Here is a 144,179-nt window from a genome sequence, read left to right as displayed (position 1 = left end):
GCAGAGCGTAACTGGTGCTTGAGATCAGGAGCAATATCAGAGTTTGAAACACTTGTGCGTGCAGTTAGTCCTTCTGTTTGCTTTGCAAGCTTTCTTCTTTGGCAAACTCGTTATTTGAATGACATATCCTCCATGCTATCTTCTGGATCGTTACATCATCCTTTTGTGTATTCTTCTGCTCAGAATACCTGATGTGAATAGCTTTGCCCACTGCAAAGAATTTCAGCACTTAGCAAAATTTCCCAGCTGCTTCTACCTAGATAAACACGTTCCTGGAAGCCAAACAGGACGAATCCAGTTTGCGAACCAAGCCAGCAAATGAGTAGGGTATTTTCTTTATGTAGCCTTTGATTTTAATCAGATTGCAAACAACCAAGTTTGTCTCTTTATCCAGTCTCCATAGTGCACTTGTGTCCCATGTTCTCAAGACTTGTGTCATTATGAAGACTCATGTCATTATGAACTATTTTAGAAGGTTGGGCAAAGAGCCTCTGTCATCACTCCCGAGAGTATAAACTGGAGGGCACAGTGGAAGTATGGTGGTGGAGATACGTAGAAAGTTGACTTTGTTTATTTGTTTCTGTTTGAAAACTATTTGTCTATAAAAAGGAAAGCAGCATTCAAGAGCAAGATTAACACAATATTGATATATAAGCATCTGAAGGAGATCTTTTAGTGAATATCAAAAGATCCTTCAGGTCTCAACTTTGGTATTAGAGTAGGACAAACTATGACGAAGAGAGTTGCGTTCACCGAATGGAAGTTGAAGAACTCTGTACCCTGATTTATCGTTATGGTGCTGCTCTGTCTCCCCTATCTGTTGCTCAGACTTCAGCAGATAAAACTGTGTATAATTCTGGCTGCCTAGCTTGACTAATATCTTGGCTGAACCGTAGAAGATTGGCTCTCTGATCAAAACAGGACTAAATCACCCTTTCAGCTGACTGATGTTTTGGAGAACACAAAGCAGGCAGTAGGTGCTACACATGCCGCGGGAAGAACAGGGTCGCGGGAAAAGAAAACCAAACACTGGAGAAAAGAAGCACTATCTGGTGGTAGCCAAATGTGATCTGACCAAATTGCATCTTGGAGGAGGCAGGCTGTATTCTTCAGTTTGCTTATTATCACAGTAGAATTGTGCCACTGGGTAGATTTTGTTTTCAGTTGGTTTTCTTATTGGGGGGGGAAGTGGGTATTTGAACAATCTAGGAAAAGTGAGCCACTCTCTTAGGATATGTTTACCCAATCTTTTAAAATGTTCACTTCCTCTGACATTTTTATTTATCTTGGCACATAAATACTAAGTCAAGCCATTTCCTCCTTCCTGAGCTCAGTGTTTTTAAAGGAAGCTCATGTTCAGTCTTTAGCTAAAGAATTTCAGACAACTTGATAGAAGGACTGTGGATAAGAACACATCTTGCCATCTTGCAAGAATGTCCTCCCAGATTTTCTGGTTCTCATAACAAACTAAAAAAAATCTCAGCTCAAAAAGATCATGTGATACCAGTGCTGCAAGTCTTATTCAATTCTGGATAATATGATTACAGAAATAGTTTAAAGGTTAGCCTATGTGCTGTGAATATATGATCTTTTTATATGAATTTTCTTATCCTAAACCCATCTAGAATGGATGAAACATCATTTCTAAGCGCTTCACAAGGCTTGTCATTTCAGTGGAGGTTTCTTACCAGCCTTGAAAGCATTTGAATTACTGTATAATGATATTCTGTCATCTCTTAGCAAGGCTTACACTCTAAACACTTTTATATACAATAGAAATTAAAGTGGAATTGAGTAAATTCTGTCTCTCAAATTCATGGACTGTCTAGTGATTGTCTGGGTGCTCTGTATTAAATATAGACTCGTATCGAATAGAGCTAGGTTACCTGGAGCTACAAATTGTCAAATGTAAAATAGTAGGTCAGATGTGGTAAATCAAATATTAACTCTTTCTGTAGACTTTTTTTTAAGTGTATGCATCTAACATTATAGGCACAGTTTTGGCTTTATTCTTTTTCCCTGCTTTAAGATACTGAAAAAGTAAGATTTTTTTTACTGCAAATACCTACTTTATTGGGTGAAAAGATATTTGGCATGCAACAATTTTTTTCTAAAAACGTAGGAATATAGTAGATATGATTTTGGGGTCATCTGCACATGTGCCATTTTCGTGGTCTCTGAAGATCCTTTGCTGGTCTCTGCTCTCTAGCAGTACATTGGATTTCTAGGGAACTGTGTGGTTTGTTGTCTCCATCATTGCACCTGACTAAAATTCATTGTGCTTGTACCAGCAAAAGCAAGCAAAAACTATCATGTGCACTTACCCTTTTTTAGGGGGCAACGATGAGGTTACTGAGGGACATCAGAGAAAAAAATATATTCTGATATGTGGCTCATATGTAGGACCAGTTTTCTATGTACTTGCCTGCTTGGAGACCCCAGTGAGATGGTCTCAGGCTTATGTCTGTCAGTTCCTGGGATGAAAGATGTTTTCTTCTCCCCAGCTTCAAGCCTCAAGCTTTCTCTCATGTTAGACTTTTAGAATCAAGTTCAGTGTGACAGATTCCTCCCTTGAAGATGTTGCCTGTCTTTTTTTTGGTATCAAGGATAGGCTCAAGCAACCACAGATGCCAGTGCAAAGGGGAAGCAAAAAGTTGAGAAAAGTGTAAGTAGTTCCTCACTAGCACTGGTTTGAACTTCATCCCTCCTGCTACGTTAAAGTGGTTGCAGAGAAGTAGCTGAGTGTGTATCCTTCCATATCTGAGTGGGAGCATCGCTGGTGCCTGGGTACGTCCCGAGGGAGCTACAGCACCCACGGGCGTGGGTAAAAGTTTCCGCTGACCTCTCTGTTTAGATTAGAACAACAGCCGAGTGTACATTTGTTTCTCACACAACCTGTATTGAATTTGAGGTGTGGGAGATGAAAAAATGAGGCTGCTGCATGAACTTTACAGCTCAAAGCAGTACAGAAAACAAGGAAATGGAGAAATGCTCATACTTTTAAAGCATATGAAGATATAGCAGGATTTTCTTTTATAATCTTTGCTAGCCATCCAGCCTGCAACCTTGATTCATCACTTCGTACCAGCAGCTGATCAGCAGAGTACAATCTTCAGGCTAGCAGTGGTGGTGGTTACTGCAACTTGCTGCAGAAAGTACTGCATACCACGGAAGGTGCCAGCCAGCGTGTGAGAGAACCTTGGTGTCTGAAAAAAGCTTCTGTCCACCTACTGTGTGCAGAGAATCTGTACTTCTGAGGCACACTTAGGGTACCGTATTGGCAAAAGTGTGCTGTTAGAAAGAGGAGGAGAAACTGTGGGTGTGTTTGATCTGGTGCAGTGGGTAACATTAAAAAGAGAAATCTACAGAGGTCAGTTGGTAAAATAGTAAACTAATCTGTTGTCCTAAAGCCATCAGATACAATCTGGCAGGAAATGCAAAAGTTACCATGCCGGCAGGAAGGGGAATTTAGACTTGCTGTGTGATACTTTGTGGTTTGTACCTCTGAATATATTTTGCGAGCAGTCTAAATATTACCAACAATAGGAAGTTCTGAGGTAAGGTGGACATTTCCTCCTGCGCTTACCTAGCTCTCTTCAATGTGCCTACGTGACCTCTCACAGCTAAAATTTGGTGTGTTTTAATTCCTTCAGTTCCTAGAAGAACAAATGCCTGTTCTTGCATCTGGAACACTTAATGTAGAGGCCTTCCCTTCCCTGATTGTACTTGTCAAAGCAGTATTTCACTAACGATAGAGAAACTAATTTGTGACTCTGCCCTGACAGCACAGAGCAGGGACTGCCTCTTATTGGTAATGTAAAAGAAATAAAGGCTTTTTGAGCATGAAGCAAAATGACAATATTTGAGAGACTTAACACCAAACTATTCAGCACTTCCTGAGTATCGTGCTTGGTTTGGTTCTGACAGGTACTCTATCTGGAGGTGTTCTAGAGAATCATAACTAATGGAAATTAATGTTTTAATTGATCTATTCAGTTGTGCAGAAATAACTAGCAGGTCTCTGTTCCCTAAATAAGAACAGAAAAATCTGTGACCAAAGCTGGTCACACAGCAGTCCTGTTCAAAGTGATTGGATCGCTGCAAAGAGCCTTCTTTCTTTAAATAGCCATCCTATTAGCTGAAGGATGGTAGAACAGCTCTGGAAGGCATTTCTGTGATGTTAAATTATGTCTGTGCAATGTCGAACTCCCTTTTCTGAATTTGGCCTTCATCTGCCAAATTTTGACAATCCCAGTTTGGGAAACCCTTGCCTAACCCTGAGTGAGATCAAGTCTGGCCAGCTGAGATGCCTTTGTGTAAATGACTTCTGGGACCAGGCCTTTCTGATCTAGAAACAGCAGCTTTCCCCTCCCCAAATAGCTGGTGGGTCTGTGCATAACTCTGTCGTGAAGCAGTAGAGCTACAGCACTGTAGCTTTTAAATAAGGGTACATTTTTATGGCTGTGTGGCCAGAGAGTTGTGTGAAGTCCTTACGGGCCAAAAAGCACAAAGACTGTTTTCTGTTGAATGGGCATTTTAATTGTACAAACATGTTTGTCTTTCGAATTGAAATGCCTTCGAGCTATTCTTGCGAAGCACGGTGGCTATCGTGGTAAACCATACGAGCTCTGAGACAATCTTGGAGAGAGCATGGTCACCGAGCATGCACAGACCTTGCCAAGGGAGATGTAACTGCTGGTTGTCAGCAGAGACTTCATATGATGTTCTACACTAGGGCAAATCAACTGACTTCATTTGCAGAGCTGACTCCTACACTAAACAATTAATTTTAAACCACATTCTACCTTCCACCCCCAAATGACATAGTTGCATTGTCAGCATGGAGGAGCCACCAGTCAGTTTCTCTTAAGTGTAATATAAATTTTAGCTCCTGATGTATGCTTCGCTGTGGATGCTTGCCAAGATTCTTTCTATAGCAATTAAGAAAGGTTTCTTTGAGTGAAAATATCCATGTTGTTTGGCTGCCAGAGCACTGCACGTTTCTGGACCTTTAAATTAAGAGGAAGGAATGTTTGGTTAGAATAACATACATGTATGTCTTAATACGGAGTTCTTCTGAAGCAGGACTTTACAAAAGCAAGTTTGATCCCTCTCTACGAGGTTCCAGAAACTGCCCCCAAACCCTGTAACATCCTTAGAAGGCCTGGAATGCATTTTTCCAATAACTGAATTTCTTTTTCTTTTTTATCAGAAAAAAGAGACAAATATTTAACCAGAGTATGAGGAAATATGTTTTCAATATTCATAAAATGCTCCAAACAACTGCTTGCTTTTATTTGCCAAAACAGGGTGGAGTAGTGAGTTTTGTGGTTGAGATCACCACCACCACCAAGAGGTATGACCTGTTGGCTGTATGTTTACTGGTGATGTAATCCTAATTCAGTGTTCATCATTTTGTTAATTCTATAAATTTAGAACAGAATTCTCAGAGTAGTGCTTTCTTGCAGTCTGAGCACACAGATTCCTTATTAGCTTGTGCAATACGTCCACATTCAAATCCCTTCACGAGTATGAACAATTTTGTCCTGGCCTGGCTGCATCTCTAAGCTTCTGAACCTCTCCTAGCCATTCTGATGATGAATACAAATTATTTCGTGGTTGCATTTTTCATCATATTAAAGGGAAGAAACCAGAGAGGGAGTTTAATCTGGAATACAATTGGTTCTTCTGTGGGTCTACAATAATTAAATGTGCATATATGGACAGGCAGTCAAGACAACACTGTTCCTACTCACTGAAAGCTTAACCGTTGCTTTACTTCACAGAAAACTACTGCTAAAATCTGTGGCAGAGACCTTTTTGTCACTAGCACTAGAATTCCCCTCTATACAGTTTGCTTCAGCTGTGGCCAGCTGCTGACCCTGAACTGTCATTTGCAATATGACTAAAATGCCACCTTACGTGTTTTTCATAGAGCGAACTGGCGTTTCATGACAACTGAATGTGAGGTTGCCTGATGCAATTACTATGAAGCGTAATAGAGAATAGACATTTTGAGTGTCTACGGAAATGCTGTATTCTGAAAGCTTACATATTTGGATGACTTCTGGCAGCAGATTCTTCGTGTCAGCAAATCTGAGGAATGCCTTTACCACACTCTGTTGCTTGGCAAGGATTAAGCACAAAGTGTCCAGCTGAACAAGTCTAATCCTCAGGACTGTGCTGAATGAAGTATTTGTGGGCCTGTTGCATAACAAGTTGAGGAAGGCCGCCTGGCTTGGAGGAGTCCTTTCAAAAATTACCTTTGAAAAGCTGCTCTCACAGCCCGGCCATCATAGGCAGCCGCTTTAGTCAGGTTAAATAAAGCGATTCATAAGCACTCACATGTTAGACTTGGAGTGTGCCACAGTGGAGTTAGTATGTGTTTGGGTTTGCTTTGGATGCTCGGGCACCAGAGCTCTGTCTTCCAATTCCTATGAATTGGATCGTTTTGGTCGTGACTTCAAGGCAGAAGGGGTTGGAATTTTTGTTCCCGATTCCTAAAATGACTGCAGGCTCTGTTGGGTGGAGATAAAGTTCCGCAGCTGCTTTCCCCGTGGAGGAGCCTGAATTCTTGCAGCTCCACAAACATGGAGCAGCTGTCCCGAGTGCCGAGGCACTATCGCTGCTGTCGAGAGGGAAGTGTCTGAGAGATTGGAGGAAATGCAGATACAGCATCAGTGTGGGAATGAAACGGGCACTGTCTTTCACAAGCTGATACCTTAGCTCATGACAGGTGGCTGAATTCTCCCTCTTCCCCCATTCTTGGCATAGTAAAATACAGAGCAGGTAGGGAGAAGAGGGGAAGCCTAAGAAAGGCTTTGGAAGCAGAGATGTAACCTTTCTTCCCCTACATCATGAGTTGGCTCCCACAGAGTTTATTTCCTGGAGGAGGGATGGAGGGTAAGGGCAAAGAATAGAACACATTTCAGTTTTACTCAAACCGGCTCTTTTCTGAATGGGTTGACATGTGGCAATGCCCATATCCAAAACCATCTGGTCCCTGCTATGCCGAACTGTTAAAACCAGAGTGCATCCTGGACAGGACATATCCAAGAAAATGAAGTAGCATCATGCAGGGGACTGGGCAGTTTTATTGTTCCTTCCAGAAAACAAGTGAGAAGAGAACTTTCCCAGTTTTTATTCCAGTCTGTATATACACAGTGTGTCAATCAGTTGGAGTGAGGGCTTTAAAATGCATTTTTACAACTTGTTTTGGAGGTGATGGAAGCAGACTACCAATGTAAAACTGCTATGGAAAGTAGAATGTACTTGTTACCGGAGGAAACTTGACCTGAAAATAAACATGACCTGGAGTAATGACAGCCTTATGACAGCCTTCTCCCCCTTACATGTGGGAGAAGAACAATTGATACAGGTGAAGAGCTGCTGAGAGCTGGAAGATAGATATGTATAGACATGTGGGGTAAAATAGAATATGTTAGCATAAGTACATTTTTAAAAATAGCCAAACAGTCCCCTGAAGTGTGTGGCCTTAAACAGGAAGATATACAACACAAATTGTGGAGTTTGGTTATCTTGTGAATTATTTCTATCTCTGTATTATCACTCATAGGACATAACTGTTTACAGTGTGCACACCAGCAGTTTGGGTACCTGCTTATATGAGACTTCAGAATTAAATGTTTTTCCTTTGAAATTCATGGAAGAAGACCTTTCAGCTGTTGTAAGGGCACTATTTTGCATGCTGCTCTCCAGTCAATTGTAGCATAATTGAAAAATACTGTTGCATCCCACTATGCACTACTGTCTCATTTGCCTCACCCTTGGGGCTTGAGAGCAAGAGGAAAAAAGAAGGAAAAAAAAAAAAACCCCAACGTATTATGCACGTCTGCCAAATTATATGTACACACACAAAATCGAGGGACTAAAGTACCATTTTTAAAAGGAATTTAATCAATAAAGGGTTATTTACTCTTTAAAGATTTAAGCATAAGCCCATGGGCAATTCAGGACCAAGAAGACTCTGTGTAGCTCCAGCAGTTTCTAGACCCCAGAGTAAACACTACAGCATTTTGTGTTGAGATGAAATGACTAGAGCAAAATAGCCAACTGGATTCTGGGGCATGAATAATGCATCGTCTCATAAACACAGTCTTAATATTCTACAATGAATGTATTTGTTAAAACACCATTCCCACCCGTTTCAATTCTTCTGTTTATAAAATAAGTAGTCTAAGCTGCCTTTTGGAGTTGAAAAAGGGCTGCAAGGCCTCTCTGATGTTGTTTTATAATTATGATGGCACACCAACGTTTAATGAGAAGCAGAAGACATAAGGCTTTCACTCCCTGTAACTCTTGGCCTGTAGCAAAGATAAATACATAACCGGAACGCTTCTGCTGAGCTGCCATTGTTGAATGTAATGCTCGAGAGCCTCGTTAGCCTCTGATCCCAGTCTGAGTAAGCCATTAAAGCTTGGGGAAGCTAGCATGGAGCTGGTTGGGGGGGATTTTTTTTTTTTTGTGAAAAGCAATTAACTGTAAATTTTACTTAAAGAGTTTAATAGCACGATATGCAGTTCATCTTCCATTTGCCTGCACGTTTATACCTGAGAATTAAGTTGTTATGTTGTTTATTTACTGGTTTGGAAAATATCTGAAGAGAATTTGTTGATGAAGGTGATATGACGGTATGATTATCTGTCAAATCAGCAGGTATTTACTGCTGATGATGCAGGAGTTGGCCTAGGCAGAGAATGGCAGTTTGACTTTTGCGGGAGAATTTTCTTTAGTCCCATTTCATCTTAAACGTTTTGCTTTTTATGGTGCTTGCTTTGTGTCACCGCGTGTATCAACTCTTTCTTTTGTGCTGCGTTCTTCTGTCCATGCTGTTATTTCTTAACTTATATGTTAAGTGACAGATGCGAGGGGAAAAAAAGAAACCAATACCTCATGCTAGTTAGAATGAAGAAATAAATATTTCTTGTAAGGTGATTACGAATTACTTCAGTTATCCCTGCAATGCTGGAACTATTCTTCTTATAGGGGTTACATTTTTAGTACCTTATGGGATACCTTTACATCTAGGCATTTAAAATGTTGATTTTGAGTGATGCCTAACCTGACCGTCTGCCTCATCTGTACCTGTTCCTCACCCAAGAGACGTTTCTGCCAATCCATCATTGCTTCACTGATGCTGCTCTGCATCGGCCTGTGGCCGGACAGTGCAGAATTATGTTTTGTATGATGTACAGACAGGGAAGCTTTGTTCATAACTGACAGATTCTTTATGACTCTTCAGTTAATATCTTTGGCTGCACCTTAGAAGTGAAAATGAGACTAATAATACATTACTGAGAGTTAGTTTTCTTGGTTTGTTCTGTATAGGACAGCCCTTCTATGGTTAGTGCTCTTCGAGCTGCAGTGAGCACGAAGGCGAAACTGTTACGGCTCATTCTGAATGCTTATGGGCCTATTTCAATGTGGTTTGGGGGCTTCGGTGCTGTATATGTAAACAAAACAACCAAACAGAATAACATGTACACGTTTCTCAAGTTGGAGTGCATAATTACAGTAACTGTGTGCAGGAGGAAGAGTGCTCCAGGTGAGTGTGTGAGCTGTTCAGAAATCTGATTCTTGGGGAGTTTTCTAATTTTCTATTCGTCTTTTTCCCAAATGGTTTGGTGATGCTAGAATTGAGAAATGAAACTAGCCAGGTTACTTCCAGATCACCACCTCAGGCGGTCTTCGCCTTCATTGGCCCTGAAGGAACAGGAGAGCTCAGGTTTCTAGTTCATGGAAATGGGATGGAAAAATGCAAGTGCCACTCTAATGCTTCAGCTTCACCTGCTTCGCCAGCCAGGGATCTCCAGGGTGGAAAGGTTGTAAATACGATAATGTTGTTTTGTCAGTGGGAGAAGTTCAACTGTTGCAACTATTTGCCAAAAAAAAAGTCATCTAGATTTAGGCACCACGGCTGAGATTTTCAAAAGCAAAGCTGTGTATTGTCAGCATTATAGGCACATATACGCAGGCGCACAAATAGAAGTTGGGCTTTCAGCACCCTTTGGTAGCGCATGAGAAGTAGGCACTTGCTAGTATGCCTTTGAAATCCCCACCCTCAGTCCTGGAACTAGATTTCAGTCTTTTTTCCAGAACCTCTGAACCCTGACTTGGTGTCTAAGGTGACTGCTCAATTTGCGGGGGGGAAGGCAGCAGCCTAATTTCTGGATTTAAACTACTTTCTGAAGATGTTGGTCTATTGCTCATGTACAAAACGACGAGTCCCGTGACCGTTCATCCGGACTGGTTATTGAAGGAGGACCTGGATAAACTTTGTCTTTCATTGTCTGTTCATGAAAGATGTTTTATAAAGCCTTAGCATTAGCAGTAATATTGACGAACTCTGCCAGGGAAGGGTATATTGAATTGATAAAACTAATACTATCATCTGGGCTTCTGCTTCACAGATTCCTACAAATACCAAACAGCTATTTTGGACCTAAATGTCATGTATTGAACAGAGTCTAGAAAGGATAGCAAAAAAGACTTTGGATCACCTCAGTTCAATACTGGTTTGTCCTGTTATTTTAACACATTGCACATAAGTATTCTTTTAATATAGCTTATGACTTGCATGAATATGAAAATGTTATTCCTGTTCCCTCAGAATTAAACATTTATAGCTGCAAATGATGTCTTTTGCATTTGTAAATTTTATCTTGTTAATATTTATAAATTCTTCTACGAAATGCACTTGCATTTAAGGCATGAATGTAGATTTTATATTTTCTTACAGGGTACCATAATACAATGAAAATAAAATCTGAGGTAGAATGTGCAGTAAAAATACATGTATTAGCTTTTACTACACAAAGAAGACACAAAATAATTAAAATGTGATGTGTTTGTTAACCTTCTTAAGTTTTCTCTTCCTGTGGTTTAGAAAATATGAACATGATTCTTCTATATCTCATCAGTTGGGATACGCATCTGGTGTTTGATAACAGCCATTTCTGTTTCAATGGAGCTACAAAGTTTTATGCAAGCGTTGGACATCGCTGAATATGTTTACTGTATTTTTGTCTCATTCCCCAATGTTTTTCCCTTAATTTCATAAGCTTTTGCTTCAGAAGGGTGCACGGCTGTTTCGTTATTCATCTGTAAATCAAGAGCAAGTCTGAAACAATCCATATTGGAAAAACACAGATAAATAATACTGCTAACAGTAATCTTCATGGTATTTCATGCCCTAAAAAACTCTCTGTCTTGTTTATCCATATGTATATTTGTACATCCAGAATACTCTCTTCATCTTAGGATAAGGCAAAGTACCTAAAGATGATTTAAACATTTTGTTTGGGGAAGGCTTTACACAAAGCTGCTGTGCTGTTGCCCCACGCTGCAGCAGGTTGATAGCAGTGCAAATGTGTCTGTGCAAGAGAAGGCACCTTACTTTATCGTTCTGACAGTGATTGTACAGTGCACTCTCACCGTCCGGGAGCAAGTTCTAGCAAGATGTATCCAAGAGTTTCCAAGGAGGAAAAACATTTTCCAAAGTAAGTATGGATAGACTTTTACTTTTCTACAACAACACAACTTAAGCAAAATGCATAGTATGTCACCTGATCTTAAATTCTGACATACGGGAAAATGACAACTTCATCGGAGAGTAGCAAGAGAAACCGTTCAAAGGCAGACAGAGTGCCAAAAAGCTGACATCGGGAAAGCTCCACATCTTTATGCAGACTGACCTAAATGCTCTTTAGCAGTGTCAGGTAAAATAATACCTAGTCTACTTGGCTGAAGAATTTTAATGTAAAATGTCAGATTTACATGAGCAGAAAGAAGCAGAGGTAGACATGTTACACAAAGCAAAATTTGTTTCTGCTTTCATCTAGCAAAGGTAAAGTTTTATCTCTTCGAGTATTCTTACAGGAGCTGGGCATAAAAGCTGAGCTATTTCAGTAGAGGCTTTGTTCCAGCTTTTTTCAGCACCTGTCTCAAACCTCTAAGGTTATTCTGCTTACTGTCAGCTATGTGGTATTACTATCCTACTTGAGGAATTACGACATTGTGTTGCTTGGTTCAACCTGAAAGGCTGCTTGGATAATTTATGCACCAGCCTTTCCATACTACAAACAAAAACGTATATCCATATTGAGCCTTTTATCAGAGTTCGTAAGCTTTATCTGTTTTAATATAACTAATTGGAAAATCTGTTTGGCCCACTGAGGTCCAAAAAGAGAGAATGGTGTAGAGAAAGCTGTCAAAACATGGCTACATGCACCAACTAACAGTGTATACATAAAATGAAAACTGTATCTTAAATTCTCTTACTAGAGCAGCAAGGAAAACTTCATTTCAGCGTCGTGCTCATTTTTGTCTGGCCTCCCGATTAGAGTATGTCTGACCACACTTCATAGAAATGAGCCAAGATGAGATGCTTTTTTATGCTTTTCCCTTTCACCCAGAGGGGAACGTTCTAATGGCTTTGTTAAATTGATTAAATTATGTTTTGAATGATACAGACTTCGAACATTCAGTGTAATTCCGGATGCTTCCTGCAGCAGAAGCTAACTTGCTTCGGGCGTTTGTCCCCCATCTGGGATTTTGCCAAACTCTTCTCTGCTAGCAGAGCTATTGAAAGCGCTCGCTGTGGTTACCAGACTTCCAGAAGGCCTTGTTAGCTAGCGTTTAGAGCTGAATTCCACAGCTTTTGCTTTCATGAGAAGTCAGGTCTTCTCTACTTCCTCCACAAACACAGAAGGAATTGCCATCTGTAAAAGGGATGCTGTCCTGTTGACCGCAGCTGTACCCGTGAGTCAGTACATTCTGAAAAGCGTAAATGCAGACATATATTCTCCAAAACAAAACCATCTATGAATTTTTTTGAAAGCTTATTGCCTCCCTCTCTGTTGATATCACATACTTGTAGCTGCACTCATGTAAAGTTTTGCGTAGAATTCATGTGTGTGAGGGTATGGGCAGGAGCTCTAAAGACAGAGCTGAGTATTCTACGGAAAAGTGTATTCTGGACAGAGAAGATCTGACATGCAGTTGGAATTGGTCTGAGTAAAGAATGAATCCCTGAGATTTTTATATGATGATTGATTTGGTATAAGATCCGTAACAGACTAGAAGCTATTTTTATTTGAAAACTTTACAGAAGTGTCTGGACTTCTTTATTAACAGGTTTAAAATAATTAATCCCCCATTTTAGCAATTAATTAATTGAAGAATATATGTGCCATTATAATTCCCTGCAGGAGCACTGGTAGCATTATGTAAAGCCATGCACAGCATATGCAGAAATTTTCACTAGATGTCTGCTCAAGAGCGTATCTTTGACTTACAAGGAGATAGTAATTTGTGACAGACTGTTCGCCTTGTGTTTGGGTGGTGGAAGAAAAAGAGGAGGGAATGAACTTGAATGGCGTATTGCACTGCAACGTAAAATAACATTTGAAAATTTGGGAGAAACAACGAATGATGTTTTTCTTATTAGCATGTATGTTCTGTGGCTCTGTGAGCAGGGTTTGAAAGAGAAATCTTATTTCTGAGCATCCAGACAGAAGCAGCAATTGCACTAAATTCCAGCTTCTGCCTGGAATACTGTTGCTTGTGAGGCTAGAATTCAGAGCTGTTTATTTTAAAATATTTTGGGTTTTTTTGCTTTACATATATTTGTTTGCATTGTAAGGAGAGTAGGTCTAGGTCTGTGAAATGGGCAGGTTTTTGGCAGAGCTCTTACAGTTATGTTTTAGGCGAGCTGCAGCTGATTGAAGGCCAGCCTGAAGGGGTCACAGTAGCATTGAATAGTCTGTCCCAGTGTGGAAGGCTTCACCTTTCTTTAATGTTGCTTCTTCCTTTCAACTATACTAAGCTGCGCTTCCTTTCAACAATCCTGACGCTACAAAGTACAGGGAAGAACATACGCGAATACCAGCAGTATACGTCACCATTTGAATGCTTTCTTCAGACTTAGGAAAGAAAGAGAGAAACCCAACCTCTCAACCCTGTATCATTGAAAGATAATGGCAGGAGCTTGAAAAATGGATGCCCAAGAACCATTTATGTTTCCTTTGAGTTTTCATATCCATGTTGCCGGGGAGTCTTGTCTGCCTGTTGTTTCATGCCATGGCCCAACATAGCACTAAGCAGGTGTTTGCCGAAAGGAGCAATTGTCTCTTCTCAGGTTACTCCATCTGCCTTGGGAAAGGCTTGATAGGTGTCATTGGGCACTTACACAATATCCATTCTAGGGAAGAAAAAAGAGTTTTAGATGTCCATCATGCTCAGATGACCTTTCCACATCCTTCAAAATGTACTTTTTTCTCTTGTGGATTTCAAAAAGGATCCGTTTGAAATAACTCCAGCTTGGCTTGTTTGATTATTTGATTCCTTCTGGCTCATAGGAGAGGTTTCAGGACAGTAGAAAAAGGGATGCCTGGAGTATTTCACCATTAGTGAAAACTAAACTGATCAATAAAAAATCCAAAACACAACAAGCACCTTTCTGCTATCAATACTGAAAGCATGCTTGTAAGTAGACATTTAATATGAAATAAACGTAAGGAAACATCACTAACTAAATATCAGAATAGGCTCTGCCCACTTTATGAGCAAGGTCAAAGCAAAATGAATGACCTCATTTATATTTACTTGTGGTAAATACTTTATTGTCTACAATATGCAGGAGGAGAACCATGGAAATCTTTGCTGCCAGCTTTAAGTTAAAGATCTGTCACGCATCTGAAAATAGTTACCGTTGAAACTCGTTGTGATTGGTAAAAAAAGACTGAAGTGATGTAGGAGAAAAATTGCTGAAATGATTGTAAAACAAGCAACTGATACACTTTGGATACATAAAGCTATTTTTGTGATTTTTTTTTTTTTTTGAAGTTTTTTGTATTCATCTACCTTTAAAAACTAGGGGACTTTGTCAGTTGAGAGTATCTGAAAGTTCTTCTAAAAACAATACAGAGTAGTAGTAGGATTAAAAATTCTTAATTTCTCTTGTTTGGTTGGTTTTTTTAAGAAAGAAAAATAACATTACTTTAAATCAAGTAGGGCTGGATTTCTTGAAATTAAATTTTAAACTGATTGAGCAATACTTTACATTTCAATTACTTTGCAGTTCATAATTGAAACGAAAGATGGCATAATATCCAAGCTGATGATCCAATCAAGTAAATGTGAAAGGCTTGTAACGCTTCTTTTTGAGATAGTTATCTTCATTTTTCTTCTGTCTCCAGGAAGACAAGTCTCTTCCTAGACTTAAATACCCTTTTTTTTAGTTGATAACTGCACATGTAAGTGCTTCTGCTGTGCTTCTTTCCTCCTTCTTAGGTGGGTTGCGAACAGGAATAACCATTGCATTACACATGTACAGGGATAACATAGGGTTATCAGAATAACCATAGGTTTACGTTCACACTTGCGTTGTACTACACTTGTGTACTCCTCAGGTTATGTAGCGAGTATATCAGCAGCCAGACTGCTAGGTCAATAGGTTATTTTTGTGTTACAGACTACAGGCCCACAGCGATAGTCTGCTCATGATGAATCTAATGGGGTGTTTTGATAGCGTAAGGTATTATAAATGTCTCCTTGGGATTATAGTCTGGAGAAGAGGCGGCTGAGGGGAGACCTCATCGCTCTCTACAACTACCTGAAAGGGGGTTGTGGCGAGGTGGGTGTTGGTCTCATCTCCCAAGTAACCAGCAATAGGACGAGTGGAAATGGCCTCAAGTTGCGCCAGGGGAAGATTAGACCGCATATCAGGAAAAATTTCTTTACGGAGAGAGTGGTCAAGCATTGGAACAGGCTGCCCAGGGAAGTGGTGGAGTCACCATCCCTGGAGGCGTTCAAAGAATGTGTAGACGTGGCACTTCAGGACATGGTTTAGTGGGCATGGTGGTGTTGGATTGACAGTTGGACTGGATGATCTTAGAGGTCTATTCCAACCTTTATGATTCTATGATCTGAAAACAGATTTGCCAACAGTGTTAGATTGCGCCGCCTCTTTGGTTTCACCCCTCTTGGTTCTCCTGACAGTGTGCTGTGCTCTCCTGTGAATATGCATAGTGGGTTTTACACCTTAAGCTTAGGATAAAATTTGATTTAGGGTAGGAGTTCTAATCAGCAGTCCATAAAACATTGTTCTTACTGGAAACCTTCTGAGGACTCTAGATGTAGACTTCCAGTGCATGAAATAGCCTATTTCATCTTCATCTGTACTTTCAGTGCCTGTGAAGCTTGTTAGATGGGAAAGCCATGGTCAAGCTTCCACAGAATAACACTGGCTGGAACTGCGTTGCATCCCTCTTCTCTTGCCCCGCTATGTCTATTGTAGCTGATACCAGCTGCATGTAACTGGCCGTGCTCTGCCCTTGGTTACCACACTGCAATCCCAGCGACAAAATAAAATGTTTCTTGTAATTTAGTTTTCTGGATTCTCGGCAAACAAAGCTTGGAGCACACCAAGGTAAATTCTACCCTAAAGAAGGAAGAAATCGCTCCAGTCACTTAACATGAAAAGATGCAAATTGATTAAATTGCCAGGGCTCTTGCAGTCCTATGTGTGTTGAGCTGAGGAGGAGGAGAAACGGGAGTCTCTTTGAGTCCAGAGTGTGTTTTCTCCACATTAATGAAGATAAGTAACATTGATATAAACTAGTTCACTGAATAATCTTATGGTGGGTGCCAAAGATCACCCATTTACAACACCTTCTTCATCTCTTTTATTGCCTCAGGGTCATTTTTATTTGCTAAGTTACTGCAATGTGTAGCATGGGCACCTGGATTGGGGGGGGAAGGAGATTTTTATGGTGGTAAAGAAAATGAATTTGCATTTGAAACTACTTCCCATTTCTAACCTCCAGATTGGTAGCAGCTTTCCCTAAGACACCTGGGGGTGGTTCTTACTGTAAATTAGCTGTTTGCATTTGAAAGGGTACCTACCCTTAACTGTACCGTGTAATTAATTAGCATAATGGATTGTCATTTTCTTTTTGTCTAAGATTTAGATGAGAATTTATTAAATGTGTTAATGTGACAGGGCAAGAAGTCAATCAAAAGTGTAAAGTGCGTTCAGTAATGTAGTTTCTTGCAAAGTAACCTTTTTGTTATGGGTGACAAAAATGTGATTTCTTTTGCTATTTTTGCCTTTTGAAGGCAGTGATTTGAAATATGCTTCGGTTTATGCTATAGGTGCCTTATTACTCACCTTGTGGGGCAAGTGGTGGTTGGTGTCTTGTGGAAATTTCCTTCAGAGAGGTGGAGGGCTGCTAGAAGGAAGATGGGTTGTGGGCAGACTGCCCTGCACGCAGTGGTGTGTGCCATTCAGTGAAACGATTCCGTGCTTCCCCTTGCATAAAAAAAAAACCAGTAGCTGGTAAAGGGGGGGCATAATTTTTCTTTTTTATCTAGATTCAAAACAAGGACTGCAGTAAGTAATAATTTTAAAAGATGAAAACTTAGCACCCTGATTCCTTCCCGCTATCTCTCTAGTCAGTATGCAGTTGTGCCAAAATATAACCCTTGTGCAAGACACAAACTTCAGGTGTTAGTCATTTCCGAAAGGAAACCAAATATACCTTGTCCATTTATGAACAAAGACATAGTGTGCGTAGCCATATGCCAATTATTTTTTCTGTTGGTATTTTGCTGCTGGTGCTTTACAGAGGTTTAAGGCAAGTCTCATAGAAGCTTTCTAAATAGAGGCCTGTGTCACAGGGGCTGCTTTCCGGGTGTTCCCTGTGAATCTAACAGTGGGGACGCACGTTTCTTCTTTCACTTAACATATTAGCGAATGTAATTAGTTTTCTGCACTGAAGAGTTTCAAAGAGGAATTCTCCTGGTTCTTTTCTACCTTAGCATACCTGTATAGGTCAGCATCATACAGAAGGTAATTTGAAGGTATGCTTTCATCCATATGCTGGTAGCCATGTGCCTGTTCTATACTGGCATGCTCAGCATGACAGGGGAAGGGACAGTATTAGGGAGGAATCTGTGAATTAGCATAATGGAACAGGTATTTAAGTCTCCTTATGTTTGAATTTATCACTCCGTAGTAATAAATAACCTGCCTCTAAATCCCCGATGCATTGCATGTAAGATCCAGTTCTACCATTAGATTTGGTGTTTTCTGATCATTTCTTCCCTCTCGTCTAATAATGCCTAGAAAGGTAACGTAGCGTTATCTTCTCTTTCACATCTTGCCTCTTTGTCTTTGAGTTGAGCGAGAGGTGTCCAGTAGCCATATTTTCGGGCATATGAATTCGGAGCTGGCTGGGAGCTGTGCGGCAGCAGTCGGCAGGGCAGCGAGCACACACTGCTGTGCCTTCTCTCGGCTCTGCTTCGAGCACGGGCCGGGCTGGCACGTTTGCACTCGACGCAGGCAGAGGGGTCCCATCTCCCTGTGAAAGTAGCCAGTGCTGCCCAGCCTCTTTTCTGATGATTCATCATATTCCCTAGAGGGGGACACCAAAACCTGCTGTGCGGCCCTCCAGGCTCCAGTGCAGGAAACTGCGGAACAAAAATACCCCTTTTTTTAATGCTCTTCATTTTGTGTTAGTGTGGAGCGTTTCTCTGAGGTGTGTGCTTATTGGTTCCTCTCCTATTTTTGTTCACTCCACATCTGGGTCAAAACACAGTTCAAAGTTTCTCTTAGCAATAAAGGTTACCATGGGAAAAGTCAATATTTGTTTGTGTAATTTACGCTAGGATTGAGTTTTTATGGTTACTGAATCTAGTCCACGGACTTAAGTCAATTAGTGGAGGCTCAGACTTCGTTACCACGCACAGTGGTATTGCCAATGCCGCAGCTGTCTCCTACTTCATGTATATATATAGGGTGGCCTTAGTACAGTAACTCATTTTTCTATGCGATTGTTGCTAGGCAATGTGGTTTTGTTGTTTTGTTTTTCCTTAGCGAGCACCCTTTGCATTATACACAAAACCGTAAGCGCGCGGCCTTTGCTGAATTTTGTGGGAAGGGACTCTCCAGTGCCGGCACAGTCACTTGCGGTATCACCTAAGGATGCGCAACTGCCAAAAAGGAGTGCTGTGTCTGTAAATATCTCTGCATTTGAATCAAATTTTCTGAGTGATACAGTGCGTCTCCATGCTGATGCATTCGATAAAATGTGAATGCAGATAAATACCCTCCCTGAATTAAATATTGTCATATTGCACTGTCATGCACTAATACAGAAGCCATGAAAATATATTCTCAGAAAATACCTTTAAATCTAACTTTATTAGGTCAATAATAAGACCTTGCATGTAACCACCTTCTTACTCATTTGTTTAAACATGCAGCCAGTGAAAAAGTGATTTCTCTACCTTAGAATTGGATTTTGGTCAATTTTTTTTATTTATGTGTGGGACATTTCAGTGATGCTTGCCATTTCAGTAACAGTTTAAACTTAGTGGTTGCTATCAAAATAAACAACTGTAACATAATCTGAGCTTCAAGTAGAAAAATTTCTGGGTTTAGAATGGTGCTCGCAGAAAGACAAGTCATGGAAAATACGTACTTCCACATGGTACGCACTGTTCACACGATTTCTCAGTGTAGCACATTATACTGGGCCAGATGTCTTTCTGTCAGCTCTTGTGACATGTTCTGTACAGAACATGAATTAGCAACATTCAGCTATTTAATACTGACTAGTAATTACTTTCATAAGCTTTCAGTCACTATTTGTGGGGTTTGTAATTCTTTCACATTTTTGTTCAAAGAAACACAGAATTAGAAAGTACTAGTAAAACCATGTTAAAATCAATCATGTATTTTTCTGCTTGACTTTGGTGTGTGCACAAAACCCAGCGTGCACACACAAGCTCACTTGTCTTACTAAATTTGTGAATCGTTCAAACTGGGGGGAAAAGACATTAAATACCAAGCAAACAAAACTATGCTTTTCTTAGGGATGGAGAGCTTTTGAGATGATGGCGTGAAGCATAACTAAGCATTGTTAATCTTGGCTGTCTGTTAATCCCAAAGAAATGCTTTTTGCAGAAAGCGCATTATTACTGCCATAAAATGAAGGCAGAAAAAAAGAGGAGGCTGTGGGGAACCTTGTGGTATAGTGTAATATTTTTTTAAAGGATGTTTCGGTTGGTTTACACAGGGTGTTTCAGGAGCATTAATATACTGTGTATTGCCTGCCTGCGTCATATGTATCATCTCAATGTTCATGTTCTGCTCAACTTCATTTAAAGATGTTTTATTCAGTGACAAGTTTGCTCACTACTGCATAGGCTGTATGTGGAGCTTTGTATCTTTGAGTTTTTCTTACGGCTTTTTAACAGTGGTACTTTGTAATATTAAAAAGTTCCAAGCCATAATAATCCTTCCATTCTAGTCCAATGTGGAGACAATACCTGGAGGTAAAGAACAAAACTGAACACTTGCGTTGCTTTTCTCTTGGTCCTTAAGTATGAACACAGTGGGTCTTAACTGATACCAATTGCTACTCAGCGTGCAGTTTTGACAGATGTCTCTGCCCTATATAAGGTGAAACATCCCAAACTGACCTGCCAAAACCCACTTTGTTTTGTCTCTATTCATGCCCATCACATCAATATGAACATGTGCACCTGCAAGGGGGTGGAGAAGGTGCAAAGGTGAGGGGAAGGTAAAGCCGCTTCTTTCCGTGGCAGTACTAACTTAATCCAACCACAAATCTCTGCCGTTTCTCTAGTAAAGGGGAATTACTTTTTCAGTCCTTTGTCATGATTAAGTAACAGTCTGAAAGCAGGAGCTCATGGCTTCAGCTTCCTCTCTGAGAGGTCTGCTGGTTTAGAACGCCAGGATATATTGCTTACATCCTGAGTTTCTCAATCGTGAGCCACGTGGACTCGGTGCCCACCAACCTTGGCCAGCGAAATCCTGGAACCCAGTGACTTGGTGTTGCAAATGCTTAGGTGTGCCCTAAGCTGTGGGAGCTCTGGATTCATCAGAGAACGTGACACTCCGAGTGAGGAAAGTGAAGGAGCTACTGTTGTACACATTTCAGGATACAAAGGACCATTATATGTATAATGTTACCAGCAAACTTGTAATCACAGCCACCTTGTATCCGCAGTACAGAGTCCTGCCTTTATTGCTCTGAGAATGCAGATTAAAGGTTTCCCTTTCACTTTTACTCAATTTTGATCTACGATTTCTGGCAATAATAGAGTAGCCTTCTTGGCTTACAGGTGAACTTCTTTCTACAGGCTCCTTGTTAGCTTCTGTACTTTCTTTGGGGGGATTTCCAAACATCCACTATCCTTCTGTCCATGGATTTGCAAGAAGATAGGGTTTTCTCTTGAAGAACCACTGCTCAGTGCCGACTGATCTAGGTTGCAGCTTCTGCTTCTCAGGTATAGTTTCACTGCTGGGGTGAGTCATGGCAACATTGAGGACTGCTGAAAGCTCCCTGCTAAAGTTTTCTTGAAAGGGAGCTTGTACAGTATTTGCAGAAAAAAAATCGTTCCACCTGCCTATGGACCTGTCAAGAGAAATTTTAAATAGCTTGATAGTCTTATAATGAAATGTAATTATCTAGTAACTGAAAAAAAACAAAAACTGGAAAACAAAAACTGTGTCTTGCTGTGAGCGGCACTATGGGGAGCAGGGGCAAAACCAGAGAGGATGAAAACATGAGCTCAGAAGCAGCGTGACCAGTGTTCCAGCATTCTCTGAGAGGAATACCTAAATACTGTACTAAAAGCTCTGCCTAATGTTATTTTTTCCAGTGTTTTTCCTGTGGATGTAAATAGTCAGCGTGGTAGCGCACCTAATAATACAGCTTACAACAGCTCTCCGCACGAGTGAAGGTTTGTAGGGTCAACCATTGACTTTGGGGGTCAAATCCAGGTCAGAGTATTGGCCGCAGACAACTTTGAGTCGGGAATCCTGGCTTTGGTCTAATGGTTTGACTGCAATCTAATCCTTTTTATGCATTGTTTTTCTCATTGATTAGATTTTGAATGCGTGTGTTACAGCTTGCTATAGTTTACAAGGGTGTCTGGTTTGCATGCTTCCACACTGGATAAATCAGTGTATCTTAGCATTTTGAAACACTGTTATCATTGTGGAATTTCCTTTTTTGTTCCAAAATCAGGCCTCTTACCCAAATCTTCTAGCCAGGGCTCAGGAGGGAGTTTGCTGCAGGGTGCAGCCTTTCACTGGCAGGGTTTCTTTTGAGGGGCTAATGACAGACCCTTTTATTTTCTCCCTCTATAGAGCTAAGTATCTTGTTTTATGGGAGGGGGTAAAGAAGCAGAACATGTAGATCTATTTCCTTTTTAGTGCTCCCACTGACCTGCAGGGTGAGTGTGAAAAGCTAGTGTTCCTCTGCTATGGTTTATACTCTTTGTGCTTCGATATTCCCATTCTTCACATAGGGATAATGCTATTTTATATTTTGTAAAGGCAGGGGGTGTTTAGAATAGGTAGTTGAAAAGTACAGGGTTGAGTATACAAACCCTTGAAGTCAGTGAAGATTTCCTTTGCCTTAAATAGGCTTTGGATCTGTTCTTAGAAGAGCAGAATGACCACAAAGATTCATTGTTTTGCCTACTCCATAGCAACCGACGACATAAAACCCTTTCCCAGATGTGTTTATTTAAAGGCTTTCTAAGTTCAGTTTAAAAAATGAACTGAAGTTGTAGCTATTGTTCTAGTGTCGATTTTTGTATATCAGCATCAAAAAAATAAGTGAACTAGCAGCCACAGGAAATGAAGAAAGATGAGAGAAGGTAAGAAATCTATTTTGAGGGGACACAAAACTGGGATGAGTACAGTAACATGTTACCTTTTAAAGAATTACCTGGCATATTTGAGAATTCCTGTGTAATTCCAGGTCATGTGGGAAAATTATCACAATATACTATGTTTTATACAGTTAGAGAATCAATTACTGTTTATTGATAATTCTTACCATGCACCAAAAGAGAAAATTGTGAAAGAGCATTGTGCTGTATGTCCTTGAAACTGATGCATCCCAATATTTTTTTAAAGAACACTTAGTTTTCATTAGGTGTACAGCCTGGGTGGAAGAGAGAAGAATGGTGCATGAAAAGCAGAGAATTAATCATGGGAGGGCAGAGGTGTAGGATCCATATGGGTTAGCATATTTTTTCAAGGGACGAATTGGAGTAATATCCCCCCAAAGCCCACTGTGAGAGGAATAACATGTATTTTGACCCGTGTGTGCATTTTATTTTACAATGCTGCATGGCTGTATTTATACTCTGCAGGAAGAAAACTACTGCTAGTAGTTTCTTCCTTTTTTTTTTTTTTCTTTTTTCTGGGAAACCCTTTGCTTTTATTCAAGCAAAATGCAAGATAAATGCCCGTTTCAGCCTTTTAGATCTTGGAAATAATGGTGTATTAAATGTGATTAAGTTGGGAATTACCCTTAAGCAAGGTCATAATTACTGTAGGTTTAGATGGCATGTTATACAAATTGCTGTGCGCTCATAATTACAAACTGAGTTTGTTGCACTCGGGGGTTTTATAAACTTTATCTTAGCTATTAACACATTAAATAACAGTGGTTTATGTCAATTACGGGATAAACCAAAATTTCAGTGTTGTGCTTAATCTAAGGTTTAATTATGTTTCTGTATTAGAAATAAAATACGGCTAGCTTTAGCGAGGAAGATGGGGTAGTCTAAGTGTAACATTCACTACTGAGGCATTGTTACACGTGATAATGGTATCAAAATTGGAGCCGCCTTTGTAGGTTTGTCAGCAGTATTTGCTGGTCACATGGGCTGAAAACTACCCTGGTATGAAGTGAATGAAGTAGCAACTAAAGTGAATGAGCCGGGTGTCAACAGTAAGCTCTTCCTGTGGTCAGCCAGCTTGCTTGCTTCAGAATTATTTATCTCGAACTTCTGGGCTGATCTAGTGAGTTTATAATTTGAAATCTTTTACTTCCTCTTGCAGAGATTTCCTAGCTTCTTAATTTTTTTTTTCAGTCAAGTTGATTTTTTTTTTTTTTTTAAATGGAGCAAGGATAACTTTGTGTTGTGCTATTAGTTGTGCTCCAACAAATTGCCAGGATTAAGGATACTAAGATATGAAGAATTACTTTCCTATGTCCTTACCCTGCACTACGTATTTCTACAGTATCTTGGTGACAACTCTAATGCTAGCTAGATGTCAAAACAGCGGTGGGAGAATGGAGTATCCAGCCTCTATATGTATGTTTGGCACAGAGATGATGCTTTAGGCCTTAGAAGACAGGGGCAGGAGAGGCTCTTCTAACACCACAGAGCCAGTGTGGGCTTCTGCCAAGGCTTCCTATACAAAGAGTGGATAAATAAAGTGGTACAGAAGCATCATCTCTGTCTATTTGGCACAGAGCATAAACACTGCACCAATGTGGTCAGAATAGCAAAAATACCTAGCCATGCTCCACCAAAAAGTTCTAAAAAGTCAAGCCTATATGTCTATGAAAAATGACCACTGGTTACCTGAGTGAGACTGCATTATGCTGTACGGATTATGGTTACTGTTACCTGCGGGAGGTGGGATTATGCACTATGGATTATGGTTCAACAAAGATGTTTTTGGAATGTTGAAATATATAAAAAAAAATCCCTCCAAAAATAATTCCATCAGGCTGCCTTGACTTGGAAACCACAATGCCATCTGCCTAGTGCAGCAAGCATTTTACTGTGTTTAATTTTCTCCGGTGGAAAACATGAGAGATCTTAAATATGTAGATGATTTTGGCATTTAATCTCTACTTTAGGTTTTAAAGACCTTTAGTAAAACAAGGAGTGATTTAACAAAAACTTTGTAGCAGAATGGTTGAAACAAAATATGGAGAATTTGCAATTCTTGATGTCGAGGAGGTGGGAAAACTGTAACAATTACCCAGGTAGTAGCTGAAACGGGATGTGTTAATGCTTGGCTGTTTGCTTATCTAGTGTGGTTTTTTCTATCTGTCAAAGGAAGATTCTGTTTGAAGCAGGTTCAGAAAAGCACATTCTTCAGAAAATTCTGTGACTGCTTTTGAGGTCAGAGCTTCTCTGCTGCCCTTTCCAGTACATATCCTTCTTCACAGCCCTCACTAAAACTGTCTGCACTTGGTTTCTCCTTTGGAAACTAGTTTCCATTTAGGAGTTGACTTTTGTGGACAGCTTATGTCTGCTTTGGATTTGTCTCTGTTTACAAGTAGAGAAGAAGGTTGATGCAGGAGGGCATTGAGTCGGGACCAGAAAAATGTGAGCTGGTTGTCATGTCTGTCTATCCCAGAATGTCAAAGACTTCTGTAGGGAAGAGACTGTCTGGATAAGCATTAGATGTTGAAAGTAGGCATTGCAGTGTAAATAGTCTCTGGTTATAGACTTGCAGTGACATTACTATCAAAACAGTCAGTGTAGGTGTGTCCTTCCGTAACATATTTGAGTTTCACTGAAAGCTAGTGAAATTCATGCTTATTGGAATCCATGCCTAGTACTTCCTTAGGAAACTATGCAAAATGTACACGCAATACAAATGTTTACCTGGGTTTAAGTAAAGTTGGTTGATTCTGTTTTTTCCAGAAAGATGTGATCTGCTCTGGTGGTGTGTATTGTAAATAAGAGGTATGTTGTCTATACAGCACAAGGGCACAGCTGGGCCTTTTGTTGTGCTCTTTCCTGTACCTGATTTGAGCAACATTTTTAGTTTCTGACTAAACTTCTGAGTTTCCCCAAACTACAGAGATCAGCCAGTGCTGCTTTTTTGTGCTGGAATATTTCCATTCCTAAAGTATAGTGCAAATTGCTCTGTCCCGACACACTAAATATTGTGCAAATGAATGAAGCCTTTAGTGGCAAACTTACCAACCGTGCTCCCCCCAGCCCTCCCAAGAATGGCAGTTATTGTCTTAATGAGCTTCCCCTTCTCCAGTACCCTGGCATCTAAATGAAGACAAGGAGTGTCTGTGGTTAGACAGTTTGCCCAGCTTGCATAGACGCGATGCTTATTTTGATGAAGGGAAACTTAATTTGGAAAGAAGTTGTTTTGACGGTTCCATGAAACAGGAAACCCTGAAGTTAAAACTTGTCTTGCTTTCTTGGGTTATTACAGGATATTGCTCATGTTGGCCTTAGTATTTTTTGAAACACTGATTTCTTTGTACCTATAGGTAGCACTATTTATCTACTGCTTTTATGGTGCAGTTCCAGCTGGTCTTTTGACCTGTAAAGCTAAAATTGCTGTAGGAAGAGTCTACCAAAGAAACTATGACTTAGCAAGTACTCTTCAAAATTATTTGTGGTTTAGGTCAGCAGAGGAACTCGGGTTGCATTTTGAACAGGAGCAGGCAGTTGATAAGGTAATGTTCCCTGGGGACAAGTAGTTCTGGAACTGGCTGACTCCTTAGTTCTCCAGCACTCGGATTAACCTTCCAGATACACTGCGAAGCCTTCTCTTTTCTAGGCTTTGGGGGAGGAAGGCTAGGGAAGCAGCCTGAAGCATAAGCTTTTTTGTTAAAATATGTGTGTAAAATGTTATTGCGTGTGAGAAAATTGTATCATTTCAGTGTTCTTGTTTGCAGGTGTACGGTTTCTGCATAAGAGGTGTATATATGAATTAAAGCACCTTTTACGGTATTCCAGGGGATGGGGTGGTTTTCACTGATTAATTACTAAGTTACAATTAACTCTGTTTAGACTTGATTTCTTGCAGTACTTTAATCACTGCATGGTGAATCTGCTTGAAAAAAAAATTAGGAAGGATTGTTATTCATGTGTCAAACGCTACGATGATGAAACTCGGCTGGTGTTTTTCTTAAGATCCTAGTGAGGAATTCTTGCTTGCCAGAACTAGCTTTTCTATTGAGCTGCCGTGTGTTGGAGAAGGTGGAGGTTTCTTTACATTCTCATCTACAAATGCCATGAGAACACTGGGGCCACGATACAGCAAAATCCACCAGCTTTTTCGGTTGGGTTGTAGTGGAGCAACAAAGAGTAACAGTTAAAATCTTTTTTTAATTACTCATTTTTACCCAAAATTCTGATAGTTTGGGTTTTTCAGATAATAAATCAACTGCTCCTCCCAAAACTGTTTTTCTCCCGTCACCGGCCCTCCACAGCACCAGAAGTAGTATTATTTTTTGCGTGTGTTTTCTTCGTGTTTCACAGCGCCAGGAGTTCACGTTCGTGCCTCGCAGCCGCGACCCTCGAACCGTCTCACGCTCGTGTACCGGACGTAAACCCAAGGTTTTTAAGTCAATAAGGCTCCGGAAGGGCCTCGGGGCTGTAACTGGCCCCCGGCACGGTGCGGGCCGCGAGGCGGTTGCCCGTGAGAGGAGGGAAAGCGCTCGCGCCGCGGCCGTTGGCGCCTCGCGTTCCCCGGGAAACCGGCCTCGGCGCATGCGCCCTACGCGCGCTTCCCCCTTCCCTCCCACCCTCCCGCCACCGAGCGCTGTGTGGAGCCGCCGCTGAGGGGAGCGGGCGCGGAGGCGGGGCGGCCCTGAGGGGCGGCTATGGTGGCGGTGCGGAGCTCCCCGCCTGCGACTCCGGCCCAGCCATGTGGTGCTTGCACTGTAGCTCGGAGAGGACCCAGTCGTTGCTGGAGCTGGAGCTTGACAGCTGGTAAGCTTTGCCGGGGGGTGGGGGTGCTGGAGCGGGGGCGTCCCCGGCCCCGCTCGGCGGGAGCCCCGTCCTTGTCACACAAAGGGCTCCGCTCCGTCGCTGCCCGGCCTCGCCGATCGCCGCTGGGGGAAGCCGGGTGGAGCGGCAACCCAGAGCCGCTCCCAGCTGAGAGGGGGCCCGGCTTGCCGCTGGGGTCACCCCACTTTCTCTTTGTCTCTGGGGTGCTGCGAAGTTCGCAGGGATCGGGAACGGCGGCCGGCGGCGGCTTTTCTGGCGGTCGTGTTGCTCGGTAGCTTATGAGTCGGGGAGGAGGAAAGAATTAGTGTGCCGTCTGTCTGGTGGGGACGTAAGCTTGAAGTCGGAATCGTTTAAATGTTGTACCAAAAGTGGACCCGTACATCTGTTGTTGCTAGTCGGTGGCAGGCAAAGTATAAAGCCGCCAGAAGCATTTAGAGGAGGGTGCTGTTCGGTTGTGACCTGACTTCGCGTGTGCGTTTGCCACCGAGGTGTGTGCATGGGTGTACACAAGAACGGCAACTCTTCATTGAGTTTGCTGTAGTGCAAGAAATCACATGGCTGGTGTCCAACAAGCGGCGAGTTCTCCTTCAGAGCTCTGGTACACGGTGTTCCCGGGGGCCGAAACGGACCGGGGAGGGCGGCAGACCTGGCGGTGTCACTGTCGGCAGCGGAAGGTGCCTTAAATGCACCCAACTGCGTGGGGTCAGTTCTCACCTGCGACTCGTGCCCTCAGCCCGGAAAAAAAAGAAAGTTTGGATCAAAAGCTTTTAAAGTAAGGATACTGAGTAAGTAACGCAAGAAAACCAGAAAAATGGGATTTGTAATGTTAGTACGTACAGTCTCTGTTGTTACGGTGTTGTTAACAAAAATATCGTGCATCGAAATTACAAAACGCAGTACTCTGTTATACGAGCCACTTGAAAACCAGACGTAGAAACTAGTTTTTCTTGTGCAATACTGCGTGCAGATTATGATAGGCTAAAATAGTTATCATGGCAAGTGCACTTGCAAAATGAGTCTATCTCCGATGCATCGTGAAAGTTTATTCCACCGAATAATTTGATGAAATTCTGAGCTGACTGGCTCTTAAAGAAGTATTCCGTTTAAATAAAGATAGGCAACATCTTAAATTGGGTGTGTGCATGAGTGGAAAAATATAAAAGGAGGAAATGACTAGATTCAGTGTAATGACATATGAATGCAACAGTGTCTTTTCTGGAAAAGAAAGGAAAAATGTTTTTTGATAAAGAAAAATGTTTTATAGTACAGTTTAGTCACACATTTAATGATCCTTAAGCCCATTTTCCCTTAAGGAAGAGAATAAAGTTGAGCTTGTAAAGGTCCCTGCGTGGAGTTGGTAATGTTTGCATAAGTGACATTACATTTGCATGGCTTGCTATAAAACATAATTCGTAAATGTTACCGTAGTGACAGATTTGCCTGTGTTCACACAGTTACGTTTTGCTATTCAGTCATTGTTTCAGACTTTTTTCCTCCATTTGCACATTGCTATGCACTTCCTTTCAGTTAAACTTGATTATTCTGCCTGATGTGTTAAAAGAGGAATTGCTGAGTACTTAGTTTGGATGGTTGTATTTAACTGTGTCTATTCTTGTAGCAGACAGCGTTCATATAAACACAGAATTAATTACATCTATCCAGCTCTTTGGGAGAACTTAAACTGTGCTGAATAAAATGACCCATTTCCCATTTTACTTCTACTTTTGTACCAGTTTTGTTTTGTTGTTGTGTTGTCCTGTTCTGGTTCCTGAAATTGCACATATTGAGAGCACTGGTATATAGTAGTCAGCTGTTAATTTTTCTCTTAGTTAAATAGGTACTCAATGTTGGGGTTCCATTTGTGAAGTCAGCTGTCATCCTTTTTTTTTTCCTATTTCTGCTAGTCTGAAAGAAATAGTTATCATCAGCGATACTAACCGTAGTACGAGATCTTGAGATAACTGCTGAAAATTATAGCACTCAGCCTATCAACAGCGTTTAGTTGTTTCTTTGCCCTTTTAGAAGTTCTCTGGGAATCCTCGTGCAGTTAATAAAAAAAATTGCAGTCCAGTTTCATGGAATAATTTGCAATTTTCAGGTAAGGAAACCCAGAGGACTCAGTTTTTCCCCTGAAATGTACAAATACCAAGTTGGACAGTAACTGATTTGTTGTTCTTGTTACAAATCTGCATTGGAAGGTTGCTAGGAGTTCATGCAGTGAGTTACTGGTGGGCAGGCAGACTTCCTCTGCTGGAGAAGGTATCTTCAGTAGCAGTTGGGCAGGGTGTTCCTTCTGAGAACTGGGAAGTGATTTCTTAGGATAGACAGCCCCCTGGACTTACGTGTTTTTTCTCACCCTGCGAAATGAAAATTTGCTGAAGAGAATTCCAATTTCTATTCGTATGGCTATAGAAAGTATTCCTCCAAATATTTAGTCCTCAGGAGAATGTTCTTGCATCACTGGGAGGCTGGGGTTGTTTCATGCCTTTGAGGACCTAGAGGTTAGGTGTTAGGGCTTCGGCTGGAACTACTACTTTGAAACAAAAGCTTACCTTTATACCGATCGTGTTTTCTCTGAACGATAAAGATGGCAATTCAAGGAGCAAACTTTCTGAAGAGGAAGATCTCCTAATTGTGTAGCTGATTAGCACACTTACGTGATTACTCTAATTGTGCTTGCACACTGTATTTGCCCTGAACACCAATAAGACGTAGCTGTGAATTATAAAAGCTGGCCTAGAAGTAGCCAGTCTTCTTCTGGTAGATGCAAGGTGTCATCCTGAACCAAAACCAACACTTGTCTCCAGCTGTGGAGATGCTACCTCTAGATATTTAACATATCCTCACATATTTCAGCTGTGCTTCTTGATGTTTAACGCCACTGAGACTCAGACTTCGGGCATCTCTAGCAGTACACTGGGAAACAAGAGTGCTAGAAGTGAGATACCGCTTTCCTAGTAAAACATGTCTTTTTGCCTGCTGTGTGGTATTCCAACTGAAATTCAAGACACTGCATTGCCTTAACTTTATAGCCTCAGCTGTGTGACTCTCAATGAGTAAAATTGGATTTAGCCTGCTATCAGGGCAGCTTTATTTAGGAAATATTAATGCCATAAAGATGTCCTGGAAATTATCCACTAGGCCTTCATAGAATCTCAAGATCCAGGCTAATGCACCCTCTTTGTTGTAAACCCATGCAGCTCCCAGTTTCTGCATAATTTTGACAGGTGCAAATGAATGGTTCAAGTTACTGTATTTCTGAATATTGTATTTTTGAAAAAAAATTCTTCACAATTTCAGGAGAAAAAACCCACTTTGTCACTTTGAGCATTATGATGCATGGATGTAGATTAGCTGGGTGGTTGTGCCTCTTCATTGGAAGGTTCAACCATAATTTATGAAGGACATTAAGAGTGCAATTTTCTTGCTCTTTTAGCATTTACATAGTTCTTTTTCCATCAGCATCGATGGCAATTTTATAATTAATTTTGGAGCCAAGCATATTTTAATCACAGTAGTTGTCAATCGATTATTGCTTTTTATGTTTATTTAATAACAAATGCAGGAGACCTCAGAAACTGTAATCAAGATGGAGCTCTGATTGCTCTGTTTGTTACATAAAATATATGAGGATGTGCCCTTAACCTAGACACTGCCTTATCAACAGAACAACTGAAATTTTGAAGAGATAAAGCATGGGTTTGGGGAGAAAGTGTGTTGGTGCATTGTTTTTGTAAACCCTGCTTTGTTTAGATTTCACTTATGTTTAAACAGTGTGGGCCACAAGCCAAATTCATATTCCCAAGTTTGCATCTTTATTTCTGTTGTCCAACAAGACTGTGTAGTTATAAGAGCAGTATCAGGCCCTGGATTTGAAAGTTCATTTTTTAGCATCCTGTATATTGTCATTTTATGTCAAAACTTACGTAAATACAGATTTTGTTTAATTCATACATCCTTGTTATGCAGAAATAGTTACTGATCGTGGTCTCTTTTAGCAAGACTTACTAACCAAAAATATTTTAGTTGCAGAGCCCTTCTTGTGTCTTTCAGGATTTCATTTGAGTTTTATTTGGAGGAAGGACAATTCTAGTTAGGGGATATAGAGAGATGGCAAGTTTACTGTGCTGCTGTGATTTGACTTCAGGTTTCCAGAGAAGAACAGATGCTGCTTTAATCCACTGTAGCACAAAGCCCTAGTATTACGTTAAAGGGGACTGCAAATTCAGCAAAATAAATCTTCTTCTGCTTCCTTACAATAGATAAAAGACTAGAAACGTTTTCATGAAATTGATGTAAAGATGTCTTTAGTAAAGTAAAAAAACCCCAAGCTTTGATATGATAAAAAAATCAAACCCTTTTGTCCCTGTGAGAGGAACAGAAAATTAGAATTATAGCTTTGATAACCTTTAATACAGGAAATTGGTACAGTATATCTGTTAATCAGATCCTTTCAGTAGTTCAGTGTCGAGTTAAACTTGTGCTTAAAAACAAAGGACCCAATTCCCTGTTGCCTTATGTTGTGCAAGCACAAACGAAATGCAAGTTATGATTTGGCTTCCTTTTACTTAAGTGGCTACATACTGGGCAGGGCAGTAGAAGAATCCTAAGCTTATTTTGAGGGGTACTTGCATTGTTTAGTCCAAAAAAATTCAGTCGCCCCTAAAATTCACCAGATTAAGAAGGATGGATGTGTCACGAGGTTAAATGTTTTGGTAGGAACAGAGAAGAAGAAAACTAACTTCCTTCTGTTTGTTGACATATACGTAACCTTTCAGGTCATCTTTATGCAGTGTAAAGGAAGCAAGTATGCAAATTCGATGGATTTTCTGTTGCAGGGGATATGTTTACAGGCGGTCCTAAAACTGCACTACAGGAAAGTTTGAATTTGACTTTAATTTAATTTTCACTCACCACCTTTATAGCAGAGTGGACCAAGCTCAGTCTCATATCACATGGAGAGTTAAATGCAGCAGTGGATATAAGCATTGTAACTTGGCTGTACGTTGGACTGTGTTTAACTCGTTAATGTGACTTTAGTGTATTCTTTTTGGTGTAGCCTACAGCCGTAATGATTATAGTTGTGATCCTTTCAGTTTTCATGAGTCAAGTCAGGGTGGACCATGTCACTACTTGCACAGAACTCCAAGGAAAAAATCTTCGGGAAGGAATGGATGATTTAGTTGGAAGCATTCCGGCCTGTAAAGATAATACCAAAGACAGGGTTTCCCTCATGGTTTGGGGAGGTTGTGCTGAGGAAGTCATCTTTCAGATGAGATAGACAGCAGTGTTCCTGATCCAGCTGGAGTTCCTGGGGGTCTAACAGTACATGTAACAGCACAGGCCTGTATAAACCCCTGGCTTTCTGGCCATGTTTCAGCTTAATAATAGTTTTTCTCTCCATCTGACTTCCCTCTGCACTTTCAATTGGGAATAAAAGTTGTCCTTATTTTTCTTTCTTATGTGGTTTTGCTGTATTGTAATGTGCTGCCAAACAGCTGTTGAATTTCCATTCTAGAGGTGTCTGGGGTGATTCTCATGCTTTGAAGTAAATGACATTTCACAGGGTGTTGAATGTTAGATAATATTTTCATCCGTTCTTAGATTCTTGAAAGAAAGACAGTTCATTATTGCTTATATATTCCTCTCTCCTATTTTATTTTGTGAACCTTGTTTAGAAGATACCGGTGATGTGGAGCATTTAGTAGACAAGACGGAGTTGGTTCTAATGCTTCAAGTTTTGGGAGAATGTGATTTTACAGCTAATAGTTTCCTATTAATACTAGTAATTAATGCTTTGTGAAATTGAGATAGAATGGAAATTGTCCCAAATGGTGACAACCTGTTGCAAACTTGGATTCTTTTTTTGTTTTTAAAATGTGATTAAGATGTTTTTGATTAGGTTATCCTAAAAGAAAATAAGTATTTCAAGTTTTCCTGTGCTGCCACAGTGCAGCATGTTACAGAATAACATTTCTGACTGTCTTTAGTTGACATTTTCAAAATCTGTCTTTGCACATTATTTAACTTTCAGTTCACAAAATGGGGACTCTGATTTTCAGGAACTGGACTACCCTTGTCCTAAAAGACCATTTTCCATTGTGGAAAGATCTATGAATTAAGTCGTGGTAAAGAGCCTATAAATTCTAAGAATAGTCCAGGTTCTGTATTTTAGACCCGATGTTCTTTTGTGGTTGATCAGCCTCACGTGCAGCCCCCAGCTAAGGCAAGCTGTGTCAGCAGAAGTCTGTGCAGATTGTTGATGCTTCTGGGAGCAAGAGTTGCAGAGCTGTACTGGGCATCTGTGTGTTGCATCGAAATGAAGCTGCTACAAGCTGCAGTACAACCTGGCAATTCCTGTCGCTCTGTGTATCTGCAGTAAATCTTCTATATTTAAGTACTGATTGGAAGTAGCTAAAAAAACTAGTTACAGCATAGAACAGATCTTAAAATTTGATAATAGATAAGCTTTGTAAGGAGAAAGTTCTCGGCTTATAGTAAGCTTTGAAATAGTGTTTATAGGTTTCCAAGACAGGAACTGATACCTGTGTTACTTTTTTATTCTGATCAGTGAGGTGAGTCAAGTCATCCTACTAAAAGCCTAGATTTAATTCCTTGCTAACGGAGGAAAAAACTGAAATATATAGATTCAGCATAATGGAGAGGAAATGTAAAAGGAAGGAAGTTTGTGAATGAGAAAAAGCATCTGTCAGCTCTTTAACTGACTTAGAGGTTGTAAGCAATCTTCTGAGGTCTCATTTTCCTAAGAGTGAAGATTTACATGTAGTAAGACACAGAATATCTTTCTGAGTATGTCTGCAAATACCTTCTGTGTTTGAATGCATTGCCTTGAGTCGAAGTAACATCTAAAATATTCTTTTCCATCAAACTCCGTACTTCCAACAAAAGATCTCTTACTGTTTTGTTTCCATAATCAGTATGTTCTGTATACTGTGATGTAAACCTTGGGTGTGCTGCAGAGGGATAAAAATCTCACTTTTATGAGGATGCCTATGATTAAAGACTGGTTAGCAGCGATCCTGTTCCAGTAAGTTACAACACAGACCTCTCAGTGCGTGCAGAATGCTCAAGGCCAGTTCCCGTTCTCACTAACTCGGTAGCAACACCCTGAACATCACAGAAAGCCGGAACAAGGGTTCTGTGTTCTCATCCATTTTCTTTCCTACCTGGTGAGACTTTCCCATGCCTGTATGCATTTATGCATATCGAAATTACATTGATCTCCCTTAGAGAAAACTGGTAGGGTTTCTTGGTCTTTTGGTGTTTTTTTTAGACTTGGCATAATGTAGTTGGCAGTCAAAATGCAGGGTTTGTGCAGTGTGTAAGATTGAGTGATATTTTTATATTACATATACATCTAGATTCAGTTAGATCAGTAAAAGGTCTTTCTCTGATCAGACTTTCAGCAGTCCATCCTCCTTTTGGATTGGCTTTTTTAAGTACGTTGCTCTATAACCTTATGAGGTTTATCTGTAACTTCAGGGAGAAGTCAAACAACCACTGAAAGTTGAACAATCCCTTTCTTTTTGGTTTTAAAAGTGGGAGAACTTTAGCTGACTACTTCTTAAATCCACGTGAGAGAAGAAAGTATTTTGTGTTTGTCAGTGACATTGTTTTAAAGCACACCTCATTAGATAATAATATATTATTAACTGATTGAAATGGAATCCCGTGGTGGTTTTAAGTAGGTCTTTTTGTGTAATGTTCGTTTCCTACTTCAGTGAAAATATGGCCTAGATGAATAGAGCTGTGATGTGATCTGTGATTTCACCCAATATAGAGTCCAGTACAGAAAGATGGTTTTGTCATTTCTGCTGCGTGAACCCTCTGCATGCTGTTTGGTTTGTGATGATTCTTAATTTCCCTCTGCCCAGGCACACAGACACAGTTGAAGGGAAAGGCTGGCCTGCTCAAAAATTGTTTCCAGCTCTCTCTACTGCATCTTATCTGTAATCATCTCGAATAGTAGAGGGGCAAAGCCACAAAATGAGTCAAATGATAGGCTTTATCAAGTATATTTGATCTAAGATTAGAATACAGTTTTGTTCTAGGTGTGAAATTTCAATGCCTGAAACATTTTATTTACTCAGTAAACAGGATTTCATTAAGGATCTTTAGTTCATGTTTATGTGATATACAGTATATAAGAGAGGAAAGAAGAATGGCGTTATCTACCAAGGCCTGAACAGGGAGAGAAAACTAGTATTTAGTCTCTTATAGAACCAAATTGTGAGCAAGCCGATTTCTCAGCAGTGTCATTCTGCAGCACCCCTTCCTTTGGTGGGCTTGACACAACAGCTGAAGCCACAACGGAGGTGAAATACAAGGATGGCTGGTACAGAACACCAAAGATTTTTGCATTATATTAAATGCTGCTTCAGCTGTGCTTGCAAATCAGTTTTTTCTCAGCTGCAGAAACTAAATCTTCCTTTTTTAAAATTAGCATAGTATAAAGGTCATGTCATGATATAAAAGGTAGCATGTGTATTAATATCTTACTGTCTTAAATTTGTGTCATATGTAGTGTAGATATGCTAAATAAGAGGATTCCAGTTGCTGAATGATATATCTGAATAAATAGTTGAGGTCAAATTCTACCACAGTTGCACTAAGAAACTCCACAGATTGCTGAAACTTATCCTGTTGTGTTAGAGTTTACTTAGGAGGAACAGGACAAAGTCTGCAGTGGTAGGCAGACCACAGATTTTGTTAAATGGTCATATACCACTTTAAAAAAATCACTTAACATTTTTTAGCTTTAGTCCCTATAAGAAGTAATCTTTTGAAGCATACGTGGCATTTTCTGATGTTAGTATGTTTTATGACACATCAAGAGGAAGAGCTGACCATAAAAAAACCCACTAAAAATTCTAAGAATTGGGCTGATAAATTTGAGAACTCTTCCTCCAGCCACAAGCCTCAAATTATTACCATAGTCATGTTTTATATAATACTTTATCCATTTTTTAAAAGAGCTTAAAGTATGGAATATGGTCATTGCTGAATAAACATATGCTGGGTGATGATTAACGCAGATTAGCAGAGAATGACGTTGTCTGTCTTTACCTGAGATAGAAGCTGGCATTCGTAAGCTGTGCTCAAATTCTGTTGATGCTGTCGGTCTCCTTTGTTACTTTCCAGCTGCTAAGTAATGAAAATAAAATACAGCTTTGCCTTTAGCAGGTAGGCTTCATAAGGCATTGCAGGGGTACTGGGTGGGCGTGGTTGGTTTGACCCTTCTGTAGCAAATACTTATGTCTGCTAGCCAATATGCTGCCACTGTTTGACTTAGGCAAAGGTGATATCTGAGGCGTTTAACCTTCCTTCTCCTTCTTGGGAGCTGAAGATAATCTTAAGTAAGCTCTTTTCAAATGGATATTCTTAGTTCTTAAATGTATTATAAAGATTGTTCCCTAAAAATGGAGAAGTTGGGTAGATTTTCGTGTGGCGCGCTTCTCGTTTTGCTGGTGTGCATCTCCATTTCAGAAGAGACAGCACAGTGAAAGTAATCTCTCACCTTTCTTCCCCTGCTCTCCCCTGCTGCTAATGGCGTATAAGACTGTCGGTGAAAATGCCCTTCATTAAAAATACCATTTTTGTTAATGCCTTTTCTGGGGTTATTTAGTGAGAATTAAAACTTGGTAGTGTCCAAGTGAATAGATGTTGGGGCTTTTCTGTAATTTTGAATCCAGGACTGCAAGTGAAGATTTTCAGTGCACATAATGATACTTGTCTGTGGAACTCTGGTCGCTCTGTCGATGGTCGTCAGACTGTGTTTGAACTTAAGCTGGCTGTTACTGGCAGTCTGTTACGCAGAACATTACAGAGAGAAGCGGTTGCTTTCTTAGCCTTCGCTTCTGAGACACATGCAAATGCTGTCTGGATTTGTCTTGCCATGATATTTAACTTCAGTAAGATGAATTACCTGGGACATTACTTTGATGTGCATTCAAAGCTTTTGTTTGTTTTTAACAGAAACAGCTGAATTGAGAGTGCATTCTAAGTAAAACAAGTTGGTCAATATTTCTTTCCTGGATCAAAGCTTTTGTCGGTGCCTGTGAATACTGTTGTCCATCATAATGGCTTTGAACTTTTGACAGTGTATATTTGAAGTCAGATTGGTTTGTTAATGATATTGCATTTATTGAATTTGGGGATTTGTATAAGTTCTTAATATAATTGACTTTTGTTTACTAGACAGTACAAAACAGACATGGCAATAAGAACTAGATTCTAATCTGTTGCAAATTGTACTAATAATTGTACTATACTTCTGCTCAAATGTTCTCACTGGTGGGGAATATTGTCACGTGGGGGGAGAGAGAAAAATGGTAAAAAACCGAGCTTGTGTGAACTACATATGGTTAGTTTTACATTTTAAGAAGCTATGTTAAGAACTTTTTGTGGAGAGTAATTTGAAATAATACAATGCATAAATCAGAGCTTTAATTAAATATACCTCCTAGTCTATAGCAGAAAGCACCACAGATACTGAAATGTAAACCAACTTTGAAGCAGTGGGGTGTACCCTTGTGTCAAATGAATGCTTATGTTCAGATTAAGTTGTGTACGGGGAGTCATAGTTTTAGTTAGCAGTGTTATGTTTGTAATCGTTGATTAAAATTTCACGTTCAAATTAGGACTTTGTTGCATTTGGAAAGACAAAGTTATATGCAAGAAATTAACGTTTGTTGAGGTTTGTTCTGATGTGTAATGCCTAGATTTGACCTAAACATTTTTGCCATTTAAATGGGGGTTTTTTTTCAGGCTTCATGTTGGAAGTGCCTGACCGTACCAGCTGCTCTAGCAGCTGCCATCATGCTTCTCTGTTACTCAGAGTTAGTTCCACGGGCGACTTCTGGTCTGCATTCTTTGAGCTAGGTAGAGAATTTGGATCCATTTCAATTGGTTATCTATAATTAGGAGTTACGAACAGAGTTTGACTTTCTTAACCTCCAAATTTCAGGAAGAGATAGTTGGTATAGAACAGACTGGCATAGCACTTCTTTCTTCCTGGGCACTTGGGCCTATTATTTTTGAGTGGGGCAGAAGTCTTACTGGGAATCATGTTTATGAAATGAGGCTTTTATACAAAAAGCTTCACTCTTTGGTTTGCATTTAAATCCATCTTGTAAACCACATGGCAGAGTCCCTAGGCATCTAGATACTTCAACTCTTAAGTATCATCTTAATGTTTCTGGGTAGAAAAGTTTCTGAGACAAAGGAAGAAAATACGCTTGCTGAATTGAGGGAACCAGGTTTATGTGCATTTTTCCTGAAGAGGGAAATCTTTCCCTTTTCCCTTTCAGGGAAAAGTAGGCAAGTTAGAGAAGGGACAAATCTGATTGAGGAATTTCATGAAGAACTACTCATGCAAATGCTTCGCTGTTGCAACAAACAAATTAAACGTATAAATACTTCATTAAGTTCTATTTGTATTCAGGTTATGCAGACTACCTGGGGTTTTGACTACTATCTCTGGCAAGTGATACTCTACCATAGTCATGCTGTAAAAACTGCCTGCTTCCTAAAGAACAGAGCACTTGGAGTGTCATGGTGAAGCTGAGTGGTTTTATCATCTCGTGCTGACTGGAATTTAAGTTGGCTGTGTTTTGCTTACTGTGTTCATATTACTGGTGCATACTTTCCACAATTTAGAAGAAAAGGAATTTATTCTGTGTACCTTTGAACTTGTGTTCGTACTTTTAAGGATGTAAAACACTATGGAAAAATGTTTAAGATGTAGCGGCACAAACTTACTACACTGTCATACTTTTCTTTATGTTCAAACCAAATTTTTTACAGGATGAATATAATGCTGATTGGTTCTCATGCATATACATTCAGTTAGGGCCTGTTTTCAATTTCATGTCTTTATATTACACTGTTGAAAGTCCATTCTAAATGAATGATGAAAATAACTGATGACTTCAGAGAATGTTCATTGGTAAAATAATTTCTCAAGTATTTACTCTATTTTGCTGTGAGGGTCTTTTGGTTCTATTTTAAAATGTTGCATGCAGTTTGGTTTGGCGTTTACATTATTTAGAAGCATGTTGAATTTCTTTGTTGCTTTTAGTTCCAAACTAAATCTGTAACATACTGGTTTGAACATTTGGACGATTTCTATAAGAGTATGTTCTCATTATCTTTATATTTTAGTCCTACAAATGCACTGGGACATTTCACTACTTGTAAACTGTGAGGTTTCTGAAGTGAATGGTGGTACTGAATAATTCCTTGCATCTGATGCCGTTGTTCTGTACTTCCTCTTCGCATGCACATAGTTTTAAAGATAAGGTACTGGGCCTTCAGTAAGAAGGGAATTTCTGCTTTTCTGGTTGTCATCTCTCTCTCTCTTTCATAGTACCTTTCATAGCTCTGAGAGGTAAATGCTTGTGCCTATGGTCCCAAACCTGCAGCTTCTCTGATAATTTTGCCGTTACTGTCAGTGGACCGAGTAAGTCTATACTCATGGAAAAGCTTGTGGCTTGCTCTCTGATTAAATTTAGGTCTTGAGGACTTTTTGGCAGTTTCCATTTTAAGCTCAAATTTTTTCAAAATTTTGTCTTTATTGTGCTTATTTTTGGTTTTGCTGAGATAATAGTTTGGCAAGATTTGAAGGAAAAGGAAGGTGTGAATGTAAAAAAAAAAAAAAAAAATCAAAGAACGGTAGATATTCAAACATCCTGAATAGTATGTTGGTTTAAAATATGATAGTGGTTTTGGTGTACTGGTTGCTAATTACAGCCTTTGTGATCAGAAGTAGTAACTGTAGGTATAAAATGAGAGACGGGGAAGAAAAGACCTGCCAGGTTTCTGCTGCTAAAATGCCTGGAGAGGAAATGTTTTGTTTTGGTCATGGCTAACCACAAAACTACGTTTGGCGATTAGATGGGTAGGAGACGACAGAGCGTTTTCTTATTCGGTAATTCTTGAAATGAATCTATCACCTGAATACTGGGAAATAACTTTAAAAAACACGACGTTTTCTACTTCACACTTTGTCAGCTTGCATCTATTGTATGCCTCTTTAGCCCAAAGATACAGCCATGCACCGTGTTACTCAGCTTTGACATCTAGGCAAATTAGCTAGAAAAGCAGCTTTTGGCAGCCACTGCCTGTACATTGGTGTTAGTTTTTGATTCAGACAGAGCAGTGAGCTTTGAGTCTGTCGCTGTTAGAGCGCAATGAACATCATGGGTAAATACAGTGTTAGCTGCGCTGCGGGGATGACCCTTATCTCACTGCCCTGCTGATGAAGCCAACAGATCCTACTTGCATGCACATATGTCACTTCAGCTGATATATTTTAATTTAAAAGTGTTTGCAGAGTGTGTGGCTTAGCTCTTGCAGGAAATCTAGAGCCATACGTCCACAGAACAAAATCGATGTTTGGTGGCTAGTACTGGTTTGTAGTCATTAGCATTAGTAAAATTAATCTGATTTTCACCAATAGTTTTACATAGCCATTGAGATATGTTAAAAATACTGTACTTGGTCTGTTTGCATTTTTCTGTAAGCCTTTCTCTTTCCCTGTTGTTCCGTGGTACAGTGGTATTTGGGGTTTTTTTTAATAGCGTTACAAGTTGAGGGTTTTTTCAGGAAGACACTTCAGTGTTGATTTCTGATAAAATACTGATTCAGTCAGTGCAGGCCACTCTTTGAAAAAGTAATTTAGATATACAAGGAAATGAAGTTTTTCCATGTCTCCATTTTAAAGTTTTGTTCATGCAAAGTCATATTAATAGTAGTAATTATTATTAAATATTTTATTTTTCACTTTTTAGCTGCTCCATTCTCTGCTTCTTTGTAAAATACTGGCAAGCAACCTTTCTTTTTTTCTGGCTTGGCAGATAATGAATGTCTGTTTTCTGCTGAGGCAGGAGTGTGATAAAAGAATCAGAGTTCTAAAAACGAAAGGTTAATTTCAACCGTTTTGCTTTCTCCTAATGTTGCACAGTTGGAATACTCAACGTATTCCTGGTCTCCCTAGTAATATGCCATTGCACATTGCAAGGAGATGAATCAAATTCATCCACTAGATTTCTTTTAAGCACTGAAATTATGAGTAATTCTACTGGGCATGTATAGTAGGAGGCAGAGGCCTCAAAACAGAGACCTTTACTAATAAGTTCTTTCTAATTCCAGCTGGAGCTGGGTCAAGTGTTATATTGTCCATTTTTGCAGTGTACTTAATGCACATAATTTCTCACCCATCTGAGAAATACCGTGTCCGCGGGGTGGCTACTGGAAGTGAAGTAGTGCTAGAGAGGCGTCTAACTGCTCCCTTAGTCATAGGGGGACTTACTCTAATTCTTGCCACAAGCCTGGAGCAGAATCCCTGACATTTTCGTGTGTTGGCATTTTTAATAAGTGAACAGATAAAAATTGCCCTTGTAACTCTGCAGTGACTGTCTCGTGTCCCGAGTCTGTTTTGAAGCAAAGGTACCCTTTTTAGCGTACAGTCTTTCAAAATAGACTCGGGCAGGGTGATTCTCAGTTCCACAATCCTGTTCCATGATGCCCTCCGTAGCGGAGCAATACATCTTGTCATCCTTGAAGCTTCACACAAATCATATTTGTTGAAATATTTTTCTTTTCCAAACATATGCAAAGTAGTGAGAAGTGGAAAGCAAGCTGCTTTTCTTTCTCAGTGGAGTTTCATTTTCATGAAATAACCCATAGGAAGCTTCAGCTGCTCTTAACAGACAAGGAAGAGCTGAATGGGAGAAAGCCTTCAAATACGCAGTACTGACTGCGCACGCTTCTTTGCTTTACAGGGCTGTCGTCCTGTTGTGCAGGAGGCTGCCTGTTGTGAAAGATAATTATCTCCCTGCTTCAAAGGTCAGATGTGATGGTAGGGAATAGGCCTGTGAGCAAAATGAGATCAAGCATTACAATCAGTCAAGGATCATATTTATGTCTGTAAAAAGTATGAAAGACGAACTAAAAATAAAGAAGAAACCCCTAACTTTAATCAGAGCCTCAGGCAGATCCCTTTCCATTTTTTTTTCTTTCTGATTAGGGCAGTACCCTTTTTGTTGATGAAAAGGTTAAGTTATCCATTGAAGGTATCATTATTAAAATGTCAACGTGAGATTATAATCAATGTGAAGGATTATTAAATAGTTCACAATATAAGGGCGAGGAAGGGGGAAAAAAGTCACAGAACATAAGAAGGGGGAAATAGTGACAATTCCTGACTTCCTGTTAAAAACAAATTTACCATACTTGTATGAAAAGTACCTAGAAATAAGCTTGTAATTGGGAACCTGTGATGTACAAAATAGTATGGCCTCACAGCAGAACAAAGAAAGGTATTTTAGTATTTAAAGAGAGAATGTGGAGCAGTTCAGTGTCATACTAATTTCTTTAACGGATACTTTAGAGAGAATGATTTGTTTGTTTTTAATGGGTGGTTACACAGGTTCAATGTCACTAGCAAAACTCTGGATAATTTATCATTTTAAAGTTGAAAGCCATCTGTATCGCAGAAGGAAAGGGATTAGTTTCCTGTCAACTTCCTTTTTGGAAAAAGTGATGTGTGCACACTGAAAATATTTCCAGCTCGGGTAAAGTATGTTTGAAAATACCTTTCGGGTAGAGTCATATTTTGATGGGCAAAGAAAGAGGACTTGCTTTCAGTTTTACATGTTTATAGAAACATTTTGAGAAATCTAAGGGGCTTTTTTCTCCTTCACTTCAGAAAGTACACACTGTTCAAGCTAGGAGAGTTTTGCCAGTGTTAACCTTGATCTCTTCTGGCACTGCGGTCCGGTGGAGAACGTTCTTTCAGGAATCGCTCTGTACTTTGAACTGTTGAAGGGACTGCTGTGGTATGTGTGTGCAGCAAGGCTCACAGCATTGTGCTTCTGAGAGACAACAGGAGAGCTTTATTTTTTATGTTTGTGTACATGTGAATGAAAGCAAAATAAGAAAAACAGGGCGTGGTGGGAACATGGAATTTTACTCCTTTAGAGTTTGGATGTACCTGTTCCTAAAACACAAGGTAGGGGAAGTGCTGTAAATGCTTATATTCGTGCACGTGTGGAGTGTTTACTAAGTCTTTAATGTGATTAAGAAAAAGTAAAATTTTGTTTTTTCTATCAGTGCACCATGTGCATAGGGTATGGCAGATAGTAAATATTTATGTGAAACTTATGAAGAAGATGGAGGAGTGAAAGTGCATACCCTACTGCAATGTGAGAATACCCTACTGTAAAACATATAAAACAAATTACTGTTAGTCATCATACATATCAATATCATACATATCATACATATCAACATACATAAAACAAATTACTGTTAGTCATTGGCACTTCAAGATAAACTTTGACTAGGACTCAGTTTTAAAATGTTTCCTATTGTGTACAACTCTTTAAATGTAGCATTTTTTTCTTTCCTTTATTCCTTAGCAATAACAGCATTTCTGTGAAAAGAGTGGTTTATTTACCAGATTGTAGCACCTATGATGTTTTCTCTACTTGAAACTGTTTTGCTTTCATTAGCTAGAAACACCATCCCTTGGGATGCTTTACCACAAAGCATGCCAGAAGTATCCCATGGGAGCAGTCTTTCACTAACAGAGAAATCGATGAGATTTCTCCTGTAGGTACTTTTTCCCAACTTCAGTTTCTAGCAATATCATAGCTCACAAGATCCATTAAATTCCAAATCTCTACTGAGTAACATGAAAGTAAATCCTTTTATGTCAAACTGTAATACAGCGGTAAGAAAGTACTGCTTTTATTTGTCAAAGCAAGGAAAGACACAAATAAGCATCTGTCATTTTGAAGTAGAACAACTTGGAAATGAGCGGTCTTATAAGAAATAAAAAGTTTCTATTTGTTTTATGCAGTAATTGCTGAGTGACTTACTCAGGATGTTATTAGTAATTACTGCATGAAGTTAAATAATGCTTGAAATCTCCATTCTTCTGCCTGACTCATGCGCTAAAGATGACCTCTGCAACAGAAATAAAGAGTTGCTTAGATTACAGTGAAAACTATGGTGGTTGACATGAAAGCCACATTACCCTGTACTAACTGCATCTGAATTTGAACAAAATGTGCTGGATGTCTACATAAAATGATACTAAGCAAAACTATGCTATTTGTTGCTGAGAATTTTGATATGCAATACTGAGGATTTTCCTGTCTTTTCATTCTGTCTAGTGTTGAGGGCGAAGCTCCAAGCAGTGAAACTGGCACGTCTTTGGATAGCCCATCTACTTACCATCAAGGACCTATAACACACAGCTCAGCTATAAGTCCAGACCATTACGATCATTCTGCTTACGGGCTGTATTCTGTTTCCCCTGGACAACAAAGATCTCGGAGGCCAAAACTTCAGCACTCAACGTCCATACTGCGAAAACAAGCAGAGGAAGAAGCTATTAAAAGGTCAAGATCACTTTCTGAGAGCTATGAACTCTCTTCAGACCTACAAGATAAGCAGGTATTTGTTACCTAATTTATGATAATGGCAACATACCTGTAAGCTGGGAAAAATCTTTTCTAGCGTCACTTTGGTTGTGATGCTGAAAATACCTTTTTTCTTGCAACCAGCTTAAGCTCAAAATAGTCATGTGTCAGCATTTCTGAGGTTTTTGACCTTTTTTTTTTCCTGTGTTGTCATCCCTGTGTCCCATACACCTTCCCCCCTTCTTAAAGAAACTCATAGAAGATATGTTAATAGTGTTAAAAATGAAAACAGTTCAGCTAGGAATTGTGATTTCATGCTTAGGACAAGTACTAAATGTAGTAATGCAAAATATTTTTCTAAGAAAATGAGTTATTTTGAAACCTGGATATCTTTGTTGCTGGTGAACAAAAGGAAGAACTTGTTGCAACTGATATTTTCTCATATCTGTGGGGTGAATTCAAGGTTTTAGTTGGTTTTACTCAACTAGGCAAAACTTGCATGTGCTTTACAAAGAGCTGGATGGAGGCTATGTAGATGTTCAAAGCTTTTGTTCCTAAAAAGGCCCTTCTGTAAGACAGTCAGCCTCAGCCATTCCTTTTAAGCTTTATTCTGAAAGCAGTCCTATTTGAAAGTTGTTTATTGCCATATAAGTTCATATTTATCATTTGAAAATGATGCCGTAAAAGCCTACGGTAAGCACATATGCAGGATGCACTGTTTCACTGATGGGTGAACAGTAGCCCATACATCAATGTTTTTTGGTTGTTTTGTTGTTGTTAGAGATCTTTACTGTGACAGAATATTTTGTTTACCGTGAATCATTGTGGTATATTGCATAGTCTCTCCAACTTGTATGTTAACATGGCCAAAGTGGGAGCAGGCAAAATTCCGCAAACAAGAAGAAAACTACTCCTGATTTTGGACCGCACATGGATAGTCCATGAAATTTATAGGGGCTAAGTCTCATTTGCTGTCTGTTTGTTGTTCTGAAATTTCAGTTTGGAGAATCATATAAGGTTGTTCTGGGGAGGCCTTGAAGAACAGAGTTTGAGCTCTGACTTAAAGTTGAGGCCGATATTTGGGATAGCAAGTATGAGTTTGTTTAGTTAAGCCTTTATGCTCACCAAATTCTATACTGGAGTGGGAACATACCAAGTTCCTGGTTCTTGATCGAGTTTATGCCAGCTCCACTATTAAACTGGACCTCCTTGTGAGATCTAAACTGTTACTTCCTTTTCCACCTTTGGCAGTCATTTTGGCTAGATGTCTTATAAGGGATTGATACAGCTTGTTAGGCTTACTAAAGAGGTCTCTTGCACTGCTGATATTCCACAGAGCCTAATTCCATCTGTTTTTTATGCCGGTTTGGTAGAGAATGAGGACTGCAGATGTTAATTTGTATTTGTTCGGGGAGTCCTGCACAATAAAAAGTGTCAATGATACATAAAGGAAGCTAGATACTGAAGAGTTGCTTACTGCTTCTGAAAAGCTCTCACTGAAATCTCAGAAGACACTTAAAAACAATTTAGGAAAATGTCCAAGGTTTTACCTAAAGGCAGTATACATTAAATATGCATTTTGAAGGTGCATTAAAATTTATTAGAAATATTAGTCACAAGTCTAGTAAATCATCTAGGCAAATTCCAAAATACTCTCAATTAAAATTCCCACCAAACCCCCCTAATTTATGGTAGTCAATGATGATGTAAACCTAAAGGACAACAGCCTATTTGCAAGAATAAAGTCCAGGTAATTTATTTTATAGAATATTAGTTTCTGTTCTATGCTTTCATACCAGCTATGTATGAAAACTAAAGCCAGTTTTCTTTAGGTTTGACATTTAATTTTGAGAGGACAACTAAATTAACAATTCGTCATTTGTTTTGAGATTAGTCCAGCAAAATAATCTCTTACAATTTATTTAAACACGTGACCTAATGTATACTACAGATAGAAATAGTAGCAAATGTGTGGCAGCAGTGGCAGGGTTGTGATAGAAGTTCTTAACAATTTTTTTAATTGTCAGAATGCCTTACAAGTAACCTCATAGTCTCTTTGACATGTGCAAATGTGGGGATAATATAACCCTGATTTGGGGGTGAAAAGGGAAACATTTTTTTTAAAAGAAAAACTATAGAAAATTATGCGGAGTCTGACAGATTCCCAGCTCAGAGATCAGTCACAGTTTTTTGAGCTTAGTTAAAAGAAATTTCAAGATTCAGTCAAAAGAACAATTCCTTAGCAGTCATCCTGATCTAAGCCCATCTGAGAAGTTGGCCGCCTCAGTTACGCAAATAACTGTGCATAATATTTTTTGCATCTAGAATAAAAGAAAATTAGTAATTCACATTCAAGTACACCAAGCCAAAAAGGAGATCATCTTCAATGTGGAAGGGGAATGGGAGCTGCTGAACCTGGCAATAGCACTGAAATACATCAACTACTCCCAAATGGTAGACGTAATGGACTAGAAAGTATTTTTTAGTAACATTTGGTCCCTTCCGTGGAAGGGGGATGTGGCTCCTCTACACATCAGTATCTGAACTTAATAATTACTTGGAGAGATCTCCAAGTATGAGGGGCAGAGGTTGTGTGTGGATGTGCATGTGACCTAACTAATTAAAACATAGTATCTAATGAAAAAGGGTACCTGGATTTGCAAGCGAGGAGAAATGACTTTTGAGTCATTGGAGTGCTATGAAAATTGCATAGACTTAAACAAAAATGCTGCCAGAAAAATGCTGGTTTTAACTGTAGTACTAAACATACTGATTTGTGATGGATGTTTTGTGTTTGTGAATAATATGGATCCAGCAAAGACCAGTCAGAACAGAAATTAAATATCGGGGGGGGGGCAGGAATTGAAGTAAAACTAGTCATTCGCCTTGCTCAGTGTTTTTTAATTTTAAGTAAGCGATGCTTTTCATGTTTTGGAAGGAAAGGTTTGAAAATATCTAATGAGTATTCTAAAAGTATTGACATGTCATTTTCATGCGGTTAAATTGATAGCATTCGTAAGGTATTTATTTTGCATATATATTCTGTTAGTTGGAAACACTGGCAATGTTGAGTGTAATTACAGAAATCAAAATAGATTTGAATTTGTATTTAGAAAGTCTGAAATAGTTCTTGGTTTGAGGAAGACTGTGTATGTGGATATTCTATCTGAGAAATCTCTCTGGAAGCGTATGCTCTGGGAATTTTGCTTTGATTATCAGGCCTGGGTGAAAGGTTGCTACTTGGTTTTTATTCATCTAGAATGCAATGCATGCCTGGAAAGGTGATGGCAACTTTTAGAATTTATTCCCCAAATATGGCAATTTGCAGTGTACTTGGATTTCGCTTCTCTGCAGTTGTCCCCACTGAGAAAGAATGACTGCATTATGCTGCATTAGAGTGCTGTCTTGTCTGCTTTGACATGGGCACACCAATGCTAGTATGGGAAAGCCAAAATTTAAATGTACACACAAATTGTCAACGCCTTAATTTTGCATGACGGTATTCACATAGTTATCTTTTTGTCTGTCTTTTCATAGTGGAATTTGCAAATGACCATTCGGTTCACTATTTGTGCAGTTGTTAGTCTGGAGTTTTGAGTTTTTACTTTCAAAAACAGTATGCACTTTGAAAAATTCCTGGAAATTAAAGTTAAATTTTTTTTTTGTTATACTTTAACCTTGTTCTAACCTGCATCAAGTTACAAGTTGTGTTCACCCTTTCACAGGTGGAGATGCTAGAACGGAAATATGGAGGCCGTCTCATAACTAGACATGCTGCTCGTACTATACAAACAGCTTTTCGCCAGTATCAGATGAACAAAAATTTTGAGCGCCTTAGAAGTTCTATGTCTGAAAATCGTATGTCAAGACGCATTGTACTGTCCAATATGAGAATGCAGTTTTCTTTTGAAGGACCTGAGAAAGTCCACAGCTCTTACTTTGAAGGAAAACAAGTTTCTGTTACAAATGATGGGTCAAAACTGGGATCCCTGGTACAGCCTGAATGTGGTGAACTAGGAGAGTCCACTACAATGAAGTCTCCAGCAGCATCTACTGATTTTGCTGATGCTATAACAGAACTGGAGGATGCTTTTTCCAGGCAAGTGAAATCCCTTGCAGAATCCATTGACGATGCATTGAATTGCCGTAGTCTACATTCTGATGAAGTCCAGACTCCGGATCAAGTCAGAAGTCGTGAAGTGGAAAGAGATAGTTGTGCTCCAACTAAACCAGCAATTCATAACGTGGATCACAGGAAGCTTGATGAGATGACAGCGTCATACAGTGATGTTACATTATATATTGATGAGGAGGAGTTATCTCCACCCCTTCCCCTTTCCCAGTCAGTAGACAGACCGTCCAGCACAGAATCTGATTTGAGGCTCCGCTCCGTGAACTCTTCTCAAGAGTACTGGTCCATGACCCACAAAGATGATAAGCTAGACACTGACACGAGCTGCAGGAGTACCCCGTCGCTGGAATGTCAGGAACAGAGGATGAGAATGGATCATCTGCCGTTGCTAACTATAGAGCCACCCAGTGACAGTTCAGTGGACCTGAGTGATCGCTCAGAGAGAGGTTCATTAAAGAGACAAAATGCATATGACCGAGCGATCACTAGTCAACAAGGAAGCCCAAAACACATCCCTCACAATATTCCTGCCAAGGTTATATCCCGAGAGGAACAGGAGGCTAGACACAGGGCTAGGCCCATAGATAGTCATTTAGCTATCAATGGCACCGCAAACAGGCAAAGCAAGTCGGAGTCCGACTATTCTGATGGGGACAATGACAGCATCAACAGCACTTCCAACTCTAATGATACAATAAACTGCAGCTCGGAATCTTCTTCCAGAGACAGCCTAAGGGAGCAAACCTTGAGCAAGCAAACCTACCACAAAGAAACTCGCAACAGCTGGGATTCCCCTGCCTTCAGTAACGATGTTATCAGGAAACGCCATTACAGGATTGGACTGAATCTTTTTAACAAGTAAGTAGTGTTTCCTCCTTTTCTCTCTGTGTTTGGTAGAAACGTAGCCACTGAACCAAGAATATTTTTCCTGTATCAGATAAGTAAGGCTGGTGTCTGATACTGACTTTCCAGTGAAAAAATAAGCTGCTTGTGATTACTGTTCATGTTAGAGTACTTACAAGTTGACGTCTTCATAGTTAAACAGCTTCGGGGGAAAAAAAAATTATGTATAATTATGTGTATATATAGATGGTCGTAAACTATTGAAGAGAATGGATCAGAATCCTTGTGAAAAATATGGTGGCATCCATATTAATCCCGCTCCATTTTTGGTGTTGTAAGAAATTCATGTTTCTTCCTGCCCTAATCATGTAGGTACTGTAAAAAATTTGTCATATGGGAATTAGAAATAACAAGCAGTGTAGGATGAGTTTCCTTTTAACAGAGGCAGGGCCTGAAATTTGTTCAGTAGATTTCATCAAAACTTTGATACTGAAAAACAATGTGCTGAATATTTTTATGCTAAACTATTTATATTTTTTATTTATGTATGTATTTATAATGAAATTATCATAAAATTCTCATTTCTGCCTATGAGTCTTAATTTTCCTGTGTATGGAGTTGTTTAAAATTTCTATAAAATAACCTACTCAAGTTTCTTTGTTTTATTGAAATACTTTCTTCTTTGGACACTTCCATGTGGCTGCAGAATACCATGAATATTACGATAGAGGGTAACAAATAATACACTACTCTAAACTCTGTGTTCACATTACTGGAGTTACACAGATCTCATTAGAACTATCATAACGTGAAGGTAAGAACAGCTAGGTGGTTGGCGTTAGAAGTCCTAGTTCTTCACTGCTTAGTTGATGCCTAGTGTGCCAATTTCCCTGCCCTAGATAATTTACTTAAACCTTTTCTGGTACTAGTGCTTATAAAGCTCTTCAGAATACTTGGATGAAAGATGTTAAGTGCCAGAATTTTTTCCTATTTTTCTTTGAAATACTGTTGGCAGCTAAGAGTGTTTGTATAAGTGTTTGAAATTTTCTACAGAGTATTTCAGGATTTCTCTATGAAAATTTGCTAGTTTCTGAAGAGCTAGTAGATACTTCAGCTCAGTCTCCTACCGCTTGGCTGAGTTCAGCCCTCCTTTTCAGTTAGCAGTGCTGTGATTTGTTTTGTTTGGATTAAGAGGTCAGTGGTTCATCATATAATAATATATCGTAACATTGCAGATAATTAAAGCTTTTTGATCCCACCACGTGAGGCTGTGCATTACCATATTAAGGGCCAGGTTTGGCTGTAAAGACTTTCAGGTTTGTTTTTGTTATCTTTGTAGAAAGTTAATAGGCCTTTATAGAATCTTTTAACCAATTGGATGTCAGTCAGTCATAGGATCTCTGCAGCTTTCCGTGCTCATGAAGTAGGCTGAATAGGGACATACATCAGTTGGCCTTTTTTAGAAGATTTGAAAACATTAAACATTCTTGGGGGAGGGAGGAAGGTGCTGGTACTCTTTGGCTGACATTTAAAAGACTTAGTGTTTGCTCAGTTTTTTGCACAGTAATTAAGCCTTAAGCAGTCAATAATCAGTGGACTTCATGCTTGATAATAAAGTCTTTTGAGTCGATTGCAGAAGGGTGTAAGGAAAGAAGGTGATCGGAAAAAGTGCTCAAGCAATGAATGAGAGCATTGGAAATTGTCAGATGCTTCTAGTTACGTGCTGTATCAGTAAGAGGGCTGAAAGGGCTCAAAGGGGGGAAACACACATCAGGAATAGAGAAGAATAGAGACTTATTTGGAACACATCTAAGTGATCTTACTGTATGGACTTGAACAGAGACAAACCTTTTTGATATATTGGCTGGTTATAAGATGACTTGCAGTTTCTTAGCAGTGAGTCCTAAAAGATAGCACTGCACAGAACTCCAGGCAGCACCTCCATACGTGATCTTTTGCTGTATGTGATTATTTTACCCTCCCACCGCATTTTATCTCTGGTATTGATACAGAACTGCAGATTCTCATTACCTTCTGCCGAGTCACTCTGATTCTGTTGATAGCTCAGACAGTCCTCGAGTATCCCATGTATCTTGGTTTTGATTATGGCTCTTCAAGTATGCAGATTGTGACATTTCATTAATAGCCTTCTTTCCCCTCTGTGCAATGTCAGATATTGAACCATCACAGAATGTGATGGTGCATAAATCTGTAAACTTTTGAAAAGGGAGCTGGGAAACTTCCAAAGCTCTATTCTTTAAAAAGTTCAGAAGGAGACTCTTAAGAGTCTATCAGTGGGATTGCCAATTGCATTTTGTGAGGTAAGTGAAGGAATAGAGATTATGTTCAGGCACTTTCCAGGATTTACAGGTGATGATTTTTTTCAAGATGAAGAATTGTTTTTCCTTTTAGCTATGTGCCGTACATGTACAGGTGCATTAGTTTCAATTAACTTCTGTGCAATTATCCTTATTGTTCTCAGCACATGAAGTATGTCATAGCATCTTGTGTGTCCAAATGTTTTCTGAAAAGCAAGCCATGTCCTAGATACCAGCTTCCTTGGCGAAAGCTGCTCTTTCACATGCAGAACAGCATAAAGGAGGATTGCGCAGCTTGGTTAGGCATGGGCCAGGAAAGGGGTCTGCAGGTCAGATGGACTTCCTGTTAATCAGTCCAGTCTTCACTGTTTCTCTCTCATGACATGACAAAAATCATTCAGTACCACATTGCAAATTCTTGCGCTTCCTATCGCGTGACCAGACGCACACTGTGATGTGATGGGATACGTTTTTTAGCCTACTGTCCGGTGTTCAAGTCAATGCAGCAGAATCATTTAGCTGTCTTTTGACCACGTTGATCATTCCTGACACATTTATGATCATAAAATGAGGGAGTAGTACAAGTCTTGGCAGCGAGCTCCTGAGAGGATGTGTGCTCCACCCGTGCGGAAGGACTGTGTGCAGAACTGAAAAAAGGGGCTTTGAACTTACCTATTACAAGAAGTCACGTTTTTTCCAAATGTCTGCATCAACCAGAGGAAATTTTAGGGATGTCTTTTACAAGAAGTTCATGTTATTTTCATTGCATCTTTGAAATTTTCCTTGCAAATTAAGATTACAAACCTTAATTAAGAAATACTCATGTTATTTCTTTCTGGTACGTGAAGCTTGGCTGAAATGCAGAGAGTTTAGAATCTTAAAGAAGTGCATGAATTGTCATAAACACTTCTGCTTTGTTCACTAGAGGTGTTGAAAGAATGAAGTTTTAAAAAGCATGGAAAGTCACTATCCTCACAGTTGAAATTTCAACAGATGCTTTATAATTTTTCTGTCTTTCCTATTACAATAATAATTTTCAGAAGCCAAAGTGCAGTTTTCTTCCCAGAGGCCCTTTATTAGAATAGCCGGTTATGGGTGGAGTAAAAGTTGAGCACAACTTGTGGTCTAGTTCACTTAATCACCATTACATGCAAAACATTAGTTAGCACAAAGGTCCTTGGAGGATGGAGAACACAGGACAGTAGATAAAAAAGTGTAGGTAATTGAAAACCATTTTTCCAGAAGTTTTATCACTAGATCATAGAATTTGTTTCAAACTATAACTTGGCACTCAATTTGGAACCTTAGTGTTGATTAAAGTAGTGTACTTTTAAAAAAGATATTTTGTGGTATCCACTATACTAGAACATACAGTATCGCCTAAATAGAATGATTTCTGCCAAAGAAATTGCAGTTAAGTAACAGCTTCTCTACAGGCTCCTGGTTTTGAATGGCAGTAGTGATTTCACCCTGTCAATAGGCTGTCGGATTGTGTGTTACCATTCATTGCCTTCCTAAAGGAAGGACTGCAGGTGCATGCCTGGAGTGCAGGGACTCCCAGGGAAGCTTGGTGAGGCCAGCTGTGTTGAATTAGGCATTTTCTTCAGTGTTGTTTGAAAGGGATGTAGTCTGGGAGAAATTATACTAGAAACCATTCCTGCCTTATAGGCAGAAGGAAAACACTACCTAGAAAGGTTTATTTTGAAGGCTCCAAACCCTGCCAGTGCAAATCCAGCCTTTGAGACTGGTTTGCTTATAAACAAGGCTTCAAGAGGGCTTTTGACTGCTGCTTTAAAATAAAAAAGAAGGGGGGGGGGGGGGAATAGAAAGGGCTGTGATTTTATTCTCATGTTTGTTTTGACCGTAGGCTGGAAATACCAGGTTTACCAGTTATTGCAGCCCAATCTGGTAGGATTTTCAGGTTCCATTCTGCTACCGGTGCACTGATGGTTCGAACAGATTAAATAGGACTGGGTGGTTTTTAACCTGGGTAGTCTGAGGAAACATGTCCTGCCCTAGGGTCAACTTTGCAGTCGGTAGTAGCAGGCTCTAATTCTGTGCAGAGCTCTGTGTGTGTAGGAAGAACTACATTGCCATATTCTCTTGTGCCACCATGGTGGTGGCAAGTAACTCTGGCTCCTTGCTAATGATTTGTGGCTACCAGGTATGTTTGTTGATAACACTGCCCTGTGTTTGTTGATAACACTGCCCTCAATTACGGGCTCCTCAAACTGCAGTGACACACTCAACTGGGCCATGTTGAGTGGAGTAGGGTGTAGTGATTTTTCAGCATTCTCTGAAATTTCAGGGGCTACAAATGCTTTCTGTATTAATAAAGTATTTTCAACAAAACTTGGGCAACATTAGAGTGGTTTGTAAAATTTGATGCGACTGTGCCTAGTGTTATAAAATATGGGAAATAAAAGTTTGCATTTCCCAGATTCGTTTGTTAATCAGGCAGAGACTAGAGTCATATGTAGTATCTCTTTTGGGATATCAGATATTGGAAGACACTTTTTAACGTCCTCTTATCTGGCAGTGTTCCTGTGGCATTGTGATTTCTTGCCAGGGGAGCCAGTTGTGCTGGGGCTGATGCCAATTTCTGACAGTACTGGTGAAGACAGACTGCGAAGTATAGCTTGTGGGCCATTTGCACCATGTGGCTCTGCTTTTTATGCCGTGGCATAGTTTTGTTGAGGGCTTTTTTTGTGTAGTGTTTTGTTGAAGGTTTTGGGGCCTAATCTTGCATGTACATCTTGAAGGTAAATGAACGTGACACCACTTTACATTACTAGAACAGAGGCTAGGCTATAAATATTTTTACAATAAGTTTTCCCAGATGCCTTTCATCCCTCACCCCCTCTTTTGTCCTCTTGCTGTCTGGAAAGGGTAGTGACAGATGGAAAACTGTTCCCTGTGTGTCCTCAGTCCATTACAGCATACTGTTTTTGAAGAGTCTTCTGTAGCTTCCTTCAGAGCGGGCTATTATCAAGGTTACCACTCTTCCAAAGTTCTCTCAAAGGATTTATTGACAGAGCTAAAAAGGCATGAGTATCTGTTTGCATTATGCAGTGTTATGTCATCTTTTGACGTGTAAGCCTTGAAAGCCCTACTGGCTTCATTTATTGCATGATGGGGATGATTTTATTTGAAATTTTAAAATTGCTATCGATATGATTTGGATACTAATTCCAGGAACAGACTTTTTAAAATGTGTCTAGGTTCCTTGGAATATTAATTTAAGTATGTCTTTATTTTACTAAGCAGATATGAGAGGAATTTGCTGACTGCTGGTGGGATTGTACCAAATACAAAATTGCGAATTACAGTTTCTAGAGAAATTCTTGTTGGGAATCTGAAACACAATACTAATATTTGAGAAGGCGCATTTTTCATTTTCCATGAAAGCAGCTTTAACTATTCAACAGAGGTATATGGTTTCTATCATTTACATGTAGACAGAGATTGAAGGTAATTTGAATTCCTAAGTACTGTTACATTCAGAAAGTACTGCAAACCTTTTCTCTATTTGAAACGCTTAGAAGTTGCCAGATGCTAAGAATTTTTTTAAAGAAGTCTTGCGAGTAGCCATTAGTTTAAATACTGTAATAAGTGTACTAATCTGATGTTCCTCCATCTACACCAATCGCACGCCTAATTAATTTCACTGAAGATGCTGAACATACTTTCTGTATTGCTTTTAGTCAGGTCTCATGGCATCCATTCAGCATTCTAATGTCTGGTCAGAAATGTATTTTTAGACTGTCCCCCTTAGAATTTTAAGTTGAAAGCTCATTGGAAGCATTTCTAACGGTCTTAGACTTTGTAAGAGCAGATTTGGTAGGAGGGAGAAGGTGTAAAGCAAAATAAGTTGGTTCTCTTTACCTTTGAACTAGTTCTTTTATTTCTAGTATTTTTGCAAATGAAATATTGTCTGTGATTTTTTTTGAACGATTCAGTAGAAAAAGGAAAGGGGAGACAAGAGGCTTGTTAAGGATTTTGCAACTGAGCCATTTGCCATCCTTGTGTATATGCTGAAAGGGACTTTACTGTTGTTACAACATCTGGACTGCAGATTATTCAGCCACAGACGGTTCCAACAAAAATTAAAATCAAAGCACTCCATGTAGCTTGTCCTTTAACATGCTGAGGAGTTAGTAAGAAGAGAAGAATGTTCTTAGTATGATTCTCATTATTTCTAAAAACATTTAGCCCTAAGTGAGAACACCCAAAGGAAAAAAAAAAGCTCTGTGTTTTGCTTTGCTTTGTGTGTGTTTTATCTTTTCTCCCTGAGGACCCATTTCTCCTCCTTTTTTGCCAAAAATGGGTGCTTTGTTTAGCATACATTATGTCCTGCCCATAAAAAACAGCTCAAATGTATAACCGTGAGAATTCAACCAATAGTATATTTAAGCACCGGTTTCAAATATGGGCGCAAGGATTCCCTTTATTGCCATTAAAAGGGAGTATAAACTTTACCAAATGTTGAAAGCTAATCTAGCTTTTGAAAGGCTGCACTGTGACCAGCAGTAACTGTGTGCGAGTGTCCCTGGAACCGTGAAAGAGCCATTACCTCATCCTCTGCCGCCAGCTCCGCCTGCCCTTAAACATTCTGGGCACACATCTCCCTGCCGCTGCTACGTGCCAGGAATCGGTAACTGGTTTGCTCTAACAATGCCGGGGTGCGTGCTCAGGATACAGTCGGTTATTAGAAAATGACCCTGTGAATGGAGGAATTTGACTGAGTGAGCAGCTCCCAGACGATCATCTGATATGACTCTGGATGCCAGAATTTTAATTCCCGAATCTCAAGTGAGCAAATTTTGAGGGTGAAAAATGTGACCAGCTGCCTTTGCAGGCACACAGAGGACAGTTTGAATAGGGAGTTGGGAAGGCTGTATAGGAACCCCTGGAATAAGAGTTAAGGAAAAGAGAAGGGTGAAACAAGACTTTTTCCTCCTGTTTAACAATTCACATCTATCTACTGAATTGGGGTTTGGTGGACCTGTAAATGAAAAAGCTGGACATCTTTCCACAGTATTTTTGCATTGCCAGTTTAAAGGGTACCCCTTTTAAAGTAATTGTGATTGATAGTGTTTCCCATCTGCAGTCAGCAGAGTTGCAGAAATGGAAGCTGAAGTGCTTCTGTTATGTATAACTGGGATGAGGGTGTGAAAAGAGAATTTTAGGGCAGGGACACTAGAAAACATTGACAGGGACTGTTCCTCAATTTCAAGGACATAGTCATTTCAATGGCTCATTCCTGACTGCAGTTGCATAAACATGAAAGCAATACTCAGCCCTGGCAAATAGTTCTGAGAGTGCCGGCAGGTTTTTCATGTGTCTTGTCTCAAAGAGGAGTATATTTGGCTCTGCTGGCAGCCACAAACTCTCTTCCCTGCTCTTTGAAAGATGCAGAGATGCAAAGGGGTCAGAGATGAGAAAATCCTCATAGAGTGTTTTGCTCCATCTATTTAACTAAAATATTTCCATCTTTCTTGCGGGGAAGGAAGGAGCAGGGCAGAAAACGAGCAGGCTGTCCACTGCCAAGAGAGGGAATAACGAGGAGCTACAAAATCTGCTATAGCATGAAGACTCAGGATTGGTTTTACTAGCCAAGACATGTCCAGCTACTGCATTACAACTGCTTGGGGTGTGCCTTATGATTATCTTCACTGTGCTAACTGCTTTGTTCCTCAAGGCTGATGCTTCTCATACAGAAAAATCCCATTTCTGAAATAGCGTTAAACACTATTTTTCCTCCTTTATTAAAACAAACCAAACATTGCTGCTTGGACTGTTTAGCTACCTTTTATACACTTTTTACAGTTTTGTAATCAGCTCTGATTCAAGTGATAGTTTTCAGACAAGCCAAAACATTCAGTAGCAATAATAATGTTTCATGTATCATTTCCTAGCACTTTACGAGGAGATGGTGACGTAAAGAAACTGACTGATAGACAGAAAGTAATGGTAGAGCTCTTTAGGTCAGTTACCTGATTTTATGAAAACAGATGTCTACAGTTTCCTCTCTTTATTTTGCTCCCCCACCAAGTAGAACTGGGCACTGAGATCACTTCCTAGTAAATTCTTTTGTTAGTGACATGGGTATAAATTAACTTTCACTGTTCGGAAGTTACTCCAGGTAATTTGGTGTAATTGCAAGTAAGCTTTGACCTTCATATCTGTGGTGGTGGTTTTTTGGTTTGATCTTGAATGAACCTGAGAAGATTAACATACCATGCAGTGGGGAGAAGTCATCTCCACTGTGAGGGGAAACTGTAGGGCCCCTGCCCAAATAATGTGAATAACTATCTCCCCATTTCATTGAGATGCAGGGAAGCTGTGAGAAATGTGCTGTTTCTTGGCTTATTTTCCTGACCCAGAGACTCTTTCCTGTAATTACCAGAAGATGCAATTTACACCTAGTTCGTTCTTTTCATTAAGCAGTTGTGTAACGTGGGGAAGATGCAGCTTAGGCTTCCCAGACAGTTCTTTGAATTTTCTTCATTTCAGTCCCCTTCTTGCCTTGCTGCATGGTTGAGTGAACTCTGACAAGTTGCTTTGGCAGTAGTTTTGGTAGTATTTTAAGGATATTGGGTTTTTTGCTTCTTTCCCAGAAGGCTTAAAATAGGCATAGTGATTCTCTTAGCTTAGTTGTGGCAGCAGTAGGATATTCAGCAACAGTGGAGGAAGAAGTACCACCATAGAAACAAACTTTAGCAGTCTGCCAGACTAAGGAGAATGTTCAACTAGCTTGTTATTGCCAACTTGGCTATTTAAAAATATTTAACTTCTTAAATGATAGTAAGAAGGGTTGTAGATTCTTGCTATTAAAAAAGCCATCCCTGGATTTTAATGTTAAACAATTGCTTAGTTTTGTAACAACTGTAAATATTTTCAAAACGGGATCTCTAGTATCAAAGGCAAGGAAGATTTGCTTTATTAACAGAGGACTGGCATCATAGTTGCATTAAATTCTCCACCTCCAACATGAAAAGATTTCTTTGGCAGCAGCACGTTTGTGAACTGTTTGTGTTTGCAGTGTTGACAGCTTCTGAGAAATGTTGGCAGTTCTGGTTTGCTTGTTCTCTAGATTCTCTCAGTTTATGGGCCTTTCAGTGTAGCACACGTGTGCCTAAACGTAGACAAGAAACCAAAAAGCATAGATGTGCCTTCAGAACTACTGAAGTTCTTTCTAGGTGTTTTGACCAAGCTTCTCAATTTCTGTCAGGTTAGCTTTAATCCCTCTTCTCTCAGATGGCTGTAAGAACAGTATGTTTGTGGTTATTTACATTGCATGAGTAAGTGCCTAGTTTACCTCAAAAGATACTTTTGGCATTGTTGGGTATTAGGAATCTAGACTTGGGCAAGCTGCTTTCTGTGCTCATTTGTTTATTAATGCTTACAGCTCTATTATTGTCTGAGCATCTGAAAGGAAATAAAAAGATTTAATGTGGTTTTGGATGCTTGTAAGCTTTACATGTTTAGTAAGTCAGAAATAGGGAAGGCTTTAGACACCTTTGTACTGTGGCTTTGTTGAATGTTTCTTTTTGAGGTAGTGCTGCTCTTCTCTTCTGTTGGCCAGCATGGACTTTATCCACACTGTGGCTCGGTTAGTACAACTGATTGTGCAGCTATGGGGGGAGCTTGATTGGATTTAAGAAAGAAAAAAAAAGAAAAAGCCCACACAAAACACACAAACAAAACACCAAAACAGCAATAAAAAACAACAACCCAAAACCCTCCACAAGCAGAAAACAACAAACTCTCTTTTTCTCCCAGTTCAGTTTGTCAGGAAGTCGTAAACCAGCAAGGAGGAGGAGAGCAGAGACTGATGCCGGTGCTGGCACTGCCCCTGAAGTGCTCTCCTAACTACAGCACCTGGGTTTAATGTGTTTGTTTTGCAGTAAGACTGGCTGTACCAGTAAGTCTGGTAGATAACAGTAAATGCTAAGTTAGCTTTCTTACCATTTAGAATCTGACTAAAAGCTTTTCCTCTACCAAATTCACTTTTCACATTCACTGTAATGTTTTTGCAAAAACAGTATTTCCTATAATTTTAAAGATAACATTTTGAATATCCAGGTAATACGAAGCCACATTTCCCAAGTACCGCTAACCTTTGGAATCTGGTGTTACTTTATGTCCAACAACAGCGTAAGGCAGCATATTTCTAACCGTGATTCTTTTTGTGGCTTAAACAGCAATCTGTGTGTCTGCCCCTGCACTACCTGCAGGGTTGTGTGAGCACAGTCGTTGACAGCTTTGCTGTGAACAGACTTGGGAACTCAGTCAGCAGGTACGGTTATCCTTCCCTTCTTCAAAGGAGGAGCAGTTTCTGACCGTGGCTTTCCTGCTTTCTCAAACTCTGGCAAGGTCTTCAGCACCTCTGAAAAGAGAAAACAAGCAGAGGGAATGTCAAACCAGAGACTGGAATTATGTAATTTTGACAGTCCATATTTAGTCATTCATGGAGCTTTAGGGGCTTTTTTTTATCATTGGCAATCCAGATTTTCTGCAACAGTGAGTTGGTGACTATCTTTGCAGGTTGATATTCTCATGTGGTATAAATGATTGTAATAACATGTGTCCTAAAGTTGTCTTAGTGGTTCCTCCAACAAGGTGAAAGTTAATTGAGACAAATAATGACGCATTCAGAACTATAGATGTCTGGATCACTGCTCTTCTTATGAATTTGCTTATGACAATAAAATTATTAGGAATGCAGTGTTTTTCTAAAGATACTGTGCTGCTTAAATGCATGTAGGTTTTAGTCTAAATTGAAAAAAATACTCTTTTTGTTTTTCTTTCTCTGTATTACTAACTTGGGTAAGGGACAGTCCTCTAAGGAATGTACCAGCTTTGATGTTATTGCCCTATTTATTCTTTTCTCTTCTACTCCATACTCCAAAGGAGAGCTCATTCCTAGGAAAGCCTCATATATCAGTTACATTAGCAAAACTCCTAAACATACTGAATTTTTGTGATTTTTCCAGATTCAGACTGCATAGGTGTTAAAGAAAAAAAAAAAACAACTCAGCTTCGCAAGCTATAAACCACCAACAAACCACCACTCTAGTGAGATCTACACAGTCAGCAAGTTATATGAACTTCCACTGAATTCACGCTTTCAGTACTGCATGTAGAACTTGCTCAGTAAATAAGCCTTCTCACTGTAGTTAGTATTAGGCCTAGGAAGGAAAGGCGTAATACTGACTAGAGGAAAGAGCAGTGATGTGCAGGGATTTGCTATTGTCTTGGCTTTTGAGGGAATGGGCTTTTAGGGGCATTAGGGTTTGGGGGGTTTTTTGCTCTGTTTTTTTAACTGTTGTCTGTGTGTGATTTTGCACTCTTCATTCCTGAAGTGCAGGATCCTTCCTGTCTTCAGAAACACACAAAGAAAACATTTTCACTGGATATGACCCGTACTCTCTAAGAAGCGTGCTTATTAAAATATACTGGTTTGATCTGTTATTTTGAAGTTTGCATTACCATCGATGTTTTTCCCTTAGAAGTTGCTTTAAACCATCCTAATGGTCTTGTTATTAATCAGTTACTGGCAAATTTCTTAGCCCTGTATGCAACATCTGAGAATCTTATGTAAATATGGTTTTGCACACCTTTTTGTGTTACTTGGTTGGGGGTTTTTTTCTTCCTTTCGGTAGATTGCTTTTGATTTGGCTGGGTTGTTTTGTTTTGTTTTTGAGGTAGAAGACATTTTTTTAAGCTTTGCTTTGGAAGCAATCCTGTAAATACCAAAAGTTCTCTAAATATGTGTATCATCAGCTATAGAAGGTGCTAGCTTTAGAGGGCGTATTTTGATATTAGTTAATGTATTCAAATCTGAAAATAAATGCTCTGCTTATGCAGCTTCCGTGATTGCTATTTATAGACTTCTCATCTTCCCTGTTATTGGTAGGTGTAATTAACAAGCCACCACTGGGAATTTTCCTAATCACAAAAGACTCTTAGTTGTAAGTACAAAATGGTCTACGCTCAATTCTGAGTAGGCAGAAATGAGGATATTTTATGTCAGATGTCCTGTCTCATGTTAAACCCATGACCCTTTCATGTCCCACTCCCTTCTGCATCCAGTCATACACTTTAGGAAAATCAGGGTTTCGTGAAAAAAGAAAGTTTGTCCAATTTAAAACAGACGGTTTTGCCAGCGGTGGAATTCCTGTTTGCTTATGTTGTCTTTTAAAACCTGCCCTCCCAGAAACCCTATCAGCTGCCTGGTATTTTTTGCCTTTCACTGGGAAGGAGCAAATGAGTTTCCAGTAGTTTGATGATAGTCAACACCACAACCTGCATGTCCTCTTGGTGCATTTAAGAGGCAATTCCTTCACGCTTAGTAGTATTTGTAATTTTTGGTGTTGGGGATAACTTAAATTTCCATGAAACTGTTTAAGTTCTTCAATTTCCCTGAATTTTAAAAGAGAGAAAATAATTGCTTGTGTTTAAAGACAGAGAGGGAAGTCACCCTTGTCTAGATTTTTCTCTTAGCCTATTGTTAGCTTCACTTCTTAAGTAAAATTTAATTGGAAGTACAACACTTCAGAACACTCTTACAAAGTCACAGTTTTCTATTAAGTACTGTTCCTGTTGAATGAGGTAATGACACACCTGGTGTGGGGGTGAGAGGGAGCCTACAACAGTAATAAAACCCCCTGAACCTTCCCAGCTTGCAAGGTGATTAGATAAAAAAAAGGGGTGGGGGCGAGAATGTTCTTCCAGTAAGGTGTTTGATAAAACTTAGTTCATATTAAATTCAGTTTCTTGGTCAAGAGTAGTGAATGAACTCAAGGTTTCAGATCATCAAAAATAGAAATATGAAGAAATTTTGTTGGCAAGCTAGACTTCCAGAACAGAAACCAAAATTAGCATTTCTGAGCTGAATGGGAAGCTAGGGAGATAACCCATTGGATAAGAAAATTTTTCTTCCTCTGATACATAATACCTGCATTTAGCCACAGAAATCTATTTTATTTGTGCACATTCCCATATAACCCTTAACCTTCAGAGCTCTCCTGTGAGCCAAATAGTATTCCTTTTGGTGACAGGAAAACTGAAAACATGGAAGACTACCTTGCTCAATGAGTGATACCCTAACAACTGCAGAGTGGTACCAGCTGCCTCTGAGTTGTACCAGCTGCCTCTGGCTACTGGACCCTTATGCCATCCTTTGACTATCCTCTGTTGTAGGCTGTCATTACTTGGCCTGAGGTACCAAAAGACCACCTGAAGCTATAGATTCTGTCATTAAGAACAATTATTCTGCTAATTCTGGCTCTGAGAAATCCTTTATCCCGGTGGTAGTGATGACTGTTGGAACCTTCAAAGAAAGAGCAAAGTAACATTACAGAAAGTTACAGTTCTCATCTCAACACCTAGTAGAAATCCTTTAATTCTTGAGTTCCTTATTTTTAACAGTAGCTCTGTACCAAGTTAGTCTGGGTGTTTGGCTCTTGGCTGGGGTCAGCCCATAAGCAGCTCTTCAGTTGAGGTCAGTCATATTCTCTAGGTTTTATAGTTCTTTTTTTAGAACAGATCAGTGAACAGTTTTTAGAGGACAGATTTCAAAATAATATGATACAATTTTATTGATCTCTAATTGTCAAATTCAGTGGATAAGACTACGAATTAGAAAGGAACAGTTTCTTCACTGTGGAAATTACTCTTGCAGGTTTGTTACTCAGAAGTTTATGCCACTACTACTACAGTTTGATTAATCAAATAGGGAAAGAGTACTCTTCATTCTTAGAGTTCAGAGTTTCAGGTACTATTTTCATGTTATTACAGTTCCGAGTTTACACTGCTTCCGTGTTCCAACTTCTGTAACAAATTGGACTACTTTCAAATAGTCCTAGACTGCAAAACTTCCTGATGCTTCACTTCAGCATGAAGAAGGTATTGATGGGAAAAGACCTTTCGGCTTCCAGTGTATTCCTAACTGGATTTTTAAGTCTGTTTTGGAGACTTACCTAGCCTGGTATGAAGCATATTTGAATAAAGTGCTTTCATATTTCTGAACCAGAAATAGAGCTTCTTATGTGAAAAAGCAGACCCTGACTTACATAAAATGATATGACTGCATAGGAACTGGTGCAACATAAATCATGTGTCACTTTTGTGATTATTTTAAATGTTCAGGCTTATGGGGGTGGTAAGAATTCAAGTTGTGGTTTAGTACAATAAGTAACGATCCAGCATTTGCTGTATCTCAAGTGAAGGTGAGCTTTGGATCAAGTTGTTCTTTTGATAGTGTCCTTTGTATTCTGCTTGTGACAATTGCTGGAGACACAAACCTCTGGCTTTGTGTCGCTCTGGATTCTGTGGACGAATGTAGCTCACTAACAAGGGGGATGGAGGAAACCATTCCTTTTTTTTGTTGGATGCTGTGAATTTGAATTCAGAAAGATTAAGAATTCTGAAGTACAACTCAAAAGCATATGAATGTAGCAGTTATGTGCAAGAAAAAGAGTACTTTTTGAATGTGAAGGAGATGCATTTTACAAGATGACTATATGTGTAATCTTATTTCAGATTGTGGCCTCAAAGAGCCACAAGGCCTGATGCAAGAAATTTATATTTGAGAACTCCCTTTTGATCTAATTATATATATATTCTTCTGATCTATCTAACCTTTAATAGGGTATTAAGTGTATAAGAGTGTAACGTATAAAAAGAGTGTAAAGTAATGTATATAAAAGAATGTAAAGTATAGGTGAACCGAATAGTGATGTATTTAGTAATATTATTTGCAATTAAAAACCCTGAGGAAGGGTTATGCTTGTATGATCAACCTTGTATATAAAAGTAGTACAGTCACCTTGTCCTTTGAGATTATTTTGCTTGCCTTAAAGGAAATATCTTTCAGGTCATCCAGCATGCTGCAAATCATTCACTCTTAAAGGTAGACATACTACAATTCCTTACAAAATAAAGATGATGATGGAATTACTGGTTCTGTAAAGATGTCCCTTTAATAACAGGAATTATGGTTGTCTGTTGTGTCACACTACTGGAGGATGCAGTGCACAATATGTGCTATGAGGGGAATTTTACATCACTTTAAAATATAAGCAGCATTTGCCTTTATAAGATTTTATTGCGAGAAAACAATTCCACCCCCAACCCTCCTCCCCAGCGCATGCTTCTTAATATGTTAAAATTAGTAGCTTCGGCTTGCTTTGTTTTGAGATCTGAAACTGGTTATGGCTAAATCTGGAGGTGATGTATAAAGGAATGTAAAGTACTCCAGACTGTGGAGGTGCTTGTCTGAGCGAGGAAAATCTGGGGCAGTGGGTGTGTTAAAGGACAAGAAAAAAAAAAATCTAAATTAGATGGGAGCTCCACTATTTTTAATTGCTTCTTTTTGCATGACTGACTTGATTTCCACCCCCGCCCCCCCCCCTCTTATTTTTTGTATTCTTAGCTTGCAAGTTACACATCTTCAGATGTTTATGTTCAACAAGTTTAACTTTTGACAGCAGCAGGGTGGGAGGTCAGGGGTGTTCTGTGTTTCTTGTCTTCGGTAGCTTTTTAATTCAGTTTCTGTAAGGCACATCTCTTCCAGCAACAGGAGCATTTAGTAGCTGATGTTGGGCTTGTCTTTTTCATTGACAAGTGTTTTGACTTTCATACCTGAAGCTGCTTGCATATAAAGCTTCTCTTTGGAAAGGTTATGGAGCAGGGAAATGTGTAATAACATGCAAAGATGTGTTTCAAAGCTAGTAAGCTATAAACAGTGAACAATATGTTCTACAGGATGGTCTCATGTATCCTGAAAATATACTAGCTCATACTAATAGTGTGTTAGTCAAAAGTCACTGGCAAAACTGTTGTAAAATTTTCATCAGGTGCCTTCAGGTCCAATGGAAGAAAAGTAATAGTTTTGCATTCTCATTTCTCCTCAGAAAACCTGAAAAAGGAGTCCAGTACCTAATTGAGCGAGGTTTTGTGCCAGACACTCCAGTTGGTGTTGCCCACTTTCTCCTGCAAAGGAAAGGTCTCAGCAGACAGATGATTGGAGAATTTCTGGGAAATCGACAAAAACAGTTCAACCGGGATGTACTAGAGTGAGTACTGGGGGGGACGTGAGCGTATTTTAATGTTTAAGACAGATGTTTCATCAAGCTAGAGGTAGTAACGGTCTCCGAATGTTTTGTGCTTATCTCTGAATCTTGTTCTGAAGGAGGGGGAAACCAGACTAAGTGTTAAGAAAGAAAACATGCACATGAGCAAATATTTATTTCTTTGCTTTCCAGCTGAGTTACTATTTCTGTTATTGATCCAGCAAGATACATACAAGGATTTATATTCTCTGTAGTCATGTATGTTTACTCTAAATTTATGTTTTAATTTCATTGGCATTAGAGTATGTTATTTCAAAGTCTTTTTCCTTCCTCAGGATTTCTAATAATTTACTGAATGAAACAAAATAATATTATATGCAACATAAGGCTTCTTCAGTAACAGAAGGTCAAAATAATTATTACAACCAAATGGCTCACATGTTAAATAAACAGGGATTTCAGCATGTATAGGCATATGCTGGCAAGATCTATACAAACTTTTCTTTCCCCAAAAATTAGATAGACTTTTAGCAGCTTGTTCATAAATTTCTGATCCTTATATACAAAGTAGGCCACAAAAGAAGTTGCCTTATTTGACGCGGGTGCTCATTTAAAACACATATTCTTTGGGGGCTGCTTTTTTATCTGATATACTGACCTGTAAACATGAATACATCTTAGTCCAGTTTTGTTCAAGGAATCCTATAAAAAATTTAGTTAGATGTTTAACAAACCTGCTGAGCATTAAAGCAAAAATCCCCACATCTTTCCCATTAAAGAAGTACTAGGAAAAATTCTGAGTGCAGGTTTTAACAGGAGTATAACAAAAGCTGTGCTGAAATTTGCATTGGTCTATAGATGCAGCCTTTCTTGAGGACTGAATGTTGATATGTAACACTGATACATTGCAAAGAATTTAAGGTCATGGTATCATGAAACAAAGTGTCTGCCAACACCTTATATTTTCTTTGTGTATTTCTTAGACTGCTCTTAGTGGCTTCATGCTGCAAAGATGTTGGTCGTGTTCCCTTCAGCCATCCTGAACTTAGTATTATGCTGTCACAACTTACGTATCTCAAATTGCAAGCTTGAACACTGTACTAATACTGCTAATGGCATGTGTACCTATGCCATAGACCTATTTTTTAGAAGTCTTCTCTTTTCTGTGTCTTATTAAAGGCTGCCTTCTCATAGTACAATACCCAGCAGAAAGCAATGGAAGAGACTCGGCACCAAAGCATGCAGTCAGCCTTACAATAGAGAGTAATAGAATATGGCTTGATTTTGATATGATCCTTATTCAGCATGAGTCATTATTAGCTACTTGTAATGCTCATCCGGATTTTGCAACTATGAGTCAGACTAGGGTGAAGACTTTGCAAAGAGTGTGTATTTTCTAATTTTTTGAAAGAAAACAGTACAGGTCCAGGATGAGATGATTTCTAATCTTAGATGATTCATTTTGTGATCTTGAACAAGTCATTTGCTCTCACCATCTCAAATTGACTAGCAGAATATGGGTAAGTAGAATTGTGTCTTTGCTAAGCCAGATGTGGTATCTGTGATGAGATGAATTGTTAAGAGTAAGGTCATAACCACCTACCTACAACCCCAGAATAAGCCTTTTATTGAAATTAATCTATTATTAATTTCAATATAATTGATTATAATCAATTTATTAATATTAATTAATGATAATAAAATAAGCTGTTTCAGCTGAGCTTTGGGGCGAGGAACACACTGTGAGTGGTATAGTTCTCTTGAGTGTTCTAAACCTTGCCTGCAAATAGGAACAAGGTATTTTTTCTTGAAAAGAGACAATAAAATAGCATTTCGTCTTAAATATCACATTTACAGATTGGAGGTAGATTTTGTCAAACTGATGATAACTCCAGGTTGTTACATAGAAAAGATATTTTAATGGATGATCCTTTTTGTGTTACACAGTTTAATGTCAAGTGCCTTGCTTTGATTTGTGTTCAGGTTTCCCAGATCCTGTAAATTTAGGGGATTTTAATGGTTTGAAATCTTCTTTTCACTGGAGCTTAGAAAATACTTGAGAGTAGCCTAAATTCTTGATGAAAAGCTGCATTCTGGGCCTACTGTAGTTGCTACCTGATGGTAGCTCAACTATAAAGGCATCATTTGGTGGCGTGGGGCTGGCATAGCTGGCATGGATGTTGTTGCCCTGGCCAACATTTGGGGCACATCAGACACGCTTCCCGAAGCACTGCTCTTCTGCAGTGAGCCTCAGCTTTCTCTCGGCGTGACCAAGGAGTGCTTGATGTAATAGAGATGTAAGCTGAGGAGCTGACCTTTTGCTGTGTCTTGACTTTGCATTAGAAAACAAAAGTGCAGTCACTCAAAAAAAGAATAAAGTGAAACCATTGTAAAGAACATGGTTAAAAGTGAGAGGGGAAAGGACACTCCATCACTTCATTACGCTATGCAGTTATGTGCAAGAGTACAGGCAAACGGTAGAGAATCAAGGCAGTTGTAGCTGCAGTGACCTAGCAAATGGTATATTCCACTCTTCTTGCCTAAATTTTGTACAGAGGTGGCAAGCAGGGGATAGTTCCCAGGACAAAGTTTCTATTATCTGCCTACCTCGAAGTGGTGAAGCTGAGCTGCTTCTTGCTTTTACCTGTTTGGGTGATGCAACTGTAATAGTGAAGATGTGGTAATTCAGCACAAACTTATTCACCCAGAGTATGTATCTACTCAAGTTCTCCTGCAGTGTCTAACGTCCATGCTCTCTTTTTCATTATTATCATGGTATTATTATCAAGAGTTACAATTTTGTTAACCATTGTTTAAAAAAAAAGACAACTAAACAAGTATGTCTGATCTTACTTACTTTCATGATTCTGTTTGCTGTATACACCTAGCCAAAGTTAATTTGTTCACTTTTTTGTCATTACATAGCCACCAGAAGCAAATTGTTTACTATTTTGAAATATTTGCAGAAAAGTACCGATTCCAGTTAACAACATTGACCATGGTGGTATATCTGCTGTCTCCGTAGTTCATATGAAAGATTTACACCTCCCCATGATGTTGTTGGCCAGCATGTTTTCTGGAAGTCCTTAATTGCTCCAATTACTTCGTTCTAAGTCTGGCTTGTCTGCACATGTGCTTTACACAAAGGAGAAAAGAGCTTTTGAAAGTGTTACAGAACTCAAAATAGGTGGGAAGACTGTGAACATTATTGCAGAACTGATAATAGGTTTTTAGTTGTGGACTAGAAAGGACATGAGAAATACCAAGCCTGTTTCCTCGGGCTTCTGCATCAAGGGAAAAATATTCAAGGCAAAGTGAATAAATTGCTTTGGTTTTAATCTGTTAGCTGCAGTGTTACTAAAAGAAAAATGTGAGCTACTCTAATTTATCATTGTATAGCTATACGTTTAAGAAAAGGCTTTTAAAACTGGATTGTGCTTTCTTTCTGTGGTTTCTGCATTACAGTGTTGTTACTTGCAGTGATTCACGTCTGGTTATTTAAAAGCTAAATTTAAGGAAAGGAAATTCATAAGCTTCTGATTTTCAAGTAGTCTTTAAACAAAGTATTAGAATGATATAGTTCACGTTGTTGATTATACTAAGCAGGTTCCTTTTATATTTTTTTGTCAGCACTGTATTTTCAGAGCAAGAAAATAATTATTTCTCCATAAATGTTAACTGAAAGACATGGCAAATGATGGGGAGATGAGAATGACAGTAAGAGTATCCAAACACGATTATTTTTTTTTCCCCTCCATATGTAAGAACATTGCCAGACACAGAGCCATTTGGTACAGATTATTGTGCTTGCTGCAGACTGTTTGAGATTTGATATTTTGAGCAATATAAACTATATATTACTATAGGCATTGTAATAATTGATTGACCTGGAAGCACAAAGCCAATAATTATTCTTGGCAATGGTATGTCACTTACATTGGTCAGACATTTGCCATTCCAGCAGCTCTTCTGTTAAAGGGGAAAAAAAAAAAAAAAAAAAGATCTGCTTACATGTACACATTCTCATTGATCTATTATTTGCAATCTTTCCTTCACAGCTTACCTACAGTTATTGTAATTGCTGCTGAATGTTTCAGTAAACTCCATGAATCTCTATAAGAGATGGAAAATAGAAGGGTTCTTTTGGTTTCAAAATCTTGCCTTTGGTACTGTGTTGTTAGAAATTAAAAGACACAATGGCAGTATGTTTTTATCCTAGCTGTGTTGTGGATGAGATGGACTTCTCAACAATGGAACTGGATGAAGCACTCAGGAAATTTCAGGCTCATATCCGTGTTCAAGGAGAAGCCCAGAAAGTAGAACGGCTCATTGAAGCTTTCAGGTATGATGCCGAAAAAAATTACTCAGTCACCAGAAACCTGCTGTTGCCTAACAGTCAGACTGGAGAACTGGGGAAAATAACTAAGTTATTTCCCTGCTTATTTGCACTGTCCTTGTGAGCCTCAAACAGTTTCAAATAGAGCATGTCATTTGTGGTGGTTTTGCTAAGTACGAAATAGGAAGTTTTATTTGCTGGTGCTGTTCATGTATGTTATTTGTAGTAACGTAGTGAGGTTTATCAATTAAAGGTTCTTTCTAGCATCAATTGAAGAGAAATCCAAGGATTTTTTTTTAATGTCTCTAACAGTTTGCATATAATAGTTGATATGAGTGGAATTATGAGACCATTTACATTTTAGAGTATATATGCTCTCAACCTTTCATTTAGCATTTCAACAATAGTGGAATAAAGAGCATTAACTTACTAATACTAATACAAGCATACTTTGTCCAGGCCACAGGAGGAGATGTAAATCATCATGTGGCAGTAAGCTAAAATCAATGTTCTATTCTTACCTGGTGTCAAAAGGTATTACTCATTGAAAAAAAATTAAATACTGAAGTTATTGTAGCTCAGAATCTGTACTAAGAAGTGAAGTTACAGTGGTAGTAGAAAACAAAAGCCTTCCACATTCTAGCATTGGCTTATGAACATACGTGGACGGAAAACTAAATATGTATGGAACACGAATAATAGCTTGCTCAGCCTCTGGAATGTAGCAGTGGGTTTATTTGGTGGGATTAGAATAGTAATTCATAGCCTGACAGCTTCCCCTCTTTGCTTTTTTACAGCCAACGATACTGTATCTGCAATCCAGGCGTTGTGAGACAATTTAGAAATCCTGATACCATCTTCATTCTAGCTTTTGCCATCATACTGTTAAACACAGATATGTACAGCCCAAATGTGAAACCAGAACGCAAAATGAAGCTAGAAGACTTTGTCAAGAATCTGAGGGGTAAGCAAACTCTAACGATGAAGATCATGAAAGCTTTTCCCTGTAACTGTCATTGGAGGGACACCGTGTATCTTCTGGGAAAAAGACAAAATACAGGGCACTTGATTCTGTTTTCACCTCACTTAATACTGCTGGCATTTTTACAGGCTTTAGTAATTTCTGGAATAGTGAAAACAGAGCTAAGCATATAGTATTTTGTCATTTTTATCTTGTCTGTCTTGAGAGGATGTATTGTCAGGTCATTTTATTCCTGTATATGTATGTATATTAAGGAATGGAATTATATTATGCCATGATGAGGACTTCTAGAAAAACTAAAGATTTAAATTCTCAGTGGGGAAGAAAAATCACAACTCCAAAACCTTCCTGAAAGGTACACAATAAATAGCACAGAAATTTCATTTTGGTTTCTTCATTGGTATATTTTCGGATGAAGAAACTATTTGCCAGGCTAGGGCACACCTAAACTTGCCCTTAGATTGCCGAAAAACTACAGAATTTTTTTCAAATCTATCTCAGATGTTTCTATCTGGTTCTTTCTGGTGAAAAAAAACCAGTTTTTTATGAATTATCAGCTCAGCCAGTGCTCAGCTCTGCCTAACAGGAGGTAGTCACTGTAGAGCTGAGGATGAAGACTGTGCATGAGATGATACCCCCTGTTGTTCCTGGGCACTCAAGGAAGGATGGATCAGACAGCATTTACCTTTCAGCACAGAAGAGCACTCAGATGTTAGAGAAATAAAATGAGGCTGAAGTCCTCATCCCTTTTTCCCCTTTAAGATAGTTTGTGCCTATAGGGAAAAAGAGGCTTTTACTATAGTTCCATTACTATGTGTTTGTGCAAAGGCCGGGAAAATTGCCTGCTCAGTCACTGCAACCCTCTCCTCCTTCTCCTTCCCCTGCTTTTAAGCACAGGATAAGCACGACTTAGTGCACAGTCTCTCTTCTTTTGGCAACAATGGATGTAGCAGCACGGTAGCAGAATAGGCCCGCTACTGCAGGCACCAGCAAGTGTTGATGTATTGTTTAACAGCCATTTTCTCAGTGATACCTAAAAGTGGGCTGAATGGCAGAAAGGCAGAATCAAGTTGCTTAATATATAAAAATGTATTGGCGCATCTCAGATGCATTTTGTATTCATGCAGTCTGTATTCATGTGTGCATGTGGTACTTTCATTTTAGTACTAGTAAGAACAAAATCCTTGTGGTGTTCTGGAATTTCAGATCTTGAAAATGAAAGACCTGTTTGGTGATTTTATTCCCATAGATTTACATAAGACAACAGTGAACAACCTATGCTTAGCAGATGTTTTAGCTTAGCAAAATTCAAGTTAGTGTTGAGATTTTATCATAAAGTCCACAAAGATTATAAAAGGCCTGATATTCATCTCTTAGCTTAATACTACAGTTGTATTTGTTGTATTAAATACAGTACATTCTCTCTGAGCTTCAGCCTGAATGCCAGGATTTGCTTATTATTGTAGGCATTTTTGTAACAGGCTACTTTGCCGGTAACGTTAAATGACTGGATTGCAAAGGTGGTCTGTGGAAAACTTGCTGGTGTGGAACAGAACAGGGATGGTTTTGCTTGCTTCTAGTTGCAAAGAAACCATATTTTATCACAATATTTTTTTGTGTGAGCAGTTGTTCCTCTGGGTGACAAAATATTCTATTTTGGCTTCTGAATGGGAGATAAGAGGCTATTGCTTTAAAACCTATTTAAAAAATAGACATGCATCTCCCTGTCCCCAGGAAATCCAGCTTTAAGTTACTTACTGAAATTGGACCTTTTCCACTGCTACTGAAAATTCAGGATGAAGCATTCAAGACACTGGCATTTGTTAGAATACCTACATGCCAATGATAATCACGCAGTGCTAAACAATAATACTGTAACTAGGCTACTTTGTTGATTTGTGTTTCCAGAGTAAATTAATTGTTTTTTAAATTATACAGGAAATACTGGTTAAATTAATTTTACTGGATGTTCATAAGGTTCTGTTGTAGGAAATTATTTTATGAACAGTGCTGAGTAATACTGGGACATAGGCAAAATGGAACGGTTCTTCGGTTTCCTCCCAATGGTATACTCCTAGGAGGAGGTCATATGAAGATTTTAGTGTCTAAAGGGCTATTTAACTCATTTAAGCCTTGATACCAAACAGAGGAAACTTAAAAGAAGAAACAAATTACACAGGAAGTTGGCCTTTTTATGGCTTAGTTTTAGATTAGAGTTTTAAAACAAAAAAACAAACCTGTGTAATTTCCATCAATGTCTTGGTGTATTAGAATCGTAGAATCATAGAAGAGGGCAGCAAAGCTGGTGAGGGGTCTGGAGCACAAGTCTGATGAGGAGCGGCTGAGGGAACTGAGGGTGTTCAGTCTGGAGAAGAGGCGGCTGAGGGGAGACCTCATCGCTCTCTACAACTACCTGAAAGGGGGTTGTGGTGAGGTGATGTTGGTCTCATCTCCCAGGTAACCAGCGATAGGACGAGAGGAAATGGCCTCAAGTTGTGCCAGGGGAGGTTTAGATTGGATATTAGGAAAAATTTCTTTACAGAGAGAGTGGTCAAACATTGGAACAGGCTGCCCAGGGAGGTGGTGGAGTCACCATCACTGGAAGGGTTCAAAAGCATGTAGATGTGGCACTCTGGGACATGGTTTAGGGGGCATGGTGGTGTTGGGTGATGGTTGGACTTGATGATCTTAGAGGTCCTATCCCACCTTAATGATTTGGTGATTCTAAGAGTTTGGGTTGGAAGGGACCTTTCCAGGCCATCTGGTCCAACCTCCCTGCAGTGAGCAGGGACATCTTCAACTAGAGCAGGTTGCTCAGAGCCCCGTCCAGCCTGACCTGGAATGTTCCCAAGGATGGGGCATTGACCACCTCTCTGGGCAACTTGGGCCAGTGTTTCACCACTCTCATTGTGAAAAATGTCTTCATTAGATCTAGTCTAAATCCATCCTCTTCTAGTTTAAAACCATTGCCCCTTGTCCTGTCCTGGGGGCAGGATGCTTTTGGACAAAAACCAGTGCTTCAGTAATGAGCGGCATAACTTGTGTTGCTTTTGTAAGGAAGGCACAAGAACAGTGGAGATGTTAGCTGATGGAGTACTGGCAGCTATAAAACAAAACAGCATAAACAAGTACATCAGCAGTTTTAAGCAACATTGGCATTACTGTTAGCAGAGGAAACAAAGATTGCCCATGGTTTTTTTTCTCTCCTTGCGGAGAAGTCTACATTGCTGAGAAATAAGTGTTTGTTAGATCATTCAGAGCCAGACTGACAATAGAAGCTGTTGGCTTCTGCAGGTGTGGATGACGGTGAAGATATCCCACGAGAAATGCTGATTGGGATTTATGAGCGAATCCGCAAACGGGAACTGAAGACAAATGAGGATCATGTATCCCAGGTCCAGAAGGTTGAAAAGCTCATAGTAGGAAAGAAACCGGTAAGTTCACTTTGCATTGCCTGTCTATTACCAAGGAGATGTAGAGCAATGTACAGTATAGAACAATAGAGGTGCATTGCTCAGAAGTATGAATTGGTTGATAAATGGCAAAAGGCAGAAATTGTCAAAATAATAACTTTCTATAAGGTTGGCTTTAATTTTGGAGCATTCACAGTGCAGATGAATTTTGTTGTTGCAGTCTGGTATTCATGAGTGATGATGTTATGAGTCTTAAACTCTTCTCTACATGACCCTTCACAATTCTGAATATTACACTGAAATATCTGCATTTTAGGCAGTTCTTATGTTTGTTTCAAGACAATTGAAGTGTGTTTTTTAAGTACTATTGTAGAGAATTGTATTTCAACATTTATGCTGTTAGTTATGGCTCCATAATTTACAAGAGCAATAGAGAACTTCTGTTCACGTCAGCGTCTTTCTGAGCTTTGCATTTAGTTTTATGAACTGGTATCTGTAAGGGGACATTGTGTCATTTTGTCTCAGAACTTACCTGGAAATGGAGTCCCAGGGATTCTAGTGCTGGGTTTGAGCATCCGAAGATCACTCTTGCTTTGTTGGGGAAAGAATCCTGAAATACTTTGCTATAAAAATTAAACTTCAAAGAGTCAGTTGGAAAAGGAGAGAGAAAAGGAAGGCCACAGCATTTTTCCCTTTGTTTTAGGAGCTGAGTGAACACAGAGATATTAAGACCAATATTTTACAGGCTGGCAAATGTATCTAATGTGGAGAGGGACCATGGATACTCAGCCTTCCTGAATTCAGGTCCTAGAGTTGTCTTCCAAAAATCTTCATGTTAATAGTCACAAAGGCAGCCCAGAACAAAGCCAAAAAAGGACTAGACTTGCATGTATTTGCAGTCCTACCTCAGGTTTTTTATCAGCTCTCAGGAACTTTGCTGAAGTGTGGACTGATGGGTTTGGGGGATTTTTTTATTTAAAAAAGTAGTATGGATCTCAAGATTCTCCCTACTCCTCTTAAAGAGCTTTGAATTGTAATCTCTTCTCAGACAAGTCTCAATGCTGGGAGGAGGGGGAAGGGAATGAGGGACCACCAAAAAAACAAAAACCAATTTTCTTCTGTTTTCCAGTAAGGAAATATTGAGCAGATCTCTTGGAAGAAGCAGAGGAGAGAGACAGCAAAATTGTCTTAATAAAAGCTTTCACATATTTTTGAGCAAAAGGGAAATAAATACTCTGAAGTCATTATTTGACAGTCATTTATGCTTTCACATGAAACTTATTTTCTGTAATTGTTTGGGGATTTAGGTTTATATATAGGCTTCTGTGGGAGATTTTTTTTTTTTCCTCCTAGTTCTTTTTTTATTCAGGCATGTGGCAATTCAAATCCTAAAACTAATCCTGATCTTGTATATTAAATGGGATTAAGAAAACAATGCCTTCAATGGAGTCCTAGGTTCAAGGAGTCTTCTGTTGAGAGACTTTTTAACTGTGTTAAAGAAAATTTAGGAAATAGCCAACAGTCTTTATTGATAGAAATACTTGTTTTTACTTTATAGGCATTTAGTCGTAGTAAGACCGTGACGTATTTAATTGCTATGATAGAGTACTGTGTTTCTCTGAAGTTTAACGAACTTGTGTATGTCTTTCTACTTTAGATTGGATCTCTGCATCATGGACTTGGTTGTGTAGGTATTTCTTTCATACTCCTTCAAAGTTTTTAGTCATTTTAACTGGCAACTTTTTCTTAAACTGGCAATAATGAATTCTGTTACATTTTAGCTTTTTAAAAAATTGGGCGTCTTTCAAGTAAAATTTTCCTATTGTTGAAAGTAATAACTCTCCAAAGTATAAAGGTTTTCTTAAAAATATATTTCCCAGAGAAACTGCTTAATTTATTGCCAAGAGTTTTCTAGACCTTTTTTGGTATACTTTTTATGCACTTCAAATGCTATTATCGCTGTAGAAATTAGACAGCCAGTAAAGAATAAATAAGTAAAATCACAGTTGCCCCTCACCTTTCCCCCGGGCCCTGCTGTGATTATTCTTTCTGGTCCATTTCAGTACTGAATGATACTCTACAAATATTGCCAGTTAATTTAACAGTCCTCTTCTGAAAGGTAGATGAACATAGAAAATATCGATTCCAGATTTAAGTCAATATTCAATAATAATCCCAAAACTATTCTTCCAATGCAGTGTTCCACTTAACTTTAATTTCATGATAACATTCTTGCTAGTAGTTTTAAACAAATAAAAAAACCCCACCTAATAGCAGAGGAGTCCACATAGTGCTCTGAAATCAGATTACTTTATACAAATTTGATCCTAATGATTCTTTTCCCCTCAATTGTAACTGCACTGTGCATTAGCATCTTCACTCAGGGCAATCCAGAGAAAGAACTTTAAACTTTCATTTGTTTTTTCAGTCTTCTATTTCTTTCTTTCTCTGTGTAAACAATTAAGTCATGCAAAGCTAGCTTCATATTCCTAAGTGAAGTGCCTGTCATCGTTTCATGGATGCATGTCTAGCCGTACCATTGGACTGTACAAACAAACTGAAAGATGTGGACTTTATAAAATATGGTGGAAGGGAATTTTACCAGATCATCTATTGCTGTGAGTGAAAGCATTGTCTGTAGTTAAATTTCAATACCAGAGCTCACTGTAGATGTTTGCAGGTTCATAGGCTCAGTGACTACCCTTGGGTTTTGTTACCTCGCTGTAGCAAATCTCAGACTGCCATGTGCTGGGGAAAGTGAGTCTGGAGGTGAGAGAGAATGAGACCATGCAGCATTTATTCCTGCCGCTTTTCACTGAGAACTGTAAGCTGTTCAGTTACCAGAATAGCCTGAAAATAGAAACCATCGATTTCTCCAGCATTCTTCGCCACACTGGCTCCTTTAGAACATGTCAGATTTTTTCTTAAATACCTTCTCCTTGCAAGTTTGGTAATTAAGCATAGATAAATGCTACTAGCATTTTGTGTGTTGCTAGAATAGTAGATGAATTATAGTAGGTGAATTGGATTTTGGGGAAAAACTAAAATCTCACCAAATGGCTTGATAACCAACCAGGCAGATAGTGAATCCTAAACTCTTTCCCCATGCTCCCCCCCTTCATGCCCGCACTCATGTAGAGGAAGAAGCAGCATTAACAGTCTTTGACTGTTTTTCTTTGCCTAGTAAGTCTTGTAATTCTCGTGCAGAATCAGGAATTATAAAGAAATAAAATATATAAATGAAATATATGTCTAGTTACCAAAGAATAGTCTCTGCTTCAAATTTTTTAAGTTTAAAGGATTTCTTTTAATATTGTTGACAAGATATCAGCATTTGCATTTGAAAGAAATGAAGTCTCACTAGGCTGAAAACAGCAGCTTCAGAGATAGCTTCAGCAGACATTTCAAATATAAAAATGGAAAATTATTCTCGGTTTTCTTGCCGACATGAGAAAATAATCCAGACTGAAAATGCATTTACTTTTTCCTGATGTCACTATTTCCTTGGTATTGGCATATGAACAAATTGAATTAACTCAGTGGCTGACAAAAAGTAATCTACAACATCAGTGTATTCATCTCACAAAAGCTAAAGTTGCTTTCCATCCTTACTTCTAATAAAGATATGTAAAAGTGCTCAGGAAGGCAAACGTCATTTGCTTTAAGCAAGTGGGAGCTCAATCTTAAGTTCTTTCAAGGTTTTTATTGATTCCCAGAGTAAAACCCTATCCCCAGTAAAACTTTCATTGGCATCCATGTACATGAATGCAAGCTGTTAGAGAATATTTCTTATAAGAATTTTTATGAAGTTTGAATGTCATGGAACTTTGTGGCATATAATCTTTATTTTTCTGTTCATGGTCCTTTGATGAAAAAATCTAATGGGCTTAGAGGTAAAAATATTTGAAACATTCAAAACAAGACTCTGGGTATGAAAGATGCTCTTTCTTGGCTAAATATTGCTATATTAAGCATGAACTCTTGTATTATCGTAGGTCCTCTCTCTACCCCACCGAAGGCTTGTTTGCTACTGTAGGCTGTTTGAAGTTCCAGATCCAAATAAACCTCAGAAGCTTGGATTGCACCAGCGAGAAATATTTTTATTTAATGATCTTCTTGTGGTATGTATTTTCAGGTGGATATACTTCTAGTGAGGCATTCAGAAATGCCTGTCTTCATGAAATCAGTGGCAATTAAGTGCATGAGCATTCCTAAAAATAAGTATATTACCCATTACTCTGTACTCCAACAGATGATTAAGATTGCAATTTTCTTAATTTTGCTTTAAAACTGAAGCCTTTTATTGTTTAATACACTCTGTTTTAAGAAAGTACTTTGATACAATAGCTTTTACTATAAAGAACAAAAATTACCTCCAGTTTACCCATTTTCCTAATGGCTAAACAGAGACATTCTTTATTCTGTGAATAATGAATTCAAGTTACTTGTTTAATTCAAGATACGAAATTACATATTACTTTGTGTTCTCCAGATCTTCTATGAACCAGAGATGTTTATTCATTGAAATATATTGAAATTAATTTTACAGCTGACTTTACTTTTTAGTGTGCACTCAACTTGGCACAGTCTTTTGGAAAAAAGACATACAAAGCAAGTGACATCTTGGAATTACTTGGTTGATTTGCTTTTAAAAACAGAAAAATTTGTTGCATTCTATTTGGAATGTATTTGGCTGTTACCTGAGAACTAAGAACTAAAGTATTTCCTGTTTTGTTACAAAAAAGACACACTTCAGATGCACAATGTTATTGTGTGCAATTTTTACATACCTTCAGACCTTAAAAACAGGAAGTAAATTTTTAAAAAAATTAATCCTTTTGATTGTGAGTATAACCTCCTAGCTGTAAATGTGAGCTTGCATGCAAAATGATGAAGTACTGTTGTCTTCAGTTTGCAAGTTTTCTGTCATTTTTTTATTACTTATTCAGATGTCAGTGGTTTTATCAAACTGTTTTGGGACTAATAGAGTCCAAATATCTCACTTCTAGTAAAATGCTATTGCCAGAAGTTAAAATTAGAAGGAACTAATAAAAATAAACCACTCAGTTATAAGGAGAAAGAGTGGTTGCATTCACAGTTTAGGAGAACCCCAAAATTGATGGGAAGTAGTACTATGTTACGTCTATTGTAGCAAAAAATGAAGGTTTCCACAGGCTCGGAGCTTCTATTGAGATAGGTGCTGTACAAATCCTAGGGAAACCAGGGCGTCATGGGATGAGATAATGGAAGGCAGTGTTTGGAGGTGCACAGACGTGAAGCAGGCTTGGAAGCTCACACCGCACATGAGAATAAGGGCTAAGAATTAAACTTGTGTGGAGAGGTCCATAGGCATGTCCTGCCTGTAGTCAGACTGCAAGAAAAAAGTGTGAAGTGTGGTAGCTGCTAAGTTTTGGGTTTTTTTAAAAAGATAATTTAAACATATTTACATTTTTGATAGCATGTACTGTGCACAGTAAGGATGGAGGTTTTTTTTCTTTCTGGCATTTCAAGAAGTAGAGTTCTGGAGAATAAAGAACACAAAAGCTTTGTATCTGGATAAATACTAAACCTTCTGGTTAAGAGATACCAGTGCTTCAAAGCTAGCTTTGTTTCTTCAGCAGTGGTAGATTAAGTACATCAGTTGCATCAAAAAAAAAAAAAAAAAGGGAAAAATATGTAAGTTCTCATTTTCTGGCTTGTCATAAAATGTTTTCTCGTAAGCTAATTCTTAAGAACAAAAACTTTCCACAAACATACACGGTAAAAGGGATATTTCACTTCGTTTGTTTGATAACTTTCAGGTGACGAAGATTTTTCAAAAGAAGAAGAACTCGGTTACATACAGTTTTCGACAGTCCTTTTCCCTCTATGGAATGCAAGTTCTTCTTTTTGAGAACCAGTGTAAGTCTTTCCTCTCTTTTTAGATGACCATTTTATTTATAACTAAAATAAAATAAAAAATTACATGAGTGAAAGGGATTGACAGGATTTGATTCTAAATTTAGGAATAAAATTGCTCTGAATTTAGCTTAGCCCTAAAGTTTAAAACAAGATGGTGTCAGCATAAGAAACAGCAAGCCTGCTGTTAGATTTTTTTTGTTGTTGTTGTTGTAGTCAGAAGCCAAATCTAGCCAAATGTGTTGTTTGTGAATGCTTTTAAAGAATAGAACGTTTGCAAAGAAACACCAATATCTGTAGCCAAGTCAATGGTACAGTTAGCTGGAACTGAATGTATGCTAATAAATAATGACTATTATAATATATTATAAATATAATAAATAATACTGTATTTTAAATATAATTGAAGGCACTATTTAATTATTTTCCTGATTTGTATCCTAACTTCATGCCTAGGTAATGTATACTCATTCAAATATAAATACAAAGCAGAGACTCTGGATTAAAGTTTGTATTTTCTGACACCTTTTGTTTCTGTCAATTGTAATCTGCATCAATCCACTATTGTTTTTATCTTTAATGCTTGTCAAGCTTAGTCTTAGCAGACAGCAACCCAACTAAAAGCAAATAGTTTGCTAATGCTCCTGTAGATTTTAAGCCCAGAGACAGCATCAGTAATAACGTAGCAGTGCATAGGTGTTTGTATGGTACATAGGGAGACAGTCTATTTGTCCTGACTTAATGGTATGTAAACTAAACCTTGACCTTCATGATAATTGGATACAGTTCACTGTGACATTCAGTAGTTTCTGTGGGGTTCTTTGTTGTGGAAAGCTCTTAGTTTTTGCTTGTCCTTGAGAATGTGCTCCAGTGCTCGTCTCACTCAAAAGAAGTCACTGTTACTGAGTCAAAGCATCTGGGGATTTCAAAAGGGAAGATTTTTTAGAGCTTATAGCAGTGATGTAGCCTTCAGATTATTTATGTGCATACGCATTCTCTCTCTTGTGTACACATTATATGATATAAAATTCGTTTTTGGAGAGGAAGGCCAAGTATTTCTATCCTGGATTCTGCTAAAACTAGAAGAATATATGATTTCCCTGATGTTAAGTTAAATAATTTTTTTTTAAATCACATAAGCATGCCAAGTAGAAACACTTTCTTCAAGTAAACTTAAAAATATTTATAGTGGGACTAGGAGTAAAAGGTTGGATTCTTCCCAGTGAACTGGGGGCATTTTAACTGAGACACTTAAGTAGACACAGTTGGGCTCCTGAGGATAATTCACTACAGTGAATCAGTGAGCTGGTTGTACTTCTAATATCGGTGCCTGTCAGGTGGAATGTAGTATTTTCTAGCTGGGAAAGAGAAGTATTCTTCCCCTCTGGTTCGTAAAATTCACGTTCTTGGTTTCCCTTGTCCCCAGCAAGCTCTGCAGTATTTTGGCCAGCACCATCATGCCATTCAGTAAATCTGTGTGTAGCAGCTGTCAGAGTGAGCTGGTTTCAAGTTAATAAAATCTAGTGTCACTAAAGCAGAAGCAACAAAAATATTGGTATATCTATTGCTGAGGTTGAACAAAATGATTGGCATTGGTGAGAGGAGAGTTGACTTCTAATGATAGAAGTCAGTTATGTTGAGGGATGGGTGAACTCCAAAAGGGAAAATAATGTCATAGAATCACAGAATGGTTTGGGTTGAAAGGGACCTTTACAGGCCATCTAGTCCAACCTCCCTGCAGTGAGCAGGGACATCTCCAACTAGAGCAGGTTGCTCAGAGCCCCGTCCAGCCTGACCTGGGATGTTCCCAGGGACAGGGCACCTAGCACCTCTCTGGGCAACCTCTCTGGCCAGGGTTTCACTGTCCTCAGGGTAAAAAATGTCTTCCTTAAATCTAGTCTGAATCTACCCTCATTTAGTTTAAAACTGTTACCCCTTGTCCTGTCACTACAGGCCCTGCTAAAAAGTCTGTCCCCATCTTTCTTACCAGTCCCCTCTCAGCCCTGGCAGCTGCAGGAAGGTCTCCCCGGAGCCTTCTCTGCTCCAGGCTGAGCCCCCCCAGCTCTCCCAGCCTGTCCTCCCAGCAGAGCTGTTCCATCCCCCTGAGCATTTTTGTGGCCTTCTCTGCACCCACTCAATGTATCTCTAGTAAATGAGGCGGCCATAAGGGAAGTATATTTTACATTTTCAGTCAAAATCACTGAAAATATAAAGGACAAGCAGATCACTTTAGAGAGAGAGTATCTGAAACCAATGAATACTTATGTTAGTGTTTCCTGATGCTTAATCAATACAATGTAGAGAAGTATCCCTGGTAATAATATATTTTCGATTGTTTAGTATGTGGAGATGCGTTGGTTTTTGTTCCTGTGTGAAGGTAGCCCATGTGACTTCGGGGTTGCTAAGTTCCCTCGTTCGGTTTCATAAACAACTTTTTATCTTTTTTTTTTTGCCCCCAAGTAGTGCACTTTCTAGAGCTGTTTGCTGCATATCCCGTTTCAGGGCTCAAAGCAGTGTATGCTGTTGTACCATGCCCTCCACCTGTTAGCTTGCCCAGACTCCTCTGTGCTTTTGGCCATTTGGCTCTACTCATTCTGAACAGCAGCAGCTGCAGACAACTTGAGGCGGCTGTCGTACTTGATTGAAGGTAGATGCAATTGTCATGGGGTCAAGGAGAAGCAGGTCAGCTACATATTCCTTCTGTGTAAGACGCTGATGTTGGACCCCAGCAAAAGCCACAAATTCTTGCTCCTTCCTTCCCCTCTGTACCCTTTGAAGTTTGTGGTAGTTCGCACCATTTTTCACCTTCGAATGGACTTACTTCGCTCTTAGTTGCAACTCTGATTCGGAAGTTAAGGTATCATTTTAAAAAAAGCATAGTATTTGCACTAGTTTCTCCATATTTTAAGTCTGTTGAAACCTAATAGCTTTGCGGAAAAGACTACCTTACATCATCTGCTGGTTCTTGGGGGAATGAATGTAGGAGCACTTGAACTTCAGGTTGCATACTTAAGTAAATATTTGAGAGCTTTATCAAACCAATAAGGTCAGGCAGTTGAGTAAAAGAAAACATGAACTAGAGTGCACATTTGAGTTTTTCTGACACCCTGTTTCAAGCAGTCTGTGCTTCAAGCAAAGGCCGATTCTGTTTTCTACAGCAGAACGTATCTTCATTATAAGCTATCTTTCTGTAAATGGACCTTTTATCTCAACCAGGGGTTGTGGTGACAAGGGTGTTGGTCTCTTCTCCCAAGTAACCAGCGATAGGACGAGAGGAAATGGCCTCAAGTTACACCAAGGGAGGTTTTAGATTGGATATTAGGAAAAATTTCTTCACCGAGAGGAACAGGCTGCCCAGGGAGGTGGTGGAGTCGCCGTCTCTGGAAGTGTTCAAAAGACATGTGGATGTGGCGCTTCAGGACATGGTTTAGGGGACATGGTAGCGCTGGATAAATGGTTGGACTTGATGATCTTGAAGATCCTTTCCAACCCTAGTGATTCTGTGATTCTGTGACAACTTGCGTTCTCAGCTGTGCAACTAGAAAAGAGGCAAAGACAGTTTGCTGAAAAATCTGCCTTCTATTGTGACGAAGTCCGTAACATGGGCCAAAAGAGAGGGACCCCTCTACTTTTACTTCTTCAGTATGTAATTTTCACAGCTAATTTTAACCTTTTTTTTTTTTTTTTTTTTAAAAGGAAAGTAGGCTATCCAGGGAACACAGTAGGAAATACTACGAGCTGTGTGTTTGTCTTTCTGCAAATGTTAAGTTAAAAGTATAAGACAGTTTCTAGTACTTGAGATGTATTCATGTAGTCTTTGCTCAGAAAAACTTTGGTCACAGTTGAGTAAGGTAGGTAATGGGATCTCGTCCATGAAAAAAAAATTATCCCCTTTTTTTTGTTTTTCTGGTATTTTTCTTTTATATTGTACATTGTGCCTTAAGGGTAACAACTGCATAAAGACTATGTTTCAGTATTTATTTGGCATCTTGACAGTTAAGCAGTTCCAATATATCTTAGGGATTTACATTCTAATTCTGTGCCTTTAGAGTTTTATTTCTCTGATTTTGTCCCTTATATGGTAATATTAGTAAAAAGACTTCAGTTGTGGGGTTTTTTGTTTTGTTTTATAAAAAGAAAAGTAATTGGAATAATCGCAGCTTAGTTTTTCTTGACTCTTTCTTCTAGATTATCCCAACGGTATTCGGCTCACGTCAGCTGTTCCAGGAGCAGATATCAAAGTATTAATAAATTTCAATGCACCAAATCCTCAAGACAGGAAGAAGTTTACAGATGATTTGAGGGAGTCAATTGCAGAGGTTCAAGAAATGGAAAAGCACAGAATAGAGTGTAAGTACACAGGTACATATAATAGAGCATTTTCAAGCTAATCAAAATAAGAAAATCTTGAACGTGCATATAACCCATTAGAACTCTTTAAAAATTCAAAATAATGTGCGTTTTTCCATGGCTTTAATTCTAGAAAGAGGGAAAACCCAATGATATCTTAAGCCCCTGCTGAGTTCATTGACTATTATTTACTGCAGTATAGCTGCAGTGGAAATTTAGCCTGGACAAACTGTAAATAGCAATGGAGTAGATGGAGAGATGTATTTGTCATTTGTAGTATAAATTACGGTAAGAATTTTAGGGATAATTTATACCACTCTGAAATTCTCAATGATGGTCCTTTAAAGAAGTTTCACTGAATTTGTCTTCATTTCTGTGTTTATGTTCCCATATTCTGTCAATTAGGTAGCCATAGTACAAATAGATACATTTTGTTGGAAGTTACATGAGTGTCTAAACAAGGAATTTCATCTCCTGTTTTTCCAAAAGAGGAATAGCTTTTCATCCTGCATGTTGTAATATATAGCTGTTAGTATAGGGGTGAAGTTCCTCTCTGTCATTTAACAGTGCCAAAACGAACTCTTGCCTGTTATTCACAGTAATACGTGATCACACACACAAATTGTGATGTTACCATATCCTTCATTATAGTCAATAAATATGAATTGCAAAATTGTTCTCATTGTTTCAGCTGAGCTAGAAAAACAGAAGGGTGTGGTGCGTCCAAGCATGTCTCAGTGCTCCAGTCTGAAGAAAGATTCTGGCAATGGGACGCTGAACAGAGCTTGCCTGGATGACAGCTACGCTACTGGGGAGGGGCTGAAAAGAAGCGCCCTGAGCAGCTCCCTGAGAGACCTGTCGGAAGCGGGTAAGCACTGCCTTTATTTCCTTCCTCTGGTGCATGCAAAGGTGTGTGAATGATGCATATAAAGTTCAGCTCACAGTGGGCTTCCAGAACTAGCAATACTGAAACTTCAAACATGTTAAATAGCTCCTCGTTCATAGTTCATGTTTAATTTCTGTTTGTTTTTTACCCTTGTTCTATTAAGCAACCACTGTTTGAAAGCATTTAAACCATTGTAGATTGCTATGTATACTTTTAAAGGAGAGTGAAGACAGAGGAAAAATTGTAAGTGTTTTATAAAAAAAAATGGTTGACTTGTGCTAGGAGTAACCCATTTAGTTTTCCTGTCTTTTTTCCTTCCCCTCTGCTTCCCCCTCTTCATACAATAGGCTTAGAAAGAAAAGAAAAGAAACTGGTCTCTGTGTAATGACCGCTTTCTGTGTATTTTGTGCTCAAGTGTACCTGTGTTACCACATTGATGAATGAAATTGAGTGAAGCCCTACTAAATTCTGCCTAGAGCGATGTAATTCAGCTACAGTGTGTCCCTGATGCTCTTTTATTGTTTTGTAACTCAAGATACAGTTCCCAATTCTTGCAAAAGAGGTTGTTGTGAAATACTATTGCCAATATAATAAAGGAAGCCCTAGTGGACAAGAATACTGATATCCCACAAAACCACTGATGTGCCTTAAGATTTGTTAACTGATTAATAGCTAAAGACTGGAAAGGAGTGGTGGTGTGATTTTTTAGCCAAAGAAAAGCCAAGGGAAGTTTGGTATGTTTTTATTTTATGGTTTGCCTTGGTAACACACAACTGGCGTACCCACGTAATACAGGCTACCACAGGTAGTAACCTTGTGTTTCGATGTAAAACCTGATTCCTGTCATTTAGAAGAAGGCATATCTGAACACCAGGCTCGCTATTCAGAAAGTACTTCTGCAGATAGTAGCGACTTTTTTTTTTTTTTTTTCAGTTCATAGTCTTGTGTTACATGGTTTGTTCTTTTAATTGCAGTGATGATTTACAGTATAGTCATAGTTCCAATACCATGTATATCTTTGGTAGTAGACACTACTTATCTTTCTCCTTTTTTTACTAAAGAAGAGATTTTAGCTATGCTGCAAGAAATAAAGTTGTTGTAAACTGAAATTATAGCCTGTGTTTTGTGGGTATATGTACGTGCATACAAATATGTAGAGAGTGAGCTCTTTCAATTATTTTATTCTCTGTTTAGGCTTTCGTACTCATATATCCATTTGCTTCATTAAAAAGGCCTAGGACCTTGATCCAAAATCAGGATGAAGTTAAATATTGGTGCTTGACTGGCTTCAATGGATTTTAGATCAAGCCACTAGTCTTCACCACTGTTATATCTCAGATTTGAGGATAGTTCCATCATCCTTTTTTGTTGTTTTGTTTTTATTTCATTAGAATGAGAACTAACATATTGTTGAATATGTGAGTTCATTGGGTATCTGTACCCATAAATGTGATTTCTGATTAATTTTTTTCATCCCATAGGAATTTATCATCCCTGTCTTTCAAACATTGCCATCTACTTAAATTCATGTTACAGGTTTTATGCAATAAACAAGTATTTGTAATCATGAAAACATTTCACGTTTCAACAGGGCATGCCTACAATTGGCATGTTTATTACTGAAAATAACTTCTTTCCATAATAAAAAGTAGAAATCACTCACAGACTGCAGGGTTTATCAATGAGTTTGTTAAACCCAACTAAACTTAATTTTAATGAGTTGAGAATTATGGAGAGTTTCTGTTTGGTCTTGTGCAGTGCAACTGACTTGAGAAATTACATACCTGTTACTTGCTTTGCTGTTTGGTGTACTTTTAATGAGATTATAGATGTCTTTTCTGCCTTTTCTCAGTGAATAGCTTGCATGTGAGGCTGATTTTGTTTTAATATGGGAAAGATGATCCACAGAAAAACAAAGAAATCTCTTGCAGTTAGCAAGATACTGTGTCCCAGTGACTATACCACACTAAATTGCTTCTGTAATTGTGGATGAAACAAAGGATCAAAAAGGAGGAGGAACAAGAGTAGTGGGACTGTTTGTGGATGTGTGTCTTTCTGTAGGAAAAGGCATGACAAAAGTGGATTTTTAGAGAATTCCCTTCTACGTTTAAATGGAAATAAATCCAATAAACATGAGAAAATTGCTTGGTTGCATATTTCTGCAGTAAGGCAAATAACTGTCCAATGAACATTGCAAAAACAAATTGAAAATTTTCAAATATTTATTCAAGGACAGGGAAATCTGATTGAAGAGCATTTTGGTTGCATGAGTACATGACAAAACTATTTAAGAAAACAGTCCATTGCTGTCTTCCAGATGTCACAGTACTAAATGGTGGCTGTGGAAAGCGACTTAAAATTTCTCTCGTGGAAAAAAGTCACAATTCATAAGCTTCTTAGATCTAATGAATGTTGAGACCCTGAATGATTCAGACTCCTAACCCTTAAACTGTAAGGAAAGGCAAGATTTCTCTGTCAGGAAACAATGTCAGGAATTGTTTCCTGATGGTGGTTCTTCCATGCATTTGCCACGATAACTTAAATCATAATTGCAAAAAGGATCTGCATGAGGGTCTCTTGATTTTAAAGATAGCATTGTTCATTGTGGATTGACAGTTCTTTCCATGGAATAAAAAGCAGAATGGGGCAACCAACTATTCCAAAATGTGAATATGTCGAAAGTATTCAGTGCTTTATTTTTCTCAAACGAACAATGTATCATTTTTACTACACTTTCTTGAGCTATAGTCAAGGAAGAATTGAATTTATTTATCCCAAACTTTGTAATTCTTAATTTACATAAAAATATTACAAGACAGACAAAATTTAGTGGAGTTGAAGCTGAGTTTTATGGGTTCTAATAGAATTTTGGACATTTCACCACTTACTCCATATACAATTACATGATAAGTAGGTTTAGAGAAAGATGTGAAAGGTATGAAGTCCTATCATGGCCATTAATATGTGGGAAGAATTATTTGATTTCTAGAGCAGAGCATGGAGTGTTAGATGATTGTGTTTCTGATTCTGTATTTCCCTCAGGTTTCTTGCCTGATTTTAGGCTAGTCAATCTGAAGTCCAGTGACTTTGGGTTGCTGGAGGACCCACTGCTTTCACACTGAGTTTACAGTGGTGCGTGCCTGTGGAAATCAAGCCTTATTCCCCCCATCCCTAACCTGTAAGGGGGAAATCATATTTACACACTGCACTGGTTTAAATATTGTAATTTTATGGTTTGCCTTGATAATAGACAACTGGCATACCCTTGTAATATTGGATTCTTTACAGAAGTACAGGATAGTATAATGGTTACAATTAATATAAGTTGTGCTTGTCTCATAATCTCCAGAGCTATCTCAAAACAATCACAGACCACTAGAGACTATTAAAAACAAAGAAACCACCACAAAACACCACCACAAAACACCAAAAAGACCCATTAAATAGTTCCAGAATTAATATAATTCTATTTGTATATTGCATATAATCTCAGTTGTTGACCTTTAACTTTTTAAATGTTTCTTTCTACCTTTCAAAAAAGCTTTTTTTTTTTTTTTTTAAAAAGCAAATTCATCACGTATTTTTAAAAATTTCCTATATCCCAAAATGAAATGGAAAAGATTGTGGAACTTCTCAGCATTGTAATCCCCTTAAAAAGACTCTTGACTTCATGCAATTAGAGAGTCCCTTAATCTGTTGAATCAATCTGTGCTGGGATGGTGCAGTCACTTGGCTCCTCGTTCATCTGATGCAGGCAGGGTTAGTAGGTTATGTTCTCCTTCCTCTCGTATGGATTTTGCTGCACTATATAGGACGGAGGTACTAGCAGTCTTTTTCTCCCTTACTGGAAGAGCTTTCCAAGCAGCGAGAGATTTTTCCTGTTTCTTCCCTTGTCACTGTTGTCGTATTTCCTATTCTTCTATGGAATAGCAACAGTAACAGGCATGATAGAATTCACTGGGTTTTTTTAAATAAAACAGACTTGTATGAATCAAGTCTTTTGTGACACGTGTATGTTAATACCAAAGCATTTTACAAGTATGTTTGTGTACACCCCACGCAGTATATAGACACCTTTGTACCAACAACTTTTCTGTCTTATGGAAGAAACACTGTTTGCTTTTCCCGTGAAGGAGGAGCTCAGCAAGGCGAGGTGTGGTTGTGCTGTTTTCTCATCTCCTGAGAATAACCTGTTTGAAGATGCCAAGAAACTATTTTCACAATTGGTGTATGATCTTAAGACTTTCGCCCCGAAAACAAGATGAAAATGGGGTTAGAAAGAACCTTTTTACCCTGGAAAATGATGTCTCGGAATTAATGATCCCGAGCGTATTGTTTAGGTAATTTTGAGCAAGTCAGGTTGGGTAGTACCTATAAGCCCAGTAGCAAGATGGTTACAGGTTCTGCTGCTGCTGGGCATATCAATTTCACAGCCTTTGGAGGCTAGTATAACGACTTAAGCATTATAAGAGCTGCTACATTACTTTGTGTTACCAAAAGCTTAATTTAGAACTTTTTTCCAGCCTTTTTTTCCCCAAGACATACAAAGCCAGACCATTATTCGTCGTTTAGATATCTCACTGGCATAAAACAGAGTTTCAAGAAATACAGGGTAGCAGCGAGAAATACTTACATTTACTGTATGAACTGCACATCTATGAGATCAATTTCTGCAAGGTAGAATGGATTTCCATTAATGAAACTTTTCTTTTGGAACATTTAAGTTTGTAAAAATCTTTTGATCACTCAATATTTCCACCATAAATTTGAAATATTCTTAGTCCCATATAATGCATGTACATATATGGAACATGTCCTTAAGTTAAAGATACTTCTTAGAAAGCATATTCATATCTAATATCAATGAATTTTTGGAATGAATCAGAAAAGATTACATTTAAAAGCTACTCGTAAGTAACATCCTTAAAAATTTCCAGGAGATCAGAATATACTAAGCAAAACGAGTCCTCAGATTTGATAAACACCACCTTGCTTTATATCGGAGCTGTTGATTACTATGTGAGTCCAGAGTTGTGCGTACATACAATTCTAGTTGAGAGTCACTGTTTTCTTGAAATGCATTTGAACGCTCAGCAATAAGGAAACATTTTTGAGATGGGATGCCATCTCAAAGACCAGAGAACAGTCTTGTACAAACACACATTGTCAGGGGGAATGCTCTAGAGGATTTACTTAATAGCTTTCATATCCCACTGTAGGCCAATACAGAATTGGGTTCAATTTGCCTTTAAGAAAATAAACAAAGCGATCTTTATTGTGATAGTGCCTATCTGAGGGAAATTGCAGGCATTTTTAGTAGGATTTTCTGTTTCTTCTTGGCTTTGCTAGTACTACTTTGCCCTGAAGTTATTCTAAGCAAAAATCCATCTGTCTCTTTCTGTCCATATATACTGTGTGTATATACCGTGTTTATGGTTATTTTAGTAGAGACTTTGACTTCTGCCATATGCAGAAGGCATTAGATTTTCCTGTTTTCCTTCGTTTTTGACCACATTTAATGATTTGTGGCAGCTGTCAGCCTTACTTGCAATATTGACTGCTAAGTTAAGAGACTGCTTACTATCTTTCTCAGTGTTTTTGTATCAGCAAGCAAGAGTGATTTGAGTGTTAATCAGTATTAATCCCCTTAGCAGAGCAGAAAAATACCAAAACCTGACTAGAAGTAAAATAAGGGATTATGAAAGCCAGTTTTTCTTGGGGGGTTCATAAGATAGCAGAGTTAGGGTTTGATAAAGCTAAACTGCAGCAAGAGATGAGCCACCAAGTTTTTGACAAAGAGCCTGTCTAGGGTAATTGTTGAAAATTCCAACAAATTGAGTAAGTCACACAACACCCCTTGACCACAAACTCCTTCCCCTCAATTTAATTGTGTAGAGGGGTTTGTACTGGTGGTAATGAGAGAGAGGGGAGGACTGTACCTCTTAAGAGAAACTTGTGTTGCAGGGCAGCATCCCGTGACCAGCCAGGTCCAGCAGATGGTATTTTTAGATCATACTGATCTTACAAGGCTATAAGAGGGTATGTTAAGAAGTAAGGGTGAACCTCCCAGGAATCACTGTTGTGTCCCACTTACCAGCCAGTCCCAAAGTTCTTTTTAGCATGTGCCTTTTGGGCTTCTAAAGATGAGGGTATGTAGCTTCAGTGATGAAATCTTCACATTCTTCCTCAAAACCACCTGTTAGAGTAGAATATTCTGAAGGCAGCCATGTACCAGTGCAGGGTGGAGATTGTCTTTGGTATTTGGCGTTGTGCAGGAAAGCGAGGAGAAAGCATTGACAAAACTTAGGTTTCTAGAAACATGCAGATTTTAGTGAAGCTCTGAGAACCTGACCACTCTTCAAAGGTCAGCTTTGTTTATACACCCTGCCAGTAAAGTATTTTTGAAACTTTGCAAAGCAATGCTCAACAAACTATCTTTTTAAAAAAAAAAAAAAAAATCTATTTCCACTGCAGCCATATGCTATTTTCTATCCTGTGAAATGAGAGAGAAGATCTAGGATCCTGTGTCCTGTATACAACCACTGAGGTAGTCTGGCTCTTTAGGCAAACAGTCTGGTTTTTGTGTATATTTTAGGCAAATGTCTTTGGCAATTTGAGAATGCTGGAGAACAAATCCATCATATTTTAAGATAAAGCACTGCACAGCTAAACAAACAAAATCTAGCCATAATGTCAAGACAGATTCCAGATTTATTGGTCAAAAATTAAGTTTAGTTCTTTTAAGCCTCATGAAAGAAGATAATATGAAATCCACTGAGGTTCAAAACTGAAAATGAAATGATGAAACCAATGCCCCTCACCAATCCCCCCCACTGAAGTTCAGAATATGCCAATATTAATTTTTTAATTTAAATTAATACCACCCCACAAATATATATCCATGCTACCAGTCTGTAAAGAAAGAAACTTCGTAGACCATTAGATTCCAGGAGATCTAACAATTTAAAATTGTTGCTGGTCAACATCATAACCATACTACTAAATGTAGATGTTAAAATACATGTACTTTCAGAGTTATACAAATTTTAAAAAAATCACACCCCGCTAATCATAGTTGATTCACAACAATACCTCTTAAAAACTAGTCAGGTACAGAAACTTAGATAATTAATGGCCTTAAAAAAAAAAAAATCTAAGTTTCTGCCTTAGTAGCTGCTGTACCAGTCCAGCGCAATGTTAACCCCCCTGCAGCCCCTCTAGTTGCATTTAGAGACCCCTCTAGTGGTTCAGGGAAAGCAGCTGTTTTTCAGGCGGGTCTTGTCTCGGTCTCTAATCTATGGTGTTGCATGTCCTGGGCAGGCAAGCGTGGGCGACGCAGCAGTGCAGGATCGCTAGACAGCAATATGGAAGTAAGTAGGAAGTTACTGATGTCTAGCTGGATGTGATGATGTGCATTTCAAACCTTTCTTTTATATACATATTTTTTTGCTCTTTTTTCTTCTAACATATAACCTGCCTGCCTCAAATAAAATGCATGCCTAGGCTACTCACTCCGTATTCTTCCAGCTTAAAAAGCACTGACAGCTTGTTTTAGACCAATGCCATTTTTGGTTTGAGCTAACCTTGTTCCCTTTGTTCCTGCAAGCATGGTTAAATGAATATGATGTGTCCTTTTGCCACCATTTCAGTCTGGTCCCAGCTTAAAAGCCCACTTGCTCTTTGTTACAAAGTACACTGTTCTTGCTGTTTGATATTTAGCTACAACTATTGACTTTCATGCTCAACCATTCCCATTGCTTATTTTCGAGTTAAATTGCTAAATGTATGCAGTCATGACACCATGGAATTGCACAGATAGGGCATGGGAGGAAAAAGTTATTAAGATAGGTGAATTCAATGTGGATTTCATGAGATTTCATTCATCTTCAAACCATTTATATATATACTGTTCATGTCTGAATTCAGCTGGCAGATTTTTTCTTTTTTTTCTCTTTTTTTGTTTTTTGTGTTTGCTTTAGGTAGTAGATTGCAGTTTAAATCTAGCACACTTTGCTTAAGTACTGTTGTGTCCCATAATTCTTTTTAAAAAATTCAAACCCAAAAGTTCCAGAAAATAAATACACCATTCCAGGCTAAATAATAGAGAACGTTGGACCGCAGGTCAGAAGAACCCGATCACATAGAAATCTTAGTGGCAAAACCAGTATGGTTCCATTTAACACACAGTTCAGAGGTAGGCTTGAGAAGCAGCACTGTGGCAAATAGTAGTGGAAAACTACTATAAAAAAGAAGTTTAAAATACTGTCTTGAAATCTGAATTGTAACTGTAATATTTGCTGCTGTGTGTCTTAACTACTTAGGTTGAATTTAATGTAGTTTTATTTTTTGTTGTAAAAAAGCGAGTATGGTAATTTTTACAGTATTTTAAAATGTATTTTTCCTTTAAAAACACACTGTTAGGTCTTACGTCATGTTACATGTTACGTGACATTTTTCTTGTTTAAAGTCATAGCTTTCGCTATTAAAGTATGGAGAGAAAAACATTTCATGCTTAAAATATCCCAAGAAGGGCATGAATGCCTCATTGGCAACTTAGAGAAGGTGGAAATAAAATTTTTCCTAGAACTCTTAACACAGTCCACCCATGTGAACACTGAAGGAGGAGTTTGTGGGTCAGTGTGAACTTTTTCTTTTAAACATTTTAAGATTTTTTTTAATTTTTATTTCTATTAATTTCTTTTTAGGGGTCCATCATTAGCAGTCCTCACATGCGCCGAAGAGCTACATCAACCCGAGAGTGTCCATCTCGCCCTCACCAGACTATGCCTAACTCCTCCTCACTCCTAGGTTCCTTATTTGGTAGTAAAAGGGGAAAGCCACCTTCCCAAGGCCATCCACCATCTGGCTCATCACAGCAACCTCCGCACCCTCCAGTAATCCCACATCAGCAGCACTCACAGCATCCTCCCGCCGTGCATCACGCAGGGCCGGCTGAGGGGCAGACGCAGGCACAAGTGCACTCTCACCATTCGCAGTACTGTCACATGCAGCAGAACCCACCGCCCTACCACCACCACCACCACTATCACCCTCCCCAGCATATCCAGCACCCGCACCAGTACCACCAACACGTGCCGCATTCCCAGCACGCGGCACACTCCCAGCATACTCCTTACATGCAGCACCCCCACGCGCAGCACACCCACTCTCCTCATCCGCCACTGCCCCCTCCGCACCCCGGGCACTCTGCTCATCCCCAACACTCTCAGCATCACCATGGACCGCCGCCACCTCCCTCCACTTCAGCTAGCACTAAGCCTAAACACAGTGGCATCAGCACAATAGTCTAGGACATGTTGACCCTCCGAGTAACTAGTTTTAAACAAAGTTACAAAGGCACTTACAGAAGCAACAAATAACACTGTCAGTTTTTACCTAGACCATTTAACGGAGTTGTGTGAGCTTAAAGGCTTGCTGTTACTAAATAAAATAATTCAAGTTAGCGCAATCGATACTGGTTTTACTTATCTACTCGATAGAAGCTTACCATCGGGTTAGTTCTTATATCCAGACCGCCTTGAAAACGTGCTGCTTGCTGAATATGAGTAAAGATACCTTTTACACCAAATCCCTTGACAATTTTACATGCTTAATAAAAACTTAGTCTATTGAAAAAAGGAGAAAAGTGATACAGAACCAAGTGTTGCATTCTTGCTCTTCTGTTGTCAATGGGCAAAAAAAAAAAAGTAGACCTGATATGGTTGATGAAAGTACGTAAGTAAACTTTATATAATATAAATATATACATATAAATATATATATACTGTATAGTTAACACTTGTGCTTGGAAAGAAATTTTTTCAGTCCACAAAACTAGCAATATAGACTTTACAAGGAATTCCACTTACTTGATAGGACAGTATAATAGATGAATAGCATATGAAAGAGTAGACCAAAAACATTAAACTATAGAAACAAATTTCAGACATTTCAGTATTTTAATTAAAAGTCCTCTGGACTTGCTAAGATTTCTAAGCAATCATTACTAAATGTGCCAAGTAACATAGCATTTAAATGTTGTAGTCAAATACTGCTTTGTATAAATCCTTATTTTATTAACATGATAATATCATACGTAATCAGTATTATAACTGCTCTGCTATTTCAGGTAAGCAAACTCGTTAAGATGCAGTAACTATACTGTAGCAATGTAGGATGACCATTTACCAGTGGTTATCTTCAAGCATTGATCACACAAATTCTTAGACACTTTAAAAGGCTGTGATAACTGTGAATTTACATGATCCACATTTCTTTTGTATGCATACGATTTAACGACCACACATGAAGAGTTACAAGAAGTGCATGTATACACTGCAAAAACATTCATCTCAAACATGAAAATGGCAAACTTCCATCTTTCTCGGCTACTTTGTTTCCTGTTTACCATAATTTCTCATTTTTACCCCCAATGAAGCTGAATTCTAGTCAGAGTGTTTCCAGGTGGAAGTGCTCTAAAACTTGAAGGTTTGTCTTAGAATTTAGTATAGGGGTTTTATATATATATATATTAAAAAAAAAAAAGTAATTCCATGTAGCCATGTGCTAGCAACAAAGTGGCTTCACCATTTTTACTCATCACATTTGTTAGTTTGAAAGTACCCAGCACTCAGCAGGCTGAGTTATGCTCAAACCCTCACTTTCATAGTCCAGTTAGTTGCAAGACATCACATAAAAACAGGCTGTGCTGTTGTTGCTTATGTGTTGTAATCAAACCATTTGCAAATTTATATAGAATTTTTATCCCAAAATCCTGTACAAAGTTATACATGGCGCCTACTTTGTAGTTTCAGCATTTTGAGCCACTGCAAGGACTTTACACCTAGACAGTAGAGACAAAGGAATCACAACGGCAAAACTGTACCAGCCTAAAAGCAAACCTTGAAGAGGATGAGCAAAAAGCTCCAGTGTGAGATGGGTAAAAGTAATAATAATAACAACCAGTCGATTTTCTATTTAACAATTTTATTAAATTGTCAGGAACAATGAGGACACGAGAACGAGAGAGTGACTTTTCATACTGGCTTGCTTATGGCATCTCGAATAGTTGGGGGTGGGGGGAGAGGTTGAGTAATTTTTTTCCCTTTCATACCATTGATATCACAATACCAGCAAAACTGCAAACTGAGCACTTTGTTAACCTCCACAGAAAGCAAATACAGCAATCTAGAGTTTAGCCTTTTGATTAAAGCTGTCCATGTTTGTTTCACACATGTGCAATATGTTTTCCCCTTCTGCTCCTTCTCCTCTAAATTATCTTCACGAAAAGAAAAGAAGTAATTACGTTATTATTTTAAGCATCACTCATACTATTCTAAATTCTGCGGCTTACCTTAAGAGGGCTCGTATGGGTCCCCTGAGGCTCTGTTCCTTGCAGTTTAAAAAAATATATACTGTTCTTATAAGGGAAAGTAGAACTGTCTGCATGTCATCTAATGTTATTAGTGTGAGGCTACACTCTACATATTGTATATTTGCAAAATATATCAGTGTTACTGTTGATATTAGTTGAAGTAAAGTGATAACATACTTCAATATGTAGACTTTTCTTCATACATCTGTACCAATAGTAGAGTCTAACTGTAATTTATAGGTTGTTCCAGAAAAGATGAAGAACCATTCAGGTACAAACATCTTTCAGAAACTGCATCTTTTAAGTAAAACAGGGATGAGAATGCTCCTCTTCACTGAGTGACGAAGTCTGTACTTGTTTCAGATGCAGAGTTATAATGTCAGTAAAATTGCCTGTGTATGGAATGCAGAATATGCGGTAGCAGTGGAGAGGAAAATCTGATTCTAACTGTGTTAATTAACAATGAAGATGTTAGAACTCCCAGAGCTGCATTTGCTTTATGTTCAAAAAACCCTTTCATTCATTTAAATTAGTTACATATAAATATGCTAAACTTACACAGTAAGCCACATTTTAATGCTTGACCATTGATTTTCCATGTGCAATCAATTAAATATTTAGAGGATGTCACAAATGTGCATGCGAAAAATGCATTTACACATGATTTCATGTACACGTGGGGAAAGAGTTTGCGCCTACCCTCTAGGTGCATTAAGTTGCATGTGTAAAATCACAGATCATTTTGAAGCTAGTTTAAAAAACAAAACTGGTCAAATAAGAGCACAGTATTTGTAAACTATTATTTCAAGTCAATGAGGAGAAACAGTGGATTTTTTTTTTTTTTTTTAGACTGTGTTTTTGTACGTACTTTAGACAAACGTGTCTTTGTGTCAGCATAAGTTTTCAGAACTTTGCTGCTTGTTTAGGGTTGTAGTATAACCTCTCTGACTCCATCCTGGACTAGCAATTGCTTAGAGCAGTGTGGATCATGCCTAGAATAGGAAAATGATAGTACTTTAACACTGCATATGGTTAAGAAAATTAATTCTTTTTCAGCCTGCAGGCAGGAGAAGAATTGAGAGGGTTTCTTCTCAAATGCCATTGCCAATTAAAAACTGGTACAGAACTGCATAGAGTGTTCATGTTTCTTTTTCCCATGAAAAATGTGGCAAAGTAGTAATGCTGATTTGAAAAAATGAAAGGGAAATGTAAAGAATGAAGGTGTGGCAACAAAAATCTTTTCTGGGACAACAATCAAATATATATTCGGGGTTTTTATTTTTTTAAGTTAAGAATGAAATGTACAAAAATGTAAAAACAAAAAACAAAGTTCATCCTTATATAATGTGCGTCTTGTATTGCTAAAAAAAACCCAAGTCTAACATACAGTGTAGAATGATTTTCCCATCATGTACTGCATGCAGCAGAAGCCTCTTGTTTCTTGATAAAATGAGCTGAAAGACAGTCAGCAGATATTTAAACAATGAATCTCTAGATGTTGACGTGCTGTTCCATATGAAGCTGTGTGTTTTCTGCAGTTAAGCATGCATTTTGCTGTTCCGTTGTAAAATACCATCGCACTTCTTGCCTGCAAAATGGATTATTGTGTATATATTTAAAAGAAAAGTGGAACCAGTAACAAGACTAGATTTGGAAAAGAGAAGAAGGGGGTGGTGAAAATGGGACCAGTAGGGGGAATAGATAATTCTCTAAATTGTACATAGTGTGTAAATTAGTATAACTATAAGTCTGCAGTCACCTTGAGGTTGCCTATCTCCTGCTAGGAACTTAAATCAGCTTTGAGTTGTATTAAACTGTTAGAATTAGGTCTTGATTGCAGACTGTTAAAGACTTCAAAAAACATTATGCTTACAAGAAGCTTCTGTTCTGGGGAGGCTCGAGACCCCTTTTGTAACTATGGGGAAGAAAGGAGTGCTTTCATTTTAATATGCATTCTGTTTGTAAGTAGTAACAGACCCTATTGATGTAAAACTATAACTGTGATCATGTGGCGAAATCAAATAAATCATTCAAAACTCTTTGTTTCTCATTTTGTGTAATCCAAGAACTTCAGCTCTTCAGGCTTGAAAATGAAGGAAATTCTTTCCGATGGTATCCTGGCTCCGCTGAGTCAATGGGGTTTCTGCTACTCGCTTCAAAGGGGCCAAGAGTCCAGTTTTCATCTTAATGTAAAGATAAGTTGGTGGAAATGATGGTCAGTACTGTGGAGACTGCAGTCCCTCCTCAATAGGTTTGATTTGTTTGATGGTGCTGTAAATATATTTAGTTCCAGAGTACCATAAAGAGCAATAAATATGACACCTAGATCTGCAAACAATGAGAGGTAACACTGAGGAGGCCTTTGGTGTACTGTTTTCAAAACATTCTCATGTTGAAAAACAGTAACCAGATTTTGAGTTGTCTTAAGCATGAGCTGTCCAGCATGTTCAACCGCTCCCAGTAATCCTTGGGCTGTCACATTGCCCTAGGAGCTCATGTTCAGATGACTGTCCAAACTCCTAAGTCTTCCAAGTTTGTCCTTCCCAGGGACGTGGTCCTTCGTCTCCTAAGTGTAACCTACGTTCTTTGGATTGAGCTTTGAGATTATTCATTGCTTCTGCGCGCCCATTGGCAGGGAACCATCATCACGCTTCAGTAAGTGATGTAGCTGAATAAGTACTACCCCGTCACTACTTGTACCTCTATTTACTTGCTGTGTGTCTAAAGTTACATCACAGAAGAATCACTACACAGGTGTATTTGCCACACGTGGCCTTCACAATATTTGATGTTACACTTCTGCAGTTACTTTAGATAATAACCTGTGGCGTACTCAGTTGTGTTCTTATTTTTGTGCGTTTCCTATATTTCAAGGGGATTATAGTGTGTCTGTAAGGCCTGTTAAAACTAATGCTTAGTTATCAATTTAAACTAAATAGTGTGTTTGCTTGGTTTTTTCTATGAATTTTAGGAGATTCTTGAATTATTTTGTGGGAATAGTCGCCATGACCTATTTCTGAATGGCTGTAATTTCAGGATGTGCATCTTGTGCAATGGGTTTTTTGATAGGTAAGTACACATTTATCACTAGATACTTCCAGTGCGCCATCCCTCCGAGCTGTGTGACACGTTAGAAGATAGCCAATGCCTCACAGAAACATTCTGTTAGTGAGAATAGAAGAATTTGTAGTGCATTTCTTTACTGGTATTTTTATTCACGTTTTAGAAGCTATGGTTTCAGGAATTTTGATACATACATGTTTTGAGAAGGCAAAGAGTCTGTCTTTTCTAATTTAACTCTTTAAGCTGGTACATGTTGTTATAAATCTCCTTTCCCGCCCCCGCCCCCCCCGCCATGATCCATTTCAAAAGTAGGACCTAAATAATATGTCTAAATGCTGCTACTTCCTACCAAAACTAAGACTGGGTTGAAAATATTTATGATCTGGCACTACTGAAGAAAAATAAAAAGCCAAAGGAACCTCAGCAGCAATTGTGGTTTGTGTGATAATTACCATGGATTGCAGCAAAGCCAAGTAACTTGGCTTTTTTAAAATTTATTTGTATTTAATTTAAAATTTTAAAAATTCAATGTAGGTTAAGCATGTGATAGTCTATAATAGCTCACAGTTGTTGATGCTTTTTTCTTAAATTTTAATATCCTTATTTGTTTTTAGATGCTCATCTTAATGAGTTGCGTTCCTTAAGTCTCTGATAAAGCTTGTTTGTACATATCTGGTGAAAAATGCCTTCATTTGAAAAGTTATATTGCCATCTTACTGAGGATTGGCAATCTAGCCCTCACATTAAGGAAAAGGTCAAGGCCTTCTGTCAAAAGTTGTAACTGAAAATCACGTATTTTGCAAGTCAAGAGTCTAATGTTTGAAAATTTTTCCTAAACTTTGTCCTCTGTGCATATTAGGTGTCTGTGTGCACGTATCAGTGCATGCACTAATTGCATGAATGAATTTTCATGCAGTTACAAGTTATTGCAAGCTCTTCTAGATAGCATCTTTTCAAGAGAGGGTTACTTTCCAGGTATTTTCTGAATTATTGCGGTTGAAATAGAGCAATGCAATATTGAAATGACAGGAAAATGAACTAAAGAACTTCATACTTTTTATTTCTGAGATGTTTTATCTATATCTCTCATCAGGTTTTTGCTGACTTAAAAATGTTGTAAATTCTATTTAACTTTTTTTTTTCCCACAGTTGGCCTCAATGGTTGATTTTCATTCAGGAGTTTCATAACAGGTGCAATAACATTTTACCATAGATTTATTTGGAGTATACATAACAGTTGTGTGATGGTTTCATCATCATCTACAACCTGTGCACAGGTGAGATTTGGGAGCACCAATTATTTTTAAATTTCTTGCATGGTATCACAAGCCCTGGTCACAGTGTGTAGAATATCTTCCATACACTCTTGTCATTCCTTAGGATTTTAGATTGAGCTTGAAACATTAAGCCAACTTCAGGTTTTTTTTCCTGCAGTCATTCAAACAACTGTCAAAGGATATCAGATTTATGATGCTGTTAGGATTGTGTAATAAATCATATTTCAGCATGCGTATGTACTGACAAACGTATTTGAGTAAGATGAGCAATTACTTTCAGTAACATGCCATAATAAATCTTTATTGGTGTTATAGCTGCATTACATACACCTTTTTCAAAAGGAAGCATACTGGATTTTTAGCCTATTTACTAGCCTCTTAGTAATAGTGCTGCTATATTTTGTTGACATGAAATTCCTAGAGGAGAACATGGCACAGCTAACTTGATGGAAGTATTTAAAATACACAAATGATGGAAAAATGTTTCATTTTAGATGCAATTTTAGTAGACTTTCTTTCCTATTATTTCAAGAATTAAAGCCAAATCTTGTATTACTTGACAAAACGAAATCAACTGCAGGATGAGGCTGATCAGGAATGTTAGGAAATGCTTACATTAAGATCTCTGTTTGAAGTACTTCCTAAGCTAAATAAGACTTAAATGAAAGCTGTGTGGGTGATGCTGACTTGAAACCAGCACTTTTTTCAACTGGTTACATTTATTATTTTTACCATATGTAACTGCATATTTTTAGCCGTAAAATGGTATGGAAAAATTCCCCGTTATTTAGCTTTTTTGCAATAACTGAGATGTGAAATTAGCATTATGGTTCACAAGACACAGCCAGCTCAGACAAATCATAGAAGCATACAATTTATAAGCTCCATTGTAAAATGACATAGACAACTTCAGCTTTCATTTATTTCTTCTTATTCAGACATAGCGATTTAAACAGGTATATATAATGAGCACAGAAAGCCTAATCTGTCTTTAATAAGATGAACAGGGTAAATTCATTCTAACACAAACAAAATGCTGTGTGTGTATAGTGAAAAACGCTTTCTCCCTACAACTTCTCATTTCTGCTACAAAGTAATGCATTAACAAGTGCTCGACAAAGAAACGGGATTCATTCTGTTTGTCTAGGGAAATGGAAAAAGCAAGGACTATGCAGGTGTTCTGGGTTAGGAGGCTGTTGTTCAGCAATGGTATCACAGTCAAGCAAAGCTGGAAATTAATTCAATAATCACCATTATGTTGTTGGTTTTTTTTTTACTGAAGAAACAATCTGATTTTCGGACACAGGAGTTTCATCACATTTGGATCCAGCTGGACTGAGTACGTCCAGCCTTTCCTTTGTGCGTGGTCCTTGGACAAAGCGGTGGTCCCTCTGCCCCTCGAGGGCCCTGTGGCTCAGGCCAGGGAGCAGGAGAGGGCACGGTGCCTGTTGTGAGTGTAGGAAAGCTGCGGCTGCCCAGGGGTGAGGGAGGAAGGCAGCGAAGGCACGTCTCGCGCTGCATGCATGACCTCGGCAGGACTACGCTTGTGCAGTGGCATACAACCCCTGTGAGCATCTTCCTCCTCCATAAGCTCACCATATGCTCTTGACCAATTATTATTTTCATTTTACTGGCTAATACTCTTTTATATCCATCTCCAACCACAGAGAAGAACACTTTTATTTAATGATTCATCCTATATATTGTCTTTTCCATCTTTCCACTAATCAACAAAAAAACCCACAATAGCCGTAGTGTGAGATGCTTCTGTTGTGCTTTAAACCGCGCGTTTTGAAGGGCAGTCACAAGAAGTAACATTTTCTAGCCCAATGAGAGATGCGTAATGAGTATTCTAAGCAGGACTTTAAGCATCCTAGTGTTTATAGCTCTGATTTTTCACAGCATTTCAGCGATTTTAAAAAACTACATTGATTATGTGCTAACTCTTCTGCTGTAGCAGTTTGGAAAATGTTCAAAATAGTTGGCATGTATATTTTATACGTAGAGGAAACTCTGTTTCTACTATTTTGATTCTTTTTCTGCTACCGCAGCATTCAGATTTCTGGACTATTGGAATATTTCATGACCTGCTCGTGTACTTGCAAACTGCCAGCATAGCTTCACGAAAAACATGTTTGTACATCAGCAATGATCACAGGGGAGGCAGCCTGAACACTTCCTCTGACCATGTGGGTTCGAAATAACTTGAAGAAAAAGCTGTTGACAAAGCACTTGCATTTTGGGTCATCTGTTTCTCTTTCCATATATGAGAGGGGAGAAACAGATGCCTCATCTGGAATGAAGCAAATGATTGGACTAAAAAAACATTAGTAAAAGTTCCTGAGATCAGGGTGCTCCTTCCTTGCTCGCCAACGTTAGAGTATAACAAAATTTATTTTGGCAAAGAGGCTCTGACCAGTCTCCCTTCTGTATTCATTAATACTGCCAAGATGTGCTTTATGCAGTTACTGCAAGGTCTTTTTATAGCCACCTTTGTTTTCTGACTTATCTTGTCATTTTATCATCACAATGATATAAAACCTGTGCTACCCAGGTTGTGGCTCTTTATCCACAAATGTGCTCATACAGAATGCTACAGTAACACCTTGTTTCCTAGATTGAGAGTTTAGGTTATTTCCTTCCCAGAGCAACACTTAACACTTGATTTCAAGACAGTGTTTGGCCTGTTTTCTCTCTCTTGGAAAATTAAAGCTTATTTGGGCTGTAAAGAAAAATTTATAATGCTTTATTATTTGAAATAAAATACTTTAGAAAATAAAATACTTACAATTTAGTGCTTTCTTTTTATCTGACAGCTAGTTGAGGATTTACCTATAAGTGCCACCTTAAGTTGTGAGGAATACCTTTCACTAATAATATGTTTCTGTTTCTTTTTCAGGTACTTCTTACGATAGCCATAGTTTGTAAATTCTGGATGTACCCTAGCTTGGACGAATGTATTTATACAGCGACTGTGTTATCATCTGTGTTTCAAACACATTACATTACTTCCACAGCCTGTAACCAGGAGCAAAAGTGGAAATACCAGTTCCTGCTCTCACCTTTCCCAAGATTGAATTTGTGAGCCAACTGTTTTTTAAATACTCAGCGACAGGAGAGATGATGCGATGAGCACATCATCACATGCCCACAGGGAAGACAATTATGAATTTCAAGTGCAAAACTCTCCTACCATCTGTCTGATTGTAAAGGAGAAAACAACAGTTGCATAAAGGGAGAAGAGGCTACTAAAGGAATTGTATGTATTTTCCTGGAAGTGCTGCAAAGGCTGGTGAATATTTTTATAAAGTAATTTAGACCTACAGTGGCACTTTTTCAGTAAGTAAATATCCATGTCTCAATATTACCAGATGTTTCTATTATTGAATACCATTTTTTAAGGAGCTACTGAAAAATATGGTAGAGTAAAAAGGAAAGGAAAACTGTAGGGTAATTTCATGATATTCATTTGCTGATCTATATATCTTTTGTATTGATTCCCTCTCAAGAAAGCAATTCCGTATGGAATAGACTGAAACAGACATTATTATGGCAGTCACGGCTGATCACAAAATGTGAGTTGTGAGGAGCTCTCTAACAGCTGAGGGATTAGCTGGGCCAGGAAGGTAGTGAAGAGTGGTCTAACAATTTCAAAGGAAGCTGCAATGATATGCACATGTGGATGAATGTGGAGTGGCAGAGACAGCAGAGATGAGTTGTAAATAAAGGTGGGGAAAGAAAAAGGTTGGGCATGTTTCTGAAGCAGCAGGCAAAAAATACATATTTTTTTTCAGCAGCCTATTGTGTGCCATTCTGTGCAGTGCAGTTTGAAGTTGTTTATAGGTCAGAATGGTGGAATTAAGTGTTAGAGAGTTGCAGAGAACTGCAGCTGCCAGGAGTGTGCTTTCAACCGTTAGGATTCTCTACGTGCAAGTGACTGTCTGCTTGTAGTTTCATGCTGTGGATATGTTATCATCCACTGTGATTTGTTCTGCAATTGGAAAAAAAAAAAATCAGGTATTTCTTTAGGATATCCTCACAATAGCATTCTCATGCTTAGTGAATGAATGCACAGGGTGGAGTGTGCTGGCTGTTATTTCAGTTCTTTTGAACTTCCTGATGAGGTATCTTTTTCCTGCTGTTTCCCAACTGCCTAGCCTTGTTTTCACTGTTTGGATCATTTTCTTCAAGCAGTCTTTTACTGTGCTCTTTGTTTATCCTTTCTTTAAAGCTGCCAAACCACCCCCATTTGAACTGACTAGAATAGTGGAGGGTCTTACTTAGTCTGGGGAGGATGTCACTGGACCCACACCTCTTGTCCTGACACATGGGAAGATGTCTTAGCTACCACCACCTCTATCCAGGACTGGGATGTGGCATTGGTGGGGCATCCCCCTCTCTTCAACACTCCACCATTTCACCGCACTACCAGACAGGTTCCTTTTCAGTGGCAGCACGTGGGAAGGCCTTCTGCTCAATTAACGCAATGTGTCATGAGGCTGAGCAGCAGAGCCGGCTTTTTACTCTTACTACCCATACCACCAACCAGCTACAGATAGAAGCACCCTATAGAGCCAGCAACATCGCTCCACCCCAAAGATTGCAAAGTGCTGGAGCCATCTCAGTATTCCCCACCTTTTTTTTTTTTTTTCCCCCCTGATAGGACTAGATGTCGCCTCTTGCTTTTCCACCTTTCAAAACTAAAAGAAGTCGCACAACTTTACTTAACCAGAACAGAATATGTGGAGATTAGAAACTCAGGATCAGTTTTGTTAGTTGGTACTCCTGTAGTCCTGTAACCACAAAACTGTGCAAGTATCGCAATCTTACGGAAAAGCAGGGTCCTGCAGGTAGCCTTTGCTATCTATTGCCTTTATCAAAGGCCTAGCAAAGGGGGCTGGCTTTTCTCTCATAAATAAGGTGTCCGTGTTTCATACAAAGACAAGTATTTGGTCCAAATCATCAAAAACTCACCCTTCAAGAGACTCACAAAATGAGCACTCAGCAGTTCCACCTTATCCCCAACTAATAGTCACAATGCATGGGATCAAGCAGTCCATGAAAAGGAAGACCTTTCTGGTCGAGATGGGTTTGTTTCCTCAGGGTTCCATATGTGTTTGGACTTGACACTGGCTGACTCACCAACCAGAGAGTGAAATATTTCTCACCTCCTCCCAGATGTACAGAGTTATGTACTTGTGTGATACCTCTGGCGTCAGTCAACCTGGTCAGTCAGCACAGGGCCCTGACAGATACCCATCGGCTTGCGAATGCTTAGGATTTGAGGATTCCCACGATGCGAATACATACATACATAAAACAGTGAGCAAAGCTGCTTGAGCTGGAGATCGGATACATTTTCTTACCTTTTCCCTTCCCCCCACCCTCAGAGTCTTTTCCTATTCCCAAGTTGCAGTACAGTGCCAGAGAGGCAATCAAAATGGCAATTTGTTTGGACTACAGGATTAAGAGATGTACATTTTACAAGTCATAAGTTAAGTAAGCAAAGTAAATGAGTTCATTACGCCTCTGTTTACCTTTAGTGCTTGTTCTTTTATTAAATACCATTTTGTTAAATCCCTAGCCTTCTGTTGGTCTCTTCACAGACCAAAACAAAATGAGGCCAGCTGAAGAATGAAGGGCAGCAGGGCATGGTGGTCCTTAAAATGAGAGAGTAAAGACCGCCTTTAAAGCACTTGAAAGGAATACTTCAAACAAATTAATCTACCCTTGTGTAAATGAAGTTTAGTATTCATAAAGTACTTATGTGTCAGGGAGCACTTTTGCCCACCTGCAGGTGAGAACAGTAGGTACTGGGTGGTGATGCAACAATTGGCGATTGACTGGTGACCTCTTGTACAGAAATGGAGCCATGTGCATTTCCTTAACCAGGTTTCAGTGTTTAGGTAACCAACTCACTAATTTGGCATGGTTTTGCCACTTGTTTTTTTTAATAAAACAAAAACTGCTGTCAAAGGCAGGGCAGATGAAAGCGAAGGAGAAATAGAAATCTGAACACTCTGGCCGCAGCATGGTATTTACCTCAGGTCATGGGGTGGCATCTTGTCTTTGGCACGTAGCTATCTATGGAAAGGGCTACAGAAGCCAACAGGTGTCAGGCTTTGATGGAGATCGTGTGGCAATTTCCATCAACTCTGTGTGCAGTTCAGCACATCGACTGCCATCTAAACTAGGGGTGAAGTGACCCCCTGGCTCTGGTGGGGGTTTCTGCTGCTTCTCCCGGCCTGCACTGATCCTTCAGGCAGACGATTCAAAGACATGCTCCAAAAAATACTTTTCTTTGCTCAAGCTATCCGGTCACCTGCCCCCTGTAGCCCCGGGTGGGTGATCGCTAGGCCGGACTCGCGGCTGAGGGGGGGCTGCTGGGGACGTAGCGGCGCGAGGACGAAGCCAGCAGCGGCCTCCTTCCAGGCTGGCCCCGTCTCTGTGGCGATTCCTCCCCAACGCTAAGGCCGGTGACCGGTGGGTCGCTACCGGGTGCGTGTGCGTGACCCTGACCTGCCCCTGCGGAGGGCTCGAAGGACGGGCACTTGCATTACCGCAGCAACGTGAAGCTCCTTTACCGTGTAACGGCGGCTCCGTCACCGCCTTACGCGCACTCGTGAGCCGCTCCGGCCCCCTCCCTCCCGCCTGCGGCCGCAGGCGATCAGGGGAACGCGCTCGGCCCCAGTGAGGGGCCGGCGGGTCCCCGCGGGGCGGGCCCTTTCCCCCGCCCCTGCTGCCCGGCCTGGGCCGCCCCGCGGGCGCTGCTTGACGGCGGGCGGGGAGAAGGCTCCGCCCCGCAGGGGCTGACGGGAAGAGGCGCGCGGGCGTCACGTGGGCGTGTGCCCCGGCGCTCGCGCTGCCGTCAGTGTCGCGCGCCGCGGGCGGACGAGGTGGCGGCCATGAGTGGCCTCTTGCTGCGCGCCCTGCGCGCCGCTCTCCCGGTCCCCGTCGCTCTCCCCGCCGTCCGTTGCCTGCGCACCGCCTCCCCGCGGCCCGCCTTCGCCAAGGAGCTCTTCCTGGGAACGCTGCGGAAGGTGAGGGTTCCGCCCCGCCAGGTGCGGGCCGCGGCTGTGGGGGCACTCGAGCGAGCCGCGTACCGGCGCCGCGGGAGCGCCGCGGTACGGGGCGGGGAGGCCTGTCCCCGCGGCCTCGCCGACAGCGCTGAGCCGTTCCCCGGCCCCGCACCTGGGGCCCGTCACCGGCCGCGGCGAATGGAGAAAGCGAGGCGTCGGCGTGCGGAGCGGCGGCTGCTCTCCGGAGCTGCATCGGCCCCTCAGCCGAAGCCGGGTTGAATAAAGCGACCCGTTTGCACCCGGGCGCGCGGAACGCACGGCGTAGTCCTGAGTGCGGGGGAGCAGCCGGGCTCTGAAGGGCCGCCGTAAGCCGCAGCCGCCGTCCCGGCGAGCCTGGCGAATTCCCTGCGGAAACTCAAGTGTCTGCTCTGGGCGTCGGGCGGCTGCGTTCCCCGCAACCCGTGTCGGTTTATCCGCCGTTTACTTCAAGGAGCAAGACTTTATGCAAACTTTTTCTTACAGTTTTTTATAGGAAAGATTGACGTTCTTGTGTCTTGGGATACGACTGGATAAAGAAGTTGCAAACTTGAAATAGGACGTTGCATTACTTGTTCATCCAAACTTTGGAGTATGCATTTGTCAGAGGTTACAGGGTTAAATAAATTGAGAGCAGGAATAACTCAAATCCGCTGAAATGAGTTGAACGATAAAGCCTCCCAAAACAGACCTTGTCAAGTGAAGTGTTATGACAGTTAGCAGTCGGACACCATCACGTTAAACTCCTGTTTGTATATGCCTTTTTTTTTCCCCTCAAATTTCAACCCAACAGTTGACAAACTGTAGCGTTTGCTGAATTTTTGAAGCTGACATGATTCTTCAGATTGTCATGAACAGTTTTGTTTGGGCAGGGGTAGATTTTTCTCTTTAAAAGGGGAAAGATGATAAAAATTAGAAGTGTGCTGCTTATGTAGCCTTTCGCTTCTTGTGCTAGTTGCTTGGATTTTTTTATTTATTTAAGTCTGTGGGGTCATACTGCATCCAGGTTATGACCAAAATACCAGGGTGATGATAAGGAGCAGTATGGAACTCACTAACCTTTGTACTTGTGACATTAAACAGGTGGAATGTGCTGTGAGTTCCCAAGGGACAGCATTTATGGGCTGAGCTGTGAAAACATCATTGATTCTGATACAAATGAAAACTAACTTTTTTTTTTTAATCCCAAATGGGGATTAAAATTCATCATAATATCAACATTGATAAAATTCATGGCTGATGAAGGATTTTTGCATCCTTATAGCTCTTTAAATCTCTTTATTTCTTCCTAACGTTCCCATTTTTCAGGTAATACCATCTGATTTGTTTTTGGTATATAGTAAAGTTGAGTCCCGTGGATTTAATCAGATAAGACTATTTCTGTTTCTGAACATTTTCCACAATTAATTAATTAATTAATTTTCACTGCTTTTTAGAGTCTAGTATTTGAAAGGCATATGTTACTGAATTTTTATTTCAATCAATGCATGATTCAAGTATTATTTTTTTTTTAAATTGCCTCTTATTTTAGGAAGACGTCTTCCCTTATCCAGAAATCAGCAATGAAGAACTAGAGGAGATCAACCAGTTTGTAGGACCTATAGAAAAATTCTTCAATGAAGAAGGTACAGTTACTAATTTCTTAGTCATAGGAGTGGTTTAGTGTTTACAAAGTGATTTAACTATAGCAGTTGAATAAGATTATTATACTTAAAATATTGAAGTTATTTTAGCATTTATTGCTTGTTATATAGTGCTGATGGTTCTATAGGTGTGTTCATTTATGGCTTTTTTATTGGAGTATTTGAATGCTGATGAGAGAACATAAATCTTCAAAATGTTAAAAAAAATAGAAAAAAGAGGAAGTAAAAGAATTCTGGGTTAGAGGTGGGATTTGAAATTGTTTTCAGCTCGGTTGAATATTGCTATTGACTACTTCTTATCTTGTGAGTTTTTTCTGAAACCTGCTAACTGTTCTACTGTACTAAAACTTGTTTTAGCAAAATTCAGCAGAAGGATTCATAAATGATGATGCACTGAGAAGCTATGAAAACTGAAAAGCATTTGTGTGTTTTTCACCATTAGAGTAGTGATTCTCTTTGGGAACAGTCGTATTAGCCATAGGCATTCCAGATGGAGTTGCGGGGTGTTTCTTCTACTACTGTTGCAATAGATGAGCCAATTCTAGAACAATTGTAGAAAATTGCTTTTTACAGATAGCAATTTCTAAGACAGTTAACAGTATCGTCTCAGATTTCCCACGGACAAAGATACTAGGTCTAGATTGCCGAACACTGCAGGAGTTTGAAGAAGCCTGTGATTGTCACAGATGACAATTTATGAGATCCAGGTAATTTTTAACTATAAAATTGTAATGTTGCTCACTGACAGTAAAGTAAGAATTTATGCAAATTACAGTTTTTAATTCTTTGCTTTGTTAGGGAACACCATTTATTGAGTAAAAAACCTGATACTTAAGGGAGGAATAAAAACTTCAAATTACAGAGTCTTAACTGAAGATGTAAATTGCTTGTCTTTCTTTGAATTCACAACTATTTCTGTTTAGTTATTCTGAGTAACTTACAGGTGTGGTAAAAATAGGTTAGGAGAGCAGCCTGAAACAGAAACGTGATATGATTGGCACTGGGTAAGGAAATTCAGCTCAGCGGAGTTGTTAGGAAGCTTGACAACGTCCAGACACCACAGCTAGGTCTGTATGGGCAGAATGGAGGGAGAGGTAAAAAAACCCCACCTTTCTGTCCCCAGAACAGCTGACGGCATGCCCCAAATATGTGTCTCATACTACGTAGCTAAGAAATTAGCATGGGGAACAAAAAGTCTTTTTTAAAATGAGTTTTCTTTCTGAAGACCTTCTCTTAGAAGAGCATCAGAATGTTTGGTTGCCTTCCCCTATTGTATATCGTACAGAAGTTACAGCATCATTTAACTGGAGTGAATGTGAGGTTTCTTTAGGAAAGAAGTTGCTTTTTTTTGTGTTCTTCTTGGGAAGATGGCTTGTGTTTCTTTTGCTGCAGCTAACAGCCTTCCTGAGCTGCTTGATATGATTCTTGTTTATTTTCACCGTTGCAGTGGAGAATAACTCTTCTAATCCCCCAAGAATTTGAACAACTTGTAAGAACAAGATTTTTGTAATTAACTCATTTATGTACTTTTTTTTAATCATGACCTAGACATAGTTCAGATAGAAAATCTTGGAAATACTTCACTTATTGCAGTCATGGAATCTGCTAACATGCACACCCTGTACACATCCATAGATATGTTTGAGAAAATGAAATTAAAACCAGATTTTTCCCACTTCCACGTCCTTTTCCTGTATATGTTGTGACTTTACAGCCATAATCAGTATTCTTGGGGCCTTCCAGTTGGTTCTGTATTTTGACTTTGGTGGTGTAATAAGGTGGTCTACTTAAGTGGAGGGTCGTTCTCCAGAAACCGAACTGGGACTTCCTGCTGCAGTGTTTAGGACTTGTCTGTGTGATTGTCATCAAAAGGCTAAAAATGATCATCTTTCATTTTGCAGGGAGGAGGGGGGCTTGGGTTGGGGTGGCAGGCTGTGGCAAACAGCCCCCAGCCAACCTGCTGTGTTATTAGTCTCAGGGAAGCCAGTTTCAGGTTTGAGGCTTTTCCAGCCATGGGGAGGAGGGCAAACAGGACAGTCTGTAAGCTCAGGCTGAAGCTTAGAAAGACTAATTCTTCTGAAGTTAGGGGTGAGAAGTATGTCTTTAGTGCAACAAGCGCTAAAGACGCTTCAGAAGACCACAGGAGAATTACAGCAGGGAGGGGTGTGATGCTTCAGTGGCCCCTTTTTCTGTAAGTTATTTCAGCCCTTCAAGGGCTGGGCTCTCAGATTGATCATTCTACTGCTAACTGATAGCACATGGTGACCTTGGCTCTGATTTGAGAACGCTGCACTCTCCAAGATTTTTTTCCCTGCACTAAGAAATACCACTTTAAATTATAAAATCTTCTGTATTTGTAGTGGACTCTAAGAAGATTGATCAAGAAGCAAAAATCCCACCTGAAACTCTAAAAGGACTGAAGGACTTGGGTCTCTTTGGCATGCAGATTCCAGAGGAATATGGTGAGTATTTAAATGATCACAAAAGAATAACCCGATACTGTATATTAAGGAGTGCATTTTTGCGTCTTGCAAAATATGTCTGTGCTATTCCGTGTGTACTTGTTTGACTTGGATATCTAAATTAGGAGCTGAGGCTTCCTCCCTAGTTAATAAAGAGGTGTGCGCACCAAGAATGTATGTTGGCTATGTAGGGAGCTCGGCATACTCTTACCTTGGGCGCCTAAGTTAGATAGTTAATTTTAGATGGTGTAAATTCCTCTTGGCATAGCATTTTCCTTTTTGTTCTTTTTTTGGATACAGTAGAGCAGCTTGACATTCTGTGGGACTTGCCGTTCTTGCTGATGGTTCCTAAAATTATACTGGATCCAAACTACAGCGTCTCTTTGAACTGATCTCTCAAAGCTGTCACCTGTCATTGGCAGATAGGAATGTGTTTGACCCTATAAAAGTGTAAAAGTATAACGTCTGTTTATTAAAAATACAGCTTTTGTGTAAAATCTTTCCTATACAATACTGAACAAAAAGCTTATGTCTTAAAGGACATTATTGTGCCGATTGAGATCAGAGACATTATTTCCACAGTGGATTAGCCCTTAAACTTGAAAAGGAATTTTCAAGAAAATGTTGGTCTTATTCTTACACATAAAATAAAAATTGGGATGAAACTAATATTTTGCATGAAATTTATGAAGAAATGAGATCATTGCATTGAGTATTTTCTATTATAAAACGAGACTTTAAAGAGAGCAGCTCAGAGGAAGACAAAACTGTGACCATCTCCAGAAGATAGTTTCGGGGGGGAAGATACCTAATTTCTGAAGAGAATAGCGTGAACCAGTGCATTTTTTTTTCAGCTATTACAATAACACTGTATAAAGCGTCCCTCAGTAGTTAGTTGGTGTTACAGTAATGCCCTATTTTTTGTAGCATTTTTTGTTATACCTTTTTTGTATTAGGCAACATAATTAGTGTTGCTGTGCTGTACCGATTTCAATTCTTATACAAATTCATTAAAGTATATTGGATGACTCGCGTGTACACATGATGTGATCTCTGTTGATTAATTAATTGTTAATGAATGCTTTTGAAATGCATTAGAAATGTCATTAAATGTGTTTCATGGGTGTTCAGAACTAGGCAGGGTGATGTGAGAGTAAGATAGGACAGAGGTTTGCCAACTCTTTCAAGTTTTTCTGCTCAGGACAGGGTTTGGGGAGGAGGAAGATCTGGACACAGCACCTTAACCCAGATGGGGAGTGAGAGGTATTTAGGAATTAAGAAATGTATTGGAAGAAGACGGGAGGTTAGTGGCCACTGAAAAGAGGTGTTGGAAGCAGAGGACAAAGGACAGAACTTGGAGCATCGTGACGTTGGAAGTGTAGCTTACTGTTGATTAACTAGAAATACATTTCCCACTCTGTTAATGTTTTTAAAGAGTCGGAAAGGCAATGTATTTGACTTGGAAATCATACTTTAATAAAATGTTATTGTTGTTTTGACCTTATATTGTTTTGAAGCTTGTGAAATAATATTCTCTCGGCTTCCAGTTTGTAGAAGGTTGCAACCCATTCAGTATACTTGTAGAAAGTCATAGTCCTGTTGTCTTGTAAACATGTATGCTGGATAAAAAACAGAAGATGAGAAGCAATCACCTTAGAGTAAGCAAGCTACTTTTTTCTGTACCATAAATACAATATGCTTCTAACGAGGTTGTTTCCCATTTTCTGTAGTTTAAACCTGCTGTATTTTTGTTGGTGGTGCTTGTCATATTTTAAAACTCAGTCACACATGTTCAGTGCGTCATTCATTGCATGGTATTTTTTATAAGGGTTTGTAATAGTGGTGTGTGTGCCAGAAGCATCAAAATACAGAACATGAATGGGAAGAATGAAGCTCATGTAGAACGGGGAATAATGGCGCTCTCTAACATGGGCGTCACTGGAATTACTGTGCACGTCATCAGTAGTCTCCAAGCTGAATCCTGAACCCAGCACCTCTTAGAAAGGGGAAAAGAAGTAAGAGTGTGTATGGATACGAGGAGTGCAAGTTTTAATTCGTGTAAGCATGCTCTGAAGGAAAAGGATGTAAGAGGCATGATGTGAATTAATGGGATGGGGGAGGCTTGTTCTTGCATTTAGTCGGTATATATAAGGTAGTAGGGCTATTGAGATATCTGCTGAAATAAGGTGTTTGTTATCCTGACTTACACCACTGTCCCAAGGAGACAATTATTAAAGTGGACAAAAGATTATCTTGATTAGATAAAGTTGTTTATTCAGTAGTAATATATAAAATACTCTTAAATTATGGGGAGCCAGACTTCTAGTCATGACGACATAAAATTCTTGAACATTAGACTCATACAGATGCAGCTTTGATTTATCCTACTTCTGTTCTTTTCAAGCTTCTTACAAACAGCTTCGGTATTTACAGCAGCAGATCACAAAATGCCTCCAAAAAGGATGCGCTAGTGTCAAGTTTGTTTCTTGGCATATTCACAGTTTTTTATTAGAGACATTTTTGAAGTGTTGTATTTTATTCTCCTTTAGTACCAGTTTGGAAGAAGGATTGGGAAACTATTTTGTGCCAGTTTTGTTGTCCAGGTAGTCTTCTGCCCCGTTTCCGGGGGTGCTGGGGACAGCCTGGCTGTCCCTGTGTACCAGCACCTGCCCAGCCCTGCCCTGGTCCGGCACCGCTCCCTCGCTGCCTGGGCTGCAGCTGCTCAGCTGTAAAGCTGAATGCGGGTTATCGTCTGGCTTCCTAACGGCGCGTGGAAATGTCACCAAAACAGTTCATTTCGTCCTGTAAGCACAGAAATCCCGACTAGAGCAATTTTTATCCCAAAACTTTTACCATGTTCGCGTACAGAGTGTTTTAAACGAGGTTGTTTTCTACCATTTGATGGATTATGCTGTATTTGCTATGCGTGCGTGCATGCCTGAACAGAAACACATCTGCTTTCGGAATAGAACTAATTTCAGCACAACTGATGTTTATTAAAGAAGTTGCTGTTTTCAAAATGCGTTCTTCTGGCACAACTGCAGCCATGTGGTACTTATTTGTAGACATAAGTATATTCAGTCTATCCTAAGACGCTCCCCAGTTAACAGTGTTATATTCTTGATGTTTCTGTACTTGAAAGAGATTATGGGGGGGAAGGGGCAAGTTCAGTTGTAAGGTATTCATTTGGAATAAAACGTAGTGTTTGTTACAGGTGGTCTTGGCCTATCAAATACCATGTATGCGCGTTTGGGAGAAATCACTTCTTTAGATGGATCTATCGCAGTTACTCTGGCAGCTCACCAAGCTATTGGGCTTAAGGTAATTCTGCTTTTTTATGTCAAGTAGTTCTACACAACTTGAAAAGGTGACGTGAGGTTTGTTTGCATATGAAGTGTGAGTGTAACAAATAAGAATTACCAGTGAATCAGGTGGAACACTCTGACATCAGGTTGGTTGTGTTCCCAGCACCCTCTGCCAGTGGCTCAGTGTAAGACTTTCATGCAGCATAAAGACTGAGTATGAAGTAAAAAAGAAAATTATGAGTCTGGGACACATTGAGATAATAATTCTTAGAAAAAGTACCTTTTATAATCCCTTTTTTTTTTTTAAATTGAGCAAACTTGAGAATAGTAGCTACAATAAATACCAAAATAAAATATCAGGGCATTAGAATTATGGGGAGGTGGGACAGCCACGCAGACAATCCAGAAGGGTGCAACTTTTTCTATCTGAACGAGGCTGCATGTTGGGGGAGCTTAGGGAAGAAAATGTATCCAAGATCAATGTGCTGTCGCAAGCATGTGAATTTTAAACTCATTTTCTGTTTAAGGTAGCCTTAGTAGGTATCTGCCTTTTAGTGGTGGATGGATGGTAGTAGTCTGAAACTTGAAAGAGCAGTACATTTGTTGTGATAAGAAAAAACTCTCCATGGAATTGAGCAAACAATGCTAATTAAAAATACGTATTTATTCCTCACTTAAAATTTCGCCATTTGTAGAACAGGGATAGTGAGCTGAGCCGATTTGTAAAGTAGTCTGATGAGAAGTGTAATGTAAGACACAGCTACTGTCACGCTCCTGCTGTGGCCAGTTTGGGTTAGTCCTAATTTTGTGGAATAACTGTATCTTAGCTATTTAGCCATTGGTTATTGAGCTTTATCATGTATTTTTGTGTTTTGTTTGTCCTTCGTAAGAAACCTGCTGTATAAAAAAATCAGTACAACAGAGATAATTAAAATAAGTGCAGTCTCACAGACAGTTGAATGCCTATGTAATGAAATAATTTAGAACCCGAATAAATCATGTGCTCTGTTCTCTGATCAGGAGCTTTGAAAATTACTGCTTTTGGGGTTATTAAAATAAAATTATAGTGATAGTAATGAAGATATGACATAGTGAGATATAGCGATAGAATGAATATGAGAAATTATAAAGGCAGGACCATCTCAGTGCCTTTCAGAGCAACAATTAAGTATTCATTTAAGTATAAATACAGTGAAACCTACCTCAGAACGCAGTCTTAACAGTAAGCCATTTCCTATGGGCATTTGAACAACTGTGTGATGATAGCTGACATAGTTTAATGTCTGATAAATAATAATGTCTATTGTTTGTTACCCTACCTCTTGTTATGCCATAAAATTTGCAAATTAAGCTTCTGAAGCTGAAGGTTGTCAGCTGTATTTCTTTTCCCACAGGTTGATGCTGAAAAGTTTTCTATTCATTCTTTATTTAGGGAATCCTTATTGCTGGCACTGATGAACAGAAAGCGAAGTATCTGCCTAGACTGGCATCTGGGGAGCACCTTGCAGCTTTTTGTCTCACCGAGCCTGGAAGGTACTGGTTTTGTAATTGTAAAAGCTTCAGAAAGCACCAAAACACCTAAAGGAGTTTTTAAATTATTTTCATCTTTATTACAGTGGGTGGTTGGTTAGTATATTAAAACTTTTATTATTTGGTGCCTATGGCTTCAGTATACATGTCCATTTTTTTACTTCTTTTTAATAAAGGTATACTTCAGATCATGTAGTTAGTCTTTCCCCAAGATACTGTTTATGGCAGTTTCCATGAAATCACTAACGTTGTTCTTCCCATCCCAGGAATTCATCCGCTTAATTTCTGGCATTACTGAATATGAATTGAAAGGGTACTTCGTGCTATGTTAGAAATAATCTGCTGTGACTGTTTTAGGATGCTTTCAGTTTTTTTGCAAAATTTTAAAGGCCTATATTTGAAGGAGCTACTAAAAATAATCAGAAGACCTTTTGGTCTTTCTTAGAGTTTAGAAAAAGCGTCTTCATAGCAGCAACTTCATTTCAAAGATAAAATTATATCTATTATGTTTATTCATTGACGATTGCTAATGTTACAAATTCTGTTAATGCGGAAGAAGTACAGTTTTCTGAAAAACATACAGGCAAATGATTTACTAGTGATTGTAGAGGAAACTGATGGAAGAATTGAGACCAGTTGAACGTTTGAAGTTGAATCTTGCTTGCCCACTCAAAAATAAGTTTGAAACTGTCTTTTCTGAATTCTTGTCTGATAGAATGACTTGCAATGAGGATTTGATTTACTTGCTAGTTTTCACGTTGCTCTGATGCAGATACCTCCCAGCCACCAGTGACGGTTTCGATTCAAGAGTCATAAGCTGGGTTTTGGCCCTCTAAAAGCTATCCCACTTGCGGGTAAAATCTAAACTAGAACAGGTGTTTTAACAAAGTGATCCGTGGAGGGGACTTGGAAGTAGCACACAGGAAAAAAACCAAGGGCTAACTATGTTCTGAAATTCTTCTAACATCTGTATTTAGCCCCTTATTTTTTTGAAAAGATTGCTAGTCTTAGTAATTTTAACTTCAGTCTTCTTAGAGACTTGAGTTCTCGTGCACAGAAGCAATCATTTTTAGAACTGAATTTTAGAATTCTAACCCAATTAAAATACCAGCTGAGATCTGGCTGTTCCAAGAACTTAACAGCTGTCCTCAGCTGACAGCCTGAAGTGAGCTGTTGTGGCATTTTAATTTGTAGAAAAGGAAACTTCTTTCAAGGGGGAGATTATGTGCTGCTTGTTAAATTACGTAATAAGGTGGTACGTCAAGAGAGCGTGTGAACTTTTAATCACAGAACGTAAAGTTCTGATTGCTGTGTTGTAATTCATCCGCTGATTTTGCTCCTTTGGAAAGTATTTGATGTGCCCACGTGCTCATTGATAGAGACTGTCACATATTTTTCATTTCTGTTGAGCCTTTTTTCACTTACGATATAAAACCAGGGTATGAATTTTGAGGAACAACTTAGACATTTTAAACTTGATTGTGGTTTAGGATGGCATATTTGTTGTACGTTCACATAGCTCAACATGTAGCTCAAAAAAAGTTGCTTATGTGGCATTCAGAACATTCTGGTCAGGTCATAAGATGGATAACATACGTGTTAATCAGCAGATATGTCCCCTCAGGTAACTTAAGTAGATATCTTTAGAGATGTTGAAGTAAGTTTCTGTGTTAGTTCAGAACAAAAATTTATATACTAGTATTTAATACAACTGTAAACATTCCTTTTTAGACTATGGGAGGAGGGGAAAAGATGTAGGGCTGGTTTTTAAAGTGTGTTTATTTCTTTAAACATTATAATAACTTGTTTGGCTTTTAGTGGAAGTGATGCTGCGTCCATCCAGACAAGAGCAACCCTCAGTGAAGATGGGAAATACTTCTTACTAAATGGCTCCAAGGTATCCACTCACAGACTGGAAATATGACAGGTTTTGGTTACAAGTTTATAGAACGCATCTTTGCGTCACTGCAGTCAGTTTTGCGTAGTAAGAAGCCAGGTTGGCAGCTGCATCAGAATTTTGAGGTTTCCAAGCTAGTGAAGGAATGACCTGTCAAAAACCACCCCGGTTGTTTTAGGGCCACAGAGAACAGCAAAGCACGCTATTCAGGGAATAGCCTTATCCAAACTCCTGACAAGAAAGACGGAAAAGCTGCTCTTAAGTTCCTTCTCTGTATCACCAGCTCCTGGTGTTAGCTCCAGGGAGGGTTTAGTTAGTTAGCCGCCTCTGTAGCAGCGTTGGCAAAAAGGAACTTAAACCCATGTTTTCCTCTCTTTTCATTCTTCATGCCAGATTTTGTGGGTATTTTTGAAAGAAAACTTGACAGTGAATTGGAAATAGGGCTGCTTGGAACATTTCTGTTGAAAGAAGCAACGGCAGGATACAATCATGTAGAGATGTGCTGGATTCAACAATATTTGATAAGTTGCAGACTTGATCTGTAGTTGTTGAAATATTTGTGCCTGTGGGGGAGGCCGTACGTACGTGGCCGGATTCAGAGAATTCTCCATCAGAGTTGAAATTATCGTGGGCAAAGTGGGTCTAGAGACTGCAGCAATTTTTCACCACTCTCTTCTTTGCTGGTCTATTACAAAACATTTAAGAACAGTGCTCACAAAATCAGAACAAATATATTTCTTACATGTCTTTCCTCTCTCAAAACAGGTTTGGATATCAAACGGTGGCCTTGCTAATATTTTCACAGTATTTGCTAGGACAGAGGTTGTTGATAAAGATGGACAACTAAAAGACAAAATCACTGCTTTCATCGTAGAGCGGGACTTTGGTGGAGTCACCCATGGGAAACCTGAGGATAAGTTAGGCATTCGAGGCTCCAATAGTAAGAATCACTTAAAATTGTTGACATAAACTGTTTTAATATTTTAATGTTTTAATTTGTTTAGATCATCTTGAATTTAGAGGCAAATCAATAGCTATTGCATACAACAGTGTAAGTTTCATGCTGCTTTACCTAGCTTTTCCTCCGAGTCCTTCCTAATGCAGGGTCTGAAATAAGAAATCCATGTTGTATAATTCTTTTCTGCACGTGTGAAGCTTCCGTAGCGATGCAGTGAAAGAAATTACTCAGAAGACTTAGTAACCAAGTAGCTTTCATCTAGAAGTAATTTTTCATAGGCTCTTCTTAAGCTTACTGGTGATTGTAGACTTTCACCATCTATCATCTGGACTTGACTGCTGTATCAGTTCCTTAAAATAGAGACAAAACTACAGTTCTCCTTTTCCACAATGTCCATTAATTGTATTTTGAATATTTTACATCAGTAATGGATGTCTTCTCCCAAATTCTGACTTCTTTGGCAAAGCATATGTAATTCTGTCATGAACAGTGCATTAGGAAAGCTTTACTTCTAGTGACAAAAAGTCAATTATGTTCCTGAATGTCTTTTAAATATATACATAATAATTCAACAGCTCTTAACTCTGTGTTTCAGCCTGTGAAGTACATTTTGAAAACACAAAAGTGCCTATAGAGAACGTAATTGGAGAAGTAGGGGGGGGATTTAAGGTAAGCAGTCAAGAATAACTACTGATGATTTTTAAAAGCCTGAAGGAGACTCTCTCCTCCCCACCCCGTACTGCAGTTTCCTTATTGGTCGTATGAACGCTGCTAAACCGAAGAATACTGGGGGACGTCTTCTCCGTTTACCTTACGTGCTTTGTACTGGCACAGTGCACGAGCACGCCTTCATCTCGGATTTCTGTGCATTTCTTTTCAGTGCAGTTACAGAGACGGTTCCGCTGTTTGTTTGGCTTTTTAGTGTTTTTCATGGTATACTGTTCCCTTCGGAAAAGGGAGCAGCTTTTTCAACAGAACTTCTGAATTGAATCAGGGAACTGTCTTCTGCTGTTTTCTACAGCCAGAATTGTGGACTGTGTAGAAGGGGGGAGAAAGAAATGAGTGTAATAGGAAATAGTTCCAGGAAAGTCCAGATCCTACCCAAGGCACTGGTTGTCAAATGGTTTTCCAGAGTTAGCTTATAGCACAAGAAAATAATGGGAGGAGTACGTTGAAAGGCTGCTTCTGGCATCGGTTTCTCTTCATTGCATCAGAGAGGTGTGACGACAATAAAAATAACGCTGGTCACTTTGCTGTTGTAACCTTTTTCTGAGAGTCTGACGTGTGGATTTGCAAAACTGTTCTTAATGATCCTTCTCCGTTTTCTTACTCGTTCTGTAGCAGGCACGTCCAGACCTAAATGCTAAATGAAACAGGTTTTTAACATAGTAAACATATTAAAATACTATTTTTATGGTTTCTTCTTCAGATAATAATCACAAATTGAAATGTAGGAACAATGACTTTTTGCTAAATTTCTCAGCAGTCTTTGAACTGAGTCACCCATGTTTCTCTTGTCAAGAAACAATAATACTAGGTTTCAGAATCTATTTTTGTACATTATGGATCTGTATTTCATTTCTACACCTTTCATTCCCCTTTCTTGTATGTTGCTGAAGGGTGTCTGAAGCAGGAGAGCATCCATTGCATGTCAGCTGCAGAAAAGATTGTTATATTGGGCTGCTGTGTACCCACATTGAAAAATGTTCTGTTTTTCTTCTTCGTCCATTTGACAAACTTCAGCAGTTCTTTCTAGTTTCCATGCTGTTTGTCTAGTTGCAGTTAAATACATTTTTGCCTACATTTTACCTTACTGTACTTTGAATAGAGGATTACTTCCAGGTCACTGGATCACCAGTATCTGAAAACTGTGTCAAATATGAAACTGGCTGTAGTAGGTCACCTTAAAAGCCTGATTTTGAAGCATTATTGCTGGGATGCTGAATGCTCTAGGGACCAGTGTGAGGGCGGGTGTCACAGGATCGGAGGTATATTCCAGTGACAAACAAAACCCAGGAAAGCACTAACACATGAAGCAAGGCAGCAGTAACCGTCGTGGCCCAAGGAGAAGTTTTGTGCCTAAAAAACATTCCCTTTCTTCACAGGTTGCCATGAATATCCTGAACAGTGGAAGATTCAGCATGGGCAGCGCATCTGCTGGAATGCTGAAAAAGTTGATAGGTGGGTGAATTGGGCGTCTTGGATTGCTGGATGCCATGCAAAAACCCCTGATCTGCATAAGGTATAGAATATGCAGTTAATTCCGAGTAGTAACATGAGTCTTCATCACAACAACATGGCTATATTGTCAGTCATAACCTTGCCTTCTTTAAAACATGAAAATAATTTTATTTAATTTTTTTTATTAAAAGCTTGTAAAACACTGATGTTTTTTCAATTCATATATTGGAAAGTTATTCCCCCTGTTGAATTTTTCTGAGGTAAAATATCCTTACTGAGAGAATGACCTATATACTATTGCTTTTAGAAGGTAGAATCACCCTTAAAACTTCCAGCTTGAGTAACTAGCTCAAGGCTTACACACAGTACCGAGTTTCTACCAACAGTTACCCAAAATAGTAACAGAAACCTCTCTAAAGTAATTAGCACTAAAACGTGGCTTCGCTACGAGTACAGGTTCACCCCTCAGATTCTTGTGTAAAAGCCTTTGGCACAGCGTTCCCAGACTGGATCAACACCGTCACTTGGAGGGTGTTTTTCATAAGCTGCTGCTTCTGAAGCAGCGAGGGGTTTGCTTTGCAGGGGCTGGAGGGTCGGGATCGGTCAGTAGAAAGACACTGCCAGCAGGAGTAGTCTGTCACGGTTCTGCTGGTTTGAGACGGATTTTTTTTTTTTTCTTTTTTTTTAAAGAGATGACAGCAGAGTATGCTTGTACCAGGAAACAATTCAATAAGAAACTGAGCGAATTTGGATTAATTCAGGTAATAAAAAATGAAAAACCTAAATCTCTGTGCTTTGTGTTGAGCAAGCGCAAGGACGTAGATTATGCTGGGGTTCTTTTGGCCATACTGGTTTAAAGAAGTAGCGAGAGGTATTAAATTCCTGTAAACTTAGTGCAGACTTCTGTACATTGATCTTTTAAATGTCTAGAATGATAAACTTAATGAACAAATTTTTTTATTTTTTAGATTTTTCATTATTGTTTTGCGGTAGTACTTTTTATTAATTAGTATCTGATAATACGGCAAACATACGAAAACTGCAGTTGTGCTCTTAAGTTTCAGGCTTGACTGTGGGGTTTTGCACCTGAATTACGGTATGATTCCTCACATTACTATTTGGCAGGAAAAGTTTTGCTTTATGGCTGTGAAAGCATACGTAATGGAGAGCATGGCTTACCTCACTGCGGGAATGATGGACAGGCCAGGGTTTCCAGACTGCTCTGTGGAGGCAGCCATGGTCAAGGTAATTAGTTTTATTGAAAGACTTGCCTGTGGCTTTAAGCTGATTCAGACTAACATAACACCTCCTGTTTTTCCATCTACGTTCCAGATTGCCGAGAGGCTCAGGTTATTTAGACATATGATACAAAAACCCCAGCTCAATGAAAAAAATAGACATTACTGTGTTTTTTCTTATTTCCCACATGCTATCGATTACCTAAGATTGAGGCCTTTGTCGCCATTCAAAATAAAAACTGCATACAGTAGGTTTGGGATATCATGGTCCTCTTGAATGCTGGTTTTACGCAGCCTTACATGGTAGCAGTAGCAAAAAGACACTCTGTCCTAATCCCAGCTGCAGGCCTGGCGAAGGCGTTTTTGTCCTGGCTGTAACTCGGAATTGGTTGCAGAACACACCGTGGGAAGAGCCAGGACCTCTCTGCCGGAGTGTGGCTGTTCAAGGCCGGGTGCTGCTGGCAGGCAGGCGCCCCCGAGGGGAACCCACAGCCTTTCGGGGCCCCTTTCGGTGCGGGCCGTTGAGAAGAACGCGTGTTCTGGCGCATCTGGGCAGGCGTGGAGCACTGCCACCAGCCGGCTACAGCTGCGTGCGGCTCCGGCGCTGCTGGGAGCGTTTCCTTGCAGAGGCGCGTTTCTGGATTGCGAGGCAACTTACTTCAGCGTGACCAAAGTGTACACCCTGAGGCATGAGGGTGCTGTTTCAGGCAAGCTTTAAACGGCATTATCGTACCAGCAGTACAAAATATTCCAGTATGTCACATAGATACAGTAATGGAGCAACGTATTTCTGTACTGACTGTGCAGCGTGGTGATTAAAATACTGTTCAACGGCAGGTGTTCAGTTCTGAAGGTGCATGGGTTTGCGTAAGCGAAGCACTGCAAATTCTTGGAGGCCTTGGCTATATGAAAGATTACCCCTACGAACGCTATCTCAGAGATAGCAGGATACTTCTGATTTTTGAGGCAAGTATGACTATACTGTGTTTACTGCAAACCAAAATTCACGCTCGCGTTCTGTAAACCTGAGCTGAAACCCAAGTACTCGGTTGAACAGGCCTTCATTCGTCTGGTTGCAAAGTCTGTAATAGTTAGAATAAGACTGAAGAACTAATCTTGTTTACTTTGGAGATGTGGATGATACTTTCTGATAGTAAAATACAGTACGATGGCTTTTATACACTAACCAGGAAGTGTGAGTTACAGTAGGGACTGGCACCAGCTTTGCCTTTGGAAGGAACAAACTGGTAATACATCTATATGGTAGCACATATATAGCTGCATATATATATACTGGTAGTGTATATACACAGTTTCTTCTTAAATATTTAGAAACTTTCTGGGTGTTTTTAACAAAATACACTTCTGTTTTAAATACACTGTCATGAGAAAAAACAGTCCCCGTTCATGGCTTGGGTTTGTTGTTGTTTTGAACAGACTAAAGCATTCTAAACGAGCATAAAAGCCTAAAACTGTTATAGTTGACAAAAGTTAATTCATCAGTTTTTGTCCAGTAAATTGTAATGGCGTGTGCTGGCTCATGGTGAAGTCGGAGTGCTAGGTCTGCCTAAGCAAGAGCTGTATGAGAATGGAGTTGGCCATCTTGCTTTGTATCGAGCATATTTTGAAACCTTTTTGCTGCTTTAATTCTCATGTATCTGTACTAACATATGAGATAGGATTTGGTAAGAGGTATGGGCAAAATTTAATTTTTTAAACAGATTTCTCTAAAAGGATTTTCTTTTTTTTTTTTTTGGTGTGTGTGTGGCTAAGCTGCTCTGTTGGTGCCTAGACTTGAGTAACCTCTTCGCTTGTGTGTTTCTCATGAGTGAAGTAGGGAAACTCACAAAAGATTAACTCAGAAGTTGAATTTACTGATGTGCATTTATTTTCAAAAAAACATTGGCTGTGAAATGTGTTCTGTTTCCAAGCTGGATTATCAGTGACCATTTGTCTGTACATCTGAGTCAGGCTTCCAGACTTGATTTTTCTTGATGGACTATTTAGAAATTAGCATAGAAAGTCATAGAACTGTAGAGTGGTTTGGGTTGGAAGGGACCTTAAAGATCATCTAGGTCCAATGCCCCTGCCACGGACAGTGACATCTTCGACTAGACCAGGTTTCTCAGAGCCCCATCCAGCCTTGAACACTTCCAGGGATGGAGCATCCAGAGCTTCTCTGGGCAACTTGCTCCAGTGCCTCACCACTGCCCTCATGATGGAGAATTTCTTCCTTATCTCTATCTAAATCTACCCTCTTTCATGTACCTCCTGGTGTCAGGATGGCAAAGATCTCAATTGCAAATTATTGCAAGCAAGAATTCTCAAAGTGCAGTTCAGCGCGCAGCAGTCGCCTTGCTGCTCTTGCAAACTGTGTGTTTATCTCGTGCAAGTAGGAAGAGTCAATTCCAATATTGACTGAAGAGCAGAACCAGCCATCCTGTAAGGTCATCGCCCTGCATCCTGTGGGCTTTGACGTCTATGAATCTGACAGGCATTCTGAACGGTAAAATCAAAATCAGGTGTAAGGAGCACTTTCTAGACTGGTGGAAGCAGAGAAGACCTTTCACGCTGGACAGGTTATAGGGAGCCTTGTTTAGAAACAACAAGCCACCACACTGTTGGAATTCCTGCAGTTCAGCTCATTTTTCTCACTGATCCCAACATAGTTACTCTCCTGCTAAAAGCAGGAGGTTGTGCTTACCTTGTTTATCGTAGCAGGCAGATCAGATAAGCACAGTTTGCTGCAGCCGAGGACAGAACACTCGTCCAGGGTCTGTTTCTGTTCTGGGCGCTGCGTACGTGCCGCTCCAGAACCTCCTGCTTCATCTTGGGAGCAGACGAACACTTTTTCTTCGAACTGTGGCCTCTGTCACCTGGCCTGTCCCTGGGCCCTTTACTTGTGACACTGATCTAATACTCGAGGTGCTTCTCCTCCATGACCAGCCTTCTCTGTTTTGATCTTCAGCCATCCATATAATGGGTTCCCAGACATCAAATTGTACAGTATCATCTTAATTTCTTGGTCTGCATTTGCTTTCCAAACAGGCACATTGAGTAATTTTACAACTATTTAAATGTTCTGTTACTGGAGCAATCCAGAACTTACTTTTTATTCAAAATGCATTTAGTCTGATTTCTTTTTCATTGTGATACATATGTATGGTTAAGAGTGAGAGGCTCAACTTCTTCACAGCTGAATGAAATCAGAATTTATAATTGAGATAAAGCAAAAGATAGCAAACATTTATGGATGGATGAAGAGTAATCTTTTAATACAGAGCAACAGAAAGGGAAGCCTTGCAAACAGACCTGCTTGGAAAATGTTCACTGATACCGTAAACTTTATGTAGGTAAATAGTCAACGAAAGAGCCTGTCTTCAAAATCATACATTTTAAAAAAAAAATACACTTTAAAAAAACACAACAGAGTGCTTAGTCTTTGTGGCTTGCTTCCCGCGGCCCTGACCCCGCGCAGCCAGATGTCCTCTGCCTCCCCAGCTTCTGTCACCGGCCCAGTCACCCGGGAGCGCAGCTTCTGGCACAAGTGTGCTTTACTTGCAAGTGCTTAGGAAATCTTTTGTCTTACCTAGAGCTCTCGGAAAAAAAAATTATCTTACGAGTCCAAATGCATTTTAGAACATTTCAAGGGAAAACCACAGCTCATACGTTAATTAGACATTGAAAGCAGTTGTAGAAAAAAAAATACGTATCGAAAATATTAGCACAACATGTCTAGATTTTTGAAATACTAAAGATACTTTGTACTTGATACTGACTTCACTTTGCATTATGGTTTTTTACAGGGAACAAATGAAATTCTGCGAATGTATATTGCTTTGACGGGTATGCAATACGCAGGCAAAATCTTAACTGACAAAATTAAGTATGTTCTTATTTATTGCTAATAGTTTTTTATAAACTAAACAGAATCTGATAACTGTTTAACTATAGATAAGAGGGGAAACTGCAGGGGAAAATCCCACAGTATGTTTCAATGTATTATCTGTCTAAAAGGCAGTTCAGTGTTATAGGGGTCTTTTCTTTTTAATTGGATGTTTTATAGATTTGGGAATCTTGGCCTTACTGCATTTGTATTTTATAATTCCAGCTTGTGTAAAATTCTTTCTTACAAGACCAGTAATTAAAATTTTATAACTTGAGATTTTATAATAAAGTTTTATTGGTAAGACAGCTGTATTGTAGCTACTTGAGTACACGTACTGGTCTCTGGAAGTCACTGCGCTATTTTTGCGAGGAACTGCATAGGAACCATGGTGTATACTTTTAAGGCCGTGTAATTGCTCTCCAGGCTTCATAGTAACATGGATCAAAAGACTTGATGATTCATAGACAAACTGCAAGTGTTTTGGTAAAGCATTTAGAATTTCAACTGGTTATCTGAAGAGCCTGAAACTTCCCTTCCAAGCCAGGAAATGGCCTTTAACAGCTGTTGTTTACCTAACGTTTTAGAGAAATCAAGAAAGGAAACGTGGGAGTGGCGCTGGGCGAGTTTCTAAACAAACTACGGGACACGATGGGCAGAAAAGTGGATTATGGGCTTGTTGGTGACCGTGGCGTGGCGCATCCCAGCCTCCAGGTAAGGGGGAGAGGGCGCGGCGCTCTTTGGTCGGGTCCAGACACTGGTCTTTCATATTTGATTCCCTTTGCTGCTTGTCACAGCTTTATATCCTGTTTATGCAAAACAAAGCGAATGCTTAGGAACAGCGAGATTCACAAGTTGAAGCAGATGTTTATACCATTTCAGGGGTAAGGACTTAGTTTTAGATATCATATGGGTACACCTCAAGGTAAAATGAAGACTGCTCTAAGTCTGTATTTATACCAAATCCAGGTTTATACCCGTTTTAGTATTTTATATAAATTGAGCCTTCGCAGTATTAAAGTCTGTGTAATGGTCTGTTGCTGCCTTTCACAATAAACTCAGTTACAAAGCACAATGTTTTTTCCTGTTTACTAGTAATACAGTTTTAGGTAAGAACTCCTGTGAGCTATAGACAAAAAGCTATACACTTACACAGTTGCCTAATCACCGAGTAAATAATTGTTATGACCAAAGATGCATGTTCTGTTCACAGAAAAAAGATAAGGTACGGGGTTTTTGTTAGCGATTTGAAAAACTGTAACAAAAATGATTTTTAGTGTTCTGTGAGTGTACCCGACCGCCAGGTCAGGTATTTCAGGCGCAGAGGTAAGAGGATTTGCTAGGGCTTGCTAACACCGTCCTGCCGTGCCACCAGAGTACGTGGGTGGATTGTTCTGGCTGGAGACTGGAATTTCATAATAATCACTGGATTTAGCGGAAGATTGAACTGCCATTTTTTTAGAGCAGTTCTGACCTAGCTGGCACGCTAGGTTCAGATTTCTCTAAATAGCTTCAAACCCACCCACTTGCAGTCATATTACAAGAATCGGCATCATGAATTACTTATATTTATGAATTAATAAAAGCCAAATATGACACTGGAAATTTTGTTCTGGCTTCATACCAGAATTTGAGACTATTGGTGAATTCACACAGTAGTACCAGATAATCTTGATTTTCAGAGTTTTCATAACCCGCAGCACTTAGAATTAGGTTCGCTGTGCAGAACTAAACGTTGCGTAAGAATTTTTCAAACTATTGCTTGCATAAGCATAAAGGCTATTGTGAAAAGTTACCAAAATTCACATTCAGAAAATTTTAATGCATATTTTATTGAGAAAGAATAGTGCCAGTCTGGCGTTCAGCAGCAAAAAACGGATGGATGTTAAAAAAACAGCACTCGCCAAGAGAAAATCTAGTATTAGTTGGGCTTCAGGATACCAGGGCTGCATCTAAGCAGTGATTTTTCCCCTCTGAAAAGAATCAACATTTTCCTATTCCTTTTAGGTAAATAGGCAAACTTTCTCTCCTTTTTAGCTGGGAAGGAAAAGACGTAAAATGGTGAAAGATCATCTTGGAAGGGAATTCTGGCCAGTGACTAAAAGTTGATAATAATCACTGTATTTAGCAGAAGATTGAACTGCTATTTTTTTAGAGAGGGAAAGTTTGTTCTTGTGGTGGGGCTTGCGTCATGATTTTCTTCAGTTGAATTGCCTGTTGGATGGTTTGACTTAGTGTACCTTGCTCTCTCATTTTGATCGCTCAGAATTGATTCCAGACCTCGTAACAGTTTTCTGCGAAACTCCAGTCTTGGCTAATTAAAGAAGGAAAGCTTGTGCTGTAGTTGAGAATTCTAATTTGCGTCTTGGCAGCTAAACCCATCAGCCATCCTGGCCTCCTGCAGCCAGAGCAACCGCTCCCACAGGAGGCAGCGGCGCCCGGGAAGTTGGTTTATTGGCGGGGCCGCCCGGGAGTAGCTCCTGTTTCCCATAGGTGCTGCCCTGCCATATGCTGCTTCCTCAGCCAAGCGTCCCGCGTTAAGGGGGCGAGGGTGCGCGCCTGTTTCCCCTTAGACGACTACTGAAATGGTTGTCTTTTTTATTTTACAGGAAAGTGGCAAGAAACTTGAAGAAAACATTTATTATTTTGGAACTACAGTGAGAGGACTGCTAACTAGGTTTGGCAAGGTAACTTATTTTTTCTGTTGTCTTTGTTATCGAATAGTTTATCCTCAACCACCCTGGCCTCGCTAGAATCCGGAGTGGACTGTGCGTATGGGAAGAGCCAGGACTTCCTTTACACAACACATTTCTGTTGAATATGAAGAAATGCAGTGAAATTCTGTACTTGATGGAATGGACAACTTCTGTTTGAACAAACAAACAAAACCCAGCAATCTCAGTGAATGAGTTGTCGTCTTCTACCTCTGTAGGCACAAATGCTGCCTGCACCAGTCACTGTTTTAAGTAAAGTACTTTGCTGTGAGCAGTCACTGGAACCCCTTTCCCTGTTGCCAAATGAAGAGCAAACCAGCAGGTTTTGAATTTACGCTCTTCATCCATATTGTACCGCGAAGGAATCTGTAATTGTGCCATGCAAAGTGGTGTAGTTAAAATAGGAGAGACTGCACTTGGAGTAACCTCCGTTTTCAATTTTGTGACGTGCTCTGAGAATGCTCATCAGACTAGGCCTTGCCACATTCCACCTTACCTAATACATACTTTGAACAGGATTAATATACTTGGTACTTTAATTTCAGTGACTTTGGCATTTACCAAAGTGGTTGCAAGACACAGCAATTTTTCTGTTGGCCGCAGACAGTCAGAATGTTAAAAAGTGGATCATAGTTAATCCAAGACTTGGTAGTTTAAACATAGTTAATCCAAAACTGTCTGACTTGGGGTACAAATTTTATGTAACAACTTACCTGTCTATGCTAACTAAGTATGAACTTGAATATAAAGGTTGAAAAACATGTTGCACTAAAGCTAATAATAATTTTTACTCTTCTAGACAATAGTGGATGAGCAGTTGGTTCTGAAGAGAGTGGCAGATATAGTTATTAATTTATATGCAATGACAGCAGTTATTTCCAGAGCTAGCCGGTCTATCAGTATCGGTCTAAGAAACCACGACCATGAAGTAAGTGTACTTTAGTATCAGTCATACGCATTTAATGTCTGCGCTCCTCCGATCACGCGGCTTAGCAATCAGTATTTATTGCCATTCTGCCTCACTACGTGTTTTGTAATAAAGAGGCACTGTCCAGCCGCTCCTGAAGCGTTGCAGCCTCTCTGCGTTTTACAAGCCTCTAACAGCTGCTTTTGCCTCGACGAGCAGACTTTCCCCTCGGCTTTGCAGTGTGTACAAGCATGATGCTGACCTAAGAGAGAGCTCTAAACCAGCAGACATCGCATGCTCGTGTCGCAGGCTTTGCAAAACCTCGATGACAAACAGCTTTCATTACGCTCACAAGTACGCTCTGCATTTGTTAAGAATTTGTATCACAGCAAACTCACCATAAATCTGAGCGCGCACCAGAATGTTTCTAAACTGCTGGTGCAAGAGTGCTGTAACCCCAGCAGTTGCCTCTCGGGTGCTCTGAACTCTGTAGGAGTTGCACGCTATCGAAGCGTTTGAAATATTTTAACACATACATACACATTTACAAATGAATTACGAACTTGCATGCTCTCTTAAACCTGCTAATACATCCGGTTCTTCCCAAACTTCTTCCACATAATCATTAATAAATAGTAACATATAGTAACGACAGTATTTTGTCAATAAATTTATTGACAGTAAAGTGAGAGTTTGACACACAGGTGGTTGTGTAGTAGCTTATTTAAAGTTTCATGGCAATGGTTATGCTACAGGACAAGTAAATTTGCTACAATCAAGCCTTAGACAAATCCAAACTGATTAACCCTTGTCTTTGCTGGCCTTGAGACTTCATCTCATCTCGTGTGTCTGTAATCCCCTTCTGGGTTTATTGGCAAAAATGTCTTCTAGTCAATTTTGAGCGAAGGCCTCATCTCTGACACTCAGTAGCTGCAGGGAGAAAGTAACAACTAAGTTTGCAACGTACATGACTGGCTTCCAGGGCTCCGTTATCAAGAGACAAAACGAGACTTTCAGAAGTTTAAATTACTATATTTTTACTACATTGTTTTGTTTATTAAATTCATTTGCTAGTTTTTAACCGAGTTTTACTATTTTCTCAGGTGCTTCTTACAAATATCTTCTGCACGGAAGCATATTTCAAGAACAATTATGCCATGGCTCAATTACAAAAATGTAAGTTCTGTGAAATAAAAGACTTTTTTATATTGTTACAGCTTTCACAGGCTCCAAAGGAGGTGGTTTTGATGTGACCAACAGAATAGTTTTGCTCCGCCATTAATTAGGATGAGGAACAGAACTGGTACCACTTTTATATAAAACAGTGAGTCTCTTCATAGATAAACTGTAGTGACACCTTTTTTTCCCAGCTGTGGGGAGGAACGTAAAATATTGTCAGTAGCAAATACTCCTGTAAGAAAACATTAGATCACCCAAATAGATGAAATACCTAATTGTTAAGTACTGACCCATTAGGTGTTTGGTCTGTGAAAACTCAGTCTGCAATAATCAATCTTTTTTAGAAGGTGATGTTAAACTATTTCCTGGCACTGAAGTGTAGATACTTGCATTTGTATTCTAAAACCCTTTTTGAAAGAAATTTAGAAAAGCTATTTATTTACTTCAGTTAACTTTCCTTCTGTTTCTCCATAGATGCAGATGAAAATCTGGATGACTGTATTAAAAAAGCTGCAAAGCAGGTACTGGAAAAGAGAGCCTACATCTGTTCTCATCCGCTGGACAGGACATTCTAACTACTTCCCTGACAGCAAACGCTGATGAATGTAAAACAGTGGCTAAAATCTTCTGCAGTTCAAGTATTTGACACCTTAAAAATAACTACTTCATGAGCGTACCAACTGTAATCAACTGTAACGGTGTAAAATAAAACTTCTAAACACAACTTCATATAAAGAGGATAAACAAAGACGTTTTATTTAAATCTCAAGTTATCTTATTAGATGCATATACGTGTTTTCCGTGGAGCTAAATAGACAGTCGAGGTTTGGGCGGCGAGATGTGTTTTCGCAAGGGAGGGGATCGGGTGTTTCTGTAAGTATCTGAAGCTTAAACCAGCTACTTACTTACCTTTGGAGAAGCACTGAAAGACTTGCGGAATCGGAACAATTTCGTTGGGAAGGGACTGCGGGAGGTCACGGTGTCCGGCGCACGGCAGCACCAACTACAGTCACCACTGCCTTGTGCAGGCGAGTTTTGAGCGTCTCTGAGGATGGTGGTTTCTGGCTCTGAGCTCCCATTTAAAAGTTTTTTCCTGGTATTTAATCAGAACCGCTCCAGGTTCTGTTCTTGGCCTTGGTCTTAAGCCTTACACTGTGGCCCCTTGGCTTTGTTTTGTTTTTTAAAAACAATAAATAGGGGGTTTCATTTAAATAGAAGCTGTCATCTCTGTTAAAAAGAACTCCTGAGACAAGAGATTTTTCCATGAGCATTATTCAGACTTGATGACAGTTTACACGTTTTTTTTCCCCTACGCTCTTGCTAACCCTCAAACAGAATTTAGCTACCTCTTAACTCCCTCCAAGGTCGGTTCTATCCAGCAACACATTTCAACAGTGTCCCTGTACTTGCTTTTGGGAATTTCTTGCGGGCTGGATTTCAGTAGGAAGGCAGGTACCTTGGGTCACAGGGATGTATTACCCATTACCTGCTGTTCGTCGAGTGTTTTCTGTTTAGCAGGTTACCTGTATCCAGAACAACTTTGCTCTCTCGTATCGTTCTGGAGAGGGTCTGCCTGATGTGTGAGGATGGTGGTGTGTCCTCCTCCTCTGGCAGATTGTTCCGTCTGGAAAACAAATGCATGTTTATAGCAAAGTAACCTGGAATGAAAAAGGACTTAATTAAGCTGTATCTCTTTATCTACAAATTCCTAATGAATAGAGGTACAATTTTTCAAAGATGTTTACTAAACACCACTGAATCTGTAAAATAATTTACTAATAGCCAATGAGCTGGCTACCTTTATCAAGTTACTATGACTGTTACTTCATTCTTGTTGCTCAACAACTCCTAGGAGAAGTGTGATTTGAACAAGGAATTGTGATCATCAGGTGCTGCACAGTTGATTTAAAGATTGGTGTGGGCTCTGGCAAAATTTCCTAACAGCTTAGTAGGTAACACAGAGAGTAATTTTGTGCCCTGTTTTCTTAGAGCTGCAGCTCTACCTTGCCTTTGGAAGAGAGAGGCCAGCTATGACGCAACAAATTTAGTGTTCAGCCGAGTAAAACACCGTGTTCAACACAGGAGCTAATGAATCATCAGTTCACAAGTTGACACTCAAGAGGCTAAAGTGACCCTGTTAAGCACGATTTATATCTAGCATGGGATTCTGAAAGATTACACTTCTGCAAGCACTGAATAATTAAATGAAGCAGAGCAGCATCTTAGAGGATGTGATGGCATCACAGCAAAATGAGGGCCAGAACTCGTCTCCCACAATAAAGAACAAAATACCAATACACTCTACATTGCTCCGCATGTAATTGAGAGAGTAACTACAAGTTTCCTGTTTATGCCAAATTTGCTGTCTGATACAGTTTAATTCAGAAAGTTCAAATAACATGAAATTTCTTCAAATTTCTAGCAGTTTAACTGGAAAGGTAAAAATTGCTCTTCAAGAAGTAGATTTATGCTTCTTGGATTAGAAATGCTGCAGCCTACATTCTCCAATGTAAGGCCAGGCATGCGGCTGAAGTGTCGGCGTCTCTGACAGCACTGTGGAAAGCGCAACCTGTGAACGTGTAGGTAATACATAGCGACACCCAGGGCCAATGTTTACCGGTGGCAACCCTCATTCCTTAATTCTGGAGTTTGGACTTGAAAGGGAGACCTCCCAAGACTGCCAAGTTGCCCGGTATAATTGGTTTGTTGCCTTGGGATACACCCTAAAAATTTATCATCAACCTAGTAATTTATTATTACAATGTCTGCATACTGTAACTAACTCTGACACACACCACACAGAATGACGTGGGCCCACTTCTGCTGTTTCTAGCAATTAGGTTGTCTTACTTGAAATCTGCGCCTTGGAGTTTTTCAAACGTCTCATGCTCTCTGTTGTGCCAGGGGATGACGTTCTTGCGCCACTTCAAGCTGTGCCGGTCAGCAGGCGCTGGTACAAAGCCACTGGTGACGCTCCTCTTTCCTGGGACGACATCCGAACCGCTGTCACAGGGTTGGTTGTCCAACACTGGCAGGGCTGGGGGAGGCTAGGACAAGAAAATAGAGACTTCAGGTACTCAGCTGGCTAGGCTTTAAAAAAAGAAGAGGTGAGGTATGTCTGCCTATGAAGGAAGTTGTGGGTGCCTTTGAGCTCCAAGGTGAGGCAAATTTTAAATGCCTAGATTCCCCAGAACATGGACAAGAAAATGAAAGCTGATGCTGCACTATTGCTTATTATTCTTATGTCACATCTCACAGCTGAAGATGCCCCTGCTCTGTGCAGGAGGGTGGACTAGACAGCCTTTAAAGGTCTCTTCCAACCAAAACTCTTCTATGATTTCCCTTACAGGCAAGCTACAAGTGCGCACAGCTAAAAGCACGCGTGACAAACTCATATGGTCTTACAAGCCTGCGTTTGAGATCACACTTTTTTTTTTATTATTTGTTTCTTTAAAAAGTCATTATGTGCAACCTTTATGCTTCAAAAGCCATTAAGTTAAGATACAAATAACTGATTTCTAGTGTTAAGCCAAAAAAAACCAAAAAACCACCACCAAAACCCCCAAACAAACAAACCAAACCCACCCAACAAAGCACAAGTGGCAGATTAGTCAGTAAAGGCTCCTCCAGCTCGGAGGTGTCCACAGAGATGTCATACAGCCCTCAGCTGGTTTGCTTGCCTAACAAGTGAGTAGAAATATTTAGCAGAAAATGTCCAGTAATCAAACAGCTGGGCCAGGCACGATCTGAGAGACCAAATATACCCAGAAGCATGATGTGCCCTTGAGAAGTAACACACTGGGTCAGATTACACCCAGAGGAGGCTAAATAAAGCACATGGTTTGAGAGACGGCCCAGCATCTGAAGCAGGTACAGGAAGCCTGGATTAAAATAAAAACATCCAACAGTTGCTTTTATAGCAAAAAGACAGTCCTGTTTGTTAGGGACACAGAGCCTGCACCTGGGAAGAGGCTGTTTCCAGCTAGGCACAAAGACCAGCTTGTGTCTGTTACGAGCCAGCGCACAGCCGGGCCCCAGCGCAGCGGGATGCACAACGAGACCTTGGGAAGGGCGGTCGGAGCACCCGAGGGATAGTCCGCGTGATCCCTCCGTGTGCCGGCAACACCCAGACTTGTACGGATGATACAGCCTTTCATCAGAGCGCCAGGGATCCCAGTCAGGAAGACAGGGAGGGGAATTACACTGCTTATGCGGGGTGGAGGAAAACCCGCAGCACGCACTTGGCAAGCAGCTCTAGGCTGCTACAGCTAAGAAGATTTAAAAAAAAAAAAAAAAAAAAAAAATCAGGTGAAGGAGGTGGTGATCATAGAGAGGCAAATCAGTAGGAAACACAATAGCATAAGAATCAGCAGATAATAGAAGGCAATGGCACTAAGCCAGCTCTTGGAGCTGAGGTACTGTGTTCACCAGTCTGAAAACACTCTTACATAAAAATAAGCAGAAAATAAATGATGAAAAAAATAAATAAAGTCTGCCTGTTTGTTTAATATATCCATCTTGCTTAAATCCTATATTCCTTCAGCCAGGCACGTCATCATCTGGCAAAGGTGTTTTTTTTCTTTTTCTGTCAGAGGAAAAACACTGTACTGGAAAAGGAGGCTAGCTTGGAAATTATTAAAAACAACAAGAAAAAATACATTTTATTTTCCTTTTCATTTTTTTTTTTAATCTTTCTTTCTTCCAAAGCAGACCCTTAGAAGTTAATGCACATAACCTCTCCTTTTAAAGGGATGTTTTTGCAAAGGAGTAGCCAATTTTGTGAGGCAAGACAGCAATGTCTTCCTACGGGCAGAAGCCTTGCAAAATGTGTTCAAGAAACTTGCACTATGAGGGTCAAGTCTGACTGATTGCCATAACTACAGTATGTCATGAAGTGCAAGCTGTACACTAGCTAATACACTAATACGAGTATTTATATGCAATCTAGCAACAAAGGCTGCACATTGGAATTACAGGGACCAGGCAAAGAGTCCAAGATGGACGAGTTTCATAGTTTGAACAGCCAAATCAAAACAGAAGGCCAAGCACAGAGAGCACAAAGCGACAGTCAGTTCAAAGCCTGACGCTGTAAGCTGGCACTCAGAATATTAAAAAAAAAAAAAAAAGAAGAAAAAAAAGGTGGGTGGGAGCGAGTTGGCCTCAAAGGTTTAACTCTGCTGTTGTTACCAACATTCTCGTAGCTCCCGTGTTTGTTTTGCTAGAGCATTTGTAGCCCACAGCAAGCTTCAGTCCCTTTGATCAAAATCAGCTTTAAAAGCACGCTCAGGCTTTGGGTCAGTCATTTGGATGCGAGCGCTGACCATGGTTCAGCCAACAAAAGAACGGTTAGGTGCAGGCCACCCATACAGCTTTTCATATTAATGAGTCTTGCAAAGTGGGGTGGCTCCGCGGGGTTTTGCAGCAACCGGCTGAAGTGCAGCGCTCAGGAAGTCTATACAGCACTATGGTAATCGAGAGAGCACAGGGTGAGGCGTTTGGCAGCTAGTCCATAGAGTGCATCGACCCCCCCATTTCATTAGGGGACATTACAATTTCTTTTAAGAGCTGCTGAGCCAGCTGGCCAAAAACCGTTCTTCTTTTCTCATCTACTGCATGCTGACAGGCAAGTTTTAGTTAATAGAACAGAAATCCTCCCCATTATCTCTGAGCATCAAAGCAAAGAAGTAAAAAAAAGCCAAACTTAACTTAAAAACCATTTTGTGCCCTGGCTGACATATTTTTCTAAGAGCTTTGTAAGACTGAGTCAACCAGTGCTATCAACATCAATTTTAACAAATATTTTTACTTCCAAAAGTAGTGTGCTAAATTGAGAGAGTCACACATTATCACCTCCACAAAGTGCAGGGCAGCTGTTGCTGCGTGAAGGTAGGTGCCAGGGTTGGTTGCCCAAAGACAGTTACCCTTTACCTTCAGAACTGGGCCTGCCTTCCCGAGTGAGAATTTCAGAGGTTCATCCTTAGGAAGTCCTTGGAGCTTCTGCAGCTGAAACCTGGCTCTTGGCCCACGTGTGGTTAACTCAGCTGCTGTGGAGCGCCGGTGAGCTTTCGGCTTGGTATCATCAAGCGTAGTTTGCAGAATCTGCTTAGCGTCTTCATGAGGCCAGCAACAGAAAAAACAGGCAACAGAAACCAATTAGATGGAAGAGGTAAGTTCTGGCTGCTTGAACAAAAAAAACAAACAAAAAAGTAGGCTAAAAGCCTCTATTGCCATTCACAGAAGGATTCAACTAGAACAAATGATACAGGTGTTGGAATAATGGCTAGTGCCCACAAAGAAAATCCATTGTCCTGTAGGGCTCCATAAAACACACACGAAAGCAGAATTGGTCCTGACTGCTTCCAAAAGCATTTCTCTGTACGAAGCACTTGAGAAGAGCTGCACTGAGTGATTTGCAAGTTACAGGGTAATGTGCAGCAAAGAAGTTGTAGAAAATGAAAGATTCTAGCAACCACAATAAATCTATTATTTTCTGCTTGTAAACATTCCAGTGAATCTCAGATGGTCTGGGCAAAAAGAAACACACGGCAAACTTTTCAAGATACCGTTTCATAATGAAATACAACCTTGTCTTTTCCTTTTTGTGTGACAACATGAGGTTATCACACTGACCACCTCACCAAGGCACGCTACAGGTCGCTGTGACCGTGCAGATTTAACTGGTTCATCTCAGCCCCCCTCTGCCCAGTTATCCGGTGTTGCTGACAGTCTGTGGGGGAGCTTTTGTCTGACCTTGGTAACAACAAAAGCTGTTTGTGGTGAAGGAAGGTCAGGCAGCCAACGGAGCCAGCTTTACAGAATAACATGCCAGGAAGGATCTATACCCCCCTGACGTATTTTACTACAGGCAAAGGAACCAAGGCTAAGTCGTCAGGTAAATGGAGGGGTAAAACTGGAGCATGGCCAAGCTCTTACTCCCCAAGATGCCTCATTTGCTAGAGTACAAGCAGTTTTGCTGTACATGGATCTCCTCGCTAAACCTCTTTGCATTCAAACCCCCTTCCTTGATGGCAGAACCGAACAAGTTTTGGGACCGTCTGACAGAGCTTCAAGTTAAAAGCTAATTTCAGTTAATTTTAACAGATCCGTTACCACTCCATGGGGCTGCTGTCATGAAGAGCTCAGGTGGCTTCTTGTAAAGATCAAAATCAATGTGCCGTTTGTCCCAGCTCCATCTGTCTCGTGACAGCACTGGCTCCAGGTTAGCATGCAGAGCATTCTCCTGCCATTTCTAAATGAAATTGAATCCCTTTAAGAAGACAGGCCAAAATCACCAGGGAGGAGTCACAAAAAATAAGTTAGCCAGATTACTGGGTAGCGATCTAACAACCACCATAATAGGACCTCACCAAAGTCCAAACTGCACTAGACAACACTATTTCTCTCTGCAAATAGTCTTTCCATTTGTTATGTTTGATAGGCATGAATTAGAACAAAAATCCATTTCACGAGCAAGCTCCTGATACTCAAGTACTGAGCTGTTATCTAACATACAGGCACTTACAGTATACTTGAGAAATACCTGGCAGGGGATTCAATTTCATATTTATGCCACATTTCTCTGCAGCAATATATGGGGTCTGATGCACTTTCCTGTATTTCATGCACAGCTGCTAAACTCGCAGGAGAACGTGGACCATCCCTCTCGTCCATGTGACTCCGTGTCAGTACGCTCCTCTGCACGATGAGGCTGTGAGAGGACAGAGCCAGTCCAAAACCTAACTAGTTATTTATCGTATCCCAGCGGCAAGAAGTGGACTAGCTGTACAGAACTGCTAGAGCAGTGAGAGATGTACCACCATCTCAAGGATAATCTTAAAGCATAGTGCTTTTAGAAAGCAGAAGTTGTCCTAGTGCTTCTAAAAACAAGGGGTTTGATATTAAACTCTTGGGGCAAAGAGCCCAGGTGTCCCAAGAAAGCAGGGGAGAGAAGCAGCATGTGCACTGGAATCACGGCAGGAATATTCATCATCACAATTGCGAGACAGAGTTCAGCTTTTTGTGGTCCTCCGACTACCCACCGCTGAAGTACCAGTTAGGTTTTTCCAGACACAACTATCCTTCCTAAGCTACAAACTGACTCCCACTGTCTGTTGTTAGCCCTGTAACTGCACAGTTTTAGGTAAAACAGTGAAAGTAAAGGATAGCTGAGTCAGTGCAGAAACTGTATGGAGATATTTTAGGAAACCAGAAAAACTCCAAGAACGTTTTTGCCTCCCAAGGGATGGGGTTACAAAAGACGGTCAAATTCTCTGTTTGAGAAGAAAAGCAGAAATGGTTAAAGCAGCAACGTATCAAAACCAGGCTGCTTCAGAATGGGATACTAACACTTTTCTGCTTTTGTTCCACCTTTCAGGTAAAATGAATGGTTAAGTTCAGAATCAACCTCCAATCACCCAATATAATGCTGGTCATGCCCGTGAGGTCCCTGCTGGAGCAGAAGGAGCTCTCAACAGCTCCCTGGCCAGCGTTCGTGCTGCACAGCTACCGGTACTGCCAGGCCACACTTTGTGTCGTTCAGGGTAAGATGTCAGCCCTCTTCCCCTCTCTCTTCCCATCAGGAGGTGCCAATGGTCAATACAACATGCTAATCGACTGCTGCTCCCACACCAAACATCAGAGTCCCCCATTTATTTCAGTTCAGTAACTCTGGTGTCAAGCATCAGTTGCTGCACTATAAGCCTGATGACCCTTTTTCAGCTTGTCAGTTTTGATCCTGTACTGCCTAGCTTCCTCCTCTTTTTTATCTCTTCGGCAAAAAGCACCAGCAACTATACTGTACTGGCTGGCTTCTGTTGCTCTTGGTCGGTGAATCTTCTCTGCTCCTTCGTGAGAAGATACATTCTCCAGCATCATGGAGAACCATGCTTGGTATTTACTAACCATTTCACTTCAGCTATACTCTAACCTTTTTGAGAAATTACTTTAATTTGTATGAAAAAAAGCGCCTGAAAATTAAATTAACATGTACACATTCTTGCAAGATAGGATACTGAGCCCCCAAGCATTCAGCTTGTTCCACTCTTGTGTTGTGACTGTGTTCAATTAATTTGGTCAAATTTACTGATCCTGCACAAAAACCCACATGTTCTATTCCCTTTATTTCCTCATCTTGCCAATTCTAGTAACATCCAAATTTTCCTCCTAATGGCAGACCACATGTGTTTGATTGTACTCAATGCTGAAGACTGTTCAAAACAGGGAATTGTAAACTAGTCAGGTTGATGATCCAGTAAAATGGCAGAAAACTAGAAGCTAAATAGTAAGGAACGGAGAAGCAAGACAGGACACGGGGCAGGAAGAAACTGATAGAGAATGCAGTGGTGGAGGACAAACACCCCATAAATCGGTAACTACAAACCATAAATAAAAGAGGAAAAATAAGCAGTGAGGGAATTTGGAAACACGAAGGAAGGCTACAATTAGATTGGCAGCTCATGAAGAACACCCATTCATCCTGGAATGCAGTATTATGATTTTTCTGACACTAGACCCCACTTGTAAATGTAAACCAAAGCACTCTGTAGTCCATTAATACTATTAATATCCAATTAATATTGGCAAATGGGTTTCCTGTATGTGTTCAGGGTACAATTTGTGTATCCAAACAAAATATCACCTGAGTGAGCTAGATGCTGACGTACCCAAATTGCAAATATAGGTGTCACCCCCAAAAGAGCTGCCTAGGCTGTACCCCTCAAAAGAGACTTCCATCTGCTAAAGCAGTCTGCCTCTTTCAAGTCTCCCAAAATGCGCCAGTTCACTTTGGATTGTTCATTTAAGTTTTCTGTTACCTCACTTAACTCCTCCAGACGTGCCTTGTCAGGCATCTGAGGGTGCAGGTTGCTTTCAATGCTGCTCTTAAATCCAGGAAAGACAAATCCATCAGGTGACAGCCACATACTCTTGGATTTTGCACAGGATTCCTTACAGGCAGCAACCACATCCAGTGGGTCAAATGTGGCTGACAGATACTCATGACAATAAGTGTATATGTTCTTTGGCTCCTACCAAAAAAAAATTTTTTACAAATTTTTTTTGTTAATGTGAATTCCCCTTTGCTAAGAGAGGAGCCCATAAGGTACAGAACCAGTATCATTTCTTTCCTTAAGACTGCAAGTAATCATAGATCAAAATTATACAAAATATATAACATTAAATATTAAAAAATGTTTTTAAATTTCATCCTATTATGAGCCAATGATGGATTTAATGACAAGTGGCATAATGGGATCTCTGTAAAGTAATTACAGAAAGAAATAACTTCCATATTATTCGCACAAAAAGAGAATTGTAGTTCCGATCATGAACAGCTTTCACAGAGCTATAGTAATTTCCACTAGCTGATAGGAAAATAGTATTTGTTATTAAGATTCAAGCCAGCCACCCAGACAAAACCAGATAAATGTGATTCTTCAAATGTGTTCTTCAAATCACTTAATACTGCATACGCCAACACTGCGATTACTCGAATTCTCCTGCTCCTAATCGTGTGGGACTCGGAGCTGGCAGTGACCACCTTCGTTATCAAAGTCCACAGTCAAAACGACAGCCCAAGTCATGGAGGTAAGACAACTCGACTACAACGAACGGCATTAAGAGCAGACTTTTACACCAGAGTACCTCTCAGACTGAGATCTTTTTGTATAGCGATCTCCCTTCCTACACACTAACATGGGAGTTACTAGTGTGAAACTACTTAATTCATCTCCATCACCGCATGCAGCAAGCAAAGATCTTCCAGTCATGTGTCTCGATTCACCTTTGCCATTTCCTGGCGAAGATGCTTCTTTGCAAGTTCCGCAGAATTCAGGCTCTGACAGCTGTAGTTAAAGACAGATTTGCCATCAACAGGAGAAATCCTGAAAACTTCAAACTTTGGCTCTTTCGTCTTTCCTTTGAGTCGGCATACAGCACGAATGTTAGCCTGCAAAGAGAGATTACATCTGCGTTCTGTCTGAACGGGTAATTCAGAGAATACGAAAAAATTACAAGCAGGCAAATGATTCTGTAAACATTAAAAAAACACTTTAACAAAACAAAAAATAAAACTGAAAATATAATCTAGACATAGATTTATTACCCAACAGCTCTTTGTTAATAAAACACTCCACAGAAGACTATTAAAAAAAGTAGCACCATTTCACCCTCGCCTATGACATTCTGCAAGACTAATGGAGTAGACTGGAGGCAAGTGCTCACCAGAGAAGACTTCTACTTACAGCTC

General features: G+C 39.5%; 2 protein-coding genes across 2 annotated transcripts; both read left to right on the top strand.

The window, feature by feature from the left end:
* Positions 1–27,410: 27,410 nt before the first annotated feature.
* On the top strand, positions 27,411–95,885 carry IQSEC1 (IQ motif and Sec7 domain ArfGEF 1). Its single transcript, XM_082004642.1, has 14 exons — positions 27,411–27,558; positions 44,778–45,060; positions 48,752–50,016; positions 66,242–66,403; positions 70,620–70,742; positions 71,534–71,700; positions 75,013–75,152; positions 76,789–76,818; positions 79,127–79,252; positions 80,933–81,032; positions 85,218–85,379; positions 86,071–86,247; positions 93,586–93,635; positions 94,971–95,885. The coding sequence occupies exons 1-14, from the start codon at positions 27,494–27,496 to the stop codon at positions 95,574–95,576; spliced, it is 3,456 nt and encodes a 1,151-aa protein (XP_081860768.1). The 5' UTR covers positions 27,411–27,493; the 3' UTR covers positions 95,577–95,885.
* Positions 95,886–116,361: 20,476 nt separating this feature from the next.
* ACAD9 (acyl-CoA dehydrogenase family member 9) lies at positions 116,362–133,509 on the top strand (the record flags this gene model as incomplete). Its single annotated transcript, XM_082004455.1, has 15 exons — positions 116,362–116,460; positions 117,877–117,977; positions 119,793–119,871; positions 120,637–120,811; positions 121,425–121,498; positions 122,935–123,010; positions 123,701–123,771; positions 124,136–124,255; positions 125,086–125,214; positions 128,055–128,134; positions 128,722–128,848; positions 130,744–130,821; positions 131,648–131,776; positions 132,859–132,931; positions 133,409–133,509. The coding sequence occupies exons 1-15, from the start codon at positions 116,377–116,379 to the stop codon at positions 133,507–133,509; spliced, it is 1,497 nt and encodes a 498-aa protein (XP_081860581.1). The 5' UTR covers positions 116,362–116,376.
* Positions 133,510–144,179: the final 10,670 nt, after the last annotated feature.

This window comes from Phaethon aethereus (assembly GCF_964289735.1).
Source record: "Phaethon aethereus genome assembly, chromosome: 11".
Lineage (NCBI taxonomy): Eukaryota > Metazoa > Chordata > Aves > Phaethontiformes > Phaethontidae > Phaethon > Phaethon aethereus.
This window is presented reverse-complemented; position numbering and strand designations above follow the sequence as displayed.

Coding starts and splice junctions, on each gene's coding strand:
- IQSEC1 (XM_082004642.1), top strand. CDS start 27,494: ATGTGGTGCTTGCACTGTAGCTCGGAGAGGACCCAGTCGTTGCTGGAG. Junction 45,061..48,751: donor CAGACCTACAAGATAAGCAG/GTATTTGTTACC, acceptor ACCCTTTCACAG/GTGGAGATGCTAGAACGGAA. Junction 86,248..93,585: donor GAGAGACCTGTCGGAAGCGG/GTAAGCACTGCC, acceptor TGTCCTGGGCAG/GCAAGCGTGGGCGACGCAGC.